The following is a 144179-nucleotide window of genomic DNA, read 5'->3' as shown; positions in this document are numbered from 1 at the left end:
GCAGGGATGTCCACTCTCACCTCTGTTGTTCAACATAGTACTAGAAGTCCTAGCCTCAGCAATCAGACAACAGAAAAAAATAAAAGGCATCTGAATCAGCAAAGAAGAAGTCAAACTCTCACTCTTTGCAGATGACATGATACTCTATGTGGAACACCCAAAATACTCCACCCCAAAATTGCTAAAACTCACACAGGAATTCAGCAAAGTGACAGGATATAAAAATCAATGCACAGAAATCAGTTGTGTTTCTATACACTAACAATGAAACAGAAGATAGAGATATTAAGAAGTCAATTCCATTCACAAGTACACCCAAAACCATAAGACACCTAGGAACAAACATAACCAAAGAGGTAAAGAATCTGTACTCAGAAAACTATAGAAACTCATGAAATAAATTGAGGAAGACACAAAGAAATGGAAGACCATTCCATGCTCATGGATTGGTAGAACAAGTATTGTTAAAATGTCTGTGCTACTGGGTGCCTGGGTGGCTCAGTTGGTTAAGCAACTGCCTTTGGCTCAGGTCATGATCCTGGAGTCCCAGGATCGAGTCCCACATCGGGCTCCCTGTTCAGCAGGGAGTCTGCTTCTCCCTCTGACCCTCCCCCTCTCATGCTGTCTCTCTTATCCTCTCTCTCTCTCTCAAATAAATAAATAAAATCTTTTTTTAAAAAAATGTCTGTGCTACCTAGAGCAATCTATACATTCAATGCAATCACTATCAAAATACCATCAACTTCTTTCACAGAGCTGGAACAAAGAATCCTAAAATTTGTATGGAACCAAAAAAGACACCGAATAACCAGAAGAATGTTGAAAAAGAAAAGCAAAGCTGGTGGCATCACAATTCTAGACAAGCTGTATTACAAAGCTGTAATCATCAAGACAGTATGGTACTGGCACAAAAACAGACACATAGATCAATGGAACAGAATAGAGAACCCAGAAAAATGGACCCTCAACTCTATGGTCAACTAATCTTTGACAAAGCAGGAAAGAATATCCAGTGGGAAAATGACAGTGTCTTCAATAAATGGTATTGGGAAAATTGGACAGCCACATGCAGAAGAATGAAACTGGACCATTTTCTTACACCATACACAAAAATAGACTCAAAATGGATGAAAGACCTACATGTGAGGCAGGAATCCATCAAAATCCTAGAGGAGAACACAGGCATCATCCTCTTCAACCTCGGTCACAGCAGCTCCTTGCTAGACTCGTTTCTAAGGCAAGGGAAACAAAAGCAAAAATGAACTATTAGGACTTCATCAAGATAAAAAGATTTTGCCCAGCAAAGAAAACAGCTGACAAAACCAAAAGACAGCAGACAGAATGGGAGAAGATATTTGCAAATGTCTTATCAGATAAAGGGCTAGTATCCAAAATCTATAAAGAACATATCAAACTCAACAGCTAAAGAACAAATAATCCAATCAAGAAATGGGCAGAAGACATGAATAGACATTTTTCCAAAGAAGACATACAATGGCCAGCAGACACATGAAAAAATGCTCAACATCACTCAGCATCAGGGAAATCCAAATCAAAACCTCAGTGAGGTACCACCTCACACCAGTCAGAATGGCTAAAATTAACAAGTCAGGAAACGACAGATGTTGGTGAGGATGTGGAGAAAGGGGAACCCTCCTACACTGTGGGTGGGAATGCAAGCTGGTGCAGCCACTCTGGAAAGCAGTATGGAGGTTCCTCAAAAAGTTGAAAATAGAGCTACTCTATGACCCAACAATTGCATTACTGGGTATTTACCCCAAAGATACAAATGTAATGATCTGAAGGGGCACCTGCACCCCAATGTTTATAGCAGCAATGTCCACAGTAGCCAAACTATGGAAAGAGCCCAGATGTCCATCAACAGATGAATGGATAAAGATGTGTGTATACACACACACACACACACACACACACACAATGTAATACTACTCTGCCATCAAAAAAATGAAATCTTGCCATTTGCAATGATGTGGATGGAATTAAAGGGTATTATGCTATGCAAAATAAGTCAATCAGAGAAAGATAATTATCATATTGTCTCACTCATACGTGGAAAATAAAATAAGACAAAATCAGAAAGGGGGACAAACCATAAGAGGGTCTTTTTTTTTTTTTTTAAAGATTTTATTTATTTATTTGACAGAGAGAGACACAGTGAGAGAGGGAACACAAGCAGGGGGAGTGGGAGAGGGAGAAGCAGGCTTCTAGCAGAGCAGGGAGCCCGATGTGGGGCTTGATCCCAGGACCCAGGGATCATGACCTGAGCCGAAGGCAGACGCCTAATGACTGAGGCACCCAGGTGCCCCCATAAGAGGGTCTTAATCATAGGAAACAAACTAAGGATTGCTGGAGGGGAGGGGGGTGGGGGGGATGGGGTAACTGGGTGATGGACATTAAGGAGGGCACATGATATAATGAGCACTGGGTGTTATATAAGACTGATGAATCACTGACCTCTACCTCTGAAACTAGTAATACATTATATGTTAATTAGTTGAATTTAAATAAAAAAATCTTTATTAAAAATAAAATAAAACAAAATTCACCAAGAAAAAAAAAGAAACAGAAACAAGTCTGGATTTTGTTGCTTTCTTAAAAAGGATTGGATTGGTTCTGATAGGATCTGGAGATTAAATATGATCTTAAATTTTGTCATGGCAGTTATAGAGTAACCTTTGTTAGAGGAAAATTTCACCTATATTGAACTAATAATTTGTAGGACCGACCCTTCTGGGGTTCCACCTGAATGTCCCAAGTGATCAACAAAGATGCTTCACTCTGGATGGTGGAAATTTGAACAATTTCTGCCCTTTGAAAGCTCTTGGAAGCATCTGCTCACAGCTTCCCCATCCTCCATTTCTCAGCATTGTGGAGATTCACCAAAGACATGCACATCATAGTAAAAATCACAGAGAACCCAATTAGATTTCTAGAACTTTTTCTGAGTAGATTCCTTTTTTTTTTTTTTTTTTTTTATAATTCTGCCCTGCAAATTCCAGTTAATTCAAACTTCTGAATTCTAATCTGTGTCTTCTCAAATCAGTGATACTGTTGTACTTTTCCTGTTATTTCCATTCATGATGGTTAATTTTATGTGTCAGCTTGGGTGGTTAGACTCTGTACTCTGCTTACTTATCCCTCCCTCCCCCTACCCCCTGGGAATGAATAATCTTTTTACAGTATCCATAGTTTTGCCAGAATATCATATGGTATGTAACCTTTTCAGATTGGCTTCTTCCATTTAACAATATGCATTATGGTTCTTCTATGTCTTTTCATAGCTTAATAGATATTCTTTTATAGTGCTGAAAAATATTCCATTGTCTACAGTTTATTCATCCATTCACCTACTGAAGGACATCTTGGTTGCTTCCCGTTTGGGCAATTATGTATAAAGCTGCAATAAATATCCACATACAGGGTTTTGTGTGGACATAAGTTTTTTACTCTTTTAGGGAGATACAAAGAGTGCAATTGCTGGATTTTAGGGTAAGAGAATGTTTAGTTTTGTAAGAAACTGCTAAACTGTCTTCCAAAGTGACTATACTATTTTTCATTCCCACCATCAATGAATGAAAGTTCCCATTGCTGCATATTCTCACCAGCATTTGGCGTTGTCAGTGTTCTGGATTTGGCCATTCTAATAGGTATGTAGAAATATCTCGTTGTTGTTTTAATTTACACTTCCCTAATGACATTTGATATTGAGCATCTTTTCATATGCTTATTTGTCCTCTGCTTCTCTTCTTTGGTGAGGTGTTTGTTAAGGTCCATGACTCATTTTTTCATTCTGGTTATTTTCTCACTGTTGAGTTTTAAGAGTTCTTCGTATGTTTTGGACAATGGTACTCTATCAGATATGTTTTTTGCAGATATTCTCTCCCAGTCCATGTCTTGTCTTTTCATTCTCTTAGCGCTGTCTTCAACAGTGCAGAAAATTTTCATTTTAATGAAGTCAGGCTAATCAATTCTTTCTTTCATGGATTGTGCCTTTGGCATTGTATCTAAAAAGATATTGCCAAAACCAAAGTCAGTTGCTATTTTATCTTCTAAGAATTTATAATTTGTCTTGAGATTAACTTTTAAATTTCTAGACTCTGAATAAAGCAGATTGCCTTCTATAATGCGGATGACGCTTATCTAATCAATTGAAGGATTTGATTAAAGAAAAGACTGGTCGGCCCTCAACAAGAGGGAATTCTCCTTGGCCTGAGGACTTGAATTGCAACATTGGCTCTTTTTGGCCCTATCCTAAGTCTCAAATCCTGCTTACACTCTGTAGATTTTGGGCTTACCAACCTCCCTAATGCATAAGTCAATTCCTTAAAATAAATCCCTTTCTGTATATCTATTCTATCATCTATCTATCTATCTATCTATCTATCTATCTATCTATCTATCTATCATCTATATATCTATCATCTGTCATCTATCCACATGCTATTGGTTCTGTTTCTCTGGAAAATTCTAATACACTCTCCCTGCTCTATGATCTGGAAGTTTGTATGATATAGTGCTTACTTTTATTTGTTTCCTTTCTCTCAGACCACAATTCTGTGCTGTCTGTTGTCTAATGTTTAAAAACTGTGTTTTATATATTTTACTCAGTTTTCTAATTTTTTTTTAACAGTGTGAAAGTTAAATCTAGTCCCTGTTACTTTACTATGGCCAGAACTTGAAGTCCGATATAAGTTTTACAAAGAAAACAACTCAATTTCTATACTCCTAATAATCTCTTATTTCTCTGTTCTCTAAATGTCTATTAGTCCTTTCTTAATTTGTCTATTAATGAAAACATGACTGATTTTTTTAAAAAAAGATTTATTTATTTATTTCAAAGAGAGAGGAGGGGAGGGGCAAAGGGAGAGGGAGAGAGAGAGAATCCCAAGCACACTCCTTGCTAAGCATGGAGTCTAATATGGGGCTCAATCTCATGACCCCGAGATCAGGACCTGAGTCAAAATCAAGAGTCAGATGTTTAACCAATTGAGCCACCCAGGCACCCCAAAAACATGACTGATTTTTATTTAACTTGAGCAAAGACATAAACATTTGTTTAGAGTCAAATAGATATGAGTTCAAATGATGGTTCCACCACTCACTAAGTGCCATGAGCAGTTCATGTCTTTTCTCAGAGCTTTTATTTCCTCATTTGACAATGTGGGTAATAACTGGGACATAAAGCACCTGGAATTATGTGCCTTCAATAATTGCAGTATACTGTACATTTTTTTTGGACAGTTCCCTACTCTTCTCCTCCATCCAAATGGTTAGAGAAAGTGAAGTCATTTTGTATACCATGTCTATGTTCTCCAAGCAACATCCTGCGGAGGGGTAGACACTTGGTGGTTGTAAGATTTAAAGCTCAGAAATTGAATGCAGTGATCATGTTTCCTATTTTAAATACCAGAGACAAAGAGAAGACAGAGAAAGAGAGACAGAGAGAATTCCCAAGGTGCAAAATATTTCTAATATTCAATTCCTTGGATTCAACTGTTTGAAAGACCCAGATACCAGCTGCATTCTATTTCACAAATTCTATGAAACACCTCACTACTTTTACAATAAACTTTTATTTTGGTTTAAGTTAGATTAAATTTGGCTTTTGGCCTTTGCTATCCAAAGATTCCTTACTAATAATATGTATCATCTCTTCAACCTTGATTTTCTTTGTTTCCTTGGAAATTTAACTTACAAGTTTTCCCTTTTGTAATGACCCATATAATGATTCACCTTCCCACTCTCTAATATTGGGTAAGATATAAAGGGAGATAGAATTTTTACAAAATATGTTGAATTTTTTAATGGTTTGCAATGTAGACAGTAGCATAGTTATAAAATGATCTGCAAAACTGTTCCTCAGAGGAATATCTTTTATAAGCTATTGAATGTCCTCACTTGTACGGTTTCCTGTAATCCTAAATCTTTAATTATAAATGACTTAATTATAGTCCAGCTTTTTGCATGAAGAAAGTAGTGAAATATGAATCTTGTTTTTGGTCAAACTTATATAAATTCAGAACTTAACAATCAGTGTAAAATATGTAAACACCAAGCAGGTTTTCAATGTAACAAAAAATTTAACAATGATCGCAGAAACAGGTGTACATCTATTATGCCTAAATAAACATTGCAGGAAGTACTGTTCAACATTACTTTGTGTCTTGAATATCTTACTGTAATAACGGAAAGTCCCAAGGAACACTTTTGGCATACCATGCAGTACCTTCAGGAAAAACCCATACTGGTTTATACAGACTCAAATATCTAGAAGGAATACCTGATCTAGAATCTTGCTTCAAATGTTAAGATTATCATCAGCCATTATTTTGCACATGGGCAACTGTGACCTAAAAATATATGATCTTTTGGTCAAGGTCACACTATTTTTCAAAAATAAAATTATGGCAAGAATCTATTGCTCATCTGTTCACTCATTTATTCATTCAATCATTTATATGGTGAATAGTCATGCTGTGAGTACTTACTGTGTGCTAGTCACTGTGTTAGTTGCTATGTATAAGTCACAAATCTGACAAATTATTAGGCATCATAACTTTTATTAAAAAATTCTTCTACATATATTGTTTTAAAAGAACATTTCTGTTTCCTTTATTTATTTATTTGTAATGGATTCATGGATTCTTATTTTATTTTTTTATCTTTATTTTTTTTTAATTTAATTTATTTATTTATCAGAGAGAGAGAGAGAACACAAGCTGGGGGAGTAGGAGAGGGAGAGGGAAAAGCAGGTTCCCTGCTGATCAAGGAGCCCAATGCGGGGCTTGACCCCAGGACCCTGGAATCATGACCTGAGCCGAAGGCAGTTGCTTAACCAACTGAGCCACCCAGGCGTCCCTCATGGATTCTTATTTTAATCAATCGTTTATAACTCATTATTATTATTATTCCTTAATTTAATCCTCAAATTTTCACAGATTTGTCCAGTGAAAGCTTGTTAAAACTGGATTTTGTGTTCTTTTGGCTTGTAATCATGATTATTTAAGAACTCCCTTACCTTCTGTCATAACAAATTGTTCCAGAGTTACTCTGAATATTTCCAGACCCGGCTCTGAAATTAGGCATTTCTCCAAGGAGCCATGGTTCATTGTAGTGGAGAATAGTTTTTAGGAACCAAGATCTAAGTGATACTAGGTGTACTGATTACTAGGTGTCTCCTGATATGATGCACTGAGATACATACAATATTACAATTGTAGTATTTCTGCCAAAATGCACATAAATCTAATCATGAGTAAATATCAGACAAATTGAAGACACCTTACAAAATAAATAGCTCACATTCTTAAAAATATGTCAAGCCAATGAAAGAAAAGAAAACGATTGAGGAACTATACTATATAAAGAAAAACTAAAGAAACTTGATAGCTAAATGTAACATGTGCTTGTGAATTGGATCCTACTACAGAAACAAACAAACAAACAAAGTACATAACTATTTAAATATAATTATTATTAGTGCTAACATGGAAGGATATGAGATGCAACGTTCTAATGATATTAATATGGAAAAGAAAATAAAGGAAATGTAGGTTATTTATTATATGGAATTTCCTGGCAGTTTGTAGGATATACTAATATAAGGAAATGGACACAAGTTCAATTCATAGCTTTACCAATTTACCACATCCCAGCCTCCTTATCTTTGAGTAAGTCACTTAATTACACTGATGCTCACTTATTATAAGATCATTATGTGAAAGTATTTTAAAACCTTTAAAGCATTTTATAAATAATAATCATTGTTAAACCTAAATTAGTTTATACCTTTTTTCTACTTCTTTGACTTAATCCTGGTATCCTGAGGCCACAGCTCACATTGTTACCCAGTCCCACCCCCCACCCCCCACTGACTGGTAAGTATCTTCTTCAAGACTTTACAGCTCTACAAAGCTTACATTATTTTCTGTATGTCATGACATAGACTGCAAGCAAGTTGACAGCAAAGAGTGTATCCTCATTATCCTTATCTCTTCCTAGCAAAAGCACAATATCTGGAACAAAAGATGGAGTTGGTAATACTTGCTGAGTGAATGAATGATCATGGATAGCTAGAAAACTGCAGTGGATTAGGTCTCCAAATATCTCACTATCTTATCTTAGGAATGTCAACATACCACTGGTTTCTGCTTTCTTACCTATAAAATCAAGACAATAATATGTGCCCTAAGTGGCTTTTGTGAGCCAATGAAAATAATTGTCTTGAACGAGCTTAACAAGGGTAACATGCCAAATGTATTAGTTCTCTAGGGCTGCCATTACAAATTACCACAGACTTCATGGCTTAAAACAACAGCCATTTATTCTCTTATAGTTCTGGAATTCAGAAATCAAAATCAAGGTGTTGGCAGTATTGGTTCCTTCTGGAGGCTCTGTGGGAAAATCTGCCCCCTGCCTCTTGCCTAACTTCTCGTAGCTTCTACAATCCTTGGTGTTTCTTGCCTTGTAGATGCATCACTCCAATCTCTATCTTCATCTTCCATGGCTTTCCCTTTGTGTCTCTCTGTGTCTGTTTCTTTTCTTTTCTTTTTTTTTTTCTGTCTCTTTATTTGATTTAGAGTATTAAAAAAGCGGGTGGGGGGCAGAATTCTCCCATTTCCTGAATGGAATGAAAAGTACCTTCTATGCTTTAGTATTAGCTGATAATGACAATGTCCTAGCATTTGGATGGAGTTGATCTAGTCTTCAGGGCCTCTGGTGGTACCCATACAGGGTTTTATAAATGATAATAGCTGGCACCCAACTCTGTGTGATAGCAAAAGATGGTGAAATTGGTGGCAGCTCTTTGGAATTGCAACAACAACAAAAAATTGTCCACCAGAATTAAAAATAGAACTACCATACGATCCAGAATCCTACTTCTGGGTATATATCTTAACGAAATGAAATCACTATTCAAAGAGATATCTGCACCCCCATGTTCAGATAAGGGAGGAAAGAAAGAAGGCAGGAAAAAAGGGAGGGAGGTAAGAAGAATGAAAGAAAGGAAGGAAGAGAGGAAGGAAGGAAAAATAAACATGTGCTGTCAACACACTCTTATTTTATGGCATTACGTGTTCTTACTCAAATAGCATAAATTGGAAAATCATACCATTTTCCTTAAACAACACAAAAAGAAGACACAATTGACTTTAAGTAGTTTTTGTCTGAAAATATCTTTATAAAACTAGGCAAATGTAATATTATTTTTTCCTCATCTTTTGGAAGATTCTACCACTGCTATCCTCATGGTTGAAAGAAAAATCAGTGCTATTGTTAAAAGAACTTCATGATATTAAAGAATGAATTTGGAGTGAAAATCATTCATATTCAATTTTTCCTTCAGTATTTGTGTAACTACATTTCTTGGGAGTTGAGTTACTTTTGTTTTTGATTGATTGATCATTTCAGTTCTCAGAAGCCTGTGTATCCCATCTATTCATATGAGCACTTTTTATAAGTTCCATTAATTTGGCAGTAAGATATTGTATTAGGCTCCCTCTTTCTCTGAACCCAGCATCCTGTTTCAAGGTCTTAGATGGTCATTTCAAGGCTAAAATGTTGTCAGTTAAGATTTTTTCCCAGACTATTTCCATGTTTTCTGTTTTCTGGCCCAAATGCCAAGCTATACCTGCATACATACATATATATATATATATACACACACACACACATATATATACACATATATATATACACACATATATATATACACACTTATAAACATGCATACATACATATATATTTAAAAAGTGACAAAGAGATTAAGCTTCAGTGACTAAAATTAAAAAAAAATTTCTATTAGAAAAAAATTTAATGATTTGAACACCTGTATTGAAGAGAATACAATAATTACTGATTATGTCTTAAGATTTTTGCTATGTAAAGAAAAAAAATTATCCACACTAGATTATTAATTTGTGTTTTATAAAGATAAAAACCACATTCAAAATATTTTTTCTAAAAAAAAAGGCTTTGAGCAGAAATATAGTATTTGAATTCTTAAATGTATACTGGACATATATTAAGTGATATCTTCAACCATGTTTTCATAGAAGTTTTTCTCAAACTCTCTGGAATGTTGCTTTACTATCATTTCACATCTGACCTCCAAATTATTAGTACCGTGAAAAAGTTGAAGGCAACAGAATGAGGAAATAGCACCCAAACCTTTCAACTCTGCCTTTACAAAGACAATGTATCTGAAAAGAAAGACCTATCACCAAGGAAACCTGAAGTCACCAATGTTTCCATTTCCCAGAATGTGCTTGCTAGCCGGTACCCACCTTTCAGGTTTGGTTACAAAATAAACTATTGACATTTCCTAATGCAGTCTTTTCTTTCAGAACTTTAGTTGGGTCAATATTCACTATTTCTTTTTATATTCCATTTTTCAATTTCCCTCAAGAAATAAATAAAAGATATGTGGATTGAACGAATGATATCCTTTTGATCCAAGTACTCCTTCACCCACAGCATGAGGTAGCTATTTTATCAGGTATACTTGCTGCAGTGATATTAGTTACCCAGGGCCTGCTACATAGTTTACAGTGCTGAATGCAAAATGAAAGTGTGTTTTCAAAAAGCAGGGGGAAAGTTGTCATTAAAAGTACTGGCATTTTCCTTTCTCCCACAGTTTTTCTCTTGACTTATCATACATATTTTTTTAATTGATATTATGTCAGTCTAAGTCAAAAGAAAATTAAAACTTTATATTTTTCATATGCATTTTACTGTACATCTTTATTTTGCACAATGCCAATTTTAATACAATTGTAAGAGCACTGAAATTGAATGTAGAATTCATTGAAATTACACAATTTGTAGTTTATAGTTTGTGCATGCATAAATATTTCATTCTTGCTAGGACAGTGAAATGTTGCACAAAACTAACTCAAGTGCTTTTATGTTACTTCTTGATTCTTGCCCATCCTATCAACACACTCTACTTCCAACTTACTGATGAGTAGGGAAGATTGAAACTGGAAGGAACTATGTGTTGCCTATCTTTCCCTTTCCTTTTATGTCATTATTTTTAGGGTGATTGGCTAGTACAGGGCAGTAACATAAGTAAGAAAGGATATGGTGGAATTTCTTGGTCATCTACCTGTCTTAAAACACATTTAACTTCGGGGAGCGGAGCAAAATGGCGGAGGAGTAGGAGACCTGGATTTCGTCTCCTTTCAGGAATTCAGCTGGATAGGGATCAAACCATTCTGAACACCTACAAACTCAACAGGAGATCGAAGAAAAGAATAGCAACAACTCTCTGAACAGAAAAGCGACCACTTTCTGGAAGGTAGGACGTGCGGAGAAGTGAATCCGAGGCGATATTCGGGAGGATAGACGGCGGGGGAGGGGTCTCCGTCGGCCGCTTCTGGCAAGTGATAGAGCCGCGGAGCACAAAATCGGAACTTTTAGAAGTCTGCTCCGCTGAGGGACGTCACTCTGGTGGTGAAGTGGGGGGTGGAACCCTCGTGGGACAGTGTGGTCTCAGGACCCTCGGGGTCACAGAAAGACCGGGGGCGCCTGAGTGCAGTAGAGCTCCCAGGTATTGGAGCAGGGAAGCCGGCTGCAGAGACGGAGCCAAGACGCGGGCTCTCAGCTCGGGGTTGCTATAAACCGTGATCCGCGGCACAGTCGGGCCACTGCTCCTCCAGCAGGGACCCAACAAGTGGCAGATCCGGGGAGACTCACCTTCTTCCCCCAGGAGGAGAGGTGTGGGAGCGCACCGCGGGGATCTGCTGGGTTTGGAGACTCCACCCGGGGTCGGGTGCCAGATAGAAAGGTGCAGTCACAGGCCGGGTGAGCACGGAGTGTGGCCAGAGACCGGGGAGACGGGAGTGACTGACTGCTTTTCTCTGGGGGCTCGCTGAGGAGCAGGACCCCGAGTTCTCGGCTCCTCCGGGGCGGAGACTGGGAGGCCGCCATTTTCACTCTCCGCCTCCAAAGCTGTACGGAAAGCTTGCAGGGAACAAAAGCTCCCGAGAGCAAACCCGAGCAGATGACTTAGCCCTGACCGGCAAGGGCGGGGCAATTCTGCCTCCGGCAAAGACATTTGGGAACCACGGCAACAGGCCCCTCCCCCAGAAGATCTGCGAGAACAGCCAGCCAAGACCAAGTTTACCGATCAATGAGAACGGCAGAACTCCAGCGCTAGGGGAATCCTGCACATAGAATTCATGGCTTTTTTACCATGATTCTTTAGTCTTTCAAAGTTAATTATTTTTTTTAACTGTCTTTTTTTCTTTTTTCTTTTTTTCTTTTTTTTTGAATTTTTCTTTTTCCCTTTTTCAACCAACATCTTATCAATCCCTTTTTTAAATAAAAAACATTTTTATTTTTCATTTTTAAAGTCATATTCTATCCCTTCATAGTAGTTACCCGTATTTTTGGCATATATATATAAGTTGTTCTCTCTTTAAAATCTTGAGATAGTTTCTTCTAACAGATCAAAATATACTCTAAATCTCTAGTGTATGGTTTTTTTCTACTCCCCTGCCTGATCACATTCTCTCCCTTTTTTCTTTCTTTCTTTTTTTTTTTTAATCCTCTTCTTTCTTTTTTCAAAAAACTTATCAAATCCTTTTTTAAAATTTTTTATAATTTCCATCTTTACAGTCATATTCCATCCCTTCATCATATCAACCCTTAATTTTGTACATATATAAGTTTTTCTTTCTTTAAAATTTTGGGAGGGACTTTCTTTTAACAGACCAAAATACACCCAAAATCTAGTGTGTGGCACTGATCTATAAACCAGCCTGATCATATTTGATCACATTCTGTTTTTGTTTTGTTTTGTTTTGTTCTGCTTTTGTTTGTTTTTATCTTTATCTTTTTCTTTTTTCTTTTTTTCTTTCTTTTTCTTTTTTCTCTCTTTCCCTTTCTTTTCCCCTGGCTTCAGGTCTTTTCTGATTTGTTTAGAGTATATTTTCTGGGGACGTTGTTACCCTGCTAGCATTTTGTTCTCTCATTAATCTATTCTCCTCTGCACAAAATGACAAGACGGAAAAAATCACCTCAACAAAAAGAACAAGAGGTAGTACCGACTGCCAGGGACCTACTCAATACGGACATTAGTACGATGTCAGATCTAGAGTTCAGAATCATCACTTTAAAGATACTAGCTGGGCTTGAAAAAAGCATGGAAGTTATTAGAGAAACCCTTTCTGGAGAAGTAAAAGAACTAAAATCTAACCAAGTAGAAATCAAAAAGGCTATTAATGAGGCGCAATCAAATATGGGGGCGCTAACTGCTAGGATAAATGAGGCAGAAGAAAGAATCAGTGATACAGAAGACCAAATGATGGAAAATAAAGAAGCTGAGAAAAAGAGAGATAAACAACTACTGGATCACGAGGGCAGAATTCGAGAGATAAACGAAACCATAAGACGAAACAACATTAGAATAATTGGGATCCCAGAAGAAGAAGAAAGAGAGAGAGGGGCAGAAGGTATAATGGAGCAAATTATAGCAGAGAACTTCCCTAATTTGGGGAAGGAAACAGGCATCAAAATCCAGGAAGCACAGAGAACCCCTCTCAAAATCAATAAAAATAGGTCAACACCCCGACATCTAATACTAAAACTTACGAGTCTCAGAGACAAACAGAAAATCCTGAAAGCAGCTCGGGACAAGAGATATGTAACCTACAATGGTAGAAACATTAGATTGGCAACAGACTTATCCACAGAGACCTGGCAGGCCAGAAAGGACTGGCAGGACATATTCAGAGCACAAAATGAGAAAAATATGCATCCAAGAATACTATATCCAGCTAGGCTGTCATTGAAAATTGAAGGAGAGATAAAAAGCTTCCAGGACAAACAAAAACTAAAGGAATTTGCAAACACGAAACCAGCCCTACAAGAAATCTTGAAAGGGGTCCTCTAAGCAAAGAGAGAGCCTAAAAGCAACATAGACCAGAAAGGAACACAAACAATATACAGTAACAGTCACTTTACAGGCAATACAATGGCACTAAATTCCTATCTTTCAATAGTTACCCTGAATGTAAATGGGCTAAATGCCCCAATCAAAAGACACAGGCTATCAGATTGGATTAAAAAACAAGACCCATCGATATGCTGTCTGCAAGAGACTCATTTTAGACCCAAAGACACCCCCAGATTGAAAGTGAGGGGGTGGACAACCATTTACCATGCTAATGGACACCAAAAGAAAGCTGGGGTGGCAATCCTTATATCAGACAAATTAGATTTTAAACCAAAGACTGTAATAAGAGATGAGGAAGGACACTATATCCTACTTAAAGGGTCTATCCAACAGGAAGATCTAACAATTGTAAATATCTATGCCCCTAACATGGGAGCAGCCAATTATATAAGGCAATTAATAACAAAAGCAAAGAAACACATTGACAACAATACAATAATAGTGGGGGACTTTAACACCCCCCTCACTGAAATGGACAGATCGTCTAAGCAAAAGATCAACAAGGAAATAAAGACTTTAAATGACACACTGGACCAAATGGACTTCACAGACATATTCAGAACATTTCATCCCAAAGCAACGGAATACACATTCTTCTCTAGTGCCCATGGAACATTCTCCAGAATAGATCACATCCTAGGTCATAAATCAGGTCTCAACCGGTACCAGAAGATTGGGATCATCCCCTGCATATTTTCAGACCACAATGCTTTGAAACTAGAACTCAATCACAAGAGGAAAGTCGGAAAGAACTCAAATACATGGAGGCTAAAGAGCATCCTACTGAAGAATGAATGGGTCAACCAGGAAATTAAAGAAGAATTAAAAAAATTCATGGAAACCAATGAAAATGAAAACACAACTATTCAAAATCTTTGGGATACAGCAAAGGCAGTCCTAAGAGGAAAGTATATAGCAATATAAGCCTTTCTCAAGAAACAAGAAAGGTCTCAAGTACACAACCTAACCCTACACCTAAAGGAGCTGGAGAAAGAACAGCAAATAAAGCCTAAACCCAGCAGGAGAAGAGAAATAATAAAGATCAGAGCAGAAATCAATGAAATAGAAACCAAAAGAACAGTAGAACAGATCAATGAAACTAGGAGCTGGTTCTTTGAAAGAATTAACAAGATGGATAAGCCCCTGGCCAGACTTATCAAAAAGAAAAGAGAAATGACCCAAATCAACAAAATCATGAATGAAAGAGGAGAAATCACAACCAACACCAAAGAAATACAAACAATTATAAGAACATATTATGAGCAACTCTATGCCAGCAAATTCGATAACTTGGAAGATATGGATGCATTCCTAGAGATGTATCAACTACCAAAACTGAACCAGGAAGAAAGAGACAACCTGAACAGACCTATAACCACTAAGGAAATTGAAGCAGTCATCAAAAATCTCCCAAAACACAAAAGCCCAGGGCCAGATGGCTTCCCAGGGGAATTCTACCAAACATTTCAAGAAGAATTGATACCTATCCTTCTGAAACTGTTCCAAAATATAGAAATGGAAGGAAAACTTCCAAACTCATTTTATGAGGCCAGCATTACCTTGATCCCAAAACCAGACAAAGACCCCATCAAAAAGGGGAATTACAGACCAATATCCCTGATGAACATGGATGCAAAAATTCTCACCAAAATACTAGCCAATAGGATCCAACAGTACATTAAAAGGATTATTCACCACGACCAAGTCGGATTTATCCCTGGGCTGCAAGGTTGGTTCAACATCTGCAAATCAATCAACGTGATACAATACATTAACAAAAGAAAGAACAAGAATCATATGATCCTCTCAATAGACGCAGAAAAAGCATTTGACAAAGTACAGCATCCTTTCTTGATCAAAACTCTTCAGAGTATAGGGATAGAGGGTACATACCTCAATAGCATAAAAGCCATCTATGAAAAACCTACAGCGAATATCATTCTCAATGGGGAAAAACTGAGAGCTTTCCCCCTAAGGTCAGGAACGCGGCAGGGATGTCCACTATCACCACTGCTATTCAACATAGTATTGGAAGTCCTAGCCACAGCAATCAGACAACAAAAAGAAATCAAAGGCATCCAAATTGGCAAAGAAGAAGTCAAACTCTCACTCTTTGCAGATGATATGATACTTTATGTGGAAAATCCCAAAGACTCCACCCCAAAACTGCTAGAACTCATACAGGAATTCAGTCAAGTGGCAGGATATAAAATCAATGCACAGAAGTCAGTGGCATTCCTATACACCAACAACAAGTCAGAAGAAAGAGAAATTAAGGAGTCGATCCCATTTACAATTGCACCCAAAACCATAAGATACCTAGGAATAAATCTAACCAAAGAGGCAAGGGATCTGTACTCAGAAAACTATAAAATACTCATGAAAGAAATTGAGGAAGACACAAAGAAATGGAAAAACGTTCCAAGCTCATGGATTGGAAGAACAAATATTGTGAAGATGTCAATCCTACCTAGAGCAATCTACACATTCAATGCAATCCCCATCAAAATACCATCCACTTTCTTCAAAGAAATGGAACAAATAATCCTAAAATTTGTATGGAACCAGAAAAGACCCCGAATAGCCAGAGGAATGTTGAAAAAGAAAAGCAAAGCTGGTGGCATCACAATTCCGGACTTCCAGCTCTACTACAAAGCTGTCATCATCAAGACAGTATGGTACTGGCACAAAAACAGACACATAGATCAATGGAACAGAATAGAGAGCCCAAAAATGGACCCTCAACTATATGGTCCACTAATCTTTGACAAAGCAGGAAAGAATGTCCAATGGAAAAAAGACAGTCTCTTCAACAAATGGTGTTGGGAAAATTGGACAGCCACATGCAGAAGAATGAAACTGGACCATTTCCTTACACCACACACAAAAATAGACTCCAAATGGTTGAAAGACCTCAATGTGAGACAGGAGTCCATCAAAATCCTAAAGGAGAACACAGGTAGCAACCTCTTCGACCTCAGCCGCAGCAACTTCTTCCTAGAAGCATCGCCAAAGGCAAGGGAAGCAAGGGCCAAAATGAACTATTGGGACTTCATCAAGATAAAAAGCTTTTGCAAAGCAAAGGAAACAGTCAACAAAACCAAAAGACAACTGACAGAATGGGAGAAGATATTTGCAAATGACATATCAGATAAAGGGCTAGTATCCAAAATCTATAAAGAACTCATCAAACTCAACACCCAAAGAACAAAGAATCCAATCAAGAAATGGGCAGAAGACATGAACAGACATTTTTCCAAAGAAGACACCCAAACGGCCAACAGACACATGAAAAAGTGTTCAATATCGCTCGGCATCAGGGAAATCCAAATCAAAACCTCAATGAGATACCACCTCACACCAGTCAGAATGGCTAAAATTAACAAGTCAGGAAATGACAGATGTTGGCGGGGATGCGGAGAAAGGGGAACCCTCCTACACTGTTGGTGGGAATGCAAGCTGGTGCAGCCACTCTGCAAAACAGTATGGAGGTTCCTCAAAAAGTTGAAAATAGAGCTACCATATGATCCAGCAATTGCACTCCTGGGTATTTACCCCAAAGATACAAAAGTAGGGACCCCAAAGGGTACGTGCACCCCGATGTTTATAGCAGCAATGTCCACAATAGCCAAACTGTGGAAAGAGCCAAGATGTCCATCGACAGATGAATGGATAAAGAAGATGTGGTATATATATAGAATGGAATATTATGCAGCCATCAAAAGGAATGAGCTCTTGCCATTTGCAACGACGTGGATGGAACTGGAGGGTATTATGCTGAGCGAAATAAGTCAAACAGAGAAAGACATGTATCATATGACCTCACTGATATGAGGAATTCTTAATCTCAGGAAACAAACTGAGGGTTGCTGGAGTGGGGGGTGGGGTGGGAGGGATGGGGTGACTGGGTGATGGACACTGGGGAGGGTATGTGTTCTGGTAAGCGCTGTGAATTGTGCAAGACTGTTGAATCTCAGATCTGTACCTCTGAAACAAATAATGCAATATATGTTAAGAAAGAAAAAAAGAAGAAGAAGAATGTAGCAGGAGGGGAAGAATGAAGGGGGGGAATTGGAGGGGGAGAAGAACCATGAGAGACGATGGACTCTGAAAAACAAACTGAGGGTTCTGGAGGGGAGGGGGGTGGGAGGATGTGTTAGCCTGGTGATGGGTATTGAGGAGGTCACGTTCTGCATGGAGCACTGGGTGTTATGCACGAGCAATGAATCATGGAACACTATATCTAAAACTAATGATGTAGTGTATGGGGATTAACATAACAATAAAAAAAATTTAAAAACAAAAAAAACAAAAAAACCCAAACACATTTAACTTCTTTTTTCATTCAAACCAAGATTTGGTTTGATTAGAATGCATGGTTTCTTGGGGATGTCAGTGTCACTCTTAGTTGTAGACATAGTACATTTATCTTGTACATATCTGAGTCTTGCTAAATTCCCATGTGTCTTGGGTCCACCAGAATTCTGTGCTCACAGGGCATCACCAACACCGCGTGTCTATGGAAGAGAGGGCATATGTATTCTTTATAGTTCATTGTTTCATTAGAACATCACTTACAAGACACAAGTTAAAAGTTCATAGATCATTAAGATTGTCAACATAGTGATAGCAGAGCAATAAACCAATTATTGGACCATTCTGAGCCTGGGCCCTATGTGACTGCATAGTTGTGACGCCATCACTGTAATTAACATTTATTGAATGCCTCCATATGCCTAGTGCTTTACATGCATTTTCTTTCTCAGTCGTGACCAGACTGTTGTCTTGTAGATAACAAGGATGTTACAGAGGATGAAATTAATATTTAAGAGTAATCGATCAACTTCCTCTGTATGTTCCCTGGCCTACAAACAGAATAAATTCATGATTAAGTCAAAGATCAAGCTATTACAGAACCTGGTAATTTTAACTAACCCTTTCACATTACTATAATATATAATCAGAATTAATGAAATTAATTTTATTGCATGGCTTACCAAAATCAGTTTTATAAATTTATAATCATGCTATAGGCAGCCATTACTTTGCATGATATTACATTAACTGAAACTTGTGAATATTAGTAAGGTGTCATCGCCCTCTATTACCATGGAACAGTGCAAAGCAAAAATTACCTTATATAATTCATTGTATTTGTATAGTGATTTACAGTTCATAATCTTTTTTTGTTTTGTTTTTTGTTTGTTTTTGGTTAATTAAGATGTTATTTACTATGCTATAAGAGTCAATTCCAGCAGACCCAGAATTGGCCTGAGCTGTATTAGTGAAGTACTTGTACTGAATCATGGTCAAAGCATGGAATATATTTATTAATACCATCATTTTGTAACCATGTGCCCAAGAAGTTTGAGGATGGTTTGTACCAGTTTATCAGCAGTAGATTGATAACTTTTACCTGTTCTTGGTGAAACCCCCAGAGTGTCGCCACTGGGTCTGGTTACATATCGAGAATATGCCTATGTGGCCAACAGAATATAAGAAACCCCAGTCAGGATTCAATTACGGATTCTGTGGTTCCAAGGTGTGCTGTGCATACATTGGTAGTTCCTGATTCAAGAGAGAAAACATCCACACACCCCATATACAAAATCCAAGCCCTTGCTTGGATTTTCAGGATCTTTTGCTGGTGAGGTCTTTGGCTGTGATGCATATCCTTACTTTTATGCTGTTTAGTGATTGTATTCTTTACTTGGAGCACATTGCAGATCGGTATGCATTGACATTTTGGGTCTTATCCTCTCCTTCAACAATCTGTCCTAGCTACCACCATTAGTGCATTTACCTGTAACATATTAAGTAATTTATGTGCACAATATTATGAATTTTATTATTTCTAAAAACTTGAATAAGTAACACTATTGTCAAAAGATATAGATCAGTTTCTCATCTTAGAATGTTGGTTTGTGCCCTATTACACCAGATCCCCACTCCAGGCAATAGGGCTTAAGAGGTTCAAGTTCACTTTTCTGTTCTAGCAAAGCAAAACTGAACATGGTTCCCAAATCTTGTACTTAAGTGCTCTGGGACACTACCATCCATTCACAGGGGTGTAGAGGAACATTTTACATATTTGAAGGAAACATAGATACCACATGAATTACAACTGTTGTTTGGCTCTAATTACTTAATAAGTAGAACTGTTAGATATTTCTTTGGTCTGGGGCACTATGAAGAAATCACAAATACATCAGTAGGTTCTTTGAACTAAAAAAGCTTGAGAACCTCTGAGAATCACTGTGAAGAGGAAGGCAGCTGTTACTGATACTTGAATGGTGGGGGCAGTAGATCAGTCACAATTACACTGACAGAAAATGACACAACAATAATAACAATGGCTATAACAGAAGAGTGGTTTTTCTCAAGAATCAAGAAGTTCAAAATAAAGGGTTGATCACTGAAACAACTGTTCAAGGTGTCATCAGGGATCTAGGCTATCCTGAACCACCATCAGTAGTCTGTCACTTTCATTTCATGATCGCAGTATAGTTGCCACACTCACAGCATCACATCTGCTATCAAGGAAGGAAAAAAAGCAGAAAAGCTGAAAGGTGAACTGACACAGGCTTCCTAACAATTTTGTACAAATTTATAACATAAAACAAAACAAGCAAACAAAAAATAAACAAAAAACAAAACAAAACAAAACACTTTTCTTAGAAACTAGTCCAGAAACTTCTTGCATCTCATTGTCCAAAAGAGGGTTACATGGTCATGCTTAACTTCAGGAAAACAAAAGAAATGGAATATTTTTATTTTCTAGACTTTAAAATAGAGGAAGACAATTGAAAAGAGATTGAAAAGGGGTCTGTGAATGGCTTTTGAGTGCAAATAAGCAGGAAACTTCAAAATCTTAGTATCTGAAAATATTATTCTACTGAAGGCTATAAGAACTTATTTGCTTCTTTTTTTTTTTTTTAATAATGCAGTATATGTTATTTGCTTCTAAATCTGCTAATATGCTATTTGTAAGTTAGCTGCTTTAGTGCAGCATAGGAAAAAGCTACAAAATGTTGTGTTTCTTTTGTTGGGAAGAAAACACCTAGATTCAGTGCTAACTGAAATAAATCTTAACCTTTATGTAAAGGTCCTGTGTCCTGTGGCTGTATCTTATATCTTCATGTAAAATCCTGTTGATTTCACCAAATAGTTGTAGTAAAAATAGTCTATGGGGCGGGGGGTTAATGTTTGGAGCACTTACTAGAACACAATGCCATACTCAATCAGGCAGCCTGCCCAGTCCCACCCCCTCTGTCTTACTGAACAGTCAGACCTCCTGATATAGAAAATATTGATGGAAACTTGTCCTAATGGACGTTTAATCAACAACTGGAATTGGCTGTGCTTGCTTTGAGATAACTAATAAATTTAGAAAATACTGACAGCTGTCAGAATTGTGTGGCCAAATTTAATAATATATAACAAAAATGTTATGAACACACCAAATTTCATAAATACACTTGGATGTTTAATTCATTCTTTGGACATTAGATGACACCAAGAAGTGAATTCAAGGCAGTGCTTGGATTTTATGCATTAAGCTTGATGCCCAACATCTTATGGGGCATTTATTATTTTGCTAGATAAATATCCTTTTAAAGAATTTGGAATAAATAGTGGACATAGGACTCACTGTATGCTAGCAGCACATAGGTGAATAGATCATATAAAAGAAAAAGTGGTAAATAGAGAATGTACCCAATAGTTAATGTCATTTTTAATATATCATTAATTTTTTTAACATTTCTAAGATATTTAACTTCAACATGGAATTGAAAGCAATTTAGATATTGAAATGTAAGTAATTCTAAAAATCTTTAAGAGATTTTGAAAGTGAACTTAGATTCTAGTGAACTGCGTAATACATGACCCATCTTCCCCACTCATTTATTATAATGTTATTGACCTGGATACCTGCATGAAGTTTCAATTCATTCTGTGTCTTTGGAGTAATTTAAATACAAGCACTGTAATTGAGGCAAATTTTGGGAGGCTCTTAAAGCATATGTCCCATATAATCCTATTTCCAAACTCAGACATACTTTAAGATCTCAACAGTAAACAGTTACTATTGATGCTGAACCCTGACCCTTGGTGTCTTAGGAAGAAAAAGATATACAGAAATGGAAAATTTATATCAAGAGAAAGACGGAGGTAGCCTGCCATTTCTACCCTCATGGGGTATGAAAAAAAATGGAAACAGAGCTAGATGGAGGAGGTCAAATGCCAGGATCTTTACCTCCCCACAGTACTTCAGTTGCAGCCAGGTCGGAAGAATTCAAAAGTATAAAGAAAGGTAGCAGAGAATCTAAAACGTGTTGGCCCAGAGTGAGAGGTATAATGTGGAGATATCAGTATTAGTAAGAGGAGGACAAGTAGATGAGCCTGAGGTAGGAACCTGGTGTTTCATGGCATATTGCCTGCAAGGTCCCTCATGCTCTGGTGAAAGAACAGAAAGTTACTGAAAGGGCCTATGGACCAGCATCTGCTGGTTGGAGAAAGGGTGAGGGAACATACCTTTTTGTGGCTGTGTGATATTATGAAAATACTGTCTTCTACAACAGCTCCCTCTGCTAAAGGAATTTCCTGCACTGAAGGGTGTATCAAACCATTGAGACACTGGTCCTGATTTTACCCCATGTGGTTACATTAGGAGGTGTAGCCTCAAATACTGACCCAATAAAATGTCATGTCATTGGGTCCACTGGAGAGCACATGTCCTTTCTTAAAGGGTTAGAATTAGCTCTATTCTAGGGATTATTATTAGCTCTATTGCCACAGAGGATTGCTGGTGTAGTGTTGCCAGATTTTCTCATTTTTAAAGACAAGGCTAAATCTTCATTTTACTGGAATCTTCTATGTTTTTAAATATGATTGAATAATCCAGTTTTTTTTTTAAAGAAGCCAAACAAAACATATGACCCATTAGCCATCAGCTCGCTGAAATTATAGAATATGCTGGGTTGTTCTTTCACAAATCAACCCTTTACCTATGTGAGGGAAAAAAAAAAAAAAAGGACTGCCAAGATCAAGTTTAATGTGGGCTTTTTTTCTCAGATAGGTAGGGTGTCTGGGATAATACTTTACTCATATTTTTGTTTTCATCTCTTTTTTCAACTACTTCAATTTTGGAATCTTGTGTCTACCCAATCCATGATGAAACAATGTGTTTTTCTACATTACTGGTGTAACTTAAGCACCCATACACTTAATCCAAGGCTATCACAGTCATAAGCTAATAAACTTATTTAGATCTGCTTAAGATAATTACTGAAGAAGAGGAACTTGTGTTTCCTTTTTCCTTGTATGTCTATAATATTTTTGTATTTGTATCTTTGGGATTTTCTTGTTGTCTTTGTTATATATTTTTTTCAGTTTTGAGCACTTTATAGGATTTTTTTTCCCCTCAAGAAATAAGCATCCTAAAGTGATAAGTACACTTCACCTATTATTCATTTAGATGGCAAATATCACAAATCTTCTCAAAGATTTCCAAGCGTGCAGGATGACAATGGCCAGTAGTGGGGCGGTTTTATATTTGTTTCACTACAAGAGTGTACATAATATGTGTTTTTTCATTTTTTTTTGGCTTGAACAAAACATTAATCCAAGACTGTTGAATCGCAGACCTGTACCTCTGAAACAAATAATACATTATATGTTAAAAAAAGAAGAAGAAGAAGATAGCAGGAAGGGAAAAATGAAGGGGGGGAAGTTGGAGGGGGAGATGAACCATGAGAGACTGTGGCTCTGAGAAACAAATTGAGAGTTCTAGAGGGGAGGGGGGTGGGGGGATGGGTTAGTCTGGTGATGGGTATTAAAGAGGGCACGTACTGAATGGAGCACTGGGTGTTACACGCAAACAATGAATCATGGAACACTACATCAAAAACTAATGATGTAATGTATGGTGATTAACATAACATAATAAAATAAAAAAAAGTAATCTTATAAACAATTACAAACAAAAGTAGGAGCCACATGTTAAATATGCTGCTGTGGCTGTTCCTCTCCTTTTACTCACACTTAGAAATTCTTGATACTATCTTATATCTTTTTGATACAACCATGGGCTCAATAATAAAATATAAAATCTTCAGGATTAGGAATTAACAACAACAACAACAAAAACCCTCAAAGTCATTTTGGTAACTATGAACTTACAAAGTAGTGACCCATGAACTGTTCAGATCTAAATACAGGTCCCGGGAATTGATGGTCAGGTTCTAGTGCCCACAATGGGGAAGTGGAAAAAAAAGGCATGGAATTGGAATTATTCAAGATGACACAAAATTTACTGTAATTGTTATAGTATTTAGCTATTTAAAAACAGCAAATGTAATAATGACTACTTAAAATAGTAAATGTAATATGTGATTAGATTTAAATAAATGGAGAATTAAAATGATGGTATACAGTGCAGTTGGGAAAAATAGAAATAAAGAGCTCTTAAGGTCCTTGTTATAGGTGGAAAGAGGTTAAAATCATCTATTAATATTAGACCTTGTTAAGAATGTATGCTGTACTCTCTAGGAAAAAAAAACCCTCAAAACAAGAAGTGTAAAGATGTAACTGACAATCAAAAAGAGAGGAAAAATATTTTTCAAGATTTAATCGTTTCAGAGGAGGCAAAAAATTGAGGAAATTTGACAAAGTAGGAAAATAGTATATATGAATAAAAATTAGATATAATCCCGTTACATGCAAAAAGGACTATTGCCCCCTTTAACACACAAAATTATTAAGACTGGATAGAAAACTAAGGCTGATTATATGCTGTTCCAAACACAGACTTAGTGACCTGGAATTTAGATGTGGGGGAATGACTCCCTATACAGATGTTAATGAAATAGAAAATATAGAAAACAAATAAAGATGCATGAGTGGCAGAATGAAAAAGCACACCTGTTATTTAATGGGCTCACTGAGAAGTGAGAATGGAGAAAATTTGGAAAGAATCTTTGAAGAGATAGCAACTGAGAATTTTTAGAATTGAAGAACTACCTAAGTCTTTAGGCTGAGAGAGGACCCCCCACCAAGACCTAAGAAAGATAAATAAAAATAAACAAGCATTTAGACACATTATGGTGCAACTGCAGAATATCACAGAAGTAAAGACAAAGAGGCAGATTAAATGAGTTGTCCTGCCGAAAAGAGAGAGAAAGGATGAAGAGTCTTGCTCACACCAGATTGCTAGCACTTGGAAAGCGGGGATCAAACATTTTTCTTTTACTTCTGGTGTCTAGTATACTGTCTTTGACCTTGTAGAGCTTATAAGGCAGAATGAAACTCATGTTATGATAGGAGTATAAATTAAAGTGATGTGAGAGCAGAGAGGAGAAAATAATTCCTTCCAAATGGGATCATGGAAACAAGACAACCAGGGAAATAGCACGTGATACGAGTGGGAAGGATTACAACAGGGGCACCAGCCCTCAGGGAATGGCATGCGCAAGACACGAGGGAGATACCATGGTTGGTGGACGCTGAGGAGCTCTGTTTGGACGGATTATAGAGGGAAAGGAGAGATGTGGTGAAGGACTGCGCATGACGGACAATGCAAGCCTGGGCTGGGCTAGATTGAAGAGCTGCAGAGTTGTATGCTCATCAATGGAATCTGAATTTTTTTTCTAAAAGCAAAAAAGACCCAGTGAGTTTATTTGTTTATTTGTTTATTTGTTTGTTTAAGCAGTGAATAGTTATGATCAAACCTATGCTTTGGAAAGATCAGTCTTGCCGGAGTGAATTGGATGTATTAAAAGGGGCCACTGCAGGCAAGGAGATCACCTACAAGGTCAAGACAACAGTTAGGATGAGGAGAAAATGCACCTTTATTGTTTTGATGTTTTGGGTATATCCTAAGGAGTGGAGTGTGTGTGTGTGTGTAAATAGAAAAGATGATAGTGTATATGCAACACTGTTTTTAAATTTGTGGAATTATTCCAGCTATGGTACCATATAATTAACTTTGAACTTTGAAAACTCAGCACTACTGCTTTTTAGCTATGTAGTCTTGGAAAAGTTATTTTAAAGTTTAAATACACGGATATCAACTGTCTCATTTTACCTCATCTTTAAAATGCATGATTGCTGTGAGAATTAAATGAAATTAATTAAACAGCATTGCATATATAGAAAGCTCTAATTACAGTGTTTAGTATATATAGAAAATAATCATTGAATAATAGAATGAAAGGCTGGAAAGTCATATCCATATTTTCCCATTTGCTTTAAACTTTCCCAGAACTTTTTGCTGTCGGGGAAAGGCACCTCATCCTCCCAGCCATGGCTCAGAGTGGAGCATGTTACAACTTTCATGTAACTTAGAGGCTCACACATCTATGTAGCTCTATACATTGTTTTAATCATGGGCTTTTGAAAGATGTTCTTTCAGGGCACCTGGATGGCTCAGTCTGTTAAGCATCTACCTTCAGCTCAGGTCATGATCCCAGAGTCTGGGGATCAAGTCCCGCATTGGGCTCCCTGCTCAGCAGAGTCTGTTTCTCCCTTTTGCCTTCACCCCGCTTGTGCTTGTGCTCTCTCTCATTCTCTCTCTCTCAAATAAATAAATAAAATCTGAAAAAAAAAAAAAAAAAAAAAAAGATGTTCTTTCTTCCTCTGGTACCATAGAGCTAATCATGTTACTTTGCACAGTATTGTTCACAAGGTTGATGTCATTTTCAGAAAACTCTGACCTCTTAGTTAACAAGAAATCTAATTTGAGTCAACAATTCGCAGCTATCGGGCTGCATAAATATAAGCAAAGTATCCAGAACATAAAAGAGTCCTCTCTATTAGACAAAACACAGGGGAGTACAACTTCAGTTCTGAGCCTTACTGTCCTACATTGTCTGCACAGTTAGTCTTAAACAAAGAAAATTAGATTTTTTTTTGTATTGTTAAACACCCTGAACTAAGATCACTGGGTTGATATAAGGATATAATTTGATCCTGACATTAGGTAGAATTTTCTAATGACTAAAGCTTCCAGACAACAGAAGTGTTAGTATTTAATGATTTCTCTGCCAGTGGACTCTGCTCAGATATAATCTGGCCCACTCTTTAGGATGGGGACTGAGGCAATATCAACCACTCTGAGGCCACCCATTTTTAGTCCTTTGATCTTCAGCAAAACCCTTCTCCCTCCTCCTCTTTGCAGATATAGTTTTGAGTATTTTAAACAGAAAAATAATTTCACGTTGATTAGATTCTAATGACATTAGCATTACATCAGTGATTACCATTGTCAAGTACCATCGTAGAAACTTTTACATTTATTTATTTAATACTTATACCAACACTGAAAGATATTATTTTTGTAATTTTACAATTTCTCAATGACTACAAACAGATATACTGTTGAAGGAAAAAAATTACAAAATATAATGTGAAGTGTGTTACAAATTATGGAAACAGTGATTCTCCTCACCTCCTCACTTATGGTACAAGCTACATATAAGTACATTAAACACATGCAAATGATCAGAATAATATACACTAAAATGATCATCGTGGTCAGAGCTGGGTTATGGATTATAAAGCTTCTTAATTTCTTTCTTAGACACTTCAGATTTTCTAAACTATCTACAAAGATAACCATAACTTTCATATTCAGGCATTAATATTTATATAGCTATTTAGAAAAATAAATAACTCAAGATGACATAGAGAAAAAGCAGTAGAATCTGGCGATGCTTCCTGATGTAGAAGCAGTTGAGAGAAGGGAGTTCACTCTTACCTAAGTCCAGAATTTTGAGCTGTTCTTTGTCCCACTTTTTTTTCCAGGCTAGTTTCACTGCCATTGATTTGAGGAAGGGAGACAGAAGAATGGCCCATTCACTTAATGATGACAAATAGCAGCTTTGGTCCTTACCTGAGAGGCTGTGGTAACCTGGACCTGCCTTTTGTGTGTGCCCAGGGACAGCAGCAGGAATTCAGTGCGGTAGCTGGAACCTGGCTGAGCTTCAATTTGGCGTGTGTCTAGGGGTACACTCTGTGCCTGCTGAGGCACACTCCTCTCCCAGGGACTAGAGCTAAGAAAACAAAAGCTCCTGGTGCCAAGGCTACTGGTCTTATCTGTAAATCACTTATTCTTTTTTCCTGTCTCCTCAAGGGTGCTTAGACCTTAGCCCAGAGCTTGAGCAGGCACAACTCATCAATTGTTCACTGACAAGTTAAGAGACCAACTAGATTTAGCTTCACTAATTGCTGAAACTGTGTCAGGTCTTATATTTGAGTATCTTTTTGACCTACTGGTGACTAGTACTATCAAGAATATGGGTGTGTGTACATATATTTGCAACTATATGTACATGATCATTAATCAAAAATATAAATATATGAGATTAATTTTACTCGTAGTTTTTTGAAATCATAGTTCCGACCTTAGCTGATTTAATCCTTTCTATGTCTGTGCATGCTAGGGTGAAAATATTGAAACAGAGAAAAGAGGACAATAGTACCTTGTTTCTCACATTCATTTTTAGTCGAGAAGACCATTACTGATTGTCTAGCTCTACCTGCACATTTATAGAGGTGAAAATGAAGACTACAGGGTCTTCAGAGAATCCCTCAAGGTCAGAAGCTAGTTCACTGCAGGATTAGACTAAAACCTTAGTCTCCCAACTTTGATTCAATAGTCTTTTCACCAAGTCTCTCAGGAATGTGCTATTGTGGCATCCAAGAAGCAAGTGGAAAATATAATTTATATATCTCTCATTATAATAATAATTACCCTAGGAAAAATGACTGAGAATGTTAAGAGGGATTATCTTTGTAACATGAGATTGATGGTAATTTTATTATCTGTGATGCTATCTGAAATTTCTAAAATTTCTACTTACATATTTGTTACCTTAAAGATATGTATTTTAACATATATATTAGCCACTGTGTTCTGAGTGCTCTGCTAGGCATTTCTCCCTTCAGTTTTGTCATTTAATTCTTATAGCCCATCTTGAAAATAGGTTCTTATAAATGTCTGTTGAATATAATAGAATCCAAAATTAACAGTGCCCAGAGGTTATTCTAAAAAGGCACCCTTTTTTCTCTTAGAATTCTTCTTGGGATACTTGTCTGACTTCAAGCCCAATGTTATCCTAGTAACAGTGAGTGATTCCAGATCAGGCTTTAGTGTTTTCCTAAGAAGCCACTTAACAATCTGAAGAGGAAGGTTTCTATTGTGAGTAAGTCAGCCTGCTCCCAGGTCACTGACCAGGAACAGTTACTCCACAGGGTCAACAGACAGGCAACTGAGTCAGTTGCTTTTAAAATCTGTGCAAATAAACAAAGACTTAAAATGACCAATTATATCCATACCCATTAAATATTAAACATTAAAGACTCCAAAATGAATAGCTGAAGCAGAGGAATTTTGTTCTGTGCTTCAAGCCTCCTTTTACTTATTATGATGCCCCCATCCTCCTTGGCTTGCTGTCTGACACAGGGCCCAAGGTTGTAATTTAAACAACAGCAGAACTCCACTATGCTTTGTGGGGCCCTGAGCGTGCTGCCAATGTTAATAACTAACCATGCAGATTGAGTGTCACTCATACAGACCTTTAGAAGTAATTGTCTTTGTTTTGTCTAGGATAGGAAGGACCAGTACTCCCTGTGTTTGGTTCTGCTCAAGCTCATGCTTTGCAGTGGGCACTTCTGTCTCTAGCAATACATGTGCCTTTCTTATTTCCTTTAGGTAAAATTCAGATGCCTCTGTTGAATACCTTTTTGAAGTTGAATAAGATTTAAGAACACCTGAAAGAAGGACGTTTCTCTTCCAGAATTTGCATCCATGGCTTTCAGGATCCTCAAACTTGAATGCACATGTAAGTTGCCATCTTGTCTCTTGGTCTGATGGTCGGCTTTTACAGCCTTTGGGTCCAGAAACAGATATGATCATAGGCACCGAAAAAAAAAAAAAAAAGAAGAAGAAGAAGCAGTGCAGAGACACATGAGATCATTCTCCAAGTACAGCATTCAGTTTCCTCCAGCTAGAGTGAGTTCAAGGAGGATTTGGCCCATGTTCTCAGAGTTGAGCTTGAGCGAGGAAGGCTGCTGGTGAACCCTACAAAAGTCTTCCCTGCACCTGATCCCTGAGGACCCCAGCTTCCTTTTAGATCTTGAGTAGACGTCAAAATTTAATAAAATTCCAACTCTGCCCCCAACCAGTTCAAGTATAATGTCAGGGTCAGCAGCCACTGTGGTCATCGCTGCCTGGAGTCAGAGACTATAAGAGTTGCTCCTGGTTTGGAATCAAATTTAGTTGTCCCCCAAACTATGTGGGGTAGTTTGTGGAAATTAAGAGGAGATGACTCCCCTCTGATAAGCAGCCAAGATGTCCAGTCTTTCACTGAGAAGGGTTGCTAGTTTTGACTTCTGACATCATGATTCTGGTTTGGCTGCCTAACAGCTAAGAGTTCCATTGCATTCCTGGGCCCAGACCCCTGGCCTGCTGACACACTTGGTCATTAACTGGATAATCTCTTCCTTGACTTTCACGACACCAAACACCTATGTGGGTGGGCAACATTTGCCGGTCTCTGGACCCTGTTTTCAACCTTGCTGGCCTTTCTTTATTTCATGTAGTTCAGCTTATCCTTCTCTGCTGCCTCTCTACTATGGATATCCAAGTACTCACTGGATATTTCACCACTGACACAACTTCTGATCCATGTTTGTGCTCTATGTTTGTAAGCCAAGGGTAGGTATTTGGCCATCAGACGATATCTTTTTATGATGTTAACATTCAATAATCAGAATCATTTTTGGAGTATAGATAAAAAGATATACAAAGCCAGGACAACACCTGGTACTATAAAACCAAAACAAAGAAAATACCTTTTGGTAATTTAATATACCTGGTATCTTTGTGATGTCAAAAGGAAATCTTTGTTGTTTCTACTGTGGTTATCAGTTTTCTCATCTGTGAAAGAAAACACCTAGACTCACTATTCTCTAGAGTCCTAAGCACAAATCGTCTCAAAACCTTCATTTTCAAAAGGACAAAAAGCGCATTAACAGGTAATTTTTAAAAGCAGAGTGTGAAATTGTGGCCTAGGGAATGGAATGAAGAGCTTCCCCTAGATGGTTCTGTGGGTCCTATCTGTGTGGACATGGGATAAGGGCAGAGGATAAAGCTATATTGACCGTATGTGGATCCTCACATAGAATTTTTTATCACTCTGTGGTGAAGCTACTTCTTTCCAGGAGAGGATAGGCTCCTTATCTCAGACCCCACCCATCCTTGTTGAACACAGAAGTTAAGGGAATGAGAATATTATCCTTGGAGGGATGGATCATCTGTTTTTTTCCCAAATGACAAGGAAACTTATTAATGATATTATACTCCATTTTTCTCTACTCCATAAGACATCATAGCTGTAATCCCTGCCTGAAATGGTATCAAAGCTCAGACTGAATTGTGTCCTGAAAGCTGTAATCCAATTTCAATAGCTAACCATGACTACTAAAACATGTCACTTTATGTGTTTGGCTTTTCACTAACATTTTCACATCAATTTCAATCACACTTTATTCCCAGAATAGCACCCCAAGACAGGTGGGAGAGATTTCATAAGGAATCAGAAACTTACGAAAAAGAAGGCACTTGCTAAAGTTCACACAGCTAAAATTCAGGGGTTTTTTTTTTGACTCTAGATGAGTGCTTTTTCTTCAGTCTCAAATACAGAGACATTTTATGTTATTCCTGATGTCAGAGTACTATCAACACCCAGTATTTATTGACTTTATACTGCAAATACATATACTGTAATCCATTATGTATTTGTAATGGCACGCACAAAAGCAAAGATATCACCGTCTCTATAATCCAAGTCACACAGGCACATCTCTAATAAAGGGGATGGTTTTTCCACAGGGGTTTTTGCTCGAGTTTCCTAATATCATTATGTCAGCAAAAATCTGCCCATAGTGAGGACTAAACAAGTTTTTCCACAGGAAATAAGTCTCAATCTTTGTGCAAGCCTGCTGTTGGTTCCAAATTATTGCCAGAAGATGGCGCTGTGCATTAGCAAACATTCTGCTTGGGACATCACGGGGGAAAGGTGAATGAGACTAATATCGTCTGAGGGGGAAAAGTTGATTAGTTGATGCAGGAAAAAGGCACATATGTGTGATATAGAAAAAGGGTACAAAAATGTAAGTTAACTTTTAAATAAGGCATTTGAAACAACTCCTATTTAGCTCTTATCTATTAGAAGAGTGCTGGTGAGTCAAGTCAAATAGAAATTCTATTCACCCCATTGGAGAGATGTTCACTAATACAGGAGAATGTTTGAAAGCTGTTGACATCAATCTAACTCTTGAAATGTTAAATAATTGTCCAGTTATTTCCCAATATGAGAACTTTTTCTCTTCCTCTTATTTTCCTCATTCCTCTATTCTGTTCCTCATGCATAGAAAACCTTTATTTCTATTATTTAAGGACCAGATCTACTTCATATTTTTCTTGAAATTATATCTGACAAGAGTGATAGCTCAAAGGATTCTATTTGTTTTATCTCAACATTCCCAGCACTTGGCTTTTGTTCAAAAAATGCTTATTTAATGTTTTTAAATAATTGATCAGTAAATCATACTATGACCTAGCGGTAGAGTTTCTATACACATGTTCAATCACCTTTTTAAAAAAAAATTATTTATTGAGTACCTGTTAGGCTCTTGGTCACAGAGCTTATGATCTAGAACAGGAAATAAGAGGCAGTTAAGTGATTAAAATCTGGTGTGGTAGGTATACTATCATGGGAGGACTGGGTCCTGTGGAAGATGGTTTTAGGAGTTAGGAGAAACTTCCCAAAAGAAATGAAGTCTAATTTTGTATCTGAATGATGAGTAAAGAATTGCTATCTCTTAAGAATGTTCCAGGAAAAGAGGACCACATTTGAAAAAGGCACTGGATATACGAGTGACTTAAAAAAAAGAAAATTTTCATTTCTCTTGGAAAATATTGCAATGGGGAATGTCAAAAGATAAGGTTGGAAATTTAGGTCCTGGTAGGTCTTGAAATTTTGTGTAAGAGAAAAAGAAACTCATTATAAAAATTCATGCAGGAGAATGATGTGATTAGATTTGTATTTTTCAGTTATTCTGGCTGAAGTATGGAAACTAAATTGTGTTTGGTATAGGTGTGGTAAGTGGTAGAAAGGAGCATGGTGCCATACTGGAAGATAGACCAGCTAGGGAGTTGTTGCAAAACTCATGTGAAATGCTGCAGCTGCTGCTGGGATCAAGGGCAGACAGGGATAAAGGGCTTGGCCAGCAATAAAGCTTTATGGGGGGATGCCAACCTAAAAGGACAAATAAAATATCACCAGGGTAACAAAACATTGCTGGAAATGTAAGAAAATATGGAAATTTATAATTATCAAAGCTCTTCCCTGGGAGAATGCAGTATGTTTTGGGGAAGAATACTTTAATAAGCAGCTTAGGATGATGATAGAGAGCCTCAGACAGCAAACTCAAGTGACCACAGATGAAAGGCAACATGCCACTTGAGGATGGTAAGTCTCTTAGCTGCTAAAGTTTTGTTTTGCTGACCTGTATGTGAGTTTGGAATCAGAGATGAGAATCAGGAAAATAAAAGAAAGGTAGAGCCCTAGCTCCAGTGGTCCTATTTCTCTACTCTCCCCTTTACAAATAATTATTGAACAGATATATAAAAAATGCCTGTCTGGAGGCACAACAAATAATTAGCCTCCATCAAGGGTCCCTCAATGCTCCACTGAGACTTATTGGTGGTAGAGGGATTAAAGAGAAGTAGATGGCATCAAAATATGTTTACAGGGTAGAAATCATAGTTCTCTGTAATTATTTGGATGTAAGGATAAGAGAGAAAAAAAGAGTCAATTATGATAATGTCCACGATTTAGACCTGGGAAACTGGATGATGCCATTCTCTGTGATGAGAGAGAGAAAAGGGCCATTTGAGGTGGAATGGGGAGAGAGTAGATGAAGAATTCAGTTTTGCATTTCTAATATTTGAAGTATGCATGACACTGAAGTAGACAGATCAAGTAAACAAGTAAATATGAAGCTTAAGAAAGGGATTTAGTTCAAAGATATGTGTTTGGTAATTAAAAACATGGGAGTGGATTATATCACAAAGGAGAATGTGTAGAATGACATACAGCAGAGGATATGTGGATGAGGATATACAGAAATCAAATTGTTAACACTGAATTAAGACCTATATTAAGTTTTAAACCTAAGAAACAAATGTATCATGTTTGTGAGTATGTGTGTAGATAGATATAATTTTTCAATAGTTAGATGCTAGGTCACAAGGAATAACTTAGTAAATTATCATATCAGAAATTTGGTGGGTCAAATTCTCTAAACAATGAAATAAAAGATGAGTTCAGGATTCTACCCTGGGTAGGATCTATGGTAAACCACTACAAGACTGCAAGATCTCAAAATTGTAAGACTTTGAGAACTTTAGACTTTAATATTTCTAAAACTTAAGACTGTCAGATATCAAGATTGCAAGTCTATGAGATTAGGAAACTGAGACTGGATCCTGAAGGAACCTACAAGGCTCTGAGATTGCAAGTCTTTAAGACTGCAGGCTTTTGCAACTACAAAACTGAAAGATTGCAAGATGTTTTCTACTTTCCAGTGCCACCTCTAGCTTCTGCTTACTTAGCAAATTCCCTATGTAAGAGAATAACTTAGCAGAGAGGATTATCTTTGTTTTGGGGGCTCTTCCAGAATAAATTCTGGCATACTGAGGGTGGATTAATCAAAAGCTTGGCTGATTTCCCTTCATCTACAAGACTGTCTATGTTGGAATTATTAGATAAGAACTTTGAAATAATCTTGATAAATATTTTAAAGAATCTACAGGAAAAGATAGGATGAGTGAAGAAATGAGAGAAGTCTTTAAGGAAAGACTTGAAAACATTACAAAAGAAACAAATGGGAAACCTAGAAATGATGAATACAATACCTGTAATTTTTTTGAAAAATAATTGAATATGATTAAGAGTAAATTGGACACAATGGAAGAAAGTATTAGTGAACTTGAAGATGAATCAATAGTAACCATCCAATCTGAAGTACACAGAGAAAGAAATTATAGAAGAAAATGGACAAAGTCTCAATGACCTCTTAGAAACTATAAATTCGTCAAGCATATGTATAAATGGAATGCCATAAGGGGAGGACAGAGAACTTGAGATAGAGCAATATTTGAAGAAATAATGAATAACAGTTTTCAAATATAATCAAGCAAGCAATCTTCAGATCCAGGCAGCTCCAAAAACTCCCAGGACAATGAGTACATTATTTTAACAGAAAAAACTATACCTCAGCATTTCACAGGCAAACTGCTAAAAAACAAACATAAAAATAACATTTAAAAGCAACTAGTGAAAAAAGACATCCATACAGTGGAACATGAGAATGAGAAATTCTCATCAGAAACAATGAAAGTCAGAGACAGTGAGAAAAGACTTTAAAATGATGAAAGAAAAAATAAACTGTCAAAATAGAACTTTAGGTACAACAAAAATGTTTTTCAAAAAATGAAAGGCATAAACACATTTCATATAAAGCTTAGAGAATATGCTGCATTAAAATTCACCAAAAAAAACTTAAAAAGAAGTTCTTCAGGATGAAGAGAAACCATACCAAGTGAAAGCCTAGATATGTAGAAACATATAAAAATAATCAGAAAGGGTACATATAGTACAAATACAAGTGCAATATATGAAAAAGTAGCAGTACAAACTATTGACTAAATGTTGTATTATTCAATAAAGACTTTAGCAAGAATGACTTACAGTAATTCTTAGTGTTTGTACATTTAATTTTCATGCAAACATTTATTCAAATATGCTACTATTTTATAGAAACACCCCCAAGTTGCTTTTTATATACAGAAGATGGTCTTTCATAACTCACCAAATACACTTTAAAACTACTGCATGATAGTTTACCTCATTGTTCTCAAGATAAATGAATAAATGTTTGCATGAAAATTAAATGTATAAAAACTAAGAATTACTTGCAACTTACTTGGAAAAAAGATACGAAAACCACTTTTTAAACTTTGAAGTCTTCTAGTCCCCCAAATTTGCAAGTAATTTTATATTTTATACATAATGCATATAAAACTCATACAGAGCTCTGAATATATTACTTTATCTAACTTTATAAGGATGTTTCAATATCACATTTTTCATTTACTCTGTATTCACACTTTAGCAGCATTTTTGCATTATAAAGAATAAAATCACTCAACATTAATTTTTTTTTTCTTTAAAAGCAACATCGTCCAAGATGCAATTCAGAAATGGAATGATCTTTTCCCATGTTTTCACCATAGTGTTTAACAGATAGGTTTAGGAAAAAGAAATGGGACCTTTAATTCATTCAATTGAATTATTGAATTATAATTGAATTCAATTCTTCTATGTCTGGATGCTGCTGGCCCCAGTTAGAGGGCAGGGACTTCAGCATATTAATACAAATGTGTTCAAGGGTTTGTCTTTATCCATTTTCTCTTTTAAATGATCTTCAGAGCCAACTTGGAAGATTATTAAGACACCTAGGAGGCACTCAAGTTTCATTCTGAGAATCCTGAAAGAGAGGTAAGAGAAGTACAGTAGTCCCCCTTTATCTGTGAGGGATACATTCCAAGAACCCCCAAAGGATGCCTGAAACTATAGATACTACTGAACCCTAAATATACTATGTTTTTTTTTCTATATATACACACACCTAGGTTAAGTTTAATTTATAAATTAGGCACTGTAAGAGATTAACAACTAATAATAAAAGAGAACAATTACAACAATATACTGTAATAAAATTTATGAGAATGTGGCCTCATTTTCTTTCAAAATATCTTACTCTACTAGACTCACTCCTTTGTGATGACATGAGATAATACAATGTCCACTTGGTGAGAGGAAGTGGGGTGAATGGTATTGGCATTGTGATGTAGCCTTAAGACTCCGGTTGACTTTCTGAAGATACATCAGGCAAAGGATGGATCATCTGCTTCCTGACTGCAGTTGATGGTAGACAAAAAGAAACCACAGGTAAGTTTGGCGGGGTAGGGGGGGGCACTGTAACCATACACAGAATTTACACATGTAAACTTAAATGTAAGAGGACTAGATGTTTGCACATGTCCATGTTACATGAATGCTCCTGAAGTTCTGTAAACACTAAAAGGAGGAGAAAAATGAGTTAGGGATGGCTATTGGGTGCTGGTGAAATAAACATGAAATAAAGTGACAGGAAGAGTTTTATAACTACTATTTATGGCCTGACAGAAGGGAATGAATTTCTGTCCATCTCTCTTGGAGCTTCTTTCCATGTTGGTCTCTCCCTTTCTTCACAGTTTGGGGATAGACTGTTATGTCTTATATCCCTGTGTGTGTGGAATACAAAGAATACTCACTTAGGATTTAGGAGACTTGGTTTCTCTAACCCCCACTGCCTTTCTATATACCTGGGTCTTTCCTCCCTCTGACCTGCCCTAACCATACATTCAGAATTTAAGTAAATTATATCTAAAAGCAGTATAACCTCCAGATTCTATAAGGAAAAGGAATGACTGAAGGGCAGCTAGCTTGTACTGAGCAGAAGGATGGCTTGGGACTGTGCTTTCCTGGCATGACACATAAAAGAAGAAAAATCAGTTACCCATATCAAAGCATGAGATGTGTAAATTCCTTTCCTCCAGTATTCCTCTAAAAGCACCTGCCTTCTGAAATCTACCACAGTTCTGTCATTCCATGTTTCTAAGTTTGTTCCCCACATATTTACTCACCCTGTCCACCAAACCATGTTTGAGGATTACCAACAGAGTCTGGATGACAGCCTATGGAGAGAAGCAGTGTATAAGAACACAGACTCTCTAGTCAGATTTTCTGAGTTCAACTCCCAGATCCACCCTTTTCTACAGGTGAACTCTTGGGCAATTCACTTTAGTCTCTCTATGCCCCACTTTCTCATCTGTCAAAAGAGGAAATAAGTAGTATCTACACCACTGTGTGGTTGTGAGATGCATTCATTAATACATGTAAAGTTTTTAGACCAGTGACTCGTCTGCAATAAAGCAGTTAATAAAGTGTTGCTACTTTTAATTCATTTTAATTTAATTTATTTTAATTCAATTTGGAATTGCCAAAGATAGATATTTTATATAATTCTGATTTTCCTTCCTTCCTTCTTTGCTTTCTTCCTTCCTTCCTTCCTTCCTTACTTCCTTCCCTCCTTCCTTCCTCCACTCCTTCCTTCCTTTCTTCCTTCCTCCACTCCTTCCTTCCTTCTTTTCTTTCATCCATCTTTCTTTTCTTCACCTCTGTCTGCTCCTACTTTTCTAGGTAGGTGTTTTAGGAGGCCTTCACTTACTTACTGAATACCTTGGGCCAATCTGGGTTGATGAAGCAGGCCACAGGCCAGGGGGCTTGCTGGGCCTCTCTAGTGTCTAGGCTATGCTCATTGTAAGCTCCCTTGAGCAACAGAGAGTGCCAGACATGGATTTCATTAATCCTACCATCAGTAGGTCTGAATTCATTGCAACTAATACAATACCTGTTTCTCTAACTATGCCAACATTTTCTTGACACTGTGTTTGACCTCCTGTTATTTCTCAACAAAAGCTGGCAAGTATGACCCAGCAGTGAAGTAAAACAGCCCAGCGGGCCACAGACTGCTGAGTGCATCCATGCTGAAATGAACAGCACATTCCAAAGAGATCCACAGCAGCTCAGAAGAAAAGTAAAAAAGAAAGAAAAATAAAAAGGAAAGAATGCAGAATCACTTAGAGGAGAGATTAATTCCCTAGGTCACCAGACTTCCATGTCTATCTTCCCTACGTTGAAAACCAGGGTGACTTCTATCCTAGAACCCCTGACCATTCCAATTCTAGTGCCATATTTTGCAGTGTCATTCTCAGCTGTCCCATGTCCCCTTTATCCTCACACACACACACATAAAATCGCATATGTCCTCCTGATGGGACAAGGCTCCGAGATCTTTGAATTTTCTACCAGCAACACCAAAAGAGAAAGCAGGATATCATAGGTATGTGTAGGTTTAGTTATAGTTCGGATTTGGGATGAATCAGATGGGGAAGATTTCTACATGGTATAAAAATATGTGAAGAAAGGGGGGAGTTTGTTTAGTTTCAAAGGCTTTAACTTTAAACTTTTCCCTCAAGGCTTTTGTGAGAAATTGGTACATTAAACTAATTTCCCTGTTCTATATCCAACCCTGATGGAGTTTTTATTTTCTCGGCTAAAATACGAAATCTTCCTTGGATCCCTTCCTAGCTGGTTGATATAAGGAATGTTAACAGAAGGGGAAGTCATTGAGACAAACACTCTGGAAGGTGCATACAGTCATTCAACACAGTTGTTGGACAACAGTATATCCCAGTTACTGTCATAGGCCCTGAGCCAAAAGAAGATGAATAATATTAGGAACTTGCCTGCCCTCAGAGACTCATGCTCTAATAGGATAATAGACATTATCCTATTCACTGTAATGAAGTGAATCTTTACAAACTGTCAGAATTGCCATGAAGAAAATATCCAGAGTCCCGTGGGAGAGAAAATTGGGAGAATCTAGTTTAGTCTGAAAGGCACAAGAAAAAGTTTCTCTAAGGGGAAAGCTGTATCTGGTTGTAATCTGTAGAAAAATATAAGAAGGTTTAAAAACTGAAACTTCCATGTGGAATTATTAATAAGTTCATCAATGATAATATCCCCTTGTTTTCAAATAAAGTTAGCTGAAAAGATGAAGTAGTTTAATGGAATTGAACACTTAATCTTCTCAAGGATCAGAGGCACTTTTTGTTTATTAAACTATAAAAAGTAACTGCTACCTATTCCTAGATCTCCAGAGGCCAAAATTTTATTCCAAAATCTAATCCTTCCTGGTATTCCTTAGTGCTGTTTGCATAGAATCCCACACAGAGTGGATACTAACAAATATCTGAATGATTGTGAGAATCAGTTAGAAAGGCTTGCACAAAGCTAGGAATGTAAATTAAAAGGAGGAACAGACGTATGTTGAGATAGGAAGAACAGAGGGAAGAGTAATGATCTGTCCATTGATGATAGGGTTTGGAAAGGAAGTTTTCTTGGGAACTAATTCCTAGATCCTACCATTCATTTGCCTGTACAAATGATGCACTCTCTAGTCAGGGAAGGAAAATCTCGGTATCTGGTCCTTATTCCTTTTATGAATACAAACCACTCACAGAAGCCCATAATGATCATTAAAAGAGGGAAAATTGAAGCCTTGAATGAAATGTTAAAATATGATGTTCACAATAAAATACTATCTTCTCCACTATAACTATATGAACACTGTATGTCATCAGGGGTTCACAAAAATGACAAAAATGGGCATTGTTGTAACCTACATCTGGGAAACTAGATTTGTAGCTATGGACTTTGGTCAAGTAACTTAATTTCCAGAGGTGAAGATTGTTCATCTCTGATTAGACATTCTAACCCTAAAATTATTTTTATAAATTGTTGTTGGTTTTATTTTTTTTCATGTAGTCTCTCAATTCTTGCTACACCACTTACGGTAGAGTTTCCATCAATCCTATTGACAGATGTGGAAATTAAGACTCAGCGTGTTTACTTATTCAAAGTTATCTTAGCAGAAAAAATTATAAAAACAGAACTCAAACCTTAATCCTTTCATTCCAAGTTTTATGTGCATTTCAGTACATCATGCATCCTTTGAGTATCCAATTATATTGTATGTATTTGATAATGTTTGATAAATGGTAAGGTGTTGCATACACATGAGGTACTACTTGATCACCAAAGAGTTCATTAATTAATGCATTTATTCTTTTGTTATTTTAATGAACCCTTTCTGAATACATATTAAATGTTTTCATCACTGTCCTGGATGCTAGGGGAATATGAGGAGCTACTTTGCTGTCTATATCTAGAGATATCCCTGGCATATATTTCTTTGTCATAAATTGGCACACTGATCTAGAGAACAATCTTTTGCAAGACAATCATTCTAGAGCAATTACTTTTATATTTGCTGCAGCACAGAAGGACATTAGTAATTTCAGACACTGGATTTTAGCCACTGAAGTCACTTACCTGTTGGTTTATAGGTGTCTCCTTATTTCACTGCTTGCACCATTAGAATAAAAGTAGGTCACCATACACTGGGGTGCACAGACCTGGCTAGTTAAGTACACATGTAAATGACAGATTTTTCAATGGAGTGGCTTCAAGATAAGCAGCAAATATGTATATTCCTCTAAAGTATTGTTCCAAAAATGTTAGCAAAGATTCACAAAAAACAAGAAGCCTATCTGAGTTAGAGGCTTTGCTTTTATTACTGAGGACTATAAATAACTAATCTAACACATTTGGAATACTACAGAGTCTGTTGAAGGTCTCCAGGTGAAGACATTCACTTTTGTATGTAGAGGAAAGTTTTTTCATTCAATAAAATCTGAGACAGAATTTTTAAGTAACAAGCAAATTGTGGGCCGGATTGGCATTTTGTAATGATTATTAGCCTTATATTTGGACTTGATTCTCAAGTATATTTAATGGTTACAAATGATCTGAATTAGTTGTCAATTTTGAAATTAAACAGCATTATTTTACAGTCAAGGAAAGCATTCACAGAAAAGAAATATTAAATTCAATTATATGGTACCAAATATGAAGTAGCCACTTCTAGCTCTTTGATTATATACTTTGTTTACCAGCTTATTTTCTAAGCACTTTCAGATACTTTTCCATTAAAATATATTACAGATGCCTATGCAGGTAGATTAAATTATATGACATTGCCAATATTAGGCCATATTTGTTCAATAGAAATGGAAATTTCAACTTAATACGTGGTCCTACAGATGAGGGTAACCTTAGTCATGCCAACCTCCCCATCTCTTATATGAAAACTTTTTTTCCTAATGGAGCCACTTAAAATGAAATTAAAGAGATTTTAAAAGCCCTCTTTCCTTTTATTCATTTAATGAAATCAATGTTCCTCTATTTTCAAGTGTTCTTATCAAACCACTATAAGGACTAATTATTCCAACCAAACCAGGGCAAAAAAAAATTTTTTTGGAGTGAGATTTATGCTGAAAAGACAACATTGATTTCCTCAAAATGCAGAAATGGGGAAAGGTACAGGGAGAAGACTATACCCTACATGATTAAATATGATAGATAAAATGCCAAATTATGAAAGTCAAAGACATACATAAATACTTAGATTTCATTAAAATACAGTATTTTGGCATAGTTCAGCAGTAAGATGAACCCCCGAAACTCTGATAATCATTAAAAAATCAGCTTAGTTTCTCAGAAGAGATTATCAATTAGTAGTATTTGCTTTTTAACACCTAGTCACAATCAATTTTGCTAATTTCATTTGTAAAAGCTATTTTGAAATTGGCAATATATCTCATCCCTGCTTTTCTCTTGTGGCTCTATGACCTCATGGTGCTCTAACTTGGCCTTGGTAAGTTAGGTTCCAAAGAGTTCCAATCTTAAATTAACAAATTCTCTGTCTTCCTGTGCCCACCTTATTTCTGGCAGCATAGACTATTTCATCTTAGATAATCCAGGCTTGATATAATGGGTAATGTTCATCAATTAAAATGGAAGGTAATGGACCAGTGCTGGAAAAGGTGATCCATGACCAGACTGTTCTGATCTTTCATAGTACTGTCTGCTGACCTATTTGGCAAGTTGAATTCACTCTTCTCATTCATGCATAACTGGAGGCACTTAAACATTAAAGGATTGGAACTTCTCTCCCCCTCATCCCTTGACCTAGGTTAAACCTGTTGTTACTCCTTGGTCCAGGATGAAGGAGAATGTGTAGTATATACATATGTGTGAATGTGTGAATGTGCGTGTGTGTGCATGCATGCATATGCTCAAAGTTGTGCACACTGCAAGTGGTGATCTAGTGAAAAATGCACCAGGCTTTATGTTTCATGTGCCAACATTCTATAAGCATAAAATATATGTAAATGAGGATCATCCAGTTAACCTAGAATGCCAGTAGCTATACATTAAGTCTCAACAGATAATTATCATTTATAAACCCTCTTTCTATGCCTTGAATCTTGGCTTTTCTCTTAAAATATGCATAAGGGTATCTTGGGTATACATAGTGAAATGGATCTTAAATGTGTTGGGTCAAAGAGGAGCAGAAAGTTGATAAAGATAAGTGATGCAAGATTTACACTTTAGGAAGAACCATGAATCATGGTACAATACACTGTTAAAATGGCTGTTGGATGCTGGAAAGAAATGATAGCCTGCAGGGAAGCAAACTACAAATGCAAGAAATACTAAGGCAAATGGTGAAGGGATGATTAGAGAAGTGGGCATGCTATAGTGGATTTACTAAGTGAGACAAGAAAACACAATAGCTGATTATGTTACAAAAGAGCCCCCATGACTCTGTTTACCAAAGTCATTAGCAATGCACTGATGAGAGTGAAACTAGCACATTTGAAAAGCTCAGTGATGGCCATCCTCTCTCATCCAGGGTAGGTAAGAGATGCTAAGAATTTGGCTCACTGGTAGCAATGGGGATAAGATACTCTTATTTAGAGAAGTCAGATGACAGTAAGTTTGAAGTCATTATAGTGACGAGTGCCCATGTCAATGTGCAGCCCAAGAATTAGGTAGATGATTCAAAGGACACAGTGTTTCTATGGGAAATATAGATAGTCAGCCAACAAGCGTACAAGCAGTCACTCCAATAAAATATTCGGATGCCTTGCCCAGTTTCCAATCTGAGCCAGTTCTTGAACCCCATTAATTAATCCATTGATTAATGGAGAGGCTGTGTCCCCATGAGGAATGATTTTGAACATCATGGCATGTGTATACAATTATGATTCCTCCAATATCCCAAAGGACTTACAGCTATTTAAACAGATAACCATACACTGTTAAAATATGAATGCTGTGACATTTTGAGAACTGTGGAACGCAGTTCAGGCTGATGTTAACACTTGAAAGCCTGAGTCATAATCATGGTCCTGCTGTTAAGGTAGGTGCATCTGAGGACCTGATAATAAGTGGAGTTCTGGCTCAGGGTTAGCTGACATTAAGTCTTTGTGGTTCACAGACATCCCAGAAATTATTTGTCTGGTCTTTGAATGCTTAATTGGAATGGACGTATTTGGTTCTTAGAAGAACCCCATATTGATTTCTTGGCTTATGGGACCAGAGCTATTGAAGTGGGGAAAGTAGAGTGGAAACCTTTGATTCTGTCCCCAACCCTACTTTTAGACACAATAATACACCAAAAGTCCCTTATTGGCATGGACATGAGCTGTGAAGATCTTATTACAAGTTAACACCATCTACCATGGGAGAGGCCCCACTGGCTTACAGTGCAACATAATGGGCTCCCAAATGGAGCAGCCTTGCTAGTGGAGATGGAGGCTATGCATACATAAACCTACCAACATGGTCTTCAACTACCCAAATCTGAGTTAGCTCTGGCCATTGCTTAATATAAACCTGCCATCAACAGAGACCAATATGGAGCAGGAACTCCCCTCAAGGAGACCAGTTAGTTATTTGGTTTCAAGATGACTACATTGGACCATTTTCATCACAAAAAGGCACCAATTCATTTTGACTGAGGCAGATACACATTAAAGTTAGAGGCCTGCCTTTTAGTCCTCAGGGCCTTGGCCAGCACCACTATCTAAGGGCATATGAAGTTTTGATCTAGCACTCAGAATACTGCACAATATTACCTCAGAAAAAGGAAACTACCAAAAGAGGTATGGAAGTGGACATATGAATCATCACATACTACCCCACCCACAATCTGCCAACTTGATAGAGTAGATGCAGATGAGGCACCAACTTGGAGGTGACAACCCACAAGGATGATATGTTGTCCCCCAAGATGTAGTTTATATCCTAAATCAGTGACCGATTTATGGCACTAGGTCCCCATTAGATAGAATATATGGGTCCAGATCAAAGGAGAGGAGGTAAGGGTGGTCCACTTACCCTTACTCCCATTGACCCACTTGGAGAATTTGTGCTTTAGTCTCTGTTTTCTAGATGCCATCTTCTTAGAGGAGCAACACTTCCAACAACGAACAGTACAAATCCTATTGAACTTTAAACTATTGGTGCTGCCAAGTCATTTGGGCTCCTTATGCCAAGTGACTAAGAGATAAGGAAAAGAATCACAACACTGGCATGGGTAGTTTATCCTGGTCATCAGGAGAAGAGCAGGCGACTGTTACACAGTGCTGATAAGGAGGGAATGCTTGACATCTCCTTCACTCACTGTAGCAACTCTTAGTACTCTCTTGACCAATTTGATGGTAAATGGACAAGTGCATCAGTTGTAGCTAACCATGGTGAGAAGATCATGGTGATCAGGGCCTCATACTACAGAGGGATTACAGTCTGGTTCACTATAAGGTGAGTCACCTAGATGAGCAGAAGTGCTAGCAAAAGTTTAAGTGCATCTAGAATGGATAATAAATAAGAGATATGATGAGTTATCAGTTGCAGTCCCAAGATGAGCTTCTATGTGGTCACCGTAGTTTTTAAATTCTTCTTCTAAGGTTCTCCAGGAAAATATCAACTAGAATATCATAGGGGATGTTTCCAAATGGGATGAACAGTCTGCATTGGTGGTATAGTGGTGAGCATAGCTGCCTTCCAAATGGGATGAACTTATTATTAAAGCAAGTGGATCTAAGCAGTTGCAAGGAGTACATCATAAGGCGTGCTATAGCTGATGCATCATCCAAAATCTTTTTCAAGATCAAGGTATCCTTCCCTCACGTTCTCCAGGAATTGACTTCAGCTAAAAGGAAGCCATCCCACCCAAGGTTAATCTTATTTTTAAGGTCAGGCTACAAAAATTGAGCTTCTTGCTTCAATTCTAAAGGGCCATCTCAGCTCTGGACCTCCCCTCGTATTTGGCTGAGAACTTTGTTTTGACCACAACATCATTAATTTTTTTCTCTTTTTCAAGACTTGCATGTATTTTCCTTAGATATATTGCTCCTGAGAACATGCTCATGAAAACCTCCTGCATGCAAACCTCTGTATCAGAATCTATTTCTTGAAGTAACTGACTTATGACACAAGGTCACACAAACTATAAGTGACATCCAGAGTTTGAACTCAGACTTCCAGACTCTCACTGTAGTGCTCTTTCCTTTACATGATACTGATAAATCCTCTCAATATGTTTTTTAATCTATGCTATTATATAGTGTGGTACATAAGTTTTATATTTATACAAACTAGAATATAAGCTTCTTGAGGACAAGGGTATGTATCGTAAGTGTATTTACTCCCTAAATTGAGCAAATTTACTATCTTATATTAAACACTCAATTAACATTGTATTTGTTCAATGAATAACTTTTGACTAACTATCATGATAGATAAATACTTTCCAGTTCATTTGAAAATTATGATCATAATTAACATTCAAGTATTTTCTTTATGGGAATTGCAGTATATTAGAAAAGTTGTTAAGAATGCATGTCATCCTTTCTGAGTTTCCTTTCTGTATTGCTACCAATACAGGTATGCACATAACTCCCTATTTTTCTAATTCCTCTTCATTGCCCACTACATTTATTGCTATCTTTATCTTCCTAAAATATAATTGTGAGTGAATAATTCTCTTTCTCAAAAGCCTGCATGAATCCCTGTTTTCTAAAGGATAAGTCTAAACTTAGTAAAATTTTTCTAGTTGAATTGGAGGCTCTCTAAACTTTATTACCACTTAATTTCCCAGTTTTATTTACCATCACTTTATTCGTGTGCCCTAAATTTCTTCCTGTATGATATTATTCTCACTATTTCTTTTCCTCTCAAATGCTCTTCCAATCTCCATTAGTCAAAATTTTAACAATCCTTCAGGGCCCAGATGAAATGCCGCTTCCCCAGTCCTTATTCATACTCTTCCAATAACTACCCTTCCCAAGGTAGAAGTCATTAATCTCTTTCTATATTTAGTGCCCATGCCACTATTTTTTCTCTTATGGAATGTACTATTTTAAAACATGTGTATTAAACATATTTGTATTTGTCTTATCCCCCATCCTCACTGTTTTTTTTTTTTTCTTTTTACCCTCAATACGTAGTCTGGTGTGTGGTGCTAAGTAATTTTTATTGAGTGAATGAAATACAGATGGATGTTGACAACATAATAGCTGAGTGACCAGCCATGAAACTGAGTTGTCTGTCTCACTTAAGATATATATGTGGAATGTATTTAATGACACTTAGATGGTAAAATATGTAAATAATGAGGGAAGACTTTAGAAATAGAAAGGATTTCAATTTCTCTTGTGTATATATGTTTGTGTTATGGTCTCTTCAATGTGTCATATAAATTTGCTTGTTTTCCAAACATCAGTATTTTTAAATGGGTTTTAACATGGCTTTGATATTAATCTTCAGCTATAATTTTGGTTATAGTAGCCTGCTTTTCTTTGCCAGGATAGGGGAAGTTAATATTGAGAATTATTTAATACCTTACTATATGCTTCATTTGGATGTGATTAGAAATACAATGGAAAACAATTATCACTTTCTTTTTTTAAAAAAAGATTTTATTTATTTATCTGACAGAGAGAGAGATAGCCAAAGAGGGAACACAAGCAGGGGGAGTGGGAGAGGGAGAAGCAGGCTTCCCTTTGAGCAGGGAGCCCGACGCAGGGAGCCCGACGCAGGGAGCCCGACGCAGGGCTCGATCCCAGGCCCTGGGTTCATGACCTGAGCCGAAGACAGACGCTTAACAGCTGAGCCATCCAGGCCCCCCGAATTACCACTTTCCTATGCCTCTTGACAGTTGGGATGTAATGTCAGAGGCCCACTTCAGCACCTTGGTCAGAGCAATAGGATTAAGAGCTTTTTTTTTTTTTTTTTTTTTTTTTTTTGTATTTCTACAAGTTGGCTTCAATAGGGCAAATATTGTTTCTCTATGCCAATAAATGCATATTCAAAAGTTATTGGCAAAGGGATATAAAGCCAACCAAAATCATTCTATAAGTATCCACTAATAAAGATCTTTGTAAAAAAATCAATCATAGAGTCCTCAGGATGAAAAAAAAACCCATGAAGATCATCTATTCCAAAATTCCTACCTCCCTTTGTATATGAACAAACACTTCTACTGAAGTTACTTTTAAGCAAACAATTTTACATAAAAAAGAAAAGAAACACAATCCTTTGATTTTTTAAAAATAAAATATACACATCTGTGTGTAGAAGGAAAGAGAAGTATAGAGAAATGTGCGTAGTGGTTTCAGAGTTGTGCTTGTTCTTTTTTCTTATCTTTATTTTCTGTTATTTTTCTCATAAGTGTGTGATTTTAAAAATAATACATATTTTTGATAAAAATAAATCATTAGCTTGCTCTTGCAATGCTAAAGTGAAGCAGGAGCCTTATCAGTGATCATAGATTTAAGTAAGTCACATCCCTCATGGGTCTAATATATTTTGATAGCAGCAGTGACAATAAAGGTAAAGAGACCAACCTAAGAGCATAATGATATCCTGAGAACAAGCCATAGCAATTTAGTTGACCATTCTTCCTAGTCACAGAGTCCTTGTCCATTTTTAAATTACCAACTTTCTGTTTGTACTTGAAACAGGGGCTATAAACAGTTGTTCTAGATGGTTTTGAAAATATCTTCCAGTTCTCATAATTTTTACTTCCAGGCTTTCATATTCTATGCTGATACCTTCCTTTATAGATGATCATGACAGTGATAATGATAATTAGCATTTCTGTGTACTATGTGTCAAAGCAATTTTAAATATTTCAATATAACCGATCTACTCTTTGCCTCGAGACTTGAGTTAGGCACAATTATACTGTCAATATTATAAATGAGCCAAAGTCCTAAAAAGCTTAAGTAATGTGTCTAAAGCCACACAACCGTTAAGAAGAAAATGATAATCCGTTCTAAATTGTGAGGAAATCAGCCTTTTTTGGAACTTATCAATTAATAGTTTTAAGTTTTAGTTGACTCCAGACATGATGTGAAGATTGCTTTAACTGGTCTTTGTAGAATTGAAGACTCAATATTCAATAAAAGTCATCCAAAATGTCAGTATTTCTCAGTGTTGGTTATAGTAGATCCCAAAGCCTATTGATCAGATTACAAAAATTTATGAGATAGTAAATATGCACTGAGAACTTTCTTAGTTCTTTTAGATTTAAGAAAATATTTTATGGAGAGTAATATGCTTTTTATTTATATTTTCTGCACACTGTGTCTCTAGACAAGCTGAGTCATCTGTCTCTGATTTGGTATAGGGTCAGAGCTGTCATGATAGTAATATGAAAGGAAAAAAGTGGGAAATTCAGCTTTGACTTTCCAAATAATATTGCAGAATTAGTTTGTTTCTCAGAGTCCATAGTCTCTCATGGTTTGTCTCCCCCTCCAATCCCCCCCTTCATTTTTCCCTTCTGTCTTTTTTTTTTTTTTGACATATAATGTATTATTTGTTTCAGAGGTACTAGTCTGTGATTCATCAGTCTTACACAATTCACAGCGCTCACCATAGCACATACCCTCCCCAATGTCTATCACCCAGCCACCCCATCCCTCCCACCCCCCACCACTCCAACAACCCTCAGTTTGTTTCCTGAGATTAAGAATTCCTCATATCAGTGTAGGAGGGTTCCCCTTTCTCCGCATCCTTGCCAACATCTGTCATTTCATGACTTGTTAATTTTAGCCATTCTGACTGGTGTGAGGTGGTATCTCATTGAGGTTTTGATTTGGATTTCCCTGATGCCAAGCGATGTTGAGCACTTTTTCATGGCACACATGAGTTTTATAAATTTATCACATGTTCATCACCATGACCTCTGTTCATTATCTTTTGTTATTATGTCTCTTTAGCTTTTCTACAAATTGTTTTGGTTTGGTTAGTAACAGAAATATAAATGAGAAAAAAATGTCATACAAAGTTCTCCTTTCCTCCACTGGTTCCGACCCAAAACACTTTTTTAAGAAAAGATTTATTTATCTATCTGAGAGAGAGAGTGGGGAGAAGGGCAGTGGGAGAGGTAGAAGATCTCTAGCAGAGTCCCTGCTCAGCACAGTGCCCGACTCGGGGTTCGATTTCACAACCCTGAGACCATGACCTGAGCTGAAATCAAGAGTTGGCTGTTCAACCTACTGAGCCACCCAGGCGCTCCTCACACAAAAAACTTTTTATTGTTGATCTCATTTCCATTTCTTGCTCTGTTTATGTATACTTTTTTTTAAAGATTTTTAAAATTTATTTATTTGACAGAGAGAGACACAGCAACAGAGGGAACACAAGCAGGGGGAGTGGGAGAGGGAGAAGCAGGTTTCCCGTTGAGCAGGTAGATTGAGGCGGGGCTCGATCCCAGGATGCTGGGATCATGACCTGAGCCGAAGGCAGACATTTAACCCACTGAGCCACCCAAGCGCCCCTATGTATACATTTTTATTAAATTGTTTCAGGTAATGAAGTTACAATTATGTTTATGTTTTTATCATTTAGCATATATTTCATGACTCATTTCCTTTGTATATAAAAGGTGGAATGTAAAGTATATAAATGCATATGCATATATAAAAATGAAATATATTATTAGGGGAACTTTCATAAAACTATTATTTGATGGTTAATTAATAGCATCAGAAAAGATATTTCTCAATATTTTGCATGGAAACAGTTTTTGACATTCTGTATCTTTCATCAAGCTAAAAAATATAGTAATCTGCAAGGGATGATAGTAGAGTCTTTTTTTTTTAAATTTTTTTTATTGTTATGTTAATCCCCATACATTACATCATTAGTTTTAGATATAGTGTTCCATGATTCATTGTTTGTGCATAACACCCAGTGCTCCATGCAGAACATGCCCTCCTCAATACCCATCACCAGGCTAACCCATCCTCCCACCCCCCTCCCCTCTAGAACCCTCAGTTTGTTTTTCAGAGTCCATCGTCTGTCATGGTTCTTCTCCCCCTCCGATTTCCCCCCCTTCATTCTTCCCCTCCTGCTACATTCTTCTTCTTCTTTTTTTCTTTCTTAACATATATTGCATTATTTGTTTCAGAGGTACAGATCTGAGATTCAACAGTCTTGCACAATTCACAGCACTTACCAGAGCACATACCCTCCCCAGTGTCCATCACCCAGTCACCCCATCCCTCCCACCCCACCCCCCACTCCAGCAACCCTCAGTTTGTTTCCTGAAATTAAGAATTCCTCATATCAGTGAGGTCATATGATACATGTCTTTCTCTGTTTGACTTATTTCGCTCAGCATAATACCCTCCAGTTCCATCCACGTCGTTGCAAATGGCAAGAGCTCATTCCTTTTGATGGCTGCATAATATTCTATTGTATATATATACCACATCATCTTTATCCATTCATCTGTCAATGGACATCTTGGCTCTTTCCACAGTTTGGCTATTGTGGACATTGCTGCTATAAACATCGGGGTGCACATACCCTTTCGGGTCCCTACTTTTGTATCTTTGGGGTAAATACCCAGTAGTGCAACTGCTGGATCATATGGTAGCTCTATTTTCAACTTTTTGAGGAACCTCCATACTGTTTTCCAGAATGGCTGCACCAGCTTGCATTCCCACCAACAGTGTAGGAGGGTTCCCCTTTCTCCGCATCCCCGCCAACATCTGTCATTTCCTGACTTGTTAATTTTAGCCATTCTGACTGGTGTGAGGTGGTATCTCATTGAGGTTTTGATTTGGATTTCCCTGATGCCGAGCGATATTGAGCACTTTTTCATGTGTCTGTTGGCCATTTGGATGTCTTCTTTGGAAAAATGTCTGTTCATGTCTTCTGCCCATTTCTTGATTGGATTCTTTGTTCTTTGGGTGTTGAGTTTGATGAGTTCTTTATAGATTTTGGATACTAGCCCTTTATCTGATATGTCATTTGCAAATATCTTCTCCCATTCTGTCGGTTGTCTTTTGGTTTTGTTGACTGTTTCCTTTGCTTTGCAAAAGCTTTTTATCTTGACGAAGTCCCAATAGTTCATTTTTGCCCTTGCTTCCCTTGCCTTTGGCGATGTTTCTAGGAAGAAGTTGCTGCGGCTGAGGTCGAAGAGGTTGCTGCCTGTGCTCTCCTTTAGGATTTTGATGGACTCCTGTCTCACATTGAGGTCTTTCAACCATTTGGAGTCTATTTTTGTGTGTGGTGTAAGGAAATGGTCCAGTTTCATTCTTCTGCATGTGGCTGTCCAATTTTTCCAACACCATTTGTTGAAGAGACTGTCTTTTTTCCATTGGACATTCTTTCCTGCTTTGTCAAAGATTAGTTGACCATAGAGTTGAGGGTCCATTTCTGGGCTCTCTATTCTGTTCCATTGATCTATGTGCCTGTTTTTGTGCCAGTACCATACTGTCTTGATGATGACAGCTTTGTATTAGAGCTTGAAGTCCGGAATTGTGATGCCGCCAGCTTTGCTTTTCTTTTTCAACATTCCTCTGGCTATGCGGGGTCTTTTGTGGTTCCATACAAATTTTAGGATTATTTGTTCCATTTCTTTGAAAAAAGTGGATGGTATTTTGATGGGGATTGCATTGAATGTGTAGATTGCTCTAGGTAGGATTGACATCTTCACAATATTGGTTCTTCCAATCCATGAGCATGGAACGTTTTTCCATTTCTTTGTGTCTTCCTCAATTTCTTTCATGAGTATTTTATAGTTTTCTGAGTACAGATCCTTTGCCTCTTTGGTTAGATTTATTCCTAGGTATCTTATGGTTTTGGGTGCAATTGTAAATGGGATCGACTCCTTAATTTCTCTTTCTTCTGACTTGTTGGTGTATAGGAATGCCACTGACTTCTGTGCATTGATTTTATATCCTGCCACTTTACTGAATTCCTGTATGAGTTCTAGCAGTTTTGGGGTGGAGTCTTTGGGATTTTCCACATAAAGTATCATATCATCTGCAAAGAGTGACAGTTTGACTTCTTCTTTGCCGATTTGGATGCCTTTTATTTCTTTTTGTTGTCTGATTGCTGTGGCTAGGACTTCCAATACTATGTTGAATAGCAGTGGTGATAGTGGACATCCCTGCCGCGTTCCTGACCTTAGGGGGAAAGCTCTCAGTTTTTCCCCATTGAGAATGATATTCGCTGTGGGTTTTTCATAGATGGCTTTTATGCTATTGAGGTATGTACCCTCTATCCCTATACTCTGAAGAGTTTTGATCAAGAAAGGATGCTGTACTTTGTCAAATGCTTTTTCTGCATATATTGAGAGGATCATATGATTCTTGTTCTTTCTTTTGTTAAAGTATTGTATCACGTTCATTGATTTGCGGATGTTGAACCAACCTTGCAGCCCAGGGATAAATCCCACTTGGTCATGGTGAATAATCCTTTTATTGTACTGTTAGATCCTATTGGCTAGTATTTTGGTGAGAATTTTTGCATCCATGTTCATCAGGGATATTGGTCTGTAATTCTCCTTTTTGATGGGGTCTTTGTCTGGTTTTGGGATCAAGGTAATGCTGGCCTCATAAAATGAGTTTGGAAGTTTTCCTTCCATTTCTATATTTTGGAACAGTTTCAGAAGAATAGGTATTAATTCTTCTTTAAATGTTTGGTAGAATTCCCCTGGGAAGCCATCTGGCCCTGGGCTTTTGTGTTTTGGGAGATTTTTGATGACTGCTTCAATTTCCTTAGTGGTTATAGGTCTGTTCAGGTTTTCTATTTCTTCCTGGTTCAGTTTTGGTAGTTGATACATCTCTAGGAATGCATCCATTTCTTCCAGGTTATCGAATTTGCTGGCATAGAGTTGCTCATAATATGTTCTTATAATTGTTTGTATTTCTTTGGTGTTGGTTGTGATTTCTCCTCTTTCATTCATGATTTTGTTGATTTGGGTCATTTCTCTTTTCTTTTTGATAAGTCTGGCCACGGGTTTATCAATCTTGTTAATTCTTTCAAAGAACCAGCTCCTAGTTTTGTTGATCTGTTCTACTGTTCTTTTGGTTTCTATTTCATTGATTTCTGCTCTGATCTTTATTATTTCTCTTCTCCTGCTGGGTTTAGGATTTATTTGCTGTTCTTTCTCCAGCTCCTTTAGGTGTAGGGTTAGGTTGTGTACTTGAGACTTTTCTTGTTTCTTGAGAAAGGCTTGTATTGCTATATACTTTCCTCTCAGGTCTGCCTTTGCTGTATCCCAAAGATTTTGAATAGTTGTGTTTTCATTTTCATTGGTTTCCATGAATTTTTTTAATTCTTCTTTAATTTCCTGGTTGACCCATTCATTCTTCAGTAGGATGCTCTTTAGCCTCCATGTATTTGAGTTCTTTCCAACTTTCCTCTTGTGATTGAGTTCTAGTTTCAAAGCATTGTGGTCTGAAAATATGCAGGGAATGATCCCAATCTTTTGGTACCGGTTGAGACCTGATTTATGACCTAGGATGTGATCTATTCTGGAGAATGTTCCATGGGCACTAGAGAAGAATGTGTATTCCGTTGCTTTGGGATGCAATGTTCTGAATATGTCTGTGAAGTCCATTTGGTCCAGTGTGTCATTTAAAGTCTTTATTTCCTTGTTGATCTTTTGCTTAGACGATCTGTCCATTTCAGTGAGGGGGGTGTTAAAGTCCCCCACTATTATTGTATTGTTATCGATGTGTTTCTTTGCTTTTGTTATTAATTGCCTTATATAATTGGCTGCTCCCATGTTAGGGGCATAGATATTTACAATTGTTAGATCTTCCTGTTGGATAGACCCTTTAAGTAGGATATAGTGTCCTTCCTCATCTCTTATTACAGTCTTTGGTTTAAAATCTAATTTATCTGATATAAGGATTGCCACCCCAGCTTTCTTTTGGTGTCCATTAGCATGGTAAATGGTTGTCCACCCCCTCACTTTCAATCTGGGGGTGTCTTTGGGTCTAAAATGAGTCTCTTGCAGACAGCATATCGATGGGTCTTGTTTTTTAATCCAATCTGATAGCCTGTGTCTTTTGATTGGGGCATTTAGCCCATTTACATTCAGGGTAACTATTGAAAGATAGGAATTTAGTGCCATTGTATTGCCTGTAAAGTGACTGTTACTGTATATTGTTTGTGTTCCTTTCTGGTCTATGTTGCTTTTAGGCTCTCTCTTTGCTTAGAGGATTTCTTGTAGGGCTGGTTTCGTGTTTGCAAATTCCTTTAGTTTTTGTTTGTCCTGGAAGCTTTTTATCTCTCCTTCAATTTTCAATGACAGCCTAGCTGGATATAGTATTCTTGGCTGCATATTTTTCTCATTTAGTCCTCTGAATATGTCCTGCCAGTCCTTTCTGGCCTGCCAGGTCTCTGTGGATAAGTCTGTTGCCAATCTAATGTTTCTACCATTGTAGGTTACATATCTCTTGTCCCGAGCTGCTTTCAGGATTTTCTCTTTGTCTCTGAGACTCGTAAGTTTTACTATTAGATGTTGGGATGTTGACCTATTTTTATTGATTTTGAGAGGGGTTCTCTGTGCTTACTGGATTTTGATGCCTGTTTCCTTCCACAAATTAGGGAAGTTCTCTGCTATAATTTGCTCCATTATACCTTCTGCCCCTCTCTCTCTTTCTTTCTTTTTTTTTTTTAAAGATTTTATTTATTTATTTGACAGAGAGAGAGAGACAGCGAGAGAAGGAACACAAGCAGGGGGAGTGGGAGAGGGAGAAGCAGGCTTCCCGCTGAGCAGGGAGCCCGATGTGGGGCTCGATCCCAGGACCCTGAGATCATGACCTGAGCCGAAGGCAGTCGCTTAACCAACTGAGCCACCCAGGCGCCCCCCTCTCTCTCTTTCTTCTTCTTCTGGGATCCCAATTATTCTAATGTTGTTTCGTCTTATGGTTTCGTTTATCTCTCGAATTCTGCCCTCGTGATCCAGTAGTTGTTTATCTCTCTTTTTCTCAGCTTCTTTATTTTCCATCATTTGGTCTTCTATCTCACTGATTCTTTCTTCTGCCTCATTTATCCTAGCAGTTAGCGCCCCCATATTTGATTGCACCTCATTAATAGCCTTTTTGATTTCTACTTGGTTAGATTTTAGTTCTTTTACTTCTCCAGAAAGGGTTTCTCTAATAACTTCCATGCTTTTTTCAAGCCCAGCTAGTATCTTTAAAGTGATGATTCTGAACTCTAGATCTGACATCGTACTAATGTCCGTATTGAGTAGGTCCCTGGCAGTCGGTACTACCTCTTGTTCTTTTTGTTGAGGTGATTTTTTCCGTCTTGTCATTTTGTGCAGAGGAGAATAGATTAATGAGAGAACAAAATGCTAGCAGGGTAACAACGTCCCCAGAAAATATACTCTAAACAAATCAGAAAAGACCTGAAGCAGTGGGAAAGAAAGGGAAAGAGAGAAAAAAGAAAAAGAAAGAAAAAAAGAAAAAAGAAAAAGATAAAGATAAAGATAAAAACAAACAAAAACAGAACAAAACAAAACAAAAACAGAATGTGATCAAATATGATCAGGCTGGTATATAGATCAGTGCCACACACTAGATTTTGGGTGTATTTTGGTCTGTTAAAAGAAAGTGCCTCCCAAAATTTTAAAGAAAGAAAAACTTATATATGTACAAAAATAAGGGTTGATATGATGAAGGGATGGAATATGACTGTAAAGATGGAAATTATAAAAAATTTTATAAAAGGAATTGATAAGTTGTTTGAAAAAAGAAAGAAGAGGATTTAAAAAAAAAGAAAAGAAAAAAGGGAGAGAATGTGATCAGGCAGGGGAGTAGAAAAAAACCATACACTAGAGATTTAGAGTATATTTTGATCTGTTAGAAGAAACTATCTCAAAATTTTAAAGAGAGAACAACTTATATATATATGCCAAAAATACAGGTAACTACTATGAAGGGATAGAATATGACTCTAAACATGAAAAATAAAAATGTTTTTTTAAAAAAGGGATTGATAAGATGTTGGTTGAAAAAGGGAAAAAGAAAAATTCGAAAAAAAAAGACTGTCAAAAAAAATAATTTACTTTGAAAGACTAAAGAATCATGGTAAAAAAAGCCATGAATTCTATGTGCAGTATTCCCCTAGCGCTGGAGTTCTGCCGTTCTCACTGATCGGTAAACCTGGCCTTGGCTGGCTGTTCTCGCTGATCTTCTGGGGGAGGGGCCTGTTGCCGTGGTTCCCAAACGTCTTTGCCGGAGGCGGAATTGCCCCGCCCTTGCCCGGTGGGGCTAAGTAATCTGCTCGGGTTTGCTCTCCGGAGCTTTTGTTCCCTGCAAGCTTTCCGTACAGCTTTGGAGGCGGAGAGTGAAAATGGCGGCCTCCCAGTCTCTGCCTCGGAGGAGCCGAGACCTCGGGGTCCCGCTCCTCAGCGAGACCCCAGAGAAAAGCAGTCAGTCACTCCCGTCTCCCCGGTCTCCGGCCGCACTCCATGCTCACCCGGCCTGTGACCGCGCGTTTCTATCTCTGGCTCCCGACCCCGGGTGGAGTCTCCAAACCCAGCAGATCCCCGCGGTGCGCTCCCGTGCTGCTCCTCCCGGGGGAGGAAGGTGAGTCTCCCCGGATCTGCCGCTTGTTGGGTCCCTGCTGGAGGAGCAGTGGCCCGACTGTGCCACGGATCACGGTTTATAGCAACCCCGAGCTGAGAGCCCGCGCCTCGGCTCTGTCTCTGCAGCCGGCTTCCCCACTCTGATACCTGGGAGCTCTGCCGCACTCAGGCACCCCCGGTCTTTCTGTGACCCCGAGGGTCCTGAGACCACACTGTCCCGCGAGGGTTCCACCCCCCACTTAGCCACCAGAGTGAGGTCCCTCAGCGGCGCAGACTTCTAAAAGTTCCGATTTGTGCTCCGTGGCTCTATCACTTGCCAGAAGCAGCCGATGGAGGCCACTCCCCCGCCGTCTATCCTCCCGAATATCACCTCGGATTCACTTCTCCGCACGTCCTACCTTCCAGAAAGTGGTCGCTTTTCTGTTCAGAGAGTTGTTTCTATTCTTTTCTTCTATCTCTTGTTGAGTTTGTAGGTGTTCAGAATGGTTTGATCCCTATCCAGCTGAATTCCTGAGAGGAGACAAAATCCAGGTCTCCTACTCCTCCGCCATCTTGCTCTGCCCCCCGATAGTAGAGTCTTAGAGAAAAACTAATCGACATTGCTTCAGACTTTTAGATGGGCCATGATTTTCTAATATTTTAGCAAATAGAGAACACAAAGGGAAACCTTAAAATAGTCACATATATAAAATGAAGTTGAATACATTTAAAATAACAAAAATCGCTGCTCTTTACACTTTCTAATATTTTGGAGGAAAAAGAAGAAAAAGTGGGGTTGATAAAATAATTTACTTTGTTACCCACAATATATGAGATTCTTTTCTTTTTCTTTTTAAAGAGATTTTATTGGTTTGAGAGAGAGAGAGAGAGTACGAGGGGGGCAGGGGCAGTGGGAGAAGGAGAAGCAGACTTCCCACTGAGCAGGGAGCCCAACGCAGGGCTCCATCCCAGGACCCTGGGATCATGACCTGAGCTGAAGACAGACCCTTAACCGACTGAGCCACCCAATCTCCCCAGAGATTCTTTCCTTCATTTTATTTTATTTTATTTTTTTAATGAATTTTATTTCATTATGTTATGTTAATCATCATACATTACATCATTAGTTTTTGATGTAGTGTTCCATGATTCATTGTTTCTTTCCTTCATTTTATAATAATTATCTCATAAAATATAGTCCTTGAAAATGAGCCCGGGTTGCATCTATAATCAGGAAATAGTGTAGATTATTTTCAAAATTAACAATTCTTGGTTAAGCCTGGTACTCTTGGATCCATGCCTGAGACTAGTTTGTTGTCAGAAGGAGAGTAAATCTCTCCATTCCTAAACCATATGAGTAAGAAAGAACCATAGGTGAGGTGATATGATACTGCAATAAAAGGGAAGTCTAAATCCTCCAAAAGAAAAGATAAGTGTAAAGTGGTAGTTTGGAGAGGAGGGAATAGGAGAATTAGGAGTGGGGATACAAAGGTTGGGACAGAATGAAGGGCATGGATTGCATGTATAATCAGAAAAGAATGTAGCTTATTTTCACAATTAACCCCTCAGAACTCAAAATTTGAAACTCTTGTCAATTAACAGAATCATCTAGAGGGTTAAAGGGTCTTAATCAGAACTTTTAGCAAAAAAATAAATAAATAAATAAATAGGTGTTGGTCCTATTGATAGAAATGATTTTATTGAATTAAACTTCTAAACAATACCTGAAATTTTCATCTTCATCAGATTTTTTTTGAGTGTCCTTTCAATATATGAGGCTCATAACAAATGCAGATACACAAATGTGTAATATTAGACACAAGACTTTGCCTCATAAGACAACAAATTCTTCCTGGGCAAGATTTTGAAGAATTTCTTTCTGGTCTTTCAAAATTAGAAGGCTTAAATGGGGACTTTTTTAGCCACTCTGATTCCAACATGAGGCCTGGAGATTTTTTGCTATTTATCTTCAAATCCTTAAAAGTGTAAATATTTTTTCATAAAGCAATTACAATTCCAAGAAATAAACTGGGAAAATATGTTCCCACAAGAATCTACACTGTTACATTATAGATAACAAAGAAAATAGAAAGCAATCTTCATATATGAGAATAAGTAATTAGTTAAATATGTTATAGTATATTCACACAATAGTCATACTAAATATTAACTGAAAATCATATTGTACAAGAATTTAATAATCAGAAAAAATGCTAGTATTTCGTAAGAAAGGTATAACACTGCATATATAATATACAGATCATTTAGTGTATATATACGTAACATTTTATTACATATTTTTCAGTGCATGTTTTTAATGAAATGTGTAAATGTGTATACAAATATGTGACGTGAAGTAATTTGTTGCAATTTATTTTTTTTTCTTTTTTGGTCTTTATATATTTGGTAATTTGTAACTTGCTTCTAAACACTTGATCAATGCAGAAGAAAGATGCATTGTAACCTACATTTATTTTACTATACATTTTGATTACCAGCTACAAATGAGCCCCTGTTATTTTCAAAAGAGCCTATAGTATTTCTCTGTTCAACTTACTTTTCGCTCCCCACAAACACTTGTAAATCGTTTATTGGGAGACAAGAACTCATTGAAGTATTGAGATGATGTAGCTTTATTTTTCCCTTTTGATGGTTTCAGCCTTGTTGCACTGAATTACCTTTTCCATTTGGGGGTGGATCTTATCAGTTTTAGGTCATTTTTATTCATGAAAATAAGTCCAGGTTCATGAAAATGTAGGTTAAACTTCAAGGCACTTTAGAATAGGGAGAGCTGCTCCTGCTTTCTTCTTTTAATTTGGGTACATATCTACATAACCAGATGAGGTTTAGCCTATGATTATTCATAGTTGCTGCTTTCCTGGATCATATGACAGTCTATTGTTGTCCTCTATGTCCTCTATGCAGACATCCAAATGTTGATTTTTCTATATATTTTGGACATATGTCTGGTTTGGTTGCAAGAGAGTAAGGTTATATCTCTTGTCCCAATATTCCTTCCAGGTTAGTATTTATCACTCTAAAGAAGTCACAGATTGGACAGTAAATTGTATGACCATGCTCCTTGTGGGATATATTTATGTGGACTTTCTAGGGGAGAAGAACTTCTACACAGCTTTGACTTAATCCCTTCTAACAAACCCTCTTCCTCTAACTTCAGTTCATACCACCAGATGTCTACCCTAGAGTCTCTTGCCTCTCACGCCCATTGCTTAGGAGATGGAGATCTCAAACTCAGCAGCTTCTGCCATGTGGATCAACCCCCCAGGAATCCCTTTCCCTTGAACAACATTGGGAGTCCAGTTGCTCTGCTGCCTCCTCTTTCATTTCCCTCGCATGCAAGATCATACTGCGGCAGCCAGTGTCTATCCAAGAAGCAAAAGTTCACATCTTTTTTCTCACTTGTGTTTTTTAATCTTTACATGATTCTCTTCCATACCTACATTAGCTCCAAGGGGGAAATTCCCTTACCTTAATTTTAATGGGAAAGTGCTTGTGGTAGGCATTTTTATCAGTGAAGATTCCAAAAATATAATGACTATCACTATATATTCTCCCTAGTCCTCATGTTACATGTGCAGCACATTTAAGATCTTCAAAGAAAGTTTAGAACAGCCTATTAAACAAACAAACAAAAAACTTAGGATTTTGAAACCAAACTGGTGATATGAACCAGGGACAAGTGGTAATTTCTACTACCTACATCCCTGTACCTTTGTCTGTGAAGGGTCAGCCTGACTCAGTCTTAAGAAATTGAGAGCATTTTAAAAGAAATCTATAAAAAGTGACACTTACTAGTTACTATTCTAATACCATTGTAAATAAGCATGAAAGGTGATGACTGAGTTGATTTTAAGGATGCAAATAATATAGCTAAGTTATTGTCCTTACCTTTTTGGATTTTATAGGTTTCATCTTACTTTTATTATTAACAGAACATTGTTAGAGGTTACAGCATGTTTCATTGTACAGAAATTTTTGCTGGATTCCAAAAGAGATACTTTATTTTATAAAAATCTACCCTGCAGTCACTTGGGCTAGTCATCATTCTCTGAATATTCCTCATATTTTGCCTGTTGAGATTTTCTTCTCTTTTTTTTCCTCCTACCTTTACCTCTACTGATGCAATTCTAACTTTATACCCAATGAATGTCTTTGACATCAAGTGTTCAATGAATCCTTTCCTAATTTCCTTCCACTACCAACTTGTAAACTCTTTTAAGACATGGGCCATGGGCCATAGAACATAAAATTGTACTTTGAACATAGTGGGAAAACAGTGAGTATTTACTGAAGTGTATCAGTAGAAATATGTATAACTGATTTTTAGTGTTGCATTTTATGAAGTATGAAGTTTTCCATTCAAAAATTAAATGGAAATGGACTTTTATGACTGAATCTTAACTTACATGTGATCTTTTAATATTACAAGATTAACTCAAAAATTTGTGGGATAGAGCAAACATTATCTCCATTTTTTTTTTTTTTAAAGATTTTATTTATTTATTTGAGAGAGAGAGAATGAGAGAGAACACATGAGAGGGGGGAGGGTCAGAGGCAGAAGCAGACTCCCTGCCGAGCAGGGAGCCCGATGCGGGACTCGATCCAGGGACTCCAGGATCATGACCTGAGCCGAAGGCAGTCGCTTAACCAACTGAGCCACCCAGGCGCCCAAACATTATCTCCATTTTACAGGTGAATACAATTTGACCTTTCAACAACATGGGAGTTAGGGGTACTGACCTCCCTGCACAGTGGAAAATCCATGTGCAACTTTTGATCCCTCAAAAACTTCACTAATAGCTTACTATTGATCTGAAGTTTTACCAATATTATAAAGTCAATTAATACATATTTTGTATGTTATGTGTATTATGTACAGTATTCTTACAATATAGTAGCTAGAGAAAAGAAAATGTTATTAAGAAAGTCATAAGGATGAGGAAACACATTTTAGTACTGTACTATAGTTATCAAAAAAAAATCTGCATATAAGTGGACTTGTGCAGTTCACGTCCATGTTGTTCAAGGCTAAGGAAGATTGAATGAATTTCTGAGGTCATACAGCTGTGAGTGAAGGAATCCGATTTGTTGAGCAGAGCTCTTTGTTCATGATATCACTTCACTATAAGAAAGGGGAGTGTGAATCTTTGTATTCTTATCTACTGACATGAATAAATTCTAAGAATTATCATAGATATTAAACAGTCTCCTAAGAGCTCACTCTAAGGTCCTTGAGAGGATACTATTTGCATTTGTCAAAGGGCTATTGTAGGTCTCCAGTCCTTTTTCTTCCATTGTTGCTAACAGGATGGTTCACAAGAAGCCCCATCCATCCTCTATCATTTCAAAAGAAAGCAGCATATTCATTAAAACTATTGTAGAAATGTGTAGTGAGGACCCTAGAATGGGCTGGGTGAACTATTTATGATCCTCAGAAGCAAGAGAAAGAAAGGTTAAAACTCTGGCAGTATGGCGCTCCACTGCTGAAGGGGGCTGAGACTCCTGGGGAGCACACGACTAGTAATGGAGGGGACCACGGGCTGCACTGTGCAGATGCCACTCCCCTCTCCCACCCATGACAACTCCCCTACGTGCCAGGGATGGAAGAATGACTTTGTGGCTTCTGTAATGCAGCAAATCGCAGGAGACCAAATGAAAAGGGGGGTGTTTTTTGGCTTTTTGCCTGACTGAAACAAGAGGTTCTGACTTCTCACTGCACACTTATTAAAGGGCCTCTGCTCTCAGGTTCAGAGCAATTGGGGTCCCTGAGGAAACATTACCTTTAGAAAGCTCATGGTTATAGATCTGAAATCCTGGGTCTCATCCCAGAGGGACCAGCCACTAGGTATTAAGAAATCACCTTGAAACACCCTTTCTGTGCCTTATTATTTCAGATTATAAGCTTGGAAGAGAGATGAGGGAAAAAAAAAAAAATCTGCTGTTTCCCTGAAAAGGTATTATTTAACCCCTGATTTCCAAAGTGAGCGTATCGAATGCCTCCTGTGTGTTAGGAGTGGGATCAGCACTGTAAATATGCTTCTTCAATTACTTTACTGTCCCTTAGAGTTATACTTAAAAGGATTGCCAGGAAAGGGAGTAAGGCAATTACTCAAACAGGTATAAAATCTATTTCCCATACAAGAGGAGAAGAGAGAGCCTGCATGAGCATTGTTCATGAAGTGCTACATTAAGCCTTTCTATTAGCAGAAGCAATTGGAAGAGATATTTCTCTTTTCATTAATCCAACCTTTTTCACTTAAGAAGCATATTAATACTTTTTATCATGAGTATTATACCTTCCCCATCCTACCCTTTTTATCTCAAATTTCTGCAATAATTTTCAATTTATTCACTTCTTTTTTAATGAAATGATAGAGGATGAATTAGGTGTCTTGTGAACAGTCCCTTTTAGCAATGATAGGATTAAGAGACCTGGACCCAGGTGAGCCCTCCAGTGAATGTAAGCAAAGATGTCAGAGCCCCTCCATACTTCCAGGCCCCTGGCTCTGAGACCTACAATAGTTTGTAACAGGACTGTAAGCCCATTTACTGGTCCCAAACATCATCATTGTGTGACATAGTAGAAAGAGAATTGGACCCAAAGTCAGTGCCAGGGTTTACCTTGGGCCTCAACTACTTATTATAACATGATCCATAAAAAACTTAGAGCCAGTTTTCTCATCTGTAAAATGGGGATCAAGATACTTACTTCTTCCTGATGTTTCCAATAACCTGTCCTGATGACATTCAAGGGTCATTTAAAGTGAGGGAGGCATAGGTGTAATGTTCTCCAAGAAAAAAATCAATCAAATATCCTTGTAAGGACACTAAATAAAAGCCAGGTTATCCATGACTGGTTATAGGAGAATCTCCACATAGCAGTGGGTTTCTGGCCTGATATGCAAGTCTCAAACCATCTTCTATCAATATTAATCTTCCTCTTAGGGATATACGGCCTACTAGTGAACTTAGGGGAAGTCTGCCCATGATTTTCATATGCCAGACTCTGTAACTAGAACATTTAACTGAGGTATTTTATTCATCTTGGGGAATTACAGTGTGAAGGACAAGGAGAGGTCACAAAACTAGAGAACATCTTATGGGATATAGCTTGCTGCTCTTCAAATTTACATTACCTATCCCATATTGGTTTGTCATGCTTTTGTGTAGCAAGTACTATCTCAACACCCTTCCAGAATCCGTTCCTATTCATCAGTCTTCTTTTAGATCCCAAACCAGATTCCTGACAATATTCCTTGAGCACCTAGATCCAGCCATAGCTAAAGCATAGACTTGTCAGTTATGAGAGCTAATTATTCCCTTGCTTTGATTAAGCATGTTTATGTTTCTCTCATTTATAGGCAAGTTGGTTTGAGCACATATTTTATCCTTTATCTTCTGCAGAGCTGGACACAGGCTATTATCTTTTGAGTAAGTACCTCAATTATTAATCTTACCACTATTTGGAAATTAAAATACATATTGTTTCTATGCATAATATTTGTGGCAGAAATGAGAACAGAAAACTTTTTGTTAGTCTGTTGTTCAATTCATTGAAAAACATTTCTAAAATAAGGGACAAAAGTAGGAGCAAGTAAGCTTTTGCCATTTATTTATTTATTAGACATGGATTCATTACAAAATTGACTCACATATGATTAGAAATATTTTAAATCACAAATCAAAGTCACTTAAAATATTAAATGTTAAATTATATTTTACATTTATAGAATATCCATCATAAGAATTAAAACTGGGCGTCTGGTTTTGTTCACATAACAAAAAATGCAGATAAAAATATGACAAATATGTTAAGAAATATACTATGTCATGCATCTATAGCTTGTAAACCAACTTTATTCGGTTTCATGAAAAATAAAGAAAAAATGATGCATCTAATATTTACCCACATGAATCTTTTGGTAAACTGAAACAAATGTAAATTTGTGTATCCTGACTTTATAGACAAGAAGTAGGCTTATAAAAAATTATCACTGGGTGTCTAAATTCTACACTTTTCTTTGAACCTTTGATGTAGGTTGGTTGTTGAATTCATTTGTCACATTGAAAAAAAATATTTTTTTCTGAAATAGATAAAATAGAACAATTTTTTCCCATTGATTCAGTTCTTTTTTCTTCCAGTTTTTCAAGATTATAGTTTAGCATCACTGCAGTTTTAAATTAATCCCATTCAGGGCGCCTGGGTGGCTCAGTTGGTTAAGCGACTGCCTTCGGCTCAGGTCATGATCCTGGAGTCCCTGGATCGAGTCCCGCATCAGGCTCCCTGTTCAGCAGGGAGTCTGCTTCTCCCTCTGACCCTCCCCCCTCTCATGCTCTCTCTATCTCATTCTCTCTCAAATAAATAAATAAAATCTTTAAAAAAAAAAATTAATCCCATTCATTAAGTGTCACCTGCATAACTGAGGCTTTCGAGTGCCCTTATTCTCCAGATATTAGCAAGATACAAGTAAGCTTTATTTTCAGATGATCAGAGAATATAGGAAATGTCGTCAAATTTTAAAAATTGATGTCAGATACTCGTCTTTATGGGAGGTTAGGTTGCTGTGCCCCCAAAGCACTTGACTCTTTAGGCCCCTTAATATCTGAAAGCCTTATTAATGTATCGTAGAAAAGGAAAAGAACCCTTCAATCTTAAATGCTGAAGATTGGTCTGGCCATACACATCATACAAAAAAGGTACAGATCAATAGGATCATGGTTAAAACCTAGGAGAAGAAAATCCATGACTGGAAAATGTTATACACAATATAAAGGTATCCATCACAAGCACAAGTATTAAGTTTTTATTTCTCATTTTACATTAATACGATATTAACTGTGATTTAGTGGATTGGCATGGTAAAACCATAATAGTTAGAACATATACTTAGGTGAGACAAATTTTCAGTTTCTCAAACATCAACAAAAGAATTTTTATACATAATGCAAATGAGTATCAAATGTCTATAGATACGTAGTCTCAAGAAGATGTGGTAATTTTCTTTCATCCATGGTATAAGCCAGAGCAAGTTACCATAATTTATCACAAGTGTACTATAATTTCTTTAAACCAGGCTGAGACCAAGTTTCATTTAAAAATGGTTACATTTTATGAGGCTCTGTTTCTACTAAATGCATTGTGGGAAGCCTGGGTGTTTCCTCATGGTACATAGCACATGATAAAGCACACAAAAATGCGAAATAAATATTTGTTGAATGATCAATTTTGTTTTACAGCTAGATCATTTAACATTTTAAAGTAGTTATGTTGCTTTCTTGATTCCTAGGGTATTAAAGTACAACCAATTTTAATTCTTTAATCTTATCTTAAATTTGTTATTTTAAAAAGATAAATTACACCCACCAAGGGCACAGATCCTGCAGTGTAAAAGGCACTTCTTTGTTACTGTTTTTGTTTTTGTTTTTTGTTTTTTAGAAAATAGAATGTGTTCTATCTCTTCCTAAGTCATGAAAATACTCTGGAGAGTAATATTAGTTAATATCTTAGATTCTCCTTCATGGATTATAAAGAAAACTAGGTGGTAAGGAAACTTTCTAAACAGATTACTTGCTCACAATCACCAAAATAAAGAAAAGCCAAATAGCAAAAACAACAAAAGTCATGTCTTGGTTACAAAGAATCCCAAAGGGCACACACTCATGTTTTCAGGCACTGATGGTACAACATGACTTATCGAGAGGTGGAAAACAGAAAAACAGGAAAGAGGTTCAACATGGTGGATTTTATCGCTAACTGAAGTTTTCTCCAAAAAAACAGAGGTGCATATCTTTGACATGTAAATTATTCCACGAAAGATATGGAGCTTGAGGAGAACTAACAGGAGCACTAAGAATATATTTTTTTTATTTAGAAAGAGAGAAATCTTTGATGTCAACATTTTCATTAAATTTATGCACCCTTATTTAAAAATTAATGTCTCTATTTGTTAGATGCAAGTTACTCTCACATAGTTAGACTGAATTAACCTACAACATGGGCTCATGCCAGGAAAAGAATACTGTGATCAGACAATGGTTTCTTGTGTCAACTACAAATGGCTCACGTTTAAAAAAATTGTATGTCAATCTCACCCAGTATACCTATAGTGTCTATCAAAACTAAAGAGAAGAGTGAGCTGGGATGGCAGTGTTGGAGTAAAGTTGACGGACCCAGCCTCAGTTTATAGAATGTTAGTGATGATCTCATCCAGCTTCTGTATTCTGCAGCCAGGAAAACTGAATCTTCACACTTGGGAAGTGGGTTTCTCAAGGTCACAGCAAAAAAGTGGCTCTAAGTCTCATGAGGATGGCCACAAGGTCTAGCTTGCTCACATTTATTTTATCACCACCCCACCCCATAGCACAGCCCTGGGTGCATGGTAGGTGTTGTACAAGTATTTTGCATGGGCCAATGAATGAAAAAAATGATTAGATGAATAAGTGAATGAATGAGGGAGACAATGGCAGAGCCGGGCTAGACTACACTTGCGGTACCAGAAGCTTGACAGCATCTGGGCAATTCGGATGGTGACTTGTTGTTACCAAACGTCCCTCAACATGTTCTAGTTTGAGTCATGTTGGCTAAAGAGGCAATGCGAGTGCCTGCAGAAGCTGATATACCGTAGCGCCTTTTGAAGTCCTCTTAATTCTCTTTCATCTTTTAATTTATCAGTAGTATTTCTTATTCAGTAGAGTTACAGCTCTTTGAAGAGGCTCTTTGTCAACTCCACCACGGGACACTTACCTGCTCACATCTATATACTATGTCTTTGGGAATGATGATGGCCAGAGACCCTTGCTTCTACCTCACCCCCACAATCTGAACACTCAATAACAGGCACCTGGAGCAATAATAGTGTTCACTCTAAAGGCAGTTTTCAGAAATGAAGAGGAGCAGGGCAGGATAAAAGTGCGAGGGTGGAGGCTGTGAACATTTAAACTGCTTGATGAAAGGAGAAAAGCTGTTAAGACTTGCTATAATTAGAACCGTAGATGTAGGCCTCAAAGGAATATTCAGGCAATCAGAAAATACCTTTTCAGGTACAGGGTGAAGGGAGGAAGTCAACAGCAGGTGTTGGTGTGTAAACAAGTAAAATTTAGGTGAAAGAAGAGTAGGCATGTTTCATTATGGATTCTTGGAAGCTGTTCTCTGCAGGTTTAAGTGGGTAATTGAGAGTGACATTTAAAGTGGTAGGAGACAGTCGGGGCAAAAGCTTCCATGTTCCAAATAGTCAGGTTCAAGTGCAAGAGAGGTTCGTTGTAAACAGAGTTTATGGCAGCCTTTTGTGATAGAAGGGGGTCACTAAGACTGCTTAGGGACCCAGGTAAACTTCCAGCCTCCCTCCTCATCTCGACAAACAAAGGCTTGTCCCTGGTGGAAGGAATGAGTTTTCACATTACAGTGAGGGCTTAGGGATGTGGAAAAGGCCATCTCTGTTTTATTGGGTGACACATCAGAAGTATAGTAAGGAGGAGTTTGCAGCCCTCCTGGCGGATTTGAAAGTTGAGAAAGGAAGTGAAAATCTTCCCTGTGCCTGGCAGTGCTATGTGACCGGGTTGCTCGGTCATCTCCATAGTCAATTGGCAGATCCTCCCTGGGGACATTTTCATAATCAACTGCATCATCCAGAAATGGGGGAAATGTGCTGGCAATTCTTCTGGGATGAGAGGAGTGGGCACTGTAGTTAGCTGATGAAGTGTCATCGATGGTGTTGAGGTCTTTTAACCCAAGTGTTTGAAGAACCCAGGGGTCCACAGGGGGCCCAGGCTGTTCTTCACAGTTAGCAAATTCACGAGAGAGGTTTCTCTTGGCATTTTTGTGATGGGGGATCTCAGGAGGAAAATATCTTTGCTCTTTGGGTTTCCTCTTTCCCTTTCTGAATTGTCCACATGCTTTGGAAAACTCATCTGATGACAGCAATTTCTAAGGAAGTAGTATTTGAAAATATACAGTCAGATAGTCAACCAAGATCATTTTCTTTACTGTTGTCTAATTAAAACTCCTTCATATATTTACTAGTCACCTTAATTCCTTAGAAAATGTGATTAAAATTCTATTCTCTCTCTCTCTCTCTCTCTCACACACACACACACACACACATACGTAAAAGTAATTGGATTGGTTTCTATTTCTAAATTAAAATCTATAATGACAAGTAACTACCTGGAAACCACAATTCATGTTATTTACGAATCATTTAAAAACATTGAAAGAAATAATGTCTTTAAATTTTCAATTCAGGGAACTAATTATTTTTATAATAATGACAATAATAGCAACTATCATGTATTGAACACTGACTACATGCATAGTAATCTCATTTTATTAAATCCACTTTAGTGGATATGCCTCAGGCATATATAGTGGCACTATGTGACTTATTGAGGATCATGCAGCCTAGATTAAATCTAAGTCATCTGAATCTAGACAGAGCAACTGATTGAAACAATGACACTGCTTCTTCTTATTTTGTTAACTTTCATAGCACTCTCATGTGATATGTATTATTCCACATCTTGAACAATTGGGGAAAAGAGAAAAAAACCTGCCTAATCAATATCATTTACTAATTTAATACATGTCCTTTTTTATAAAATGGTGGCTGGAGTTAGGAGCCCAAGCTAATAACTGTGAAATGTGCTCCTTTTCTTAACAAAGCTGACTGGATTGTAACTGAATTGTAAAGGAATCAGATATGGTACCCTTTTTTCTCTGAACTGTTAGTTCCAGTGAAAATGGTAAGATGCATCATCAATTTAAATTAAATAATATCAAATAATGCAGCTTGTCTAGCGGCAAGGTAAAGATTGATGACGGAAGCAATAATGATAACAGAATGGCAAAAAGAAAACAAAAATACAAAACCCAAAAGAAAGGAAGAAGAATAGAAAGAGATTGTGGACAAGCTATTTGTCCTTGAGTTAGAAATAGTTCATTTTAAAAGTATAAGAAAAAACATTCACTAAAAGATAATGTAATTGGCAATATATAATTGTCAGGGAAGAGATCTGGGCTCCAGTCCTTTTCATAACATTTTAGAGCTGGAGAGATTCTTAAAGGATCTTTTAGCCCCTGCATTTACAGATGAAGGTAAGTGAAGCTAAGTGACAGAGAGATTTACCAAAAGTCAAGCAGATAATTAAAAGAACAGAGTGTCTTTCAGATCTGATTCCCACTCCAGTGGTCCATCCATTTAACTCTGTCTTTTGATTAACCTCTGCTGTCTTAGCAATTCCCTGGACTGTCTTTTGATTCTTAAGCAACTCTTTTTGTAATAAATGGCTAAAATATGCAGTCTAGATACTTCCAAGAAATGATACATAAAAATTCTTGAGGAAGTGCCATATTTCTTTCAGAAAAATCCATCTAGCCTATGAATGCCTTTGAAGCCATGCTGTTCAATACACCTCCTACACTTAATCAAGCAGTTTTACCCAAATGGTCTCTGTTCTCAGATCACTGCTTTGCTCTTATAAAGGGGATAGTTACATACCTTGGCCTTTTCCTCAAGACATTTAACCAAAGCAGAATTCAGGTATTGTCTGAGATGATTATTCTCTTCATGTAACCTAGCAAGTTCTTCTTCCTTCTGCACCAGAGTATCTTGGAGCTGCAAAAAAGCATACAATGGTGAAGGCTCCTTTACTATATTGACTTTGTAACCTTATAATAATGCCACTGATCCTTAACCTGCTTAAACTTGATTATTATTCTATTTATGAACCAAACCTCAGGGGGCCCTTGCCTCTAAGGCCTAAATTCAATCTACACCCACCTACCACCCCATTGTTCATTTTTGTGCTCTGAAATTTTTATTCACTGCAAAGTATTTGAAGAGATTATATGACTTTTAAGATTGTAACCACAAGGGAATCGGGAAGGTCTGTAGGAAAATGAGCTGCGTGCAACTGTTTAAATATAGAAAAAGGTGTTTAGAAAGATTTCACTGGACTCCTTCCTTGCACGTTAAGAAAAGAAGAAAAACAAGGGGGGGGGTTGGCTTCCCTCATCTTCAGATTGATCTGTTTGTATATCCACTAGATTAAATTACTCTGTCAGGAACAACAACAAATAAAACATGGAAAATGAAGCAGTCTTTGCAAAACTTTATAATCATCCTCCCTTCTCCAAGTGATGAGCTATGTTTATGGATTAAAAATACAATCACATTCAGTATATCATTTGGTCTTTCCAACAGCCCTCTGAGGAAGGCAGCATAAATCTTTCAGTGTCATAGGTAAGGTAAAAGAGGATTCAAGAGGTCATATAACTACAATGTATGAAGTCAGGGCCTGACTGTAGGTCCTCCTAGAGGGTTTTGGATATTGTTGTTGACTCTGTTGTTGTTTCTCCCTGTGACACTGATCACCTATCTTCACGTCCATCCCTCTGGACATATATCCACTTTGGTTCTAAGCTGAAAGTCAACATATGAATTTAACAAGGGAAAAGAAGGAAGGTGACATTAAGGGACGACGTTAAGAATAAACTGCATGGGAACTGAAATAAGTCAGACTGAGAATGACAAATGCCATATGATTTCATTCATATGTGGAATCTAATAAACAAAACAAATGAATAAGCAAACAAAAAGCAGAATCAGACCTATAACTATAGAGAACAAACTGATGGCTGCCAGAGGGTAGAAGGTAGGAGGATGGGCAAAACGGGTGAGGAGGAGAGGGAGGTACGGCCTTCTAGTTATGGAGTGAATAAGTCACGGGAATAAAAGGTAGCATAGGGGATACCGTTAATGATACTGTCATCATGTTGTATGGTGACAGATGGTAGCCACACTTGCGATGAGTATAATGTATAGAGAAGTTGAATCACTATGTTATACACCTGAAACTAACTCAAAAAAAAAAAAAAAGAAATTAAACAGAAAATAAAACTAAAAAGAAGAAAAGAAGAAGAATAGACTACATAGAGCACGTCAGTCCAGTCTCAGGGTTCTGATGATCTACACATACCTGCTTGTTTCTGTAGAGCTGGGAGGAAAGCTGAGCCTCTTCCCACGAACATGAGTTAGGAACAGGGAAACCGGAGTCACTGGGTGATTCTTTGTGAAAATACCAAATGGATAATTGAGAAAACACACTTGCAGTTTTTGTGTAATACAGGGCTCACTGAAGGATTTCAGACAGTTTAATAGATTCAATTACCTTTCTAAAAATAGCTATTGCCTCTACACAAGAAACAACATATTTAAAGCCTTTCAGAAGGGATAAGCATGCTACGAAAGACAAATACTTATAGACTTTATGCCAAAATGGCTGAAGGGGTGAATTTTTAGGAGCTAAGAGGTCACATTTCTTCCTTACATATAAATTCCCACTGGCTAAGTTTACAAAAACCATCCTATCTGCACTATGAATTCACTCAAATATTTATTGATCCTTCCCCCACTCGGCATAACATTGCAATTCCACTATGTTTTGCAGGTTTCTATCTTATTTTCTAAGGTTTAGTGCTTGTAGTGTTTAGCTCTAGAATCAAATGCTATTCTTGATGCTACCATTTTTTCCCCAGATGAAAATCTCTGCCTGTTTGCTTGCCAGTTAAAACTGATGGAGTGTATTCAGAATTATAAGTGGTAGCACTTCCTACTTTAAAATAATTTGGACCTTGCTTCTCTGAAGACCTTGATGAAAATCTCAAAACTGTACCCTGAACTCATGTATTTCAAATGTCATCATTTGTATGTCTTTCATGCTTTTGTAGAGTTTTTTTCTTCCATATTTGATAGCAAACTATAACTATGAATAAAAACTATGCGTGGGCATGCTATATTGGTTTACTTTTATTTTATTTTCCTCATCTAGTCAGTCTGCCTCTTGCCCATCTCTACTGAAACTGACATATTACTGAAATATTTTTGACTAAATTAGAATGATGAGTAAGGAGACAGAAATCAAATTTTATGCAGTTTGGTTTCATATTCTTGGGCATTCTGTCTTCTCTGTTGTTTGTGGTAGAAAGCTGAAATTGAACAACTCCCTTCCTGACATATAAGTGTGTTTCAATATTTGGGGGCTTTTTGTTTGTTTTTTCTCAAATTCACACATACACAAAATAATGTGGTAGAACCAGGAATACAGATAGATACTTAATTCTGAAGTGCCTACCAGTTTTTCTAGAAACCAGAGTGTTAATATATAAATTCCTTTAATATTTATAAATACTATTTACTCAGCCTCAGGTGATAATTAATACATAATTTTCCATCACAGGGTTATCTCTCCCTCCAAAGTTGAAGTCTTCTTTGGGCCAAAAGGAATAATTTTTTTTCCACTTATAGGACATTGTTCATGGGACTTCCTTAGGAAATAAAAGAGTAAGTTAGTGGTTTTCCTTGCTTCTCTCTTATACCCAGGGAAACTTTCCTGAATTCCAAAAGAAATGCTCCAACTGGTATCTTGACTCCAAAAGCATCTCATAGTATTGTTTATAAAACTTTGACCCAACCCAAAACCCTTCAGTGGGTTGGAAGTCTCCAGGAACTGTTAAGTGTGGGGAGAAATACATATTGTCCAGTGGACAAGGGGGTGATTCCCATTTTCACTATCTGGCAAGTATAGAAAAGCAGGTTATTTAGGTTGTAAAATGCAGGAGTCTTTGGGCTTTCTTCAACTTCCCATAGAATCTCTTCTTCTACAGGGTTCTAGGCCATGATGCTTTGCAACTACGGGTGCTGGAAAAGGGCTTCAGACCTACCAGGAAAGCAGAAGAGCAGAACTTACCCTGTGCCTGTGGTGCTTGTTGGGGCTCTTTGTTGTCCAGGAGACCAGCAGCCCAGAAAGAGACCCAAGTCTCCGTGGAAACGTCAACACTAGATTCTGACGTTGTAGTGGAATACGGGCAATTATAGCTCTGGCCTCCTACAAAGTACTGGTCTTGGCAAGGCAGAACAGTGTTCTGTGAAAGTCAGTATGAGGGATTGGGGTGGGGGTGGGGAGGGTCCCAGGAGATGGGGTGATTGGGATTTGGAGCGGAATAAGGATGGGAGAAAGGGGCACAAATTACATGCAATGAATCAAAAACAGTACAAGTGTTAAGCATAGATTCCAGATTAATTCAAGTGGTCAAAATACATAATTACTAAAAGGGAATCAGCATCTTGGTTTACCCAGTACCTTCCCTAGGACCTCCCAGCAAAGAACAGGCTAGTATTGGATGGACCAAATTTGTAAATATCCAAGAGTATTTTCTGTTGCCATGACTGAGTCATCTAACAGGCTATCCAGGATCTAAGTAAAAGGAATTCTACTTACTGATTGAAAGATGTAAGAACTATTTAGCTCTTTCTAGCAAATACCTTAATTATATTTCTAATAACCTTGAAAGACAAAGAGCCCAGAATGCTAAGGCTGAAATGGACTGAACATGACATATAAGGAAATCTCCTTATTTTAGCTTCTTAGTTTCTCAATTATCAACTTGCCCCATTCCTTCCTTCCTCCTTCCTCTGGCTTTAAATGCTGCTGGATCCTACAGTGGTCCAAATGGTTTGATATGGATGTATAGACATATAGATATATTCCAGAGATAACTAAATACATTTTGCTCCTAACCCCAAGCACAGTCACATATAGTCACTCCAAGTAAACATATCATCAAAGCTGAAATATGTTAGTCAGCCGAGATAGCAGGCTCTAGGTCTCTCCAGCACTAGGTCTCTATGCCCTTCCAAAGTTATCTTGCCACTACTAACTGCCTGGCATGTATTCTCCACTGTGTTCTGAGCCAGTGAACACCCTCCTGCCCCCGACTCCTTAAACTTCAAACACACACTCTTTCCAAATGTCCAAGCAGGGGCAGGTATGCAGCCTTCCTGGGTTAATTTGTACAACAGCCCATTCTTAATTATTTGTCAATGTTTAATCAGGTAAAAAGCCATTCATTTCAGCAGAGCCCAGCTTTGGACAAACTCTTTTTGACCACTACAAGTCCTTTGTTGACTTGAGGACTTTCTTGGGCATAATATAAACAGAGAGAAAATAAATAATAATAAGAGAGAGACACAGAGAAAAGTTAATTAAGTCACAATTTGTTAATATTCCCAGTAAATTTTGAAAAAATCCAGTCTTGAAGCAAGTCCAGCTTGGGCAGTGCAGACCAAAGAAATTCAGCCTAAAGTTTATCAAGGACTATTTTCTTTTATTCTAAAAGCATGTTCATAGGCTCTTTCCCTGAGGTTATTATTGAAATCAAATCTGAACTATTATGCAATTGACACCTGAGAAGAAAACAAATCTCAAATACCCTTAGACTAACTCAAATCCAAGTGTTTGCAAATATGCACATAATCTAGAGGAAACAGGTGGAAAGAAAAGTGAGTGCAAGTATAGAGGGAAAGAAAGTTGAGAGAAAGTACAGAGAGTAGAAATAACACAGCGGGTGAAAGGATGAGAGAGATGGGGAATGGGGGGGGAGGGAGGGAGAGAGGGAGGGAGGGAGAGAGAGAGAGAAGATAGGGGAGAAGCAAAAGCAGCTGGGGCAGCAGAGAAGGCCCTTTTAATGGGCAGGTAGTAGAGAAATCTTGCATCCAAGGCGGAAGAAATTATAAATGCAAAGCTTACTAGCTCTCAGAGCCCCCAGGTTTCCCCAGCGCATTACCTAAACGCCGGCTCCTCACTTACCATCTTGCAGTGGAAGAAGGCGCTGCAGAAACTGAGCCCTCAATTTTTCGGAAAGCCAGTGGGAGCTTTAAATGGGACTGAGGGGAGGAGCTAGGAGAGGCGAGTTCTAATCTACGGGAGCTCCCAGTGACGCCGGGGACTCCCGGCGAGCGCCGCCTTCTGATTTGGTGCGAGGCTGTCAAACTGGTGACGTGGGTCAGGAGACCTGAAGCCAAAGTCACTGGCACTCACGGCGACCGCCGCGCGGGGACCTTGAGACCTGCCGCGGCGCTCAGCGTCCCGGTGCGCTGCGCGGCTTCGAAACCCGCGCGGCGCCCGCTCGCTGCCTGCTCTCTGCCCGCGGTCTGCGGGGAGTTGGGGTGGGAGGGGAACCGCGCGGCCGGCCCGACGGGGCGAACCCGGCTCCCCGGGCAGGGCGGGGCGGACTAGTCGGTCCTGCCCGCCAGGGCGTTCGGGTCGGAGAAAGCCTAAAGCAGGGTCTCAGGGATCAGAGCAGCACTTGGGGTGCAGATGCAGCAGCCCCCAGACTTAATACTGTTCCTGTGTATTTCCTGGCCACGTGATCAATACCAAATTACTGAATGACGTTGTGAATTGATTGGCTTTTTTCCTACTATTTGATAGATCTAATTTTCCTCAACTCCTGAAGTGGGTGTGAAATGTGAAGATGATCTGTATCCATTCTAGAATGAAAGTTTCGGGGGAAGAGCCGTTCCTATCCATTTTGTTCAATGTTGTCTCCAAAGTGCCTGGAACTATTCCTAACCTGTCATGGGTGTTCAATAAAGAATTAATTAAGCTACAAATTTAAGAACCTAAAGTCTCTGTGTCTGTGTTGGTCCTATCTTCACAACTACGATTATATAGAATAAGTTATTACGATTAAGAAAAATACTTCTCAAAGTATTTGGTTCGCCCCCCATCTTTTCTCTTGCATTTTATTCTCACGATTCCTGTGATGTTATAATCCACAGGAGAAAAAAGAGTAATATCATTTTTGAAACCATCCATCTACTACTAATAGCCAACTCTTATTTCAACTGGCAATAACCTAGGGGGCCGGTGCTCTTATTGTCCCTGTTTCAGTGGATGATGAATGAAGCACTGAAGTTAAGAAACATGACCGATGATTACACAATTAGCAAGTAGCAGACTCTGGATTTGAACCTCTGGCTCCAGCATCCTTGCTCTTAACTATCATAATTCTATTTTATTTTTTCTCACTGCACATTATAGCAATTCCTGTAATGGGCACTTTTACGGATTGAGTAATATTATCTCAGGATCTGTAGGTTGAATCTCCAACCCTGAATGTGACTGTATTTGGAGATAGGGGCTCTAAAGAGAGAATCAAGGTTAAGAGATCATAAGGGTGATGCCCTAATCTAGTAAGACTGGTGCTTGTAAGAAGAGGAAGAGACCCAGGGAAGATCACGTACCCAGAAAAAAGGCCATGTAAGAACACAGCCAGAAGGTGTCCATTTGCCTCAAGGAGAAAGGCCTCAGGAGAAACTGATAACCCCACTGACACCTTGGTCTTAGACTTCCAGCCTCCGGAAATGTGAGAAAATGTTGTTTAAGCCATCTCATCTGTGGTTCTGGAAGCCCTAGCAAACTAATCCAGGCATCGTGTAGGGATTGAGAAAACTTCAGAATCTGGCTTTCATAGTCCTCTTTCTAAACCAGTTTGACCTTTATTCATTTTGCACTGGATTGTACTCAGCATCCAAAAAACTTAGCAATGGCTGACACGGCAAATGCTCCTGAAGTGTTCTGTGTCTGACATTAAGGAAGGAATAGAAGAGGAAGAGGAGGAAGACACCAGACTTGATCGATACGCTTTCTCCTGTTCACACTGCTTGTTCACAAGCATTTTTAAGTGAATAATACCAGCTTTGAGGATCACTGCCTGCAGGACTCATGGGTCTTACACGGGGTTACACGACATGACGCATTTCAATGAGTGACTAAATGCGGGTGGCACAAGGGGTGGGGATACCCTGGCAATATGACCCTGAGATGATGGGGGAAACAGATAAAAACCCGTTTAGGTTATGAGAATTGATGATCTTGTTGATGGCAAAGAAAATCCTAATCATTTTTTTGATGAGAGCCAGGGGAAGAAAAAGGAGAATTGAGTTGTTTTGTTTTTGGAAACTCATAAATTGGATATGTGAACCTCTGGAAGACATGATTTCTTGACTCTAAAAATGACACAAAGTGGGCAATTGAGCAAACATGACATGAAACAAAAGGGCGTAGGCTTTGGGTCCAAATATACCGGCGGTCTGTTCTACTCTCTGAGCCTGAAACACCTGGGGCTATATTATCATGGTCTCTAAATTCTCAGCTCCTATGGTAAATTAAGGAAGAATTATGTATCTGAGAAGCTTATTAAAAAGCTGACCACTAATGCGTGAAAACTCCAAATTCACTGCCTAAATCACAAATAGCAGCCCATATTGTTATGTGTAGAAGATTCTCTGAACGTATATGCTGCTGTGTCTTGCCTGCTAAAAATAACTGAAAATAAAAGCTACATTTATTAAACAGATTTTTTGAGAGCTAAACATATTTTTTAAAAGTCTTTGATGGATTTTAGCACAGAGACATTTCAGAAATCATTAGCTACTTTAGCTTAGTGGGAGTGGGAGTGTATATGGTGTAAGGGGATCCCTAAAGTTAAACCGTGAAAAGCTATTGATAATTGAACATAAGTCACAAGATAAAGCTTACCTGAAATCATAAACCGATGGAAAATTTTCCAAATCCTTAAGATCTGATTTAAGCGTATCTTTTTATTTAAGATCTACTCCTTGGGTGGGGGGGAGGCGTCTGGGTGGTTTAGTCGCAGGAGCACCACCTCACAGGGAGCCTGCTTCTCCCTTTCCTTCTGCCCCTCCCCCCCCCACTCATGCGCGCGCGCTCTCTCTCAATAAAATAAAATTTTATTTTATTTTTTTAAAAGATTTTATTTATTTATTTGAGAGAGAGAATGAGAGAGAGAGAGAGAGAGCACATGAGAGGGGGGAGGGTCAGAGGGAGAAGCAGACTCCCTGCTGAGCAGGGAGCCCAATGAGGGACTAGATCCTGGGACTCCAGGATCATGACCTGAGCTGAAGGCAGTCGCTTAACCAACTGAGCCACCCAGATGCCCTAAATAAATAAAATTTTAAAACAAAAGATGTACTGCTTGGGTATAAGCCTTATTTTTTTTGTTTATTTGAAGGTTTTTTTTTTTTTTTTTTCTTCAATGAGTCAAGTAAGCAATAATGTGAAATCCTTTGGCCATTTTTTATTCACGTTTCTGAAAGAAAGAGGTGCAACTTCTTTGGTGATTATTTTTTCTTCTATAAACAATAAGATCAGTAAAAACTGTCTTTTGTATTGTGGCTGAAGAGATGGTGTTAAAAGGGAGGTAGCTAATAACAGCCCAATTGTTGAATTGGGGTACTACCTCCTGCCAGGGCAAAGAAATAATAAAATAGAAGGTAATTTGACCTGCACACAAACCAAGTCTGCAGACAGGAAAGGGTAGTGTGTGATCAGTGGTGGACCAAGGAAATAAACAGATTGGCATATGGAATGTTCTTTTATTTCACCCCTGGAGGACACTTTATTTGATTACCTCATTAGTGAATTCAGTAGCATATATAATAAAAGAACAATATAGAAATTCTCTTTACAAACATGGCCTTTCCCTATAGCTTCAACAGCTGAATCTCCAGGCAATAAAAAAGATTGTATTTCTGCTTTCACATGTCAGGAAAGAAAAGCAGAACCCTTAGAGAAAATTCAGTTCAGTAGATGATTTACACTGGGAGACTTACCCCTTGCATATTTTATTTTAGCAAGTCTGGAGAACCATGACATGTTTAGCTCATTGAGGCATAGTTTTGAGTTTTACCCTTCCAGAATCATGTGTGGAAATCAATCATGCTGGTTTGAGCAGAGTCTTGCCTACTAGCTACCAGCACAGGCAGCAGAGCTTCTAGTAACCATGCACATACCATAACATGCCATGGTAAATCTGTTTCTACATGAACAAAGGTATTTATACACAAGAAAGTCAATGGTTAATTCTGGCAACAGAAAAGGAACAAAATAGGTTTGAGAAAATTATATCAGGTTATTAGCCAGAAAAGAGAAAGGCCTTGAACAAATTAAAGAGTGAAATATTTAATTAGGGCCTGACTAGATTTGTGTAGTTTAGAGCTAAGTGTGTGTGTGTGGGGGGGGGGGGGGCGGGGCAAGGAGATAAAAATTTATGATACTACTTTCTGGATGTTCCAGCCAGAATTTATTTCAATAGCTTTATAACCAGTTTTAACCCTTTATTTATTGACTCATTAAGTGATTGCTTAATTTTTCAGTTGTATTTGGTTGTATTATGTTAAGGCAGATCATACACTATAATAATATTCACAGATTTGAAGATTCTCAAGTCTAAGGGTAGATTTTTCAAATATTAACTATCTATGTCATATTTGAGGGATAACTAGCAAAAGGATAAAGATCTGTATTCATTGTACAAAGTGAAGCAGGCCTTTCCTGCACTCTGTAGCATTGTTTTCTGGCTTTTCCAATAAAATGACACTTGAAAATAATATTTGTGGGCATGCTGGAATAAATAATTGAGGTTTATCCTGACAGGCTTGGGGGTTTCCATTTCTTCTAGATGCTGTCAGGCCACCCTGAGGATGGGGCACCAATATCTCCCAGGGCTTTAACTCATCATGCCTTGGTGCACTAGGAGGGAAACTCTGCTCTGTGATAACCTGTCTGGCCAAACTGGAATAAAATTATCTCAACACCAGTATAAAAATACATACAAAACAATGAAATTAAATTTACATTACTACAAAGGTTAGAGATGTGGAATCCCAAACAAACAAACAAAAAACCAAATACAACTCTATTCCTCAATTACTCCAACCACATTAGAAAAAATGAAAATAATGACTTATTATAATTACTATACATCAGAGATATGTTCATCTGGCTGTGATTTGAAACATAAGGAATTTCTGGTGCTCCTGGGTGACTCAGTCAGTTGAGCCTCCAACTCTTGGTTTGGGCTCAGGTCATGATCTCGGGTCTAGATCAGCCTGGAGTCTCCTTGAAGTTCTCTTTCCTTTTGCCGCCCTCTCTATGCTCCCGCTGTCTCTCTCTCTCTCTCTCTCTTTTTCTCTCTCAATCAAATAAATAAATCCTCAAAAAAAAGGAATTTATGCTCGTTACACTAGTATTTTCATAAACTAGGCTTCAGAGCCTTTATTGATCCTGAAATCCCTCTTAAGGATTTTTGATCTAGTGGTTGGTAGATGAATTGCTGATGAGGCATTAAAAACCAGAAAGGTGAATTGGCAGTGACCATGGCATCCAATTTTATCCTGAAGATAATAGAAATAAGGACATCACTGCCTGGTTTCTTCAAAAAGCTTAGTTCAGAGTGTAATAGCAAAACAGGACAGCTGGGACTGGATTCCTTCTAGCCCTAGAATTATCAGAGAATCTGCAATATTGTGACATCTTCCATGAACAGAAGACAAAGAAATATATTTACATACAAAATGTTAAGCTATAGTGAATTTAAAGTTCCATATTTTTGAAATCCATAATCTATAAAATGTTAACTGGTTTCTTATTAACCCAATAATTTGTGACAAAAATCACCTTACTTGTAGTCAAATCAAAGAAACTTGAAGTTTGTAATAATGAAATTTGGTTGTTTCTAGCCAAACTCTGTTTTGCACATTTCTTTTTCACAAAATGAAAGCATAATGCCAACCTCTAGTCAGTGGAAGCATTTATACATTCAAAAAACAATCTGAGAAAGAGGAACCCTCCTACACTATTAGTGGGAATGCAAGCTGGTGCAGCCACTCTGGAAAACAGTATGGAGGTTCCTCAAAAAGTTGAAAATAGAGCTACCATATGACCCAGCAATTGCACTACTGAGTATTTACCCCAAAGATACAAATGTAGTGATCCAAAGGGGTACGTGCACCCCATGCACCCCATGCACCCCGATGCAGCAATGTCCAAAATAGCCAAACTATGGAAAGAGCCAAGATGTCCATCAACTGATGAATGGATAAAGAAGATGTGGTATATATAGACAATGGAATATTATGCAGCTATCAAAAAAACAAATTCTTGCCATTTGCAACGACGTGGATGGAACTGGATGGTATTATGCTAAGTGAAATAAGTCAATCAGAGAAAGACATGTATTATATGATCTCACTGATATGAGGAATTCTTAATCTCAGGAAACAAACTGAGGGTTGCTGGAGTGGTGGGGGGTGGGAGGGATGGGGTGGCTGGGTGATAGATATTGGGGAGGGTATGTGCTATGGTGAGCACTGTGAATTGTGTAAGACTGATGAATCACAGACCTGTACCTCTGAAACAAATAATACATTATATATTAAAAAAAAAAAAAAAACGAAGAAGAAGATAGCAAGAAGGGAAAAATGAAGGGGAGGAAATCGGAGGGGAAGACGAACCATGAGAAACTATGGACTCTGAGAAACAAACTGAGGGTTCTAGAGGGGAGGGGGGTGGGGGAATGGGTTAGCCTGGTGATGGGTATTAAAGAGGGCACGTACTGAATGGAGCACTGGGTGTTATACACAAACAATGAATCATGGAACACTACATCAAAAACTAATGATGTAATGTATGGTGATTAACATAACAAAATAAAATTTAAAAAAACAATCTGAGAAAATACCAAGAATTGTAATTGCTATGAAATTAATAATGCCAAATGCTATTAGAATGAATACAGAGAAGCATTCGAATATGAATAAAGTACCATGCCAGCAATAAAGTAAAACTCCAAAATCCTTAGAGGGCAATGGTGAACACAGTTTTTGCTTCATCCAACCAGAAGCCTTACTGGCTGCCACCTTTGGAACAGCAGGGTTAGCACTGCATGACCAAATCATAGCCAATCTTAAACATACAAAGAAATTTTAATAGCTTCATTTATAGGTGAAGTCATTTATAGTCAATAAGCAAGCAAATTGACTAAGCTCTTTAAAAAACAGTTTACCGTCCTAGCATACACTTGGTAAAAACTCAGGTTGCATATCGTAGAAGTTGCATCTTTTAAAAATTTTTATTAGCAATTATTCTTTGCATATTCTTTGCATATTCTATCTAGAAGTGTATAAATGTACATGTTTTTATATTTGCATATATACACGTGCATGTATCTGGAGGAATCCCTGAGGCCCACTGCTTTGAAATACTTGCAGATGGCAGTGTAAAGGTGTTGGGAAACAAAGACTCATTCTCCACTCCAGGCTTTTCTATACAAGGGCAATGATTCCCACAAAAACAGATTTATTTGACTGATGATATTGGAAGAAGAGGGGCGCCTGGGTAGCTCAGTCGCTAAGCGTCTGCCTTCGGCTCAGGTCATGATCCCAGGGTCCTGGAATCAAGCCCTGCATTTGGCTCCCTGCTCAGCGGGAAGCCTGCTTCTCCCTCTCCCACTCCCTCTGCTTGTGTTCCCTCTCTCTCTGTGTTTCTCTCTGTCAAATAAATAAATAAAATCTTAAAAAAAATTGGAAGAAGAAAAGGAAATGTGTTTTCCACATTAATGTCAACATCTACAGCATCTTCCCCTGGAGAAAGCTTTCAGGGAAGGCTCTGTCCCAGTTAGACAGCGTCATCTGGGGGTTGGCTGGTCAGTGTCACCTGTGATAGGGCAATTAAATCTATAGTATTCAGAAATGCATATTAGGAAGCCTATTAAAACTACAAATGTAAGTCATGTTTGACAAGTAAACTTCTTGAAGTGATAAAGGTAACATTTATTTCCATGTGCCTGCCTTTTGTGTCTGTTGCTTGTTTCTTAACATAGTAGAGAAAGAAAGGAGTGTGATTATATGTAAAGAAATATATGAAGAAATAATTGTATGCTATGTAATAAAATATAATTAATCAGGAGAAAAAATATACATGGAATTCAGCCATATGCAAATATATTTTGAGAAGTTTAAACTATCCATATATTTTGTCAGCAAGCACAAAAATTTTTATAAAAGAAATAAATATGAACAAAAATCATGTACAACTTTGTTCATCTTATCAGTATAAAAAACACTTGTAAAAACTTTCTAAACATCCAATAATAAGAAACTCTTTCATTAAATTGCAGTATGTCCATATCATGGATTGCATATCCATAGAAAATGTTTTTGGAAAAAGTTAAAGATATGGACAAACAATATTATATTAAATGTATTAAAAGCATACAAGCATATTTATATAAATGAAATAAAGAGAAAATATACTAACATATTAATGATGTTTGTGGTTTTGTAAGGGAAGTGTGATTATTATTCTATTTTCACCTTCCTGCATATTCCTGAAATTTTAAAGGAAACATGTTTTGCTTTCATAATCAGAAAAAAGTTATCCAAATATATATGAAATCATACAGATGATTTCAGGTCTAGATCCCTTATCAGTGTTCAAGTCAAAGGTAAAAGTCACCAAATTGAGCTTCCTCCCACATTGATGCCTGTGAAAACTTCAGATTGTGAGCAGACCAGGATTTCTAGAAAATTAAAAAAAAAATACACAGTTAACGTAGATGACAATATCTTGCATAAAATGTAAAATTTAAAAAATAAAGAATATAAGGAGGAAATTGTCCAAAAAGTGGGCAATCAGAAGAGAAGGAGAATGTGAAAACTGGTTCACTAAATCCTCTATTTTATCGAGGCTAATAAACGGTGAGTTAAACGTATTGCTTTTGCTATTTGTGGAACAAAGTTTGGTCTCATCTTTTGTTCTTCTAAAGTTAGCCATTTCCCTACAGGCATGATGCTTGCATTATTTCTTTTACATTAGAAATACGATTATGTTCTAGCTGAAAATATATGTATGGAACAGAGAAAGTCCTACATAGTTGATGACCCTCAAGAATCACTTTTTCTATGTAAAGGCAGAGGTCAAAACAGAAACATAAAAATTACAGGGATATAGCTTTACGTTCAATAGTTAAAGCTCCTTCTAATAGAGTTGTCAAAAAAGAAAGTTTTTCTTGGGCATTTGTGGGTTCTCCAACCCTGGAGATACTCCTTAAAAGGTCAGAAAGCACGGAGGTTAGTTAATGAAGGCAAGAACGGATTCCCTCAAAAAGTAAGTGAGCTTCTCTTCCATTTCATGCTGCCTTACATAAGTACTGGGGAGAAAGCACTGAACAAAATATACATAGTCTCTGTCTTAATTATGTTTATACCCTAGGAGGAAATATTGCACACATATTTACATAAATTAAAACTGTGATAAGCACAAAAAGGGAGGAATTATAAAGTGCCTTGTGAGTGTTGAACCGCATCCCTAACCTATTTGTCCCAGGGGAAAAAAGCTAAGAGTAGACTGAGGTGTCTAGGTACATTTTCCTGAGGAAACTCTATTTTAGCAAAAACTTGAAGAAAGAGTAGGAATTGAACAGGTGGAGAAGGAGAGACAAATATGCAACCAGGAAGACTCAAGAGCACCTGCAAAAGCCCTGAAACACATACCGGAAACAGAAACGTTGGTGAGTAATGGGGCTGGAGTGGTAGGTTGAGACGGAGTCATGTCAGCATCATGCTCTGTTTTAACAGCAGTGGAAAATTATTGAAAGGTTTTAACAAGGTGAGTGCAGTTAGATTTGTTTCCAAATCTTCAAATACTGGATAAAAGAATGGCCTTGCAAATTTGAGGGTCTACAAATTGAGGTGCTTCCTCCAACCAGTTATACCTTAGACAATACAGGTCCCCAAACCTTGTGTAGAACTAGCTCTCATTTAAAAACAATACAAAAATATCCTTTTTCATTCTTCCTGTATTATTCCCAAAGTTTAAGATATGTAGATTCATAATTTTTAGAATAGCAAGGTGCTTTAGACTTCATCTCATCTGATCTCTCATCTCCTAAGACACACCCAAGAGTTTTAACGAGTTGCCCAAGGCTACTTATTGTTTAATGCAAAGCTAGAATCAGAACCTGGATCTCTAAACGTCCTTCCAATCTTGCTATTAATTAATGTTGCTATTTTATGAATGATTAGTGATTGTAATAATTCTGCAGTGTTTATTAGGCAATCACATTTTAAATATGAAGTCCTAGGCTATTGTGTTTTTCTTTTATAATAATTCAGAACTGTTAAAAAGTTATTCTAATGAGTATTCTAAATAACATTAGAAAAACTTATATAATATCCTGAAATTAAAGTGCAGTTATATTAGCCATATTATGCCACTTGTTTAAGCATCATTATTTAGTCTATTTCTAACACAAAAAGCACTATATTCTTAATATTAATCTGGACTCTGGCTGCAGGAGGACTTTCTAAGGATAAAAACATTTTTTCTTTCTTTTTTAGATCTGCCCTCTTATCAACTTTCAAATATACAATACAGTATTATTAACTATAGTCACCATGCTAGACGTGATATCCCCATGATTTACTTGTCTTATAACTGGAAATTTGTACCTTTTGACCATCTTCAATCATTTGCCCACTCCCCCAACCCCTCCACCCCCCACCTCTGGCATCCACCAATCTGTTCTCTGTAACTATGAATTTGGTTTTTTGTTTGTTTTTAGATTCCTCATATTAGTGAGATCATATAGTATTTATCTTTCTCTGACTTATTTAACTTAGCATAATGCCCTCCAAGTCCATTCATATTGTCACAAATGGCAAGATTTCCTCCTTTTTATTGCTGAATAATATTCCATAAATAACATTATGAACAAAGAGCAAGGCACACAATATTGGGAAGGTTTGGTTTCCAATTCTGTGTTAAGAGCAGCTGTGAAGCTTGTCATTTCATTGAAATCATTGTATTTCATTACATATTATATTCTTTTCTCACAGTTCCCCACCCATCCCCTGGTCAGTTTTGTCTTTTATATCAAAATAAATATGTATATTGAGAATTTGGTCCAGATTTCCCTCCTTCCATTGGCTGTGTAAGTGTAGAGCCTATAGGAAGGTAAAGGTTTTCATCACACTAATTTTTACCCTTCTTCTGGTCTTCATCGACAACTTTGCGTTTCTTTAATTTCTTCTGTCTCTCCTGTTTTTTCTATGCCAGATTCTTGTATTTTTCTATCCCTTTAAGAAGTTTAAATGTTTTTCTGGAAGATGTGGAGGAAAATTCATAATAAAATATATATGGAAATAAATAAGGAAATTCTAAAATCACAATAGAAAAAATGTGCAGAAGACACGAATATTCATAGAAGAAAATAACAAATGGTTACTGATGTGTAAAATTGTTAACCTTACCAGGAATTCTAAAATGTCCACATGCACGTTTATAGATAATTTTATGGAAGTTATTTTAAAAATATGTATCATTCTTTGTTGCTTGTGTGGCAGATATATTTTTAAAAAAGAGATACAGTAGTGTTTCCATTTGCGTATGTGCTTTTAGAAACTTGCCACTCCCATCAAGACGTAAGTGTGTTTCCCTTTCTCTTGAAATTGCATGGGACTTTGGGACTGCCTCAACTAAATAAACATCACAAGGTGTTATGACTTCTTTCTTAATTTCTCTGTCTCCTCCTCTCACTACTCAACCTTGGAACCCAGCCACACTGCTACGAGAAAGACCAGGCTACAGGAGATAGGCATTCTAGTTGACAGTCTCAGGTCCCAACCTATGGGCAGTATCAAAACCAAACCACATGCGTGAGAGAGGATTCACATGATTTCAGCCTGGTCTTTTAGCCTGACCCAGGGTAGAACAGAAGTGAGCCATTCTCCTGAGCTCTGCCCTGTCCAAATTGCAGATTCCTGAGCAAAATAAATATTGTCATTTCTTTAAGCTAGGATTTCTCAGCTTCACCCTACTGATATTTTGGACAGAACAATTCCTTGTTGTGGAGGGCTATTCTGTGCATTGCAGGACATTTACGAGCATCCCTGGCCTCCTGCCTATAGTAACCCCCTTGTAAATGATGACAATCAAAAAATGTCTGTTGGGGGGTGGCAAAATCAGCCCCAATTGAGAATCACTGCTTTAAGCCACTAAGTTTTTTGTTCTTTTTTTAACTTTTTTTATTTACATCTTTTTTAATTTTATTATGTTACGTTAATCACCATACATTACATCATTAGTTTTTGATGTAGTGTTCCGTGATTCATTGTTTGCGTCTAACATCCAGTGCTCCATGCAGTATGTGCCCTCTTTAATACCCATCACCAGGCTAACCCATCCCCCCACCCCCTCCCCTCTAGAACCCTCAGTTTGTTTCTCAGAGTCCATAGTCTCTCATGGTTAGTCTCCCCCTCCGATTTCTCCCCCTTCATTTTTCCCTTCCTACTATCTTCTTCTTCTTTTTTTTTTTTTAACATAAAATGTATTATTTGTTTCAGAGGTGCAGGTCTGTGATTCATCAGTCTTACACAATTCACAGTGCTCACCATAGCACATACCCTCCCCAATGTCTATCACCCAGCCACCCCACCCTCCCACCCCCCACCACTCCAGCAACCCTCAGCTTGTTTCCTGAGAGTAAGAATCCCTCATATCAGTGAGATCATATAATACATGTCTTTTTCTGATTGACTTATTTCGCTCAGCATAATACCCTCTAGCTCCATCCACATCGTTGCAAACGGCAAGATTTCTTTTTTTTTGATGAAAGCCACTAAGTTTTAAGGTTATTTGTTATACAGTCATAGTGATCACTTGTCTCTCCCTGTCCTGGACATTGTCCCCCACCAACACCCCTCATATAAATAATTTATCCATGCCTGCATAATTAAAGACATAGACATCTATATATAATACATGCACACATACCATGTACGGCTCTTTTTAACATTATTTTACATTTAACATCATGTTACATAAGAATAGAAAGATAGTATATAGATTTGTCCATATAATATTTCTTTTCTCACTCACTGATACGTTGTAGAAATGAAATAATGAATAATTTTAATATATTTTATTTTGTTGGCTATAAAATAATATATTGGCTAAAATATTATATTGGGCTATATAATATTATATAATATATTCAATGATTTCTCTCAAAGGATATTCAGATTATTTCCATATTTTTCCCATAAATATTATATAATAAACTTTTCCCATGCATATATCATTACATAGGAGTGATTTATTTTTTAAAGATAGGTTTCCAGGAGAGTATTTGCTGGGTCAAAGGGCTTATAGTTTTGTTTTGTTTTTAAAGATTTTATTTATTTATTTGAGAGAGAGAGCACATGAGAGGGGGGAGGGTCAGAGGGAGAAGCAGACTCCCCTCCGAGCAGGGAGCCCGATGCAGGACTCGATCCAGGGACTCCAGGATCATGACCTGAGCCGAAGGCAGTCGCTTAACCAACTGAGCCACCCAGGCGCCCCAAGGGCTTATAGTTTTAATAGATATTGCTAGATTGCTTCTTTTAAATTGGCTGCAATACTTCACATTTCAATTAGCAGCTTTCACCTTCTTTCATTTGTTCAGAATATTTTATGTATTCATAATTTTTACATATATACATACATATTTCATATATAATTTAATATATATTTAATACATATATTTCATATAGGTCCTATTCTACTCTGCTAATTTCTAAATATTTTCAGTTGTCTATGTATGTGTGCTATTATGACTATGAGATTTTTTTTCTCTTTCCATTCCTACGTGCTTCAGGGCTAAAGAGAAAAACCACTGTTTCTTTTAATGTATGTCTTGCATCCAGACTTCTAACAAATGCTCATATTAATTTTAATAGATTTTTCTAGAATATCCTTGGATGGATACAATCATAGAAAACAGCAGAAGGAAGTGAAACTCTCTCTTTTCCAATATTAATACTAATTTGTTTCCTTACCCTATTGCTTTCAGTACACCTCCAGCCAATATTGAAAACTCATGTTAAAAGCAGGCTTCCCTAGCCAGTCTGTTGCCTTACATAAAACAATGTAAAGCTTTGCTATTTATAGCAATATGTCTTGTTTTACTTGCATAGTGAAGTATTAAATCTAATAGTTTCTTCTAATTTTGTTTGGTGTTATTATTAGAATGACCACTTAATTTTATCAAATTTCTTTTCAATATCTCTATCTAATTCACTCCTTCAATTTTTTTTGTTATTAGTAATCATTTAAAAATTTCCACTTATTTTTTCATTTAGTTGTGGTAATTATATAATTTGCCAAAGGATCATTCATTTCTTTAGGTTCTCAAATATGTTGTCCTATAATTATGTATCATAACATTATTCTTTCAATATCCTCTGCAGTTAAGTCTTATCTCTAATCTTACATATTTTACTCCCATTCTTTTGTCCTTAAACAGGCTTATGAAGGCTTTATCATTTTTATTGGACTTCTTAAAAAAATAGTTTATCTTTTGTATTTTTTCTCAAATGTAAATAGAGATTAGGATTGTGTCCACTTCACAGGGTTATTATGGTGAGGATTAAATGAGTAAATTTTCACAAAGTGCTTAGATTTACTCAAATTTCAAAAGAAACATAATGGAAGTTCTTATTTTAAGTATATTTTCATCAAGTTGCCAATATTCTAATATGTACTTCATGTATTTAGCTACTGTATTGTCATACAAAGGTCTATGACTGCATATCTTCCTCACAAAATGTCTTTTTAAAAAAATGTTTTATTTATTTATTTATTTGAGAGAGAGAGAAAGAGAGCAAAGGGGGCAGGGACAGAGGGAGAGGCAAAGAATCCTAAGCAGTCTCCGCAATGGGTGCGGAGCCCGAAGCGGGGTTTGATCGCATGACCCCAAGATCATGACCGGAGCCTAAATCAAGAGTCGGTGGCTTAACTGACTGAGCCACCCAGGTCCCCATGTCTTTTGTTAATACATGCCAGACCACTTTCTATCTTCTTTAGTGCTTTCACTATAAAATCGACTTTCTGACATTGCTATTCCTTTCCTCTGTCTCAATTGCTTTTGCTTTAAGATTTTCATTAATTTTCATTCTGATTCTTATGAATAGCATAAAACTGATTTTTTTTAATACAGTTTAAAAACAAGTATTTTTATGGGAGACTGCAGTCCATCTCTAATTTAAGTAATAATTGATAAAACATTTGTATGCTTCATTTTGTTTTATGCTTTTATTGATTTGCTATTTTTAGCAGAATAATGTTCATTTTATTTTCATACTGATGAACATTGATCTTTCTAAGATCCAAGAAATCAGAAGAATTAGTCTTTATATTTACTTTGTTTAACTTGCTTGTTCTGTAAAGTTAACCATTTTTTAATCCAGAAAGCATTAAATACCTGTTGATGCTCACCGTTTAGAGTTACTGAAATGTTTATATATATATGTATGTATTACCATGTATTACTCAATATATATATATTACTGAAATGATTATATATATGTGTGTGTGTGTCTTTAAAACATCAATTACTGCTTATTTAAAATTTATATTTACTTTGGCATATTCCAAAGGTTTTACAATGATTATATGTAACTTTATAATTGGAAGTCTTCTGCCCCTCACCCTTTTATTTTTTAAAGAAAAGAGTTATTACATTCTATACAACAAAATAGGATTTAATACTGTGTCAGCTAAAACCATACTGCCCTCTATGGGATTTTGGCTGATTCACACTCTATTTATGTATGAATGTATGCATGCATACATGCATGTATGCATGTATATATGTGGCCCAGAGATTTGCACAATGGTATTTATCTACACAAAAGAAATCTAAATATAAGGTGTACATGTGAAAGAAGTGTATGTTAAAATGGCCAAGATAGTCACATGGGCCACTAAATCAGTATCATTGTCCTCCTAATACTGAACTCAATACAATTTAATATAAAACACATGCCTGATAGAAGTGAAACCAAAAGTTTATAGAAAAAAAAAAACATTGTGATTTATAATTCTTTAAAGCATTGACTTAAATATGACTAATCCATAATTTTGAAAAATAAATGGAAAAGAAAAGCATCAGTTGTAGACAAATTTGGTTTACTCTGCAATGGCTCTGTATGTCCTTTGCCCTATGTGTAGCACTTGGTAGACACACAGAGATGCATTTAATATCAGAGATGCAAAGAACATTTGAGATCCTTTGGTCCATTTCTCTCCTTTGTAGACAGAGAACTTACTAGCAGAAAGATCACGGGACTTTGCCAGGCTCACACTTGAGACCCTAGCACAGCTCTTTCTTGGATATATTTCTCCATATTTCTAGGCTAGTAGAGTCTTTCCATTACACAGAAATACCACTTTCTGTTTCTGGGCTATATAATGTCTTCCCATTCATTTCTATGTCTTTCTATATCAGAGTTTTTCTGGATCCCCTTTTCTTCTCTTTCACTGAAGTTTTCCTTTCTTCTTCTGGTTTCCCTTCAGCATTGTCTTAAATCCACTTAGCTGTTAGATTATTCAAATTTGAGAATCCACTGAGGATAATGGCATAAAAATGACATTCAAATCTCTTTCTATTTAGAATTTAAGATACACTCTATCTGTGAAGTGGGTCACACAGAATATGCACACATCTAGCTATTGAATAAAGTCAACCAAGACACATTATAGAGAATTTGCACTTTGAATTCAGACTGTGGCTTAAATCATAGCTCTGTCTCCTACTAGAAGTGAGACTGGGAGCAAATTACTAAATCCTTCTTTATAAATATATTGCTTAATTTCTTTATAAATATATTACCACACAGTTTTACATGGTTATGATTTGGAATAAATGAAATAATATGTGTAAAGATGCTAGTACCCTAACTCATTTTATGAGGACAGCATTACCTTGATCCCAAAACCAGACAAAGACCCCATCAAAAAGGAGAATTACAGACCAATATCCCTGATGAACATGGATGCAAAAATTCTCACCAAAATACTAGCCAATAGGATCCAACAGTACATTAAAAGGATTATTCACCACGACCAAGTCGGATTTATCCCTGGGCTGCAAGGTTGGTTCAACATCCGCAAATCAATCAACATGATACAATACATTAACAAAAGAAAGAACAAGAATCATATGATCCTCTCAATAGATGCAGAAAAAGCATTTGACAAAGTACAGCATCCTTTCTTGATCAAAACTCTTCAGAGTATAGGGATAGAGGGTACATACCTCAATAGCATAAAAGCCATCTATGAAAAACCCACAGCGAATATCATTCTCAATGGGGAAAAACTGAGAGCTTTCCCCCTAAGGTCAGGAACGCGGCAGGGATGTCCACTATCACCACTGCTATTCAACATAGTATTGGAAGTCCTAGCCACAGCAATCAGACAACTAAAAGAAATCAAAGGCATCCAAATTGGCAAAGAAGAAGTCAAACTCTCACTCTTTGCAGATGATATGATACTTTATGTGGAAAATCCCAAAGACTCCACCCCAAAACTGCTAGAACTCATACAGGAATTCAGTCAAGTGGCAGGATATAAAATCAATGCACAGAAGTCAGTGGCATTCCTATACACCAACAACAAGTCAGAAGAAAGAGAAATTAAGGAGTCGATCCCATTTACAATTGCACCCCAAACCATAAGATACCTAGGAATAAATCTAACCAAAGAGGCAAGGGATCTGTACTCAGAAAACTATAAAATACTCATGAAAGAAATTGAGGAAGACACAAAGAAATGGAAAAACGTTCCATGCTCATGGATTGGAAGAACCAATATTGTGAAGATGTCAATCCTACCTAGAGCAATCTACACATTCAATGCAATCCCCATCAAAATACCATCCACTTTCTTCAAAGAAATGGAACAAATAATCCTAAAATTTGTATGGAACCAGAAAAGACCCCGCATAGCCAGAGGAATGTTGAAAAAGAAAAGCAAAGCTGGCGGCATCACAATTCCAGACTTCCAGCTCTACTACAAAGCTGTCATCATCAAGACAGTATGGTACTGGCACAAAAACAGACACATAGATCAATGGAACAGAATAGAGAGCCCAGAAATGGACCCTCAATTATATGGTCAACTAATCTTTGACAAAGCAGGAAAGAATGTCCAATGGAAAAAAGACAGTCTCTTCAACAAATGGTGTTGGGAAAATTGGACAGCCACATGCAGAAGAATGAAACTGGACCATTTCCTTACACCACACACAAAAATAGACTCCAAATGGTTGAAAGACCTCAATGTGAGACAGGAGTCCATCAAAATCCTAAAGGAGAACACAGGCAGCAACCTCTTCGACCTCAGCCGCAGCAACTTCTTCCTAGAAACATCGCCAAAGGCAAGGGAAGCGAGGGCAAAAATGAACTATTGGGACTTCATCAAGATAAAAAGCTTTTGCAAAGCAAAGGAAACAGTCAACAAAACCAAAAGACAACTGACAGAATGGGAGAAGATATTTGCAAATGACATATCAGATAAAGGGCTAGTATCCAAAATCTATAAAGAACTCATCAAACTCAACACCAAAAGAACAAAGAATCCAATCAAGAAATGGGCAGAAGACATGAACAGACATTTTTCCAAAGAAGACATCCAAATGGCCAACAGACACATGAAAAAGTGTTCAATATCGCTCGGCATCAGGGAAATCCAAATCAAAACCTCAATGAGATACCACCTCACACCAGTCAGAATGGCTAAAATTAACAAGTCAGGAAATGACAGATGTTGGCGGGGATGCAGAGAAAGGGGAACCCTCCTACACTGTTGGTGGGAATGCAAGCTGGTGCAGCCACTCTGGAAAACAGTATGGAGGTTCCTCAAAAAGTTGAAAATAGAGCTACCATACGATCCAGCAATTGCACTACTGGGTATTTACCCCAAAGATACAAAAGTAGGGACCCGAAAGGCTACGTGCACCCCGATGTTTATAGCAGCAATGTCCACAATAGCCAAACTGTGGAAAGAGCCAAGATGTCCATCAACAGATGAATGGATAAAGAAGATGTGGTATATATATACAATGGAATATTATGCAGCCATCAAAAGGAATAAGATCTTGCCATTTGCAATGACATGGATGGAACTGGAGGGTATTATGCTGAGCGAAATAAGTCAAACAGAGAAAGACATGTATCATATGACCTCACTGATATGAGGAATTCTTAATCTCAGGAAACAAACTGAGGGTTGCTGGAGTGAGGGGTGGGGTGGGAGGGATGGGGTGACTGGGTGATGGACACTGGGGAGGGTATGTGTTCTGGTAAGCGCTGTGAATTGTGCAAGACTGTTGAATCTCAGATCTGTACCTCTGAAACAAATAATGCAATATATGTTAAGAAAGAAAAAAAGAAGAAGAAGAATGTAGCAGGAGGGGAAGAAGGAAGGGGGGGAATTCGGAGGGGGAGAAGAACCATGAGAGACGATGGACTCTGAAAAACAAACTGAGGGTTCTAGAGGGGAGGGGGGTGGGAGGATGGGTTAGCCTGGTGATGGGTATTGAGGAGGGCACGTTCTGCATGGAGCACTGGGTGTTATGCACAAACAATGAATCATGGAACACTATATCTAAAACTAATGATGTAATGTATGGGGATTAACATAACAATAAAAAAAACTTAAAAAAATAAATAAATAAATAAAATCTTTAAAAAAAAAAAAAAAAAAAAGATGCTAGTACCCTGCTCCTGTCATTTACTGGGCACTTAATAGTTTCCAAAGTAGGGCGCCTGGGTGGCTCAGTTGGTTAAGCGACTGCCTTCGGCTCAGGTCATGATCCTGGAGTCCCGGGATCGAGTCCCACATCGGGCTCCCTGCTCAGCAGGGGGTCTGCTTCTCCCTCTGCCCTCTTCCCTCTCGTGCTCTCTGTCTCTCATTCTCTCTCTCTCAAATAAATAGATAAAATCTTTAAAAAAAAAAAAATAGTTTCCAAAGTAATCAAATATTTAATGAGAACCCAAAAATCCATTTATCATACATTAATCCTATCAAAAGTTAAGGGAGCATTTGCTTCATTATCAACAAAAATATCTTCACCTACTTAGTGTATTACCTTTGCACTCCGATTGATGTTTTCTGATGTCCTGAAATTCTGAATGTTAAAATTGTTTAATTGATCGATATTTCTTTTATGGTAATTCTTTTGTGTCCTGTTTTAAAAATCTTTGGCTACCCCAAATCTTTGGCTACCCCTATCTTTTCTTCTGAAGGTTTTGTTGTCTTACTTTGTGCATTTATATCTGAAGTCTATCTGATGTAACGTTTTATTGTGTTAAGTAGAGGTTAAGATTCATCTTTCTCCACAGAGATATCCACTTGATTCAGTATTTTTGTTAAGATGATTGAAATCTTTCTCCATTGCACTTTAGTGTTACCATTTTCACAAGTCATAAATCAAGTGATCATATATTTGAGTTTAACTTATATTTCCTATTCTGTTCAATTCATCTTGTTTTTGTTTGTTTTTTGCTTCGGTAATGCATTGTCTTAATCACTATAATTTTATACTAAGTTTTGAAATCTTATCTTTTGTTCTCAAAAGATATCCAGGCTAGGAGCACCTGGGTGGCTCAGTCAGTTAAGCTTCTGACTCTTGATTTCAGCTCAGGTCAGGATCTCAGGGTCAGGAGATAAAGCCCCGCATCCAGCTCTGCCCTGGGCATAGAGCCTGCTTAAGATTCTCTCTCCCCCTCCTTTTGTCCTCCACCTCTCGCACTCTCTTTCTCTCAATCTCTCTCTCTCTTAAAAAAAAAAAATATCTGGACTATTCTTGGCCATTTGCATTTCAATGTCAGCTTGTCAATTTCCTCCAAAGACTGCTGGGTTTTGGTTGGGATTATATTGAATCTCTTTATCATTTTTGGAAGAATTGTTATCCTAATAACATTGTGTCTTATAAACATGAACATAGGGTATCCAAATGCAAAATTTTAATAAGTGCCTTTCAAGACAGAAAGGATATGAGTCAAAATCCATAAAAAGCATAGGGGTTAGAACTTCAATAAGTAGAGGGGCTAATTAGTGATAAAAAGATGTGGAAAACTGATGTGACACAACTCTTGAGAGAAGATTAAGAAAGTATCTACTTGGTAATTTCTATTTTTCTCTACAAAGAAGGACACAATAAATCCATTGAGAGATAGAGATACAGGCTTGTAGAAAGCTATGAAGGTTAAAAATTGCCACAGAAGGAAAAGAGAGCAAGCACCATCAGCTCTAGGGTTCAGATAAAGAGAAAGACCATGGGTGTATAGTAACTAAATAATGTGATCAGTAACATAGGAGTAGAGACAGATCAAAAGGATGTATGGATTGATCTATGTTTGATGGTTTGTTGAAAAGTTTGTTTTTTGTTTTTGTTTTTGTTTTTTAAAGATTTTATTTATCTGACAGAGAGAGACACAGTGAGAGAGAGAACACAAGCAGGGGGAGTGGGAGAGGGAGAAGCAGGCTTCCTGTGGAGCAGGGAGCCTGATGCGGGGCTCGATCCCAGGACCCTGGGATCATGACCTGAGCCGAAGGCAGACGCTTAATGACTGAGCCACCCAGGTGCCCTAGTTGAAAAGTTTTATAGGAACTTCAATATAGTGACAGATTTGAAGGTTTTGGTAAAGGAGTGGTAGGAGTGTTGGATCATAAAGGAAAAATGTCTCAAGAGAACTGAAAGAATTGGGGAGAACAGTCGAGAAACTAGATGCCTTATGGAAGGCAGAAATCAAACATAGTAAGAATAAGTGAGCAAAATACTGGAAAGATGTGGATTATTGTCAGATAATGTGACAAGATGAAGTTATGAAAGATGTCCCAAAGCTAATTAAATGTATTTTGATCTCTTCCTCTTGAATACAGTGTAGAACTTACTTTAGTCATCCCTTCAGAGTACTCGTTTGTAGAATAATTTGCTGGATTTGGGTCCCTCTTATGACTAAATGAATGCTTCTGGGTAGGATGGTGAGTGTGGGTAAGAAAGGGAAGCTGTGGCAAAGAGTGAAAACAATCAACAATATTTGATGTAATTAGAGCTTTTATAATGTGGTTTAGAGATGAGGTGGTTATTCCACTGTGTTTTAAAAAGTAGAGAAATGGAGGGGTGCGTGGATGGCTCAGTCGGTTAAGCTTCTGACTTCTGCTTGGGTCATGATCTCAGGGTCCTCATTCAGTGGGGAGTCCTCACTCTGTATTGGGCTACCTGTTCTGCAGGGAGTCTGTTTGTCCCTCTTCCTCTGCTCCTTCGCCCCCCCCATGCTTTCTCTCTCTCTTTCAAATAAATAAAACCTTTAAAAAAATAAAAAGTAGGAAAATGGAATCTTGAAGGAAATATTATTTGCCATAGGGGTAGAATTGCAATTTGAACTTAGATCTCTTGTGTGTCGCATCTTCCACCAGGGTGGGTGTACCCATCATACTTTCCTTGTACTTTGCAAGTAGGTATCATATATCTTAAAGCACGATAGAGTCATTCGCTGGTTGGAAAATGTTTATAGCATTTTAGTTTTAATGGTATTCCAATTAGATTTATAAAATTTTCATAGGTATAACTCTGTGAGATTCACAAAAATACAGGAATCAAGGGTGCCTGTGTGGCTCAGTCGGTTAAGCTTCTGCCTTCGGCTCAGGTCATGATCCCAGGGTCCTGGGATGAGTCCTGGATCAGGCTCCTTGCTCAGTGGGGCGCCTGCTTCTCTCTCTCCCTTTGCCCTTCCCCCCAACTTGTGCTTTTTATTGCTAATAAATAAATAAAATCTTTCATAAATATAGGAATCATACAATATTGTATATACTATCTTAAATATAGCAACTTGCTAAGAGATATGATGGAGAACCTTTGCTGGGAATGCTCTGATGCTTTGACTGTTTGTTTCTCTTTTACCAGTGGGCCAATAGGACTGCCCACTGATGAGAGTTTTTTATAAAAATAAGATGAGACAATGCATGTGAAAGTACCCAGAACAGTGCATGGCACAGGTTTGGCTCTCAGTATAATTTACTTATTTGGTATTTAACTTCATCTATGATAATGATGATGAAAATTGAAGATGAGGTGGAGAATGAAATTCCTATGAAGTCCTTTTTATTTTTAAAAGGGACTTTACAGCAGTGTGATGCAAATGATGAGAGTGGTTATAGATAGATTCAGTAGAGGCAACCACAGTTCATTTATTTCCAAGTCCCTACCATTCTTGTCCGGCACAGACCAGCTCAATTAATGAGTAAATAAGCCAGTCTTAAGGAGTTTTGTAATTCCATCCCATGAAATATATTATAGAGACTGAGAAATTCTCATCCATTTACATGCTCTTCCCCAAACATATCTAGCACTTTCTTAATTCACTGCTCATACTATTTGTTCCATGTGGCAGCTTCTTCTCTAAAACATTTTTATCTTTCTGTCAAGTTGCTGTTCAAGATGTATCTTCTTTGTTCACTCACCTTCTACACCAGTATCATGGGTGAGGAGGAACTCATATGTAAGGTACCTGGCAATATTGGGAACACATCACTAGAGTGCTTAGTACCTGGCAATATTGGGAACACATCACTAGAGTGCTCCAGCATCACATTCCATCATTTCTAAGGCATAGAAAAGGCTGGAATTAAAAGGTACTAGACACGATATGTTCCTATCTTCTCTTCCATACTTTTGTGTTTTGCCCATGAGACCATGACCTCCCCAGTGCACATCTCTACCCCTACAGCACACTATCACATTCAATGCTCATTAACAAGAAATAGTTAAATATTTTATGCAGACTAATCCTAGCAATAGTATGCAGAGAAAAGTCATACTCAGGGATAAAGTAACTAGGGTGTTTCAAACTTGACATTTTTAGGGGTAATTCTTGGAGTATTTTCCAGAGGAGCCTTGCCCTTTATACATTTTCAGGGAAGGATGAAGAGACCAAAAGTTGCAGATTCTATTCAATGGTAATATATGAGGACTGTTTTTAGCTTAGCTCACACCACCACTGCCAGTCCATCATCATGAATTGGTGTGGGGTGGAAAATCAATGTTTCTTGCTTGTTATGACATTTGCATGTTCTGCATTATCAGTAAACTCTAGTGAGACAGGTGACAAGAATAAAAATAATTGCTAGGTAACAACTTTTTTTTTTTTTTAAAGATTTTATTTATTTGACAGAGAGAGACACAGCAAGAGAGGGAACACAAGCAGGGGGAGTGGGAGAGGGAGAAGCATGCTTCCCGCAGAGCAGGGAGCCCAATGTGGGGCTCGATCCCAGGACCCTGGGATCATGACCCAAGCTGAAGGCAGACGCTTAACGACTGAACCACCCAGGTGCCCCTAGGTGACAACTTTTAATAAGTGGGAAATGAGTAGCTAAATTTCATTAGTGATCTTATTTTCAGAACCACAAATAAAATATTTTAAGAATATTCCCAATCACCTACCAATGAATTCTGAAGTATGTTAAATCTTAACTCATCATCCTTCTCCCCCATCCCTGGGTTTCTCTTCTTTAAAGAACTATGATTCCTTTGCCCTTTTTGCTAACTTTCTTTTTGTCTCCTTTATCTCCTTTATCCCAATGGCTCTTTCCTCATTTTTATATCTTTTCCATTTAAAAGAAATCCCACAGTCGAGCCCCACATTGAGCTCCGGGCTCCGTGGGAAGCCTGCTTCTCCCTCTCCCACTCCCCCTGCTTGTGTTTCCTCTCTTGCTGTGTCTCTCTCTGTCAAATAAATAAATAAAATCTTAAAAAAAAAAAAAAGAAATCCCACATCTTCAAAACTCCTTACTTATATTTCGCTCTGGGCCTGCTTGACCCAAATGCAAGTCTGCAGGCCAGAATAGATTTTTCTGGGAACTCCGAGTCAGGAGACCTGAGTTCTACTACATGATAAATACTGTTGACTTTCAGTGTGACCTTAGACAAGGCACTTTCTTACTGGACATTTAGTTTTCCAATTTGTAAACAGAATGGATACTGGGGTTGATGATCTCCGTGGTCCCACAGAGCCAAGTTAGAGGAGACAATCTAAAATTCTCACATCCGTGTGTCTCTCAAATCCTCTGCCAGTGAGCTGTTGCATCCTTCAGACACTAGAGGGGGCTTCCTGAAGACTTTTTTAATGGAGCCAGATTTAAGTAAGGGATATGTGTCTCTTAATAATAGTCCACATTCTGATTGAGAATTGTGATTCTACTTTTTACTTTAAAATAAACGTGAAAAAATATGTTTCAGCAAATATGACATTTGGTATTAATATGACTTTCTAGCATGAGGCTAATTTAATTTGCTTTAAATACCAACCAGGTCTAGAATAGTCTATCCTTCAAATTTGTGGACGTAAGAGGAAGCAGTTTTAGAAGCCAATGGAAGAGAAGTACAATCATAATAGTAGGATTCTGAAAGCCATTATTCACAACTAAGATACTTTTTTGTTTGATGGTATTATAAAGGAGAGTTATGATGTCCCTGTGTACTTTTTGAAGAACATGCTATAAAAAATAAAGAAGTGCAATTTGATAAAGACCCATTTCAAATTAAAATGTTATGAGCTTATTTCTTAAATCCCCAAAAAAGCAGTTTTGGGAAGTTTGTGAACAAATAAAGATCTACCAATCTTCCTAGGCCCTGGGTGGCACAGTTAGTTAAGTGACTGACTCTTGGTTTGGCTCAGGTCTGATCTTGGGGTAGTGAGATCAGCCTGCTTCTGGCTCCAGACACTCCACACGGAGTCTGCTTGGGTTTCTCTCTCCCTCTCCCTCTGCTCCTCACCCCTGCATGTTCTCTCTCTCAAATAAATGAATAAATCTTTTAAAAAGAGAGAGAGAGATCTACCCATGCTCCTATGGATAAGATAGGTTAAGATGAAAAGTTAATTAGTATTTTTATTTTTATTAAGAAATAGTCCAACATATCTGTAGATCGAGAAGAGCTAACAATCTGATTCTTTGCTGCTTTTAAAAACTACTTTCTTATGCTCTTGAATCCTTTAGGTTTTATCTTTGATATTCTTATATATCAGTATGTCTTTAAGATGTTGAGATTTTTTTCCCTGTAAGGCTTGAAACTCTACCAAGCTTTTCAGTCTAAGATCTTATGGCTTCAATATAAGGAATTCTCAGTTATTCTTTTAATTTACTGCTTTCTTTGCATTATTTTCCTTCATTACTTGTATTCCTAGTATGAAAGTACTGACATGTCTCTGCCTAACATCCATATCAATATTAGGCAGTATCATTCTCTTATCTAATTCTTTCAGTTTTTTTTTACTTCAGCTATTAAATTTTTGACAACCAATATCTCTAATTCTTGCTTCTTGTTTTCTAACATCCTCCCTTAGAATTCAAAGAATATTTATATCCATGTTTTAAATATTTGTTTTTTTCTGTTCCATTAGCTCTATCTTCTCTAGTATCAGATAATACATTTTTTATCTCCCAGAATGTTTACACTCCTCAGAAGGTGCATGGATTTTTACTGTGAACTCATTATCATTCCCATGAAGCTATCAGCTGCCATTTCTGACTATAATATTTCAAGGTTGAGATGGTTATAGTTTTGTTCTATTTGTTAAGTGTGACTCTGCATTTGTTCTCCTTGTCTTTTCTGATCTGTAAAGGTTTTGATGTGGGAACATCAGCCAGGACCTCGTATTTTGATAATGTTTGTGTAAAGATGACAAGCCAGTGACTTATAGGATAATATTTCATTTCCTATTCAGGTATGGAAATTATGTTAACATTTAATGTTTGTTCTCCCCTCTCTCTCACTCCACTCCCATTTTCAAAATGCTGTTCCTCCAGTTTGGAACACTGTTTTTTTCTGAAATCCATAAAGTCCATATATTACTGGGTGTTAGTAAAATAGATAATATACTTGAGTTCTTGATGAATAAAAATGACAAAGATCTTATATAAGAATGTAAAAAATGCTACAGACATTTTGATTAATCAAATTTAACTAATTACATAATGTCTGTGTGAAAAAATACAGATTAGGTATAAGAAGACTAAAAGTAAACTGAAAAGATTTGGATTTAAATCCTAGGTCTGGTTTTTATTAACAGTTTGACCTTGGTTAAGTTCTAAGACCTCAGGACTTCAGTTTTTAAATTTGTAATATATGAATAATAATTTGTTTCTTCTCCTGAGCTTACTTGCTAAGGGAGTGTACACACATACAAAAATAATATGCCAATGAGGAAACGAGTGTGTGTGTATGTGTGTGTGTGTGCACATGCATGTGCTAATTTGGGTGTTCACCTGATAAACTCCAACACAGGGTTCCTCCAGTAAAATATGAAGAGAGAATGTACTTAGGACTGGATGTCTAAGTGAGATTTCTTTAAATCTAGAATGGCTATTTTGTGGAACAACTTCCACTTATTCAACTAATGACATGATTGTTTATAGCTGCTCTCCTTCACCTTGTAGCACAGACAGAAGAGAGAGAGTGAATGTATGGCCTGCACTGCAAAGTTAGACCCTCATAACTATGTGACTAGCTGTGTTTTTCACATGGGAATAGGAAGTATAAAGATTTTGGCACCTGATTTCAAGAAGTTAAAGAGAAAGCAGTGCATTTGCCTCCTTCTTACAGAAAAGAAACTGCCTACCAGCAAAATATGAGCTGACTCATGTTCAGTACAGTCAATGACCAACTCCTCTTCTTATGGGCAGACACAAGAAAGGGACTGAAGAAAGAAGTTAGAATTGTCGACAGAAGTGTCCTTCTCTAGGGTTAAGGCAGATACATGAGAAGAGAAAAGAGAAGAGAAGAGGAGGGGAGGGGAGGGGAGGGGAGGGGAGGGGAGAGGAGAGGAGAGGAGAGAAGAAGAGAAGAGAAGAGAAGAGAAGAGAAGAGAAGAGAAGAGAAGAGAAGAGAGAAGAGAAGAGAAGAGAAGAGAGAGAAGAGAAGAGAAGATGAGATCTCTTTTTTTCTTTCAACAAGAGTGACAAATTAAGCAACATGAAAAGTGCTTGGCAAAGTAGAAATCACAAAACAAAATTGAGAGATTTACTATATTAAAGCATTTGTTTAAAATCATTTTGTGCTCCAGAAATGACAATTTTTTCAAAGTTGCTTTGTGTAAAGTGATTATCACTCTTGTGGAAGCATGGTAGACACTCACTACATGGTATTTTCTTATTAGAATTTCTACTAGATGTAATGATCTGACAACTCCATTTAATCCTGTCAACAAAATATGTACAATTCATAGGACTTTCTTAAATTAAAATCCTTGTTAGTAATAGTCATAATACTAGTATTAGTCGTAATTAGTATTAGTCATAATACTAAGGGTACTTCAGTTTGAAAATCATAGGTTTATAATTCAATTTACTATAATATATATTAAGCATTAATATAGTTTTCAATTATTCATCTTAACTTTATTGTTAATGACATCTCTTTGCTCACGATTTTCTTTTTCTCAAAATACCTCCTTCTCTTGTGTACCAGGATACCACAAGTCCTCTTCCTCTTCAGTCTATCTGTGACTTCAGAATCTCTATTGCCAACTCCTCTTCTAGCAGACCACTGGAATTGCTCAAGCTTTCAGTCTCATCACTTTTGTTAGTCTACAAATTTTTCTGGAGCAAACTGATCTACCGCCATAGTTTCAATGATTTTCTACATCTTGATGACTTCAAAATTTATATATTTAGCCTGAGCAATTCTTGGAATCTCAAGGACTGTATATTTATTGCATTCTTGCTATCTCCTACTTGCTATCTTGGAGGTAGCACAGGCACAACTTGTCCAAACCTGAACGCAACTGTTGCTATCCTTCTCAACCTTCTCCAGGTCGATAAAGGGTAACACCACCATTCTGCCGCTCCAGCCAGAATCTATCAAGGAATTCATACTTGACTCCTCCCTCACCCTCACCTTCTACTGTCAGTCATGAAGTCTCAATCCTAAATGACTTCCTAAGACTCCAATTATTTCCATTCCCACCCCACCACCATGGTCCAAGCTTCTGTCATTTTTTTATCTTGGACAATTCAGTTTTTAGCCTTGTTGAACTCACTCTTTAACCTTGCTGAACTCAGAGATTAGTGAGTAATCTCTAGCAATTTACTGGCCCTTTAATAAAATTAGAAATCAGAATATAAACCAAAGCCAAAACACATGAAAAAAGTAAAGCCCATGTCTACATGTCTAAGTAATAAATAAGCTAAAGAAAAAAATCACAACAAATATCATAAAAGGTTTAGAACTGAATAAAATAATTTTGCATAAAAATGTGTGTGAAATAAAGATTTAGAATTGTGATTCACAAGCTTAAATGAAAATACTGGGAAACAAGAAAAATCACACATTAACTAACCTTTTAATCTAAAAAAAAAAAAAAACCCAGAATAAAGTAGAATTTTAAAAAGTAGAAGAAAAGGAATTATAAAGAAAGAAAAGGAGTAATTACAACAAAGAACAGAAAAAAATATCTGGTTAATCAACAAGCTCAATAGTAATTTTTTGAAAGAAACTAATCCAATAGACATATATAGGTCCATACTGGGGTGCCTCGGTGGCTCAGTCAGTTAAGCTTCCAACTCTTGATTTCTGCTCAGGTCATGATCTCAGGGTCCTGAGATTGAGCCCCATGTCAGGTTCCATGCTCAGTTGGAAGTCTGCTTAAGATTCTCTCTTTCCAGGGCACCTGCATGACTTCAACTCAGGTCATGATCTCAGGGTCCTTGGATGGAGCCCTGCTTAGTTGGTTGGTCAGGGCTCTGCACACAGCAGGCAATCTGCTTGTCCCTCTGCACCTCCCCCCACCCCCCCGCTCATGCTTTCTCTATCTCTCTCTCTCTCAAATAAATAAAATCTTAAAAAAAAAAAAGATTCTCTCTCTCTCTCTCCCCCCTCCCTCAGGCCCTTACCCCCACATGCTCTCTCTCTCTCTCAAGTAAATAAATAAATCTTTTAAACTCATAACATACTAAGAATTTATTAATGCAAATATCTTTGGAAACTTGGAATGATCACTCTTTTAGAAATATGAATTAATAAAATGACTCAAGAGAGAAAAATAACTCAAAATACTGGATAGCTTTTAAAGAAACTAAATACATAGTTGAAAATCCCCTTCTAACATATATACTGGAGGGGAAGACTGGGTGGCTCACTCAGTTAAGTGGTTGCCTTCGGCTTGGGTCATGATCCCAGCGTCTTGGGATCGAGCCCCGCATCGGGCTCCCTGCTCAGTGGGAAGCCTGCTTCTCCCTCTGCCTGCTCTGCCTGCCGCTCCCCCTGCTTGTGCTCTCTCTCTGACAAATAAATAAATAAAATTTTTTTAAAAAGCCTAATGTATATACTGGGACTCAGATGGTTTTATAGGCGAATTTTTAATCCAATTTTCAACGAACTAATAATCTCAGTTTATTGCAGATAGTTGCAGAGAAGAGAAAAAGAGAAAAGATACCCCAATTCATCTTATCAAGCTAGTATAACTGCCATATCCAAACCAGAACAAGAAAAGCATAAGAAAGGAGAATTATTGACCCATTCCCCTAATAAGCATGGTTATAAACTAGTAAATAATACATTATAAAATCTTGCCTCTCTGTATAACACTGACTCCATACTTTTGACCACACTGGCTCTCATATTTGAGAAATGGAATTTGAAAACTTCCAGTGATGTTTAATTGGATTTAACCGGACTTTTAGCCATTTTTTTTAATGCTCCACGAGATGTTTTTACCTTTTTTTTGCTTTTTAGGATTTCACTAATTCTAGTAGTTTCCATTACCTGACTCTTTTCAGCTCTCTTCCTATGTTCTCATTCCTAACTTCTTTCCCTTCTGCCCCTCTATCCTGGGAATTAACACCTAAGGCATGACATATTGCTCCTCTTGGTTTATATCCCCTCCCTTGAAGAGTGCACCATTCACACATGTCCAGCAATCCTCATCATATCAGTAACTCTCAGACTAAAATGTTCCCCCTCTGCTGAACAGAACCTAGACCTGTCAGATACTTATTCCCATTGTGCATATCACTCCACAAGTTTAATTTGACTAAAACTATACTATTTCCTCTGTCAAAAAACTGACTTCCAATATCCTTGTCTTCACATCACTTTTGCCACTGTCATGGTTTTTGCTACCAAGCTTGCCAATTTGTCATTATCATCTTGAATTTCTCCTTTCATTAGCTGCAGCCATCTGATTCAGTCCTTAATAATATATCTCATATTTGTCTCTTTCCATCTAGTCCTATTTCAGCTCTCCTTGCCCAAGGGCCTGTCACGAATATAGAGCACAGCATCTTCAACAGCCTTTTGCTTTCCTCCAATCTGCACTGCTTACCACTGCCAGTTTTTTGTTAAAGCATCTCATTCATCATTACATCACCATTTTTTGTTCTTCCGTGGTTCACTGTTTCTTATTGTAACAGGACTGTGAGATGTTAAAATTCCTCAAAATCAGTTCTTAAAATCTAACTAACATTATTTCCCATTTCTAGTCTGAATATCTCTATGTCCCATAGTACAATAATCATTATAAATTAAATCATAAGTCAATCACATTGAAAGCTAAAATAAAGACCTCCTACTTTAGAATTGTAAATAATATCTTTGGCTATGGAATCAATATTACATTTTTAGTCACATCATGCTTTATTTTATTTAAAATACATCAAAATTGAAAATTTGGAGAGATTAAACTGAAAAAGGAGTTTATTAATCAATGGGCATTTTTTAGCAGATTATTTTCTTGTTCTTTAAGTGTTAGCTTGTTTAAAGACAAATAAGTTGTAAAAAAATATATTTTTTTTAGTCTTTGAAAGGTAACGTTTGGCTGTGATTGTTAATTTGTTTGTTCCATAGAGGATAGGGAAGACGCTTGAAATGTCTTGTCTGACATTATCATAAAGGGGTTTATCAAGAAAATTGCCCGTAACTTGTACTAATCTGTGGTTTCTGCATTTTCCCTTTGGCTTATGCTTTCTAATTCCCTGGTCCCAAACCACATCAGTTGTTTCTTAATTTACCTTAAGCCACATATCATCATGACAATATCTGTTACTCAAGACCCCTGAGTCCCTTGCCAACCTCAGTGGTTATTTAATATAATGGCAAAGATTATGTGATTGACAATGAAATTAGATCTCAAGCTGATACCAAAAACAGTGACCTATCCTAGGTAGATATCTAGATCTTGGGTTTGTTCTGCCCCTGTCCCTTACATTGTCCAAAATTCTTAGATTACTTTACAGAAGGATTTCCTAATAACATCAAGTACAGCATCACAATCACAATAGTCTAAGAGTAGCATTGCTTAAATAATAAACTGGTTTCTCTTTTATAATTCATTGTGACAGAAATTATCTAGTCTTATTTTTTAAATTTAACTTTTCTATATTCTTGTATGTTTATATCCACAATCTTGGTCTCATGAGTATTGTTTGTAGAAACATAAATATTGTTTGTTTGTTTGCCCAATTGCATTTTGTCCCTCAATTTTTATAGCAATTTTTATTTTAAGTGTATACATTAAGAATACATATTTTTACTTAACTAATATTTTATTCCAATTTAGATAATTACATTATTTTATATAAATTAAAATAAAGTTCATGAAATTTAAGTTATAAAAAAAGTACCCTTAAGTTTTTTCAAGTTTAGAGATTTATTCCCCAAATCCTTCAAAACAAGAAATGAGATTGTCAAATTTTGGCTATTAAACTTCAGGATCATATATGCCTTTAGTATTAACTTCTAATCCTTTAGGCAAACTTATATTGATAAATTTATTGGAGTATCTACATAAATAATTTTGTTGAAAGAAGAATAATTCATTAGTGATTCTTATTTAAATAAATTTAATAAACGTACATTTTTATCAAAGTATTAGATATTTTTCCTTAATGGGAAAAAATATTCTTAATTCTTATTTCCCTAGAACTTTTTGAAAAACGTTGTTTGCCAACTCTTTTTCATAAAGAAAATGACACACTCAAACATTTATAGCCTCAAAGAGTAGATTGCAAATATAATTTACATGTAGCACTTCTTACCTTGAGATGAGATTTCTTAGCCAGCATCGTACACTGCTGTTTCTAACATTAATTTCTCATTGCCTGGTAACCTCACTACTAACTAAAGATGTGTTCCACTGGCTCATAAACAATTATATCAGTCCCCTCTGTGTGTAACAAGAGACCTTAACCACAGAACTGGGAAATAAAAGGAAGAATTATGCCAGAAGTAACAACGGTGCCAGAAACCTGCTTTGCAGTGATTGGCTAAATGGGGCCAACCAGTTGAGTTTCATTCATCAGACTTGTTGAGTTAACCTTTACAAGCATTTTTTTTTTTTTTTTCATTTTCTCTATTTTTCTTTTCTGGAGTCTCCTTTGATTTCATGCTGGCTTTTTAAATTGAGGATAAAGTTAATTCACTTAACAATGCCACAGCTGGAATTAAGTATGCCTCTTCTCCTACCGCTGAGGGGAGGGGCCGTTGCTGGTTGGTGGTGTCTTATTGGATGCCCAACACCCTTGAGGGCTGTTGCTGAATCAGTGGTGCCTCTAGCGACAGACAAGAAGTTAACTAATTATGAACATATGGTTTGGCAGACACCTTGTTAGCTTGCTGCTGCGTAGGTGTTTGGAAGGAGGTAAAGGGGAAAGTTTGAGGTAGAAGGTGTGGTTAAAAGTCCCACTGACAAGCCTGGGGGAGATTTGATTGATCCTAATCTATTCTTTTTGTCAGGAATCAGCATGCTTCTGGCAGCAACAGCTTGGTAATAACAGAGATTTGTGGCCCTTAAGCTCTTGTGGTGATAGTCGGCACACGACCAGTCAACTGGCTCCTTACAAGGCCCCCATTTAATTGGCCACAGTGGTGGGAAGAGAAATGAGATTTTAGGTCAAGGTACAACACATGGCCTACCTGAAAGGGTTCACAATGATCTGAGGCACAGATGTCATCTTTTATTGGCGTGATTCTCTTATGGCCTGATTGCCATAGGAGAAGCCTTGAATAAGGGCTGCAGGAGAGCCTTCAGCAAAAGCCATGCAAGTACACTATTTATGCTTGAATTACCTAGAGAAAAAGGCAGATGTAGAAAGGATAGGGAAGAGACATAGTAGACTAGATTGTGACTGGGTCTGATGAAGAATAAAGTGGATTTTCAATTGTATGAAAAGGAAGATTTCTTGAGAATTTATTGGGGAGATTGAAATATTCTTTAAATTGTATGTCTGTCAGATAAACTGGAAAATCACACACGTCTGGTATTCAACTGCATAGCTGTAACCAGAAAGATATCTTTTCTATTATCCACAAATTTGTATACCATACTTGTACTTGGTATCCATCACTTATACCCATATATTTAGGGTGTTGTAGTCTCTGTACCATAAAGACTTCTACTCAAAGTCAGTCATAATCAATAGGGATATCATCAGTTTTTGTTCATTGACTCTTAGATCTGTTGTCTGAGTTTTTTCAACTTAATCTAAAACTAAATTTCCTAGATACAAAAAAAAAAAAAAAAACTTCCACAATGTCTATGGAGGATTAGTTTAGCTACCAGGAAACACTGCTCTTGAAAGATCTGCTAAGTATTTTCAAATCTTTGTCCTTTACTTACTGATTTTCTTATGTTAGTTGCTCAGGGTAGTGTAGATAATATAGATGTTTTACAGATCACTTCAAATAGCATAGATAATTATATAAAAGTGATTATGTAGCCTCCCTTACTAGAGTGTCACTAACAACTTTACAGCATTTATTAGTGAACTCATAGATGGGAGAAGAGTTACCGATATGACTAAGTAGACTCATTTCTATGCTCTGCCATTACACAAAATACACATGAACAGTGTTGGGTGTGAGTGAATATGTGTATGTGTGTGTGTGTGAATATGGTTATTGTTTTCCTGAGAATGGTTTTTGCAGACTTTCTTTTATGAATTAGCTATAATTCAGTTTAAATACCCAAAATTCTACATCTTGATGAAAATATAACCAGAGGAAACTTGGAATAAGAAAGACAAGAAGTGTGACAGTATAGAGCATGGGATCTGTAGTTTGCTAGTTTGGGGCAAGGATGTAACTTAGCAACAATGTGACCTTGAGAAAATTGTTAACTTCCTTATGTTATGGTTTCCTCATCTGTAAATAGCACCTGTCCCACCTGATTTACCACAGGTGGTGGGTGTAAGGATGAATTGAGTTAATGTACATAAAGTTTTTAGCATCAGGCCTGGCACAATTTTTGTGCAAATATATGTTCACTAAAAATGAGACAGACAGTGACATGCATTATTCTCATATAGTTCTAACTGTCTTTAGGTGGCCTGAAACCTCAGGGTATATTTCACAGAAACAGGGAATCCAAAAAAGTTGAGGATCTATCAAGTCTAAAAACAGAACTTATTTAGGTCATTAGGTAAAGAAATCGCACAGAGCAAAAGCGTTCAATAGGGTCTCTTAGGTGAAGGGAAGTTTGCTTCCAGTAATATACCTGCGTGCCCCACACTAAGAGGTGACACTGAGAACTCACAGATCAGTGCTCTATCTCTGTAGAGCTTCTAATTTTTGAAAAACACCTGTAATAGGGCCAAAAGAGGATGGGTTTTCATCAGACTATCTATGTGATTGGTCCGATTAGCTGACTGGTGCCACTTGATTGTGGTGCCCTGCCTACAGCAGGTGTTATATATTTGCTTCTGAAAAGAATCCTTTTTTCTAGAGCCCTCATTTCAGCTGATGGAAGTTTATTGAGCAGATCAATAATAAGATCATACCCAGAAGGGTCCTAATTCCTTAATGTTGAACTACTACTAAATCCACTTTTGTTTGCTTATTTTGTAGTAAACTGTGGGCCGAGTGCCTGCGATGTATTATTTTGAGACCTGGGTGCATAAATCAGTTCACTTTTTCTTATTTATATAAATGTCTATTACTCACCTACACCCTGGTAGTTTGCTTTATTGTTTGTTCTTTTACATTAAGCCATTTCAATCATTAAGATAGTTTATTTTAATGGAGAAAATATCTATTTGAAACTTGTATAAAGCTTTCTATCAATATTAAGAATACCTGTGTGTTTTCCATGGAATCATGTGTAACATTTTGATTATATATTTTGCTTTTAACAGATAAATTAAAAAATATGCTTTCCTGAATATTATCTCATGTATTTTTATTCATTTAAAACATATATCCTTGGGGTACCTGGGTGGCTCAGTTGGTTAAGTGTCCAACTCTTGATTTCAGTTCCGGTCATGATGTCAGGGTCATGAGATTGAGAGCCCCACATCAGGCTCCATGCTGGGTGTGGAACCAGCTTAAGATTCTCTCTCTCCCTCTCCTTCTGCCCCCCGCCCCATTCTCTCTCCCTCTCTCTAAAACACACACACACACACGCACACCATATATCCTCTACTTGTCCCCTTAGAAATAACTGCCTATAGCTTTAAGATTTTTCCAGGATTTACTTTTTTTTTTTTTTTAAGATTTTATTTATTTGCGAGAGAGACAATGAGAGACAGAGAGCATGAGAGGGAGGAGGGTCAGAGGGAGAAGCAGACTCCCCGCTGAGCAGGGAGCCCGATGTGGGACTCGATCCCGGGACTCCAGGATCATGACCTGAGCCGAAGGCAGTCGCTTAACCAACTGAGCCACCCAGGCGCCCTCCAGGATTTACTTTAAACTAGAAGTGGGAATTTTAGAACCAGAGACTATTTGCACAAGAGAGCATTTAGACCATTTAATTCAACAACTTTTTTTTTATTTTATGTTTACAGAAGAGAACCAGATTGATTACAGTGATGTGATGCTCAAGTTCACACAATTGAGACCAAAACCCAGGATGTCTGTCACATGTTTCTTACATGAAAAGTTCTATATGTATATTTAAATTTTTAGAATAATTGGATAGAAATATACAGTAGACTTATGATAAAAAAATCAAGTTGTTATTACTGTAATTTTATGTATAAATAAGAGAACCTTATCTTGCTTAGGGCATGTTTTGTTGTTTTAATGATTAGCATAGGAGCCATTCTTAAATCAAACTTCCTACGTTTATCAATTGTCTCAGGATGTCAAGACTTCATGGCTAGTAAAACTTTTTATTCAGTTGAAGACTAAACAAAACTAGGACCTTCTGATTGTACTTCAGAAAATATCTAAGTGATTAAAGTCTTTCTCAGTAAAATTTTACCAGAATTCACAAAAATCATTATCTATGTTAAAGTAGACAAGGAACATCGTTATTTACTTGCAACTGAAACATTTTCTTCATTAAGAATTATCTAGGCTAATAATGGTTTTAAACTCCTTTCTGAGGGAGACTGGGATTTCTCTAGTGAAAACCTAAAGTGGTAGTGAGCAACAAAGAGGTGACCAAGCACACAGGCAGGCTTCTGAGTTTCTTCACTCACATTCAAAAGGGCAATACGTAGTTTAAAAATATGTTCACAACTTCTCTGACACTCCTTTCTTCAAGAGATGGAGCCCAATGCTTCTGTCCTTGAGTGAAGACTAGACTTAATGACTCCCTCGGAACAAATGGATTATGCCAGACATAATCACGTAGGTCACTTTAAGACTTCCTCATGAAAAACATCATGGCTTCTGCCTTGCCATCTCTCTGGGATCACTCATTGTGGAGGAAGCCAACAGCCATGTCTTGGGGACACTCAGGCAGCCACGGGAAGAGGCCCGTGTGAAGAAGTATTGAGGCCTCTGTGAATGGCCAGGTGGAAGCAGATCCTGCTGTCCCAGTCAAGTTTTAGGAAGACTGCAGCTCTGTTCTGTGGTTCTAACAAAGTAGGGCCATGGGTTCCATAGTTCCATTAAATATTAGTAAATACTTAATGATAAAAATAGCCCAGGGCTCAAATAAGTGTGAAGAAGTCAGAATAAACAGAGTTCAGAAGACTTTATTCCTGCAGAATTTCAAAAATTATTTAATATGTGTGATATATATACATTGTGGCTCTGGGTGATTCTAGACCTAAAGGGACTTGACTGCCTTCATTTGATCCTAAATCTTGGTAGGATGCTTTTCTAAAATTTGTAGACCTGACTAGTAGGAAAGAGCTCTTTACCACTAATTTGGTGGCAAGACATTTTCACCAATGGCTAAATGTTGGAGCCAGGTCTATCTTCCAATATAGTAATGGATCATACACATGCAAGTGATAGATATGAAGAAGGTTGTCATACAAGTGTTCAGTGTAAGACAGATGTCTTAATAATACATGTTTTAATAATACATTTTTTCCTATGCTATATACTCTCCTAAATGCTTCTGAATAATAAAACCTATTTTACAGATCAACAAACTAAGTTTCAGAAGAATGGCTACTTGCTTGAGGTAGAAAACTGTCAAAATGGTCCAGTAGGGGATTCAGTTTTTTCTCCATTATGCTCCTAGGCTGCCTCCATTATGATCCTGGCATACCCAACTCTATCTGGATTTCTCAACTTCTCTACTCACTCCAGGTACTCACAGCCTTGGACATACCTCTCTCCTCTGTCTCATTTCCTATTTTCCTCCTTTTTCAATGACTATCAACAATTTCCGATCTTTCTAACCAATATTGTTTGATCATTTATTACACTTTAAGCAGTGTATTTACTATAATTGTTAATTTACTTGTGAAGAAACTGAAAGATAAGTAATTTCTTCCAGGTCACACAAACTTTGAAGTTATTGGGGTTAGAACTTAGATCTGATTCTAGTACCCATGCTCTTCACCACTTTGCATATTTCCATGACCTATTTTATTCAAAGATCTTGCTCCTGCACCTGAATTAATGTAGCTCATATATTTTCTGTACCATTTGTAGGGTCCTAGCAAACAGGACTATATTTCACTTATTAATGTTATATAAGTGTCACTTTCTGTTTCATAGAAAATTATATATGCTGTATGATTTCATTTTAAACATTATATATATACACACACATAGTTTTAAGTAGTGTGTGTGTGTGTGTGTGTGTGTATGCATGTGTGTGTAATGTCACTTTTCAACTACATTATAGACTAATTAAAAAGTAGGAATCGCATCTTGAGGACATACCAATGCCTGGCAAATTTAAGTAAGCTGGTTGGTGTGATGTGATATGGTGGAAACATTGTTAAGCAAAAAGAACCAAAGAAAGCACTTTTAATATTTCCTGAAGTTTCCATTAAATAGCTTTGATAGTTATGCTCAGAAAAAGTGAAACTCTGATTGCTTTGTAATGTGTTCATGAATCTTAATGATCTGGCTCTCACTTCCTTTTCAAGTCTTGGCTTATATTTCCATCATTCACAGGCTTGGCAATTCTCTATCCACACTCCATGCTCTCTAAGTAAAACCACACTTTCCTTTGTTCTTGCATGTGCAGTGATTTGCTTTGTTTTGGTTTTGGTTTTGGTTTTGGTTCCCTGCCTGGAAATCTTCTACTCATTCTTCAAAACCCAGATCCATAGTTCTCCTTTTGGCAAGGAAGCAGTCATTCCTTTTTCTCTGAACTCTGTTAGTGTATTTAAAGCATTCATTGATGCCAGGTCTAAGTGCCTCCCTATATATCCTTAAGCAGCTTCAATCATGTAGGATAGAAAATATTTTATAATTATTAAGAACATGAACTTTGAATGTAGATAAAACTGGATTCAAATTCTGACTTTGTCTCTAAATAGCTCTAGGACTTTGGTCAAGTTGCTTAACTTTTCAGTCTCAGTCTCTTTTGGCATAAAATAACAATGTTAATAACCTTACAGATTCTTGCAAGGATGATATGATAAAATATACAGAGTGCCATGCATTTATAATTTTGTAATATGATGCAATAATGATTAATATATCTTTATATTTCACTAATTAACACTATGTCTAAAGTCTCACTTAGTAAATTTTTGCAGAAGGAATATATGAAAAATAAATACTTGTATATCAATGTTTCCATTATACACAAATTGACTACACAATATGACCATAATGGATTCTTGCAGAATCAAATTAAAAAGCACAAATTTAGGGGTGCCTGGGTGGCTCAGACAATTAAGCATCCAACTCTTGATTTCTGCTCAGGTCACGATCTCAGGGTCATGAGATGGAGCCCCCCGTTCGGCTCTGTGCTCAGTGGGGAGTCTGCTTGAGATTCTTTCCCTCTGCCCCTACCCCTACTTGCTCTGTCTCTCACTCTCTCTCTCTCCCAAATAATTAAATAAATCTTTTTGAAAAAGCACAAATTAGCAATAAATTGCCTAAATTTTGAAACCTGAAGAATACATTTAATAAATTACAGATATTCAGTGGTGGAAGGAACATTAGAGATTCATGTGATTCAGATCACTATATCAAATTAGTGTCCAAACCCAAATTTCCTGATAGTCTTGGCCACAGAGGGCTTTTCAAATTAGCAAGATATTCAAATAAGACTGAAGTGTGGCAGCAATATGGTAGCCATAGTTCACAGCCAACTAAGATTTAAGACTTGGACACTTATAAACCATCTGGCTATAGATTTTTTAAGTTAAGATCTAGAAGTTCCAGATTTCTCTTCCTCCTTCTCCCCATTTACTTCCAACATACTTTCTCAATAAAAAAGAGACTAGGTCTAAGATCATAAAAACTCTCTCATTCTCATTTGTCTTCCAGCCTAAGGTTTCTTGAGTGAAACAAGGTCTAGAGTGGTATCTTGTTGCCTTGACCAAAGGACTATTGGATGAATCTCTCAGGGCCAGAACATCTCCTTTAGGGAGGTATATATCTGTTTTCAGTTTAAGGAAGTATATGCTGGCTCTCATATTTTTCAGTATTTATCTAGCATAGAGTAGTGGCTGAGAGATGGTATAAAGTACCCAAACTCTAAAATAGATTTCTCAGGTCAAAGTCTGCCTCTACCACTCACTAACTATGAATCCCAAGAAATATTTCTTAGATTTTCTCAGTGTCAGTTCTGTCATTTGTGAAATGAGAATAAGAATAGCATCTAAATAGTATCAAAAGTATGTACTGAGAATTGAGCTCATTCATGTAAGGTTTTTAGATTAATTCCTAGTTTACAGTATGAACTCAATATACATTATGATTTAATTTGAATTCATGGCTATTTCATTGAATAAAACAATTTTTATTCAAATTTTAAATTCATTTTGTTGTTTCTAATTTTATAGCTTTGAGTTCTTTCACTGTTCCTATGCCTTCTTTATAATCAGGATTTGTAGAAACTGGAGAGTACACTAAATGGGAATTGGGGCACTGACTCCACATTCACTGGGAGACTGTTGAATACATTGGAAACTCTGTTTGGACTTGGTCAATATCAGAATTTTGGAAAAGAAAAATTGCTTAGTCTTTACTTTTATTGCAGTAATATTTTAACCTCCAAATTCTATTTAGGCTTTTACTTTTCAGCCAGTGGAAACACCATGACAAATTGTTTTTCTGCCTATATTATTTATCTCTATCTCCAGAGAAATATCTTAGGGACCCAGGCCTTAGTATTCAGAGGCAGTACAAAGTAGGTAAATAACAGTTATTTGTTATCTAACTTTATGGGATCCTTGAGGGAATGGGCTCTATCTTGTTCACTTTGTGATCACTTGTGAGTAGTACATTGTCTGGTGTCATGCAGCTCATTTAATAGATGTGGTATAAAAGAACTGTTTGGGGGTGCATGGGTGGCTGTCATTAAAGCGTCTGCCTTCAGCTCAGGTCATGATCCCAGGGTCCTGGGATCGAGCCACCCGTAGGCTCCCTGCTTGTTGGGAGGCCTGCTTCTCCCTCTCCCACTCCCCCTGCTTGTGTTCCCCTCTCTCTGTCAAATAAATAAATAAAATCTTAAAAAAAAAAAAAAAAAGAACTGTTTGAACATATATCTAACATGTGAGAAGTTCTTTGTGATGGAATATCTGTTGTCAACTCAGCAACTTTCCTATTCTGATTAAATCATTCTGCTACGGTCTATAGCAACTTTATCAAACCAGCTCTACTTTGTTCAAAATTCCAAAAACTCCCAACCCCTTCAAAGTTCGTTCATGATCTCCTTGAAATTCATAAAAAGAATATAAAGAGCCACAGAGGACTTTCCCAGTTTTCTTGATGCCAAACATTAATTTACTTAAATCTGTAGCTTCTCTAGTTTCCTTTTCCTTGCTTCCATAAAGAAAGGGTCCCTTTTTCTATTTAAGGCTTTAATTTCCATTGTTAATAGATCTCATTTCATTATTTCTTCTTGGGAAGCTTGCATTATTGATTGCCTCAGATGGATTCTTCTCATGAACTTTTAAACATTTGTCTCTTTCAGTCAAAAAAAAAGAAAGAAAGAAAGAAAGAAAGAAAGAAAGAAAAAGAAAGAAAGAAAGAAAAAGAAAAAAGAAAGGTGATGGAGCACTCCCAACTCCTTGTCCTTTTCTACCACTTGCCTATTTCCTCCCTTTGTTTTCATTTATTTTAAATTGCTGGGAGGAAAGGGGAATGGGGAGTTAGCATTCAGTGGATACTAAGTTTCAGTTTAGGAAGATAAAAAACTAGAGAGGGCTGGTGGTGATGGTTGTATAAAAATGTGTAGTTAATGCCACTTAAAATGATTTAATTGATAAGTTTTATGTTTATATATATTTTACCACAATTAAAAACAAAACAAAACAAGTTGCTTATGTTCAATGTTTCTATTTCTTCATCTTGCACTAATTCTTAAACTCACTCCAATCTGGATTTTGCTTCCATCACAGAAACAGCTCCTGCTAATGTAACAGATAAGTTCACGTTGCTAAATTCAATGGGCAATTTTCAATCCTTACCTTAACTGACCTCTCAGCAGCATTTGGTAACTCTTTCTTTCTCTTTGAAATTCCCTCATCCCTCATTTCTTGATGCAACACAGCTAGAGTTGTTTTTCTCCCCTTGAGCGACTCCTCTCTGTTACCAATCCTTTGTTCCCCCATATCTGACCATTATACATTAAGATTTTTCAAAACTCAACCCTAGCCCTTCTTATCTTTACATTGTACCCTTTTCCTAAGTTTTTTCATCAATGTCCATGCCTTCAGCTACCAACTATAAGCAGGGGACTATAAATACATATCTCTGTGTAGACTTTTTTCTTAGTTCTAGATGCAAAAATCTACCACGCCTTCTAATCCAATTAGGTATCTTCAAAACACTTCAAATCCAACGTATACAAAAGTGAACTCAGGAATCTGTCAGCAACTCCCTACCCCTGCTCTTGCATCCCACTCCCATCCCCCAAATATGGACCTTATCCAGTGTGTTCTCACTCAGTCAGTGACACCACCATCCAGCCAAGTATGAAAGCTAGAAATCGTGACAAATCTTACTTCCCCACCTTATTTCTCATATAACATCTATCACCAACAACTGGTACTTAAATCTCCTAAATATGTCTCAAACCTATCACATCTTTTCACCTCTGTCACAACCATACCACTCACCACCACCATCAAACTTGCCCAACCTACCTAATCTTCATCTGCTGGTAGATTCCAAACTGGGTCTTCCCATATCCACTGAGACCTTCCTCCAATCCAAACTCCACAATGCTACAAAAACAATATTTTAGGAATGTGAATTTCATCTTATTATCTATCTTTGTTTAAAACCATCTAATATTTTCACATTGTCCTGATGATAAAGACTAAAATCCTTAAGATAGTTTGTTAGACTCAGCATGACCTGTGCTTTATCTACATCTAGCACTTTTGGACTCTCACTTCTGAATTCTTTCTCTCTCTCTCACTTTCTCTCCCTCTCTCTCTCAAATCCAGTTACACTGACCTCAGAGATTGAGACATGACAATTGTGACATGCATAGCTGGAGGTCAGTTCCAATTGTCATTCATAGCCCAGAATTTGTTGAAGTCTGTTACGTTCTTTATACCAAACTTAGTTGGAAGGAGAAGGCTCATGGCTGGCACTATACCTGCCTACTAGTTTTACACAGGTGCTGATATGGTTGATCTAGATAACTAACTAGTCATGTGGGAAAGACATGGAATACAGACTAAATAGAAAGAGAAATGATTTTAGTAAGCAATGAGTTCTTTAGGTGTAAGATGAAATAACAGTGGTACCAATAGGTATAGAGCACAATTGTAGGAAACCCATATTCACAGTACTGGAATCCTAAGCAAGCACATATTATGTGTCATGCACTATGCTATATCTTAGCCATTTCTTTAATGAAGAAGTATTAAAAGGGAGCTAATTGTGATATGCCACTATAGGACTATTTAAAAATTCTTGCAGAAACTCTTTAGAGTTACCCCTTCCTGAGGAATTCAAGAAAGATTTCACAGAGATGATATTTTATGTGGGGCCTGAGGTTAGATAGTAGTTTGCCAAATGGAGAAGGGCAGATGGAATTTTAAGTGGAGGGAGGAAAACACAGATGGAGTTTAGATTTAACCACACTTTTAGTTGGAAAAAAAAAAGTCTTCAAACCTGAAATTTCATCTTAAAAGTACACAATTGTCTACCATTATATAGCATTGAGAACAATTTTGCAATAAAATATTACTGTTTATAATATTTATAATCAAAAAGCTTTGGCCATTTGTCCCTTTCCCGCCAAACAGGGTGTTGCCATTAGGGTGACTTGCATCCTGCTGAAAGCAGTATGTCTGATGTTTAAGGCACAAAGACATTGTTTAAAGAAGCCTTATGATTTTGAACAAACTGGCCCAGCAGGGGGATTTTAACCTGCCCTCCCTAACAGGCACAACAGCCTGTGTTTGTAAACAGAGCCTTATTGCACTAGTGAGAGCAGACACAGAACAGTGTCAGCTCATTAATTGGGTGTCAGCTCCCTGCAGGGAAGAAAGCTTAATGAGTCATCTCATCATAAAGAACTGGAGCTCAAGGGAGGGGCAAATGGCTTAGAGAAAGGGAGAAAGATTTGTCCAGCAATAACTACGTGTATAGAAAAGCCTGAAGCCCACCTGTTGGGATAAAGAGAGAGCAGCATTTGGGAACGGATGGTTTCTCTGTATTCTGCTATTCAAAGGGAAACCTGAGTTTATGAACTTACAAATGCAGCAATTACCAGTGTGCATATTCATGTGTTCTGTGAGTGTAATAAATTAAAATTATTCAAAACATATTTTTCGTAATAAAGTTTATGAAGTTCTTCTCTTATTCTGTTCACAGTAGAAATATTCTCCAACTTTCCCACATAAAATCTCCTATAACAAAGTACATGCTACTCAAGGCTTGTTTGAAACTCAAGTATGTTCCTGATGCCTTCAGCAAACATGATGAAAAGATGTCAAATTTCTCTTGTGCTTCATAGTCATCGTCTAAAAACCGCTTAACAAAAGAATTCTTAAACCTGAGAAAGAGCCTCCTTTTTTAATTCTTATTTTCTAATCTAACCTAATAATCATATAAGAAGTTATGCCTAGTTTTCACATAATGCTGCAGGCTTACATCTGATGTTAGTTCATTATTAGAACACTATGTTCTTCTACCTTGGGCCATTGGTCTTATTAACTTTTGAGATCTTTCAATATTTAAAAAATGGCTGTCCATTTTTAGGTATTTCCCCCAATTTGTTTACATTTTTACTTTGCTAATGGTATTTTCTCCATGAGTTTGATTAATAAATTGAATTTTAAACTTCTTTCTCATTTCACTATTTTTCTCAGTCCCAGAAGAATCTCAAAATTTGCACATTTTGCTGATTGATTTCTCAATCATAGTGGCTTTTCCAGAACTTTTCCCCTCATATCAAATCACGAGTTCTTCTTTTTCTCATCCTCATCTACCCCCTGACCCCATGCGTGTTTTAACAATTAAATGTGTCATGTGTTTTGCTGAGAAAATGAGGAGGGTGCTAATTATCCATCACTTCCATAAATCTGTGATTTTCTTCTCTCTAAAATTGTTGTGGTTTTAGGTAGGTATCTATGTTCCCTCCCCTTAAATCTGGATGAGCTTGTGACTTCCTTGACAAATAGGTGGAAGGGGTGCAAAGTAAGGGTGGATTAAAAAAAGCCATGAAGCTTCCATCTTGTTCATTGAAACATTCCTTCTTGGAGACCTGAGCTGCAGTGTTAGAAATCCTACTACATTGAGGTCACCATCCCTGGACAGCTGATAATAGAGAGGCCAGCCACATTCAGAAGATCTGAGACTATATGGAGGGAGGAAGCCATTTGAGTCATCTCTGCCCAAGCATGTGACATGTGAGTGAAGAAGTCTCCAGATGATTCCAGCTCCCTGCTTTTCAAATCTTCCCGGCTGAGGCTCTAAACACTGTGGAACACAAAGACAAACCATGCTTTCTGAGCCCAGCCCTAATTCCTTATGCACAGAATCTTAAGTATGATAAAAATGATTTTGTTTGGGGGTGGTTTGTTTTGCAGCAATAGGTAACCGGATCATCTGCCTACTACAAACCCATCTTTCAATGAGTAGAGAACATTTCTACACCCTCCAACATTTGATATCTCTCTCCATAAATTTCCCTTTTCTTGTCTTCAAATATATGGTAGGGATTATATTGAACCAGCAAATTGCTCTGGGTAGTATGGACATTTTAATATTAACTCTTCCAATCCATGAACATATATAACTTTCCATTTGTTTGTGTCATCTTCACTTTCTTTCATCAATGTCTTATAGTTTTCAGAATACAGGTCTTTCACCTCCTTGGTTAAATTTATTTCTAGGTTTTTTATTCTTTTTGATGCAATTATAAATGGTATTATTTTCTTATATAATATTTTTTATATTGTTAGATTTGTTTTGCTAGGATTATGTTAAACAATTTATGCATCTATGTGCACAACTGTTATTTATCTGTATTTTTCTTTTTTTATGAGATCGTTGTCTAGTTTTGATATCAGAGTAATATTGGCTCATACAACGAGTTGGAAATTGTGCTTTCTCTGTTTTCTGAAACAATTTGTCAAAGCTTGTTACTACTTTTTATTTAATATTTGATTGAATTCACCTTTGAAGCCATGCAAGCCTCAGCTTTTCTTTGTGGGAAGATTTTTAATTACGTAATTTTCTTTATTTGTTATATATGTATTCAGACTTTCTATTTCCTCTTGAGTCAGTTTTGCTAATTTTTACTTTTGTAGGAATTTGTCCATCTTGTCAAAATTGTCCAATTTTTTAAAAATGTTGATGATTTTTCTTATAATTTTTTAAAATTTATTTCAGTCAGTACTGATGTCTTTCATTGATTGCTGATTTTGGCAATTTAAATAATCATTCTTTTTGTATAATTTGTATGATTTCCATGTGATAACATACAACTTATATAGTATAAGAACTTTCCAACAGTATACTTCTTTTTTTTCTGTTGAGGCTTTTGTACTATATTTCAATTATTTTGCCAATTATTTTTTAAAGAGATTTTACCTAAAAACATTATATTTAGCCAAGTAGCTACCATTTTGGGTGATTGTCATTCTGCATGTAGATGCAGATTCCCATCTGAGATAGTTTCCTTTTGACATGAAGCACTTCCCTTACATTTTTGTTGTGCTTGTCTTCTGGTGACATATTCCTTTAGCTTCTCTGTCTAAAATAAGTCTTTCCTTCACCTTTATTTTTTTAAAAATATTTTTGCTGGGTAGAGAATTTTGTAGTTACGTATTTTTCTTTCAGTTCTTTATTCTTCTTCTTATTATTATTTATTATTATTATTATAGATTTTATTTATTTATTTGAGAGAGAGAAAGAGAGCACGAGCAGGGAGGAAAGACAGAGGGAGAAGGAGAAGCAGACTCCTGCTGAGCAGGGAGTCCAATGTGGGACTGGATCCCAGGACCCTGAGATCATGACCTGAGGCAAAGGCAGATGCTTAACCAATTGAGCCACTCAGGTGCCCTTTCAGCTTTTTAAAGATGTTGCTCCACTGTCTTTGGGCTTCAATTTTTTCCAGCATTATATTTGCTGTTATTCTCATTTTTCTTCCTCCATATGTAATGTTTCCCCTCATTTAACAATTTTTATTTATTTATTTATTTACTTTATTTATTTATTTTTAAAGATTTTATTTTTATTTATTTGACAGAGAGAGAGACAGCCAGAGAGGGAACACAGCAGGGGGAGCAGGAGAGGGAAAAACAGGCTTCCCACAGAGCAGGGAGCCCAATGCGAAGCTCGATCTCAGGACCCTGGGATCATGACCTGAGCTGAAGGCAGATGCTTAATGACTGAGCCACCCAGGCGCCCCTCATTTAACCATTTTTAAAATGGCTTTATCACTGGTTTTAAAGTAAGTTAGTTTTGAAGTACATTGGTGTAGTTTTTTGTTATCGTTTGTTTTTGTTTTGTTTTGTCTCTTATTTTTTTTTCATTTTTTTCATGTTTCTTGTGATTCGGGTTTATGGAGCATCTTGCTTCTGTGGGTTTATAGCCCTGCTATGTCTTCAAATTCACTAATATATTCTCCTGCAGTATCTATTTGCCATTTATCCAATTCCGCATATTTTTTTCTCAGGCATTCTTACAAATTCGATTTATGTCTTTTTATATCTTCCATATTTCTGTTTAGTATGCTCATTTTTCTCTAGATTATTGTGCATATGGAATACAGTTGTAATAACTGTTTTTATGCCCTTATCTACTAATTCCATCATCTGTGTCATTTCTGGGTCTGTTTCATTTGATTTTTTTCCCCTTCTTATAAATTGTGTTTCTTTTTTTTTTTTTAAAGATTTTACTTATTTATTTTAGAGGGGGAGAGAGAGAGAGAGAGTGCACATGAGCAGGGGGAGGGAGAAGTAGACTCCCCATTGAGCACGGAGCCCGATGTGGGGCTCGATCCCAGGACCCCGGGATCATGACCTGAGCTGAAGGCAGACGCTTAATGAATGAGCCACCCAGGTGTCCCATAAATTGTGTTTCTTACTTCTTTTTATGCCAGGGAATGTTTGGTGGGATTCAGAGATTATTAATTTTACCTTATTGAGTATATGTGCTGCCGAAGCGAGCACTAATTTTACCTTATTGAGGAGTATATTTAAAATATTTTGTTTCTATAAATGTCCTTGAATTATTTTGAGGATGCAATTAAGTTACTTGGAAACTGATTGCTCCTTTTCATTCTTACTTTTAAGATTTGACAAACAAGAGCAGAGCATGTTTAGCATAGGGCTAATTTTTCAAAACTACTGAGGATAAAACCATTGAATACTCTCTTCGATGATCTATGGATTATGAGGTTTTCTACTCTGACTGAGCGGAATAGGAACAGAAACATTGTGTGCTCTGTGTGAATTTTAGAAATTGTTTCTCCTAACTCTTTCAGGTGGTTCTTTCTATGTCCTTGGATAGCTTCCACAATTAAGTACCACTTAATCAGTACGCAGTACACAGCTGAGTCTTCAAGGGGGACCCTTTTCTGATTTCCAGAGTTTTGACTCTGATTAGTTCTCTTTTATCCTGGTCTCTGCACTGTGAACTTTAGCTACCTTGACCTTTCTGGACTCTAAGGTCTACTTTCTCAATGCAAGGAGACTACCTGGCTCCACCTGGGTTCCCCTTTCCTGTGTTGTTGCCTGGAAACATTCAGACATTAAGCTAGAATGATTGTAGGGCTTAACCTCTTTTGTTTCTCATATTAAGGACTGCTATCCTTCATTGTCTTATGTACAAATATCTTTAGAAACATTTTTAAAAATATAATTTATCTAGTGTCTGAGTTGTTTCAGTCATGAGGTCTATCTGGCCCCTTTTTATCCATCTTGGCCAGAAATGGAAATCTTTCAAAATGTCCTATTCATTTTTATGACCTTTAAGTTCATTTTCTCATTATGCCATTATTCGGTTTTTAATCCTGCAACACAGATCTTTATTTTTTGTCTACCATGTATGAAACACCAGGATAGACCTTGGAAATACAACAGTAAATCAAATAAGCATGCTACCTTGAGGGACTGACAGTCTGAGAGATAGGTATTAAGCACATATGATCATGAGTAAATGAGTGTGAAATAGCAAGCAAGAGGATACCTTGATTTGAATCCTAGCAAGACCACTTACTTCCTGTGTAATTTAGAGCAGGTTGCTTAATCTCTTCCAATCTAAATTTTCCTCAGATGAAAATGGAAATTATAATAATATATAAAAGTACACAATATCTTATAGTTTTGTGGGGATTCAATGAGATAAATTTTATAATGTAACAAAGCATGGTGTCTCATGCAAAGTAAATTATTAATGAATATTTACAAAATACTATGAAATGAAATTAAAGAGAAGTATGAGAACATATAGTGAAAGGCCCCCATTTTGATAGAGTATAGATAAGTAGCAAGAATCAAAGCCTGAGAACCCCAAAGGGAAGGAAATATTCTGGAAGATAAAATTGGAGACTTTTACTTCTCTTCATTCTCACTAAGAAAATTTTCTTCCAGAACTCCTCTTGGCTCAGAATTTTTTATGGTTTTTGACTTAGCAAGGGTATTTCTTTGTAAATCTTAACTATTCTATTTACATTTCTGAAACAACCATGACATGAAATTATTCACATAGTTAAATATAAGGACCAGCTGAAGGAAAAGAAAATGTCTAACCTTAGAACTTTGAATGATTTGTAAAATGATACTGCCTAATTCTGCTGGAGGAGTCATCAAACTGTACCCTCAGATTCCAGTAGAAAATAAATTTCTTTTCAGAACTTTAGTTAGAGATATCCATTAAGATACCCAACTGGCATGCATATGCACTATCATCCAATTATTTCATGAATACAAGTCACTTTTCAGAGAGCAAGCCTTGGCTATATCTAAAATTTCTTTATGTCTCTTACAACACTAAATATAGCACTAAATATATTAACTAGAAGCTTTCCTTCAGTATTTTCCTTTAATTGGCACTGCCTTTCCACACTCACTTTCATTTTCAAATACCCATGTTTGGCTTAAATAGTAATACCTTGAAAAATCTTCCTTTGCCCTAGCTAGACAAGACCTGTACCTCCTCAGAACACTGTGGTACATTCTCTTGTTCCTCTCCATTGGTCTTTACATCTTATCTGGTATTCATGTGTAAGCCTTATCTACTAGACTGCATGCTTAGTCTTCTTTATGCAGGATAATAGTAGTGTTATTTCATGCTTTCTTATTTACAAAGTTTATTCAGACACATCATTTTATTTGATTCTTATAATCTATGGTGTAGCAATTTTATTATCTCTCTCTGAAAATACTATTCAAAATTATTTGTAATTCAAAAAGGCTACCTTCAAACCCAGATACACCTTTATCTAGTAAAGTATACACATGGAGATGTTACCTAGTCTCTCTGAACCTTAGTTTCTTTACTTGTTTAACAAATGATAAATGTGTTTTGTTTAATGTTTGGTCTGTAGTTATACTCAGTAAATTATAGTCATTATTAACAATGGCAACAATAACAGATAAGTATATCAAGCTTGAATTGTCAATACATTTTAACCCAGCATCTTGTGTTTGCTTCTCTTCCCCCACTCCATAATTCTAAATAAGAGAAATAACCAGAGAAAGTGGAACATATCAAATAATATCCCAATCCTATTTAAATTTGCTATTTGTCTCTGCATGTTTAGTTCAAAATTTATCTATGGTATTTTCTACATGTATTTATCATTTTATACATTAGAAGATTACATAAATATCATTTAGAATAATCAGATTAATTGAATTTACTGTCTTCCTTTGGTGAAGACAGTATTTCTAATGTATTATCAGAAATGCTTGCACTTTGAATTATTGTCATGGCTCCTTGCCATAAAAATACCACCATCTTAACTAGCCTATATTTTAGATTATAGAATTTGGGAGAAGCCAGCAGACACCTGTATAGGGGTCAAATCCGTCACTGAATTTTTAGTAGCACCATGTGTCTGAGGCCATTCTCTCAGTGTTAATTGTGTTTTTTAGAAACAGTGTGTCCTATTGACTTCAACTCCCTATGCTGATGGTGAAGCATAAGTCTCAGCTTGAGCCCAAGGATTTGAGTCTTGAGTCCCTGCTGGTATGTTCCTCATCTGAAAAGCTTCAACACATAAGATGGTTGTGAGATGTGTAATACAAGTTAAAGGAGCTCTCCTTTAGAGGATTTTGTATTTTCAACATTTTTAAGGATCTTCTCAGCTTTATTTACTGAATTTGTAAGACTTTTTTTCTTCAAAAAATTGAAAAGGAACATTTACCTATGCGGACAGTATTGCAGGAGTGTAAATGACCATACTTTGAGAGAGGATATTGTGTATAAAATGACAACATTTTATAAACATAGGTCAGGCCCTTTCATGCCTTTGTTTCAAAAGTTTTGACTTGGGATTCAACTTTAAGAGTTATAAGACGCAGCATACTTTGTAAATTCCAGCTAAGTAAGTTATAATTACAGTCCAGATTCCAATTAGGAAATTTCAGCATTGCTAAGCTGAGGAATGAAGCTTAAAGATACAATTAATATGAGCTTATATTAGAGGCTTTAGTGGAATTAATAAACTCTATAACAATGGATTATTACTCAATCTTGAACACAGACAACAGGCTCTTGCTGTCAATAACGAGCCTAGCAGACTACCTTCTATTTGCTTCTTTTGAATAGTGGTATTTTATTGAATAAAACCCCCTGACCAACGTAATTATAGAGAACGTGGATGATTTTAATGGAAAACAAAGAAAAAAAGCACTTGGAATCCCACAGAATGAAGTTTCCATTTAACCCTCAAACACGAATAATGCAACACTGATTCTGAAGTATACAATAGGAAAGAATGGATAATGGAAAAGGGAAAAGGCAAAAGAGAGTAAGGAAAAAGATGCTTTTCTTAGAAAGACTAAGATGATATAGAGATACAGAGATGTTAAGAAGATAAGAAATAAAAACTAGATTTTGGTTAGAAAGACCGTCACAGTGTATTGGCTACATCATATACCTGGGCCATTTCTTATCAGTATAGGGATAAATTCGTTGCTACACCGAGGGAACATTAGTGGTTCCACTCAGTAACTTATTTTTTGACAAAATTTACCCAGGCAGTTCATTGGCATAAATTCAATCAAAGATCTGTCTTTTTTAAAAGCCCCAGCATCTCAATACTTCTGGCATTAATAAAATTATATTTTATTTACCTCTAAAACTGCCTTTCTCTGTGAATATCACATAACAAATGTAGCAGCCACATTGTTTAGACAGTGTCTTTCTAATTAAATATGGTTATTTTCCACTCTTCCTGTCAAATAACTATTTGTGTTGAACTTCTTATTGAATTTCTCTTTCCCGTGCACTGAAGATGGAAGAGGAGGAGGTGGACGAGGAGGGGGAGAAGGAGGAGGAGGAAGATCATTTACTCCTTAAGAACTGCATTTTGAGGGGCACCTGGGTGGCTCAGTCAGTTAAGTAGCTACCTTCAGCTCAGGTCATGATCTTGGGGTCCTGGGATCCAGCCCTGCCTCAGGCTCCCTGCTCAGCAAGTAGTCTGCTTCTCCCTCTACCTCTGCCTCTGTCCCTGCTCATGCTCTCTCTCTCTCTGAAATAAATAAGTAAAATCCTTATTAAAAAATTGCATTTTGAAGAGTAATTGGGTACGTATGTGAAAAAAAATGCTATTTACTTATGAATCCTTTGGAAATAAGGCATATAGAAAAAGTAAGCTATAATCAAGCTCTTCTCCCTGCCTCTTCTGTCCATGCCCAGCCACCAGTTGCCCACTCATGCACAACAAATATTAAGTTCAAAAGACCTGGGCCAAGAGTATGCTTCTTGTCCCAGTTTGAGTTACTCCAAAAGTAGAAACTCAGATAAAAGATAGAGTGAAAATGGAAGTGGAAGAAAACATTGATAGGAGTTGGGAAGTAAGATAGAGAAGAGACTTCAGCCAACAAAAGATAAATCTTCAAGTCCTATGTAGGCACCTGACTGAAGGTCAGTCTCAGTGCAGATAACAAGAACTAATACCTGAGGAACACACAACTCAGTTATCCCACACAAAGGACTGTTTTAGACTGATAAAACAGAATACCAAGACTGGTGGCTTAAACATTAGAAATTTACTTCTCACAGCTCCGGAGACTGGAGAATCCAATAACAAGGTTCAGGCAGGATCCAGTTTCTGGTAAGAGCTCTCTTCCTAGCTTGTAGTTGGCCTCAGCATCCCCATATGGTCTTTCCTCTGAGCACAAGCTGAGAGAGATCTCTGGAGTCTCTTCCTCTTTTCATTACAACACCAACCCTATTGGATTAGATCCCCACACTTATCACTTCATTTAACCTCTATCACCTCTTCACAGGTTCTGTCTCCAAATATGTCACATTGGAAACTAGGCCTTCAACATATGAATTTTGGAAGGACACAAACATGCAATCTCTTATCACGAGCTGAGAAATTTATATATCACTTCCCATCACTTCTGGCACTTCTGGACGACCACACAGGTCAACAAGAGAGCTTTAGCAATCGGATAAAGATATGCACATTCTAGAAGTGGGGTAGGTATACTACAGTGGTAAAGAAGAGGAAATATGAGTGGGGTGCCAAGAGCAGCTGCTTTACTTCCTTAATATTTTCTGAATAGACTGCTATAATTTCCCCAAGTAAATGAACTTAGCCATGCAGTTGAGAACTCAGAAATTCTGGATTCACTTCAAATCACCAATGGAAATGTGTAACAAGGATCAGTTTTTACTGAATCAGTTTGTTTTATAATTTTATTTTTCTTAGTATTTGTGTTTTCTTTCTATTGTGTCAAAATGAGACAATAGACATGGACTCTAGAATCAGTTTCATGTTTTGATTTCTTTGTGAAAAAATAGGAAATTGTTTCCATTTACCCATATTTTCAAAGTGCATCTTAATTTTTACTGCAATTTTATTGCTTTCTGTACTGAATTTCTTACTTTAAAATAAAAATTATTGTTTTGAGTTCTCTACCTCAGCATCTTGTTCTTAGATAATATGGTCCTTTGTAGTTATTGTTGTTTGGAAATTTTTGTTTTTAACTTCACTAGAAGAAATGGTAAGATAGCAATATAAATTTATTTACTCTCCTTCCTGAGACCACACTATACAGTGTATATATATGTACACTCCCAACCCAACATAAATAGAAAAGTCAGAGGTCATTAGCAAATTATATATTTCAACAAATTTCTGAATGATAAAATGCAGATGGAAGAGTAGTTATGGACATCATGGGAAACTGGAAAGAAAAGGTTAAATTGCACAGATGAGTTTGCCTCAGACACAGAAGGCAATGGCAACAAGAAGAGGATCACTTTTTTTTTTGAAGGGAATCACTTTTTTTTTTTGAAGGGGATCACTTTTTAATGCAGAATCCCAGAGAGTTTCAGGACTCTCTGCGGGAGTTGATTGGGAAACATAGTTGCATGAAAAAGTTTGGAGATATATTTCCTGGAAATAATGCAGTAAAACAAACAAAATAGAATTAAAACTGACATGGATGTGATCACCGGCTCTGCATGACCCGTATTCATACAATCAAAGTCATCTAAGCATTATATTGACATCATATCTTCAGAATCAACCTATAGATGTAGAAAAGAAAGCACACTTACGATGATACAAAAGACAAGTGTTATCAGACCAGAGAGATCAAGAGTTAGAGGTGCAAATTTGGGAAGAGCACTAGAAGTGGAGAGATGCTGGTAACCTCATTTCAAAGTGGGGAGTGGAATGACTTCTGTGATGACAGTAAGGAGGAAATACATTCTTTAATACAATCCCACAATTTCTTATCTATAATTCCAAAATCCTAAGAGCTCTGAAAATCAGGAGTTTGTTTTCTCTTAAATTAATTGGCTACAAAAATTTACCTGATCTTAACTCATTTGGTAATAAAATATGGTAAAATATGATTAAAATAACATGAGGCTATTTATAAATTTTGTTTATCACATTTGTTGTGGGTATCTATACTTTTTGCTGAAGAAATACAGTAAAAGACTTTAATTGTAGGGTCTGCTCCAGACCATGCAAGGGATGTAATAGAATATACAATATCTGTAAAGTAACACTTTTCTTAAATCTGAAAACTGCTGATTTCCAAAATACATACGACCACATAGGGTTTGAATAAGAGGTGATGGCCAGGCACAAAAAAATTAAAGAATTGTATGGGAATAACTAATGCCAAATTTAAGGGGAGGGAAATTTAAGGGGAGAAGAAGGAAAGACCTCAATATATTGACAATACTTTATTTATGAAGCTGGGTAGTGGTCACATATGTATTTTTTATATTAATTTGTAGTCTTTTTTCCATGTAGGTGATAGGTGATAATGATAAAATAGGTGATGGTGATAAAAACGTAGCAAAAAGAAAACTTAAAAATAGTGATATAGCCATATTGGTAGTGCATGGAAAGAAGAGATGAGAAGGTAGTTTAAATGTGCCAAGTTTTTTTGGTCATACCAGGAAGACAATAGACAATAAATATCTTTTCATAAACCAAAGAGTAGTTGTACATGCATATTATTTAGAGATATGGAGGTAAATAATAACAACAAAATTAAATAAAAGTCATTGCCTTTAGAAATTAGGATTGGGAATGGGTGAGCAGTGTTGCTTTTAACCATGCCTGTAGATTACTTTGACGGTAACTTTAAAAATCAAAGAACATTGGTGCCTTTCAAAGAGAGCACATGGATGAAAAACTTTAGTTTTTGTTGTTTTTGTAAAACACAATTCTGCTCTTTTATAATAAAATGGAATTTATTAGAGAGTCATCATGATTTAAGGAAAATTATTATTGTAGGAATAAAATGTAATGAATATGAAATTGCTATATAACCTGTGCATCCATATATATATATATACACATAGAAAATAATATATCTACAAACAAAAGACAAAGTGCTCCCATTTAATAAAATAGAAACTCCTTCAATGTACACTTTAATACTTTCTATGAAACTTAGATACATACCCCTAAATATTACTACAAACATACATATATAAATATTACCATAAAGCTTGTTGGTGATGGGTACATCTTTCTGATTGTTATTCTTGGTGTCCTTTTCCTTCATCATCAGGAATCATCAAGCTTCTTCCAAATCAACACTTCCAGGGTTTGTTGCTCTCTCACTCAAAAATCCTTCTGAAATTATCACTAATTTGACATTTATATTTCAGGAACCCTCTACATTATAATTTCAGAAAGAATTTATAAACAAAATTAGCTATCATACCATTCTGCATATTCCCCCTCACACATCCTGGTATTTTCCTCCTTTATGCCTTGCTACTTAAATGTATTGACCTGGAGTATCTATTTCCTTCCATTCTGGTTATCCAAAAACTCCAAGGCCCAGGTCAGATGCCATTTTGCTCACAATGCCTTTCTAGACCACACTAAAAAATTTGTTTGGAGGTCTGTTCAAATTTAAAATGAGAGAAGAAAATTTGATTTGGTCTCTGAGGTCCATGCCGGGGAGTACTCCCAATTACATAAGTGTCAGAGGACAGTTAAGAGGTATCATTTATTGGCTCATTCATTCATTCATTCAGTCAACAAATATCTCAGAGCAACTATTATGTGCTAGGAGTAAAACTATTTCACTTTCCCGGTTTCTACTAAGAAAAGTAGAAAATGCTTCATGGTGGAAACAGCCAAACATTATTACTAGGATCAGATTATAGAGCCATAAAAATAGTAAATATTTTAGTTTTTTTTTTTAAAAAGAGTTTATTTATTTATTGAGAGAGAGTGTGTGAGCATGAGGGGGAGAGGGGGAAAATGAGAGGGAAAGGGGGAAGCAGACCCCCCACTGAGCAGGGAGCCTGACATGGGGCTCCACACCAGGACCCATGAGATCATGACCTGAGCTGAAGGTAGCTGCTTAACCGACTGAGCCACCCAGGTGCCCCATAAATATTTTAGTTTTAACTAAAATTAAATTTTAGTTTTAGCTAAACATCTTTTAACTATGATGTAACAGAAGATGAGATGCAGTGCATTGAAACTAAGGACTGCAGATCTCAGAAAAAGGAAGACAGTGTTGCATTTGGACCGTGGGGCATAGACTTGCCCTTTCCTAATCAATTCTTTCCTTGTCTGGAGAATTTTTTGTTTTATATGAAAACTAACTTCTTAAATTTTTCAGTGTATAATACAGTATTGTTAAATATAGGCACAATATTGTTTAGCAAATCTCTAGAATTTAATCATCTTGCATAACTGAACCTTTACACCCATTGAATATGTTCTGAGCTTGAGCAAAAGTTTATGGCATCAAAAAGGTTAATTATTAAAAACAAATAACAGTTTTAGTGTTCCAGAAATATTTCAGTAATCACATTCAGTATTAATTGTGAATGTCATAGAAATACACATTTATTTTTTTACCTATGAATTATACAATGGCTAGTAATATCTTGGTTATCTCTATATCTCTCATAGTATTTGCCTGGGAACATTACACTATACATGTTAGGTGCTTGGTGAATTCCTTTCCTAATAGAAGGAGAAAAAGGAAGTAAAATATTCCTCTTCTATATCTTGACTTCCAAACCTGACTCTTCTATATCTTGACATTCTAAACCTGACTCTAATTCCTATAATCACTCATTAAAACAGGAATACTGATAAAGATAATTTGAAGTTATTATAAATAATTTTAAAATAATCTAATTAAGAGATATGGTCTTTTTTGTAGGGAGGGGATAGCCACTATAATTCAGTGTTCTCTTTCCCTCTGTGAATAATTTAAGCATTTGACTTTTCTCTTCAATATTTAAAGAATGACAACAATGTTCTGATTCTTTAATGTAAGTAAGTTTAAACAAATTAGTGGCTCTATTTTCATGACTAAGAAACGAAAGACTACTTGTAAGCATATTCCTTGCTTCAGTTTATCTTTGTAAATGCCTTAATTTTAACCCCATGAATACAGAATATATCAAATCTTAACATTGGTCTTCACATTACCATATATAGATAGATAATAGATGAATAGCTAGATGATAGGTAGGTAGGTCGATATACATAGATACATAGATAATAGATAGATACATAGATGGAAGGAAGGAAGGAAGGAAGGAAGGAAGGAAGGAAGGAAGAAAGGAAGGAAGGAAGGAAGGATGGAAGGAGCTAATGGCCATCATTCAATCACCCTACCATTTCCATGGTTCCTTATTTAAATATTAGTACTTAATTGTTCCCATGTCTCGGCCTTCTTTGAGTGTTTTCAAACAATTCTTAAAATATTTTGCTTTTTTTCTTCCCTATTTTGCTATTTCATCCACAGGATGTTATTTAACCCTAATTTTCTCCTGGTTATGTATCAGAGCACTCACCTTTTGAGTAAATCCATTTTCTTTTATAATATAGCTAATCTAGAGCAATTTCTCTTTTTTTCCCAAATTTTAAGATCTCAATGCCTACATATCTGATTTTTAAGGAACACTTGAAATGATTATTTTAATGCAAGAAGCTATATAAAGGAAAATCTCATGATAATTATATATCTATAACTATGTGTTAAATTTACTCCTACACGTACAGTTCTATATAATTATCGAAGTGTACAAAGTGCAGATAGATTATCATGTAGCATCTGATGACTGCCCTTATGCTGCAAAGTGTGTTTTCAAGAAATAATTTCCTGCCACATTCCTGACTGTATTTGCAGCCTGAGTTGATCCCGTTCCCTGCTGTTCTCTGATCTGCCCCTGGGTTACGAACAGCCCCAACAGACAGACTGGCTCATGCTACCTGCTGCTCAGACACAGATTAACTCACTACCAGCCATATGGACTAGGGACTTCATAAATTCCTCTCCTTTTGCTTTTGGCTCTTAGGAAAGTTAATGGACAGTTTTCTGGTGGAGAGAAAAACAACCTGGTGGCGTGCAGGCTGGGCAGTAATCACCTGCACCCGACACAACTGGCACGTCCATCTGCCTTTCGGCAGCTATTTGTGTGAAGGGAACAGATTACTGCTTTAGGTGCTACTCCCGCCCTGTTGGCTGAGGCCATTTGCCTTAATTAGAAAGTCAGATGATTAAACACCTAATTCATATTTATATTATTTACAATCATTACTGACTGCATATATTGTTAAAAAGGGTCTCAAAATGTTTCTAGAGTTAAAAGAAATATAAATTATTTTGATCTATTGGCAAGTATATTCAAACACGCTTATTTTGAAATGTAAATATAAGTTCGAACAAACAATGTAATGAAGTGATAAGATGACGGTCTCTAAGTTTCCGGGTCTGGGTTCATCGTGACTTAGTTTCCTTTCTATGCCTTAATCCCCTCTGAAATATCTGAGTGGGTGAAAGTAAACTGTAATAAAGCATAATCATGAAACCTCGTCATTTAAGCATAAAATACCATTGTTAAATATTGGCTTTTTGGAACTCAAAAACAAAGGTTACCAAGGACTCTATTCTAAATCTCAAAAATATTAAGTAATTTTCACTAGCAAGAGATTAATAACATGATCATAATGTTAATAAATCTAGGTGGTTTGTATTGCATCAATCTTCAACTGATCTTGATCTCTGTCCCCCCAAATTAGCCTTTTGTTGGTTTTACAGAAAGAATAATAGAAATCAAATAACTGGCTTTAGAATTAATAACCAATTAAAAATCTTTTATTTCATAAAAAATTTTTTCCTCATGTAGAGGTATAACTTTCTCAATCTTTTAATGACATAATATGCTATAAACTAAGATATTTAATTAATATTTAGTATTTTGTGAAGGTGATAATTTGGAAGTGATATAAATAAGTTATTTCTAATAGTTATCGTTCCTTCATTAAATCTCTCCTTTACACTCAAGAATTCCTTGAATGAATTAAAAAAAATGAATATTCTGTTAAGTTATTAAAATAATCTGTCAGGTTGAATGCTTTTTACATGAACATATGATATATAAAACTGTTTTTAATTATTTTTTCTTATGTTTTATTTTATCTTTTATTTGCTGGCAATTAAGGCTTTGTGGAAGTAACATTAATGTTAATTTGATACTGATTTTCATGAGCAAAACCAATATTATAATATCAAAACATTATTATAATTTTATTTGTTATATAATACATATGGTTTTACCTATGTTATATGTTGTATGATGTTTGTTAAATTATATGCATGCTGTGTGTGTGTGTGTGTGTGTGTGTGTGTGTGTGTAACACTGCATTTTTGGCCAGGTACACAGTACTTTAAAAAGACTGGTATGTACTCAAAATCAGTCATGCATTGTGTCTAATGAAAATGTATTTTGCTATTCTCTCTACTCTTTATTTTTAAATATTTAATAGATGGGAAGCACATCTTAATTGACTTTGTGTACCACTGTCTATTGGAACCTCAGATTATTAATTACAGTATAAATCTTTAATTGTTGAATGATTGAATGGGAGCAACCAAGAATAAAGGACACTTTAGGGTCATCTTATTATAATATGAGGAGTTATTACACTTTCCTAGTACATTAGAATTTAGAACAAGTGAATAAATTAGTGAGAATAAATGAACTGAAAATACTTATTAAAGACTAACCATGGCAAATTTTTTGAACAGTAATCCAAGCTAAAATTTATCGGGTCCAGTATTTATTTTAAACTATACATGATATTTTCACTAAATTGCAGGAAGAAACCATTGGTTAAAATTTGACATTGACCGCTGACTATCTTATTTTAAGAAATATTGATATTCAAAAATAATCTACAACTTTTCTCTCTCTTTGAAAAGGCAAGCACAGGCCCCAAATGGCATCACTTAAGCAAGTTGTCAAATCTGGACTTGGTATCTAACCTAAATGCAGTTTCAACCTCCTGCAAAAATGTAGTCTCAACTAGTCAGTCAGGAATTTTCTGATAAGCATCAATGAGGTCATCTGTCACATGGGCCCTCTCCATCACCCAAAGGAAGCCGAGGTAATCTGCATAAAAAGAGCCCTGCTCTTTCCTAGAAGGGAAGGTGACCTTGCCTGAAGCAACCCTTTGTTTCTTTTGCTCATAACTTCTTGCCCCACCTTCCTGCCCACAAAAACCTTCCATTTTGTACAGTTCCTTGGAGCTCCCCTCTACTTGCTGGGTGGGATGTTTCCCAATTCGTGAGTTGCTTAATAAAAACCAATTATATATATATATATATATATATATATATATATACTTAAAATTGTAAATATACATATAATCTCCTACTGGTTCTAATTCTCTGGAGAATCCTGACTCATGTGAGCTTATAATTACCCCAAAGTTGGAATGACCAGCAACGTGTTAATTCTGAGAAAAGCTGAGTGAGCTTTTTAAGAATTCAGTTTTTGTTTGGTTTGGTTTTTTTTAAAGATTTTATTTATTTATTTGTCAGAGAGAGAGAGAGCACAAGCAGGATGAGCGACAGGCAGAGGGAGAAGCAGACTCCCCGCCGAGCAAGAAGCCCAGTGTGAGACTCCATCCCAGGACCCTGGGATCATGACCTAAGCGGAAGGCAGATGCTTAACCGACTGAGCCACCCAGACGTTCCTGTTTTCTATCTAAAAATTGTTAGTGATGGGGTGCCTGGTTGGTACAGTTTGTTAAGCGTTGGACTCCTGGTTTCTAGTCAGGTGATCTCAGGGTCCTGAGATCAAGTCCCTGCTTCCGGTTCTGCGCCCAGCGTGCAGTCTGCTTAACACTCTCTCTGCCCCTCCCATTCTTGCTCTCTCTCTCTCTTTCAAATTAAATAAATAAATCTTTTAAAAAATTAAAAAATAAAAATAAAAATTGTTAGTGATCTACTGCTTAAACTTGGCCGTTGTCTATTGGTTCTCAAGTTATATTTACTTTGGTTTATTAACTAACACTTCAGGTCAAAAAACACTGCATTTTCTGGTTTAAATGAGAAGCTCAGATCACTTTCTGTTTGGAAACCTTTCGTCACTTTCCAGGAGATTTTTCCTGCAGCAGTCGTCACCTTCTCACTTTTGCAAGCAGCTTGCTCCTTAGCTGGTTACCCTAACAGCTTGCCCTGGAGCGCACTCTTACAAGCTTCATAAACAGTCTCACCTGCATCTTCTGTGCCTCTTTGTGCATGGACTTTCACAAAATTAGTACCAAGGAATTTGTAGTAGCCCAAAGCTGGACCTCATTCTTGTGTGCCAAAGGAAAAAGCCAGGTAACAAAAATAGAGGATTTGAGTGTTTGTTCTTAATAAGTACTAAGAAAAAAAAAGTACTCTGAAATATTCAATAGTGGTGTGTGAACGACGTCATAAAAAGTTAAATGTTTTTATTTGGCCAAATAAAGAATCCTATTTCAGCCCACCTTTGTTGTGATACAAGAGCTCTTAAGTAAATAAATCCTTAACTTGAGCTTCAAACATTTTATGTGGGAAGCTATGGATGGAAGGAGGGAAGACAGATCACATAAAGTTATGTAATACAAGACTTTCATGATTAAAGAAAACACTATAATGAAAGGCTTTTACTAGTCAGCTCAGCTTGGGGTACTGGATGGGTTGGTAGTGTCCATGGATAGATGGGGCTTGCTACTGGGGTCTCTAGTATAGGTGAGGTTACTGACTGTGCTCTGAAGTCAGGAGGGGTGTTCCTGACTGGGCTTCACATTCAAGCAGGGCTGTTGGCTGTGTCCTGTGGTCAGGTGGAGTCACTAGCTGGGTACTACATTCACCTCTAGTCACATCTTGATCACAGGCTGTGTTCCCTCATAGGGTAGTATACCCGTTGGACTCTGCTATTGGGTGGGGGCTGTGGGCTGAGCTCCACAATTGCTCCTGGTCAGATGGGGTCTCCCGTGGTGCTGCTGGCCGGACTCTGTGTTGAGAAATTGGGTGGGGCCACAGGCTGGCCTTCATGATTAAGTAGATCTCTCGCTGCGTGTCACTGTTGGGTAAGGTCATTGGCTAGGCTTTCTGGTATAGAGCGGCCTTCAGCTCTGTCTTGCAGTTGGGTGGAGCTAGAGACTGTGTTCTGCGTTCCCAAAGGGCCACTACCCAGGCTCTCTCAATGGGTGGAGCTGCTTCATGATTGGGTGGAGTCACTGGCTGGGTTCCTCAACTGGGAGAGACAATAGGCTTTGTTCAGCAACCAAGCAAGACCATAGCCTGGCTTCTGATACAGGGCAGTACCCTAGGCTGGGCTCTGAGGCTACCCAGGGTCACTATTCAAGCTGTTTGGTTATGCAGGCTGGAGGCTATATTTAACAGTTGGGTAAGGCTGCCGGCTTGGCTTTTTGCCCAACTGGGGCTTTAGGATGAGTCCTGTGGCTGCCTGTGTTCTCTGGCCAGGCTTCCTGGTTGGGAAGGACTAAAGACTATACTGGACAGTTGAATGAGGCTGCAAATTTGCTTCCTTAGCCAGGTGAGCCATAGTACAAGCTCCATGGTTATTACAGCTTGTTCGCTGAAGACCCAGATAAGACAGTACTATCAATCCTGCTGCCTGGTCAGATTGGACCACCATTTTGACTCTGTAGATGGGCAGATTCACTCTTTGGAACTGCTGCTATAAGCAGGAATGAATTGGGCCAAGATCTGAGCCCTGGTTGCTATAATCCCATCCCCCTTCTCCATCTCTATCTGCTCTCCACAGGTCAAACCCCACAGATTCCCCCAGTGATCCACATGGGGCAAGACCTGATTGGGCTTCCTGGGAAGCATCCCACAATGCTGGGGCAGCTGGATGTCCACTTTGGGCTCTCTTTTCCCTTGGGATAAACCATAGTTTTAGGAGGGGTTTTTTGATGCAGCGCTATGCTGGCCTGGTTGGGGGGAGTGATATGATCAGAGTATAGCCACTTCTCTTACCCTTCTAATATGGTCCTTCTCTGTCCCTGTGTCCCAAGGAATGCTTCAGCTTCTTCTCCAGTTTCTGGGATCTTCACAGTGGTGTCTTATCTATAAGCAGTTGCTAGTTAGTCTTAGAGGGACTGAAGTCAGGAAAGACGTATGTTGTCATCTTGATGATGTCACCCATCTCCCTGGAATTTATATATGAATAATCATTTATATGAAACATTATGGTTTCACAGGGCTGTTTTCTAAAGAGGGACTATGAAAAATGAATAATAGGTAGCCTGGATGTTGCTTCCTTGCTATTGATCTCCACATTGAACTAGATACTGATGAAGTAGGGTGAGACATTGTTTGGATTGAAGATGCCCTCCTATCACTGAATATGGCAGATTTCAGGAACAAGAAAAGTGTCTACAATTCTATCTTGAGTGAGACTGACATCCCAAGAGGTAAATAGTGGTGAAATATGGATCAATATTTAGTTATTTCTGGATGGGTTGCTAACCAACAAAGAAGTTCCTTAATTTTACTTTATTAGAAAGTTCTTCAGTTTTTATTTAAACTTCTCCATGCAATTATCAAGGAATAATGCAGAATTCATTCTTTTGAAGTCCACATTAAACATTCATCAAGATAGATAAAACAAATAAACAAAACAAACAAAAAACAGAAAAAATCAATAAATTTAAAAGGGTATGTTCTCTAATCAAAATTCAATTAGTTTAGAATCAACAAAAGAAAAATATTTTTTAAAAAATCTCCCAACTTTAGAAATTAGAAAATACAACATTTAGAACTGAATGAAAATGAAAATAACCTAGCAAAAAAAAGGTAGAAAAACCAATGATCTAAGCTTCCACCTAAGTAGTTAGATGAAGACCTAACTAAACTGAAAGTAAGTAGAAGAAGAAAAAATAGTAAAGATAATAGTAGAAATTATTCAAATAGAACCTGGAAAAAAATAGAAAAAAATCAATCAAATAAAATCTGGTTTGTTTTTAAAGAGATATGAAATTGACATATTTTTAGGGAGACTGATAAGGAAAATAGAGAAGCTCAGGTTACCAATACTAGGAATGACTGATGTATGTCACTATAGATCCTCAGACATGAGGATAGCAAGAGAACATTATGAACATCTTTATGTCAATAGATTTGACAACTGCAAGGAACTGAATATTTGTATCCCCCCAAATTCAGATGATGAAATCCTCCTTCCCCAATGTGATGATATTAGGAAGTCTGTCCTTTAGGTGGTAGTCAGGTCATGAAGGTCGAGCCCTTATGAATGGAATTATTGCCTTTATAAGAGGGATTCCAGAGAGCTCTTACCCTCTTTTTCCATCATGTGAGGTAGGAAGACCATAGTCTGCAACCCTGAAGAGGGCCCTCACTGGAACCCAAACATGCCGGCACTCTGATCTCAGATTTCCAGCCTCTAGAACTGTGAGAAATAAGTGTATGTGTTTATAAACCATCTAGGCTGGGGCAATTTGTCATAGTAACCTGACTTGACTAAGACAACAACTTAAATGAAATAGACAAATTCCTCGAATATATATATAACATAAAAAGGTTTAGAAAGCCTATGTAGTACAACTCAATTAAAGAAACTGGGTTCCTAATAAAAAATATATTTCAGACCCAATGGCATCATTGGTGAATTCTATTAATCTTTTAAGGTAGCAATAATACAAATCCTTCACAAATTCCTTCAGAAAATGGAGGAGGAATGAAAATTTCCCAAGTCATCTTATGATACCAAAATGAGACAAAAACATTACCAGAAAAGAAAACTACAAACTGATATCCTAGAATAAATAAATAGGATAAGTGAGGTTTAACCTAAAAATGTAGACTTGGTTTAACATTCAGAAATAAATCAATGCTATTTAAATATTGACAGAAAAAAGGGAGAAAAAACATAGGATCATCTCAATATATGCAAGTGTACTCTCATATTTCCAGTGGAACTGCTAAATTATAAAACAAGTTTGGAAAATAGTTTGGTAATTACTTATTAAGTTAGAAATATACATACTGGGAAAAAAAAAAAAGAAAGAAATATACATACTGGGGCATGCCTGGGTGGCTCAGTTGGTTAAGTGTCCAACTCTTGATTTTGGCTCAGGTCATGATCTCAGGGTCATGAGATGAGCCCTGCATCAAGCTCTGCACTGGGTGTGGGGCCTGCTTGGGATTCTCTCTTTTCCTTTCCCTCTGCCCCTCCCCTGCAGGCATGTGCATGCACACGTGTGTACTCTCTCTCTCTCTAGAAAAGCAAAAAAAAAAAAAAAAAATACACATACTATATGACCTAGCAATTCCATTCCTTGGTTTTTACCCAAGGAAAAACTTTTAATAAGTTCCCTCAAAGACCTATACATAAATGTACATGGCAGCTTTATTTAATAACCAAAATTGGAAACGACCAAGTATTAGAAGCCAAGTGAACACCTAAGTAAATTGTAGTATATACATAAGGGAATAGTATTCACCAGTGAAAATAAATAAACAATGAACTATTACTACATGGAACCACGTGCATGAATCACAAAACATTATGCTGAGAAAAATAGCCAGGCACAGAGTATATACTGGATAATTCTATTCATATGTAATTCTAGAAAAGACAAAACTAATCTATTGTGATCAAAAATAGATCAATGGTTATTTTGGGTTTGGAGTGAGGGTGGATTGAAGGCAAAGCAGCATGAAAAAACTGTTTAGGATCTTGCTTGTGATGGCATTTACACCAAAGATGCCTATATTTGCCCAAACTCATCAAACTGTACCCTTAAAATGGTTCTTTTTAAATTTTATCTTAATAAAATTTATTTTAAAGAACAGCAACCACCAGAAAGCTTTTTGAGGATTTTTAGTGTCCAAAGCTGCATGGTCAAGGTTGTACGTGGCTCCTCCCTTTCCACAGTATAATAAAGCTCTTCTCATTCAGGTGCCAAACAGCCCAGCTAGTTCTCCACCCAGGGAGCTGAGCTCTTAATGAAACAGAGGCTAAAAGGTGAGCCCAAACTGCCCCACAACTGCTTACTCTGGAAAAAAAGGCACCAATATCCCTCCAGAGGTAATCCTCTTAAAGATGTAAATTCACAGGAAACATTTTTTACAGAGTCCCTTCACTGCTCAGGCATTCTTGTAGTGTCTACTTTTTTTCTTATTCTGAGGTTTTGTTTTGTTTTTAATCCTTCTCAGTATGATGATAGACTTATAGGCTGGTAGGGCGGGAAAGTAGCTAGATTAATGAATTAGTTCATTCAATACTTAACAAACTTTATCAAGCCTGGAACACTGTGTGGTCAAAGAGTAGTAAATGGACAAATGAGGCTCCTAAGAGATGAAAAAAATGCAAATTGGAAGTAGACCTGGTTCCCTATCTTAATATCAC

General features: G+C 37.0%; 1 protein-coding gene and 1 long non-coding RNA gene across 2 annotated transcripts; one reads left to right on the top strand and one right to left on the bottom strand.

Annotated features, from left to right (window-relative positions):
• Positions 1–36582: 36582 nt before the first annotated feature.
• LOC118545603 (uncharacterized) lies at positions 36583–64928 on the top strand. The gene is made up of 3 exons (XR_004922162.1): positions 36583–36609; positions 36880–37062; positions 64897–64928. It is a non-coding gene; the product is annotated as an uncharacterized LOC118545603 (long non-coding RNA).
• A 3909-nt stretch (positions 64929–68837) lies between these two features.
• On the bottom strand, positions 68838–104894 carry GMNC (geminin coiled-coil domain containing). Its single transcript, XM_036107953.2, has 5 exons — positions 104832–104894; positions 74279–74453; positions 72509–72597; positions 71029–71145; positions 68838–69458 (listed from the first exon to the last, which is right to left on the bottom strand). Exons 1-5 carry the CDS (start codon positions 104892–104894, stop codon positions 68838–68840), a joined length of 1065 nt encoding a protein of 354 aa, XP_035963846.1.
• Between the last annotated feature and the right edge of the window lie 39285 nt (positions 104895–144179).

This window comes from Halichoerus grypus, chromosome 1 (genome assembly GCF_964656455.1).
Source record: "Halichoerus grypus chromosome 1, mHalGry1.hap1.1, whole genome shotgun sequence".
Lineage (NCBI taxonomy): Eukaryota > Metazoa > Chordata > Mammalia > Carnivora > Phocidae > Halichoerus > Halichoerus grypus.
Note: the sequence above shows the minus strand (reverse complement) of the source record. Positions and strands in the feature narration are given on the sequence as shown.

Excerpts from the sequence above, each read along its gene's own strand:
- GMNC (XM_036107953.2), bottom strand. The coding sequence starts at position 104,894 with ATGGTGGTGTTACCCTTTATCGACCTGGAGAAGGTTGAGAAGGATAGC. Across the intron at positions 71,146-72,508 it reads AGCTCTACAGAAACAAGCAG|CTCCAAGATACTCTGGTGCA; the intron begins GTATGTGTAGAT and ends GCTTTTTTGCAG. Across the intron at positions 69,459-71,028 it reads GTCTTGAGGAAAAGGCCAAG|AAATTGCTGTCATCAGATGA; the intron begins GTATGTAACTAT and ends CTACTTCCTTAG.